The sequence below is a fragment of the Leucopleurus acutus genome (genome assembly GCF_964270905.1).
Source record: "Leucopleurus acutus genome assembly, chromosome: 1".
NCBI classification, from domain to species: domain Eukaryota; kingdom Metazoa; phylum Chordata; class Mammalia; order Artiodactyla; family Delphinidae; genus Leucopleurus; species Leucopleurus acutus.
Genome location: NC_139142.1, coordinates 142,772,763 through 142,916,941, shown reverse-complemented (window position 1 = coordinate 142,916,941; position 144,179 = coordinate 142,772,763). Strand labels below are relative to the sequence as shown.

General features: G+C 45.9%; 4 protein-coding genes across 6 annotated transcripts in view; 2 read left to right on the top strand and 2 right to left on the bottom strand.

The window, feature by feature from the left end:
- Positions 1–54,482: 54,482 nt before the first annotated feature.
- On the bottom strand, positions 54,483–78,311 carry PPCDC (phosphopantothenoylcysteine decarboxylase). Of its 2 annotated transcripts, XM_082846221.1 has the most exons (6): positions 78,296–78,311; positions 73,000–73,208; positions 60,362–60,457; positions 59,359–59,487; positions 55,553–55,721; positions 54,483–55,162 (listed from the first exon to the last, which is right to left on the bottom strand). In XM_082846221.1, exons 2-6 carry the CDS (start codon positions 73,183–73,185, stop codon positions 55,077–55,079), a joined length of 666 nt encoding a protein of 221 aa, XP_082702347.1. In that variant the 5' UTR covers positions 73,186–73,208; positions 78,296–78,311; the 3' UTR covers positions 54,483–55,076. The 2 variants fall into 2 exon arrangements, with proteins under 2 accessions (XP_082702347.1, XP_082702348.1); XM_082846222.1 differs by lacking the exons at positions 60,362–60,457; positions 73,000–73,208; positions 78,296–78,311 and adding an exon at positions 60,509–60,617.
- Positions 78,312–81,664: 3,353 nt separating this feature from the next.
- SCAMP5 (secretory carrier membrane protein 5) lies at positions 81,665–98,648 on the bottom strand. Its single transcript, XM_082855815.1, has 7 exons — positions 98,628–98,648; positions 87,145–87,199; positions 86,265–86,393; positions 83,924–84,080; positions 82,742–82,843; positions 82,192–82,309; positions 81,665–81,929 (listed from the first exon to the last, which is right to left on the bottom strand). The coding sequence occupies exons 2-7, from the start codon at positions 87,149–87,151 to the stop codon at positions 81,735–81,737; spliced, it is 708 nt and encodes a 235-aa protein (XP_082711941.1). The 5' UTR covers positions 87,152–87,199; positions 98,628–98,648; the 3' UTR covers positions 81,665–81,734.
- Positions 98,649–129,295: 30,647 nt separating this feature from the next.
- On the top strand, positions 129,296–129,928 carry RPP25 (ribonuclease P/MRP subunit p25; the record flags this gene model as incomplete). Its single annotated transcript, XM_082833370.1, has 1 exon — positions 129,296–129,928. The coding sequence occupies exon 1, from the start codon at positions 129,329–129,331 to the stop codon at positions 129,926–129,928; it is 600 nt and encodes a 199-aa protein (XP_082689496.1). The 5' UTR covers positions 129,296–129,328.
- Positions 129,929–139,244: 9,316 nt separating this feature from the next.
- COX5A (cytochrome c oxidase subunit 5A) overlaps positions 139,245–144,179 on the top strand; it is a 10,982-nt gene continuing 6,047 nt past the window's right edge. The window contains exons 1-3 of one of the 2 annotated variants that reach the window (XM_082849476.1): positions 139,245–139,425; positions 140,745–140,885; positions 143,665–143,781. In XM_082849476.1, coding sequence (XP_082705602.1) covers positions 139,320–139,425; positions 140,745–140,885; positions 143,665–143,781 — 364 coding nt within the window. In that variant the 5' untranslated portion in view covers positions 139,245–139,319. The remainder of the gene's footprint in view (positions 139,426–140,744; positions 140,886–143,664; positions 143,782–144,179) is intronic. The other variant, XM_082849477.1, reaches the window with a different exon arrangement.

Sequence of the window (144,179 nt, the reverse complement as noted above, 5' to 3'; positions counted from 1 at the left end):
GCTGGCAAGCGATATTTTGGAATCCTCACTGGAGCTTATTAGAACCAGGACATGGCCTCACCCACCAGCCTTTCTGGCATTAGTCCTGGGATGCCTCAGGCCAAGCAACTAGCCAGGAAGGGATGCAGCCCCACCCATCAGCAGGCCTCCTGCCTTAAGACTCCCTGAGTCCATCCCAGGTCCTGGCTCTGTCCACCAGAGGCCCAGTACCCAGACCTGCACACAATGCACAGGCACTAGACCTGGGACCCCCAGGGTCCTGCAGCCAGAGACCCTGGGACTCAGTTCTGTCCACCAGTGAGCTGGTACTAGCCCCAGGGCCCCCTGGACCCCAGGACAACACCAGCTGTGGGAACACCAGGCCCTGCAGCTAGAGACCCAGGAAACTAGCTCCACCCACCAGTGAGCCAGCACTAGCCCCAGGACCCCCTGGGCCCCAGCCCCACACACCAGCAGGCCAATACCAGCTCCAAGACACCTTGGACCCTTCAGTCAGGATCTAGCTTCACTCACCAGTGGTCCAACACCAGCTTTGGGTCACCCCAGACTCCACAGCCAGCTGTGTCAGGAACAGCCCACCAGAGGGCTTACACTAGATCTGGGACCCCCAGCGCCATAACCACCCACTCCAGAACTGAGCTTCACATATCAGTGGGCTAGCACTAGTCCCGGGTCCCCCCCAGAGCCCCAAAGCCAGCAGCCTCGTGACCCGGCCCTGCCAACCAGTGGCTGGCAGCCTCTGCACAAGGCAGAGCCTGGCAACCAACCTGACTGGGGGCCAGCCACAACTGCCATACTGCCCATTATAGTTAGCCTGCCACAACAGAAGGACCCATGCAGCCAAAATAGGGGGTACCCCTAGAGCATATAGCTCTGGTGACCAGAGGGGAGCGTGCTGCAGGGACGCATAGGACATCTCCTAGACGTAGGACACTTTTCCAAGGTTGGGAAACATAATCGACTTACCAGATACATAGAAATTAAAACAGCAAATTAGGCAAAATGAGGTGACAGAGTAATATCTTCCAAATGAAGGAACAAGATAAAACTCCAGAAGAACTAAGTGAAGTGTAGATAGGCTATCTACCTTATAGAGTGTTCAAGGAAATGACAGTAAAGATGTTCAAAGAACTCAGGAGAAGATTGGGTGAACAGAGTGAGAAGTTAGAAGTTTAACAAAGGGTTAGAAAATATAAAGAAGAACCAAACAGAGATGAAAAATACAATAAATGAAATGAAAAAGACACTAGTGGCTTCCCTGGTGGCACAGTGGTTGAGAAACTGCCTGCCAACACAGGGGACACAGGTTCGAGCCCTGGTCTGGGAAGATCCCACATGCCGCAGAGCAACTAGGCCCGTGAGCCACAACTACTGAGCCTGCGCGTCTGGAGCCTGTGCTCCGCAACAAGAGAGGCCGCGATAGTGAGAGGTCCGCGCACCATGATGAAGAGTGGTCCCCGCTTGCCGCAACTAGAGAAAGCCCTCGCATAGAAACGAAGACCCAACGCAGTCAAAAATAAATATAAATAAATAAAAATTTAAAAAATAAAAATACACTAGATACACTAGAAGGAATCAACAGTAGATTAAATGATACAGAGGAACAGATCAGCAAGCTGGAAGACAGAGTAGTAGAAATCACTGAAGTTGAACAGAAAAAAGAATAAAAAGAAAAGAGAACAGTTTAAGAGACCTCTGGGACAATATCAAGTGTATTAACAGTCGCATTATAGGGGTCCCAGAAGGAGAAGAGAGAAAGGAGTAGAGAACATATTTAAAGACACAATAGCTGACAACTTTCCTAACTTAGGAAAGGAAACAGACTTTCAGGTTCAGGAAGCACAGAGAATCCCAAACAGGATCAACCCAAAGAGGACTACACCAAGACACACTGTAATTAAAATGGTAAATATTAAAGATAAAGAGAGAATATTAAAAGCAGCAAGGAAAAAGCAACAAATTACATACAAGGGAGCTCCCATAAGCCTCTCAGCTGACTTTTTAGCAGAAACTCTGCAGACCACAAGGGAGTGGCATGATATATTTAAAATGATGAAAGGGAAAAACATACAACCAAGAATATTCTACCCAGCAAGGCTTTTGTTCAGATTTTATGGAGAGATCAAAAGTTTTACAGACAAGCAAAAGCTAAAAGAGTTCAGCACCACCAAATCAGCTTTACAGGAAAAGATAAAGGGAATTTTCTAAGTGAGAAAGAAAAGGCCACAACTAGAAACAGGAAAATTATGAAAGGAAAAATCCATCAGTAAAGACAAATATACAGTAAAGGTAGTAAATTAGCCACGTATAAAGCTAGTAGGGAGGTCAAAAGAGAAAAATAGTAAAATCATCTATATCCTCAATAAGTTGTTAAGGGATACAGAAAGATGTGAAATACAATGTCAAAAACAGTAAATAGGGGAGGGGAGGAGTAAAAATGCATGGCTGTTAAAATGTGTTTTGAACTTAAGAGATCAGCAACTTAAAATAATCAAATATATATAATGCTATGTACAGTGTGGGAAAGATAGTCAAAACTATGTAATACCTTTGTATGGTGACATAGCATATCTAGACTTATCATGGTGATCATTTTGACATGTATAGAAATACCAAATCACTATGTTGTGTTACAGGAACTAACACAGTGCTGTAGTTATACTTCAAAAAACAAACAAACTCATAGAAAAAGAGATCAGATTTGTGGCTACCAGATGCAGGGTGGGGAGGGAGAAATGGATGAAGGTGGTCAAAAGGTACAAACCTTAACTTCCAGTTATAAGATAAATAAGTACTAGGGATGTAATGTACAACATAATAAATATAATTAACACTGCTGTATGTTTTATAGGAAAATTGTTAAGAGAGTAAAGTCTGAGAGTTCTCATCACAAGAAAAAAATTTTTTCTATTTCTTTAATTTTGTATCTATATGAGATGATGGATGGTCACTAAACTAATTGTGATAATCTTTTCATGATATATGTAAGTCAAATCATTGTGCTGTACATTTTAAATTTATACAGTGCTGGGACTTCCCTGGTGGCGCAGTGGTTAAGGATCCACCTGCCAATGCAGGGGACATGGGTTCGATCCCTGGTCCAGGAAGATCCCACATGTCACAGGGCAACTAACCCTGTGTGCCACAACTACTGAGCCTGCATTCTAGAGCCTGCAAGCCACAACTACTGAGCCCACGTGCCACAACTACTGAAGCTCGCATGCCTAGAGCCTGTGCTCTGCAACAAGAGAAGCCACAGCAATGAGAAGTCTGCACACCGCAACGCAGGGTAGCCCCCGCTCTCCGCAACTAGAGAAAGACGGCGCACAGCAACAAAGACCCAATGTAGCCAAAAATAAATAAAATAAAATAAATTAATTTTAAAAATAATAAACGTATACAGTGCTGTATGTCAATTATATCTCAAAAAAACTGGATAAAAAAATCAATCAGTGTAATACACTGTATTAATAGAAAAATGAACAAAAACCATATGATCATTTCAATGATGCAGAAAAAGGATTTGACAAAATCCAACACCCTTTCATGATAAAAACACTCAGAAAACTAGGAATAGAAGGGAACTTCCTCAATCTGATAAAGGGCATCTATGAAAAGCCCATAATTAGTGGTAAAAGACTGAAGGCTTTCCCCTTAAGATCAGGAACAAGACAAAGATGTTCAATGTCACCACTCCTATTCAAACGTGTACTAGAGATAATAGCCAGGATAATTACAAAAGAAAAGAGAGAGAAAAAAAAGAGGATTCATATTGGAAAGGAAGAAAGTAAGACTATCTCTATTTTCAGATAACATGATCTTGTATATAAAAAATCCTATGGAAGCCACAGTAAAACCTATTAGAAATAATAAATAAATTCAGCAGATTTGCCTTGAACAAAACTCAAGTGCATACAATAGCAATGACCAATCCAAAAGTGAAATTAAGAAAACAATTCCATAAAAAAGAATAAATTACTTGGGAATAAATTTAACAGCAGAGTGCAAGACTTGCACACTGAAATCTACAGAACATCACTGAAAGAAATTAAAGAAGACTTTTATATATTTATAGAAAGATATCTCATGTCTGTGGATTGAAAGACTTAATATTGTTAAGATAGCAATACTCCCCAAATTGGTCTACAGATGTAGTGGAATCCCAATCAAAATCCCAGCTGCCTTTTTTTTTGCAGAAATTGAAAAGCTGATTCTAAAATTCATATGGAAATGCAAGAGACCCAGAATAGTCAAAACAATCTTGAAGAAGACGAACAAAGTTGGAGGAATCACACTTCCTGATGTCAAAACTTACAACAAAGCTACAGTAAGCAGGACTGTGTAGTATGGCATGAGAATAGACATGTAGATCAATGACATAGAATTGAGAGTCCAGAAATAAACCCTGACATTTGTGGTCAATTGATTTTCAGCAAGGGTGCCAGGACAATTCAGTGTGGAAAAAATAGTCTTTTAAAAAAATGATACTGGGATACTGGATAACTACATGCAAAAGAATGAAGTTAACCTCATCCTTACATCATACACAAAAATGAACTCCAAATAGATTATATTCCTAAATGTAAGAGCTTAAAAATCTAAAACTCTTAGAAGAAAACATGGGCATAAACTTTCATGACCTTGGGTTAGGCAAAGCCTTCTAAGATGCAACAGCAAAAGCAAAAGCAACAAAAGAAGAAATAAATAAATTGTACTTCATCAAATTTTAAAACTTTGGGCTTCAAAGGATACTGTTAATTAAGTGAAAAGATAACCCAGAGAGAAAAATTTTTTGCAAATCATGTAACTGCTAAGGTACTTGTATCCAGAATACATAAAAGCTCTTACAACCCAACAACAGGAAGACAAACAACCCAATTAAAATTTTGGCAAAAGGTTGAATAGATATTTCATCAAAGAAAGCTTTTTAAAAATTAAACATGTACCTACTATACAATCAAGCAATTCTACTCCTAGTGATCTGCCCAAGAGAAATGAAAGCATACATTTACCAGACAAAAACTTGTTTATGAACATTCATAGTAGCATTATTTATAACAGTCTAAAACTGGAACAATCCAAATGTTTATCAATTGGTAGGTGGATAAAAAATGTGATATATCCTTATAATGTAATACTATATATCAATAAAAAAGGAACAAACTATTGGTAAATGCTATAACATTAAAGAATCTCAAAAACATTATGCTAAATGGAAAAGAACAGAAATAAAATATTACATAGTGAATCATTTTATTCATACAAAATTCAAATAATGTAACTCTATAAAGATATAAAACAGATCACCAGTTGCCTTGGGGTGGGAGCAGAGACTGAGAACAAATGGGCACCAGGGAATTTTTGAAGTGATGAAAATTTTCTAAAACTATATTGTGGTGATGGTAGTACGAATTTATTTATTTTCTTTTCCTCTTTTTCTTTTTGTGGTTGTACAACTTTAAACTTAAAACGAGTGAGTTTGATGGCATGTAAATTAAAAATCCTCAATCACAAGACAAAAAAGCCCACAGCTTAAAAAATATGGAAAAGATTTTAACAGAAACCTCACCAAAGAAGACACATAGATGACAATAAGCACATTCTAAATGCTCAATATCATTCATCATTAAGAAAATGAAAGTTAAAACTACAATATGATACCATTACATACCTATTAGAACAGCTAAAAGAAAAATGGAGAGAAAGGAGAGTACCTGGAGTTCTTATGCATTACTGGGTGAGACTGTAAAACAGCGCAATCATTTTGCTGGATGGAATTATACAATGGTACAGCCACTTGGAAGACAATTTGGCAGTCTCTCATAAGGTAAAACATATACTTACCATATGCCCCAGCAATCTGACTCGTAGGTGTTTACTCATGAGAAGTGAAAACATACACCTACCCCTCAAAATCTGTATATTAACGTTTATACCAGAGTTGAGGAGACAGAGTTGAGAATTCGGGAAGGAGAGGTGGCTAGAATTTGCAGGGCAGAGTATTGGAAAGAGAAAACTTTACAGAGAAAGGGAGCTCCAGTAATCTTTAGTCTTCAGCTGAGTACTGAATAGCACATATGTGTGAGAATACTAGCAAGGCCAGGGAAAGAGCCACTGAAAAGGACAGGAGGAACAATCACCAGAACTGACAAAACTGGGAATAGTTCATGTTCCCAACAGCTGTGTGCAAGGACCTCCTGACAAAGTACACAACAGAGAGAGGCTTCAGAAAGGTATTGCCAATGAGCCCTAGAATAGAGACTACTCTGGAGCCATGTAAAAAAAAAAGCTCATAAGCAAGTCTCAAAAGGGTCACATTGTTTCCAAATAACTGCATGTAAGATCAAAGATCAAAATCAAAGAAATACAAAAAACTCCAGAACACAATTTAAAATTACAATATCTAGTATCCAATAAAAAAAGTACCAGGTATAGAGGAAGATTCTGGGAAGATATCAGAGTAGGAAGCACCAGGAATCTGTCTCCCCACCTGGAATTGCATTGGCAGAATCTGTCTGATGTAACTATTTTGGAAATCTGGAGTCTATTGAAGGTTCGCAGCTTCCAGGGGAAGACTTGGATGGTGAATTGCAGCTAATTTCAGCCAACTTCAGTTCTTAGCACAGTAGCAGCTACCCATCTTCCACCCCCACGGCCACATGGCAGGCAGCTGTATACATATTCCTGCAACAGCTTACATGCAGTATGTGGAAGCAAGGGGGTACAAAAAGGACCCTGTCCTCCAAATACCAGGGATCTCTTTTCTGATGGCTGATTGCTGCTTCTGATTACAGAGGAGGAGACAAAGAGGTGGGCAGCCATTGTTGTTGCACCTCTCCCAGTGTTGCAAGCTCCTCCCTCTCTAGCTGAAATGACTTCCATGGGATTTAAAGGGATGGCACTTTTCATCCACCCTTCATTTTTATCTTTTTCCCCTTTCAGGAACCAGACATTGAAGACTAGGACATTCAAAAACAAATTCATATACAGGGAAAATTAGAAAGTGACCATGAATGCCCAGGAAAAGTCTCAGGAAAGACATGAGAAGACATTAAATTCATAACTCAGGCTGATCTTCAGCACAAAGCCTGCCTACAACAATCAAAAAAAGAAAACAATAAAACAAAACCCAGTAAACTCTGGGGAAGGGGATAATCTGATTTCCAAAATTACCATATTATTAGATTCAAATATCCAGTCTTCACAAAAAATGACAAGCCATACCAAGAAACAGGAAAGGAAAAAAATTAAATCAACAGAAACTATCTCTGAAAAAGACATAATCATAGATATACTACAAAAATACTTTAAAACAACTATCTTAAAGATGCTCAGAGAACTGAAGGAAGATGAGATAAAGTCAAGAAAATGATGTGTGCACAAAATGGAAATATCAGTAAAGAGATAGAAAACTTACGAAGGAACCAAAATGAAATTTTGGAGCTATAAAGTACAAAAACTGAAATGAAAAACTCACTAGAGTGATTCAAAGGCAGATTTGAGCAGGAAGAAGAAAGAATTAGCCAACTTGAAGATAGAACAATGAAAATTATTGAGTCTGAGGAAAAGGAAGAAAAGAGATTGAAGAAAAGTAAACAGATCCTAAGACACCTATGGGACACCATCAAGAGGACCAAAATAAGCACTGTGGCAGTCCCAGAAGGAGATGAGAGACAGAAAGGGATAGAGAGAATATTTGAAGATATAATGACTGAAAACTTAATAAATTCGATGAAAGACATAAATATGAACATCCAGGAAGCTCAATAAACTCCAAGTAAGAGGAACTCAAAGAGATTCACACCAAGACTCATAATCAAACTATCAAAAGCCAGACAAAGAGACTCCTAAGAGCAGCAAGAGAGAAGTGAAAAATCACACACAAAGGATCCTTAATAAGATAATTGTCAGATTTCTCATTAGAAATTTTTGAGGCCAAAAAACAGTGGGCCCCTATATTTGAAGTACTAAAAGAAAAAAAAAGTCAACCAAGAGTCCTATATACACCAAAACTGTTCTCCAAAAGTGAGGGAGAAATCAAGAAATTCCCAGATAGATAAAAGCTGAGGGAGATTGTGACCAATAGACCTGCCCTGCAAAAAATGCTCAAGGCAGTCCTGCAAGCTGAAAAAAAGGGATACTAGGCAGTAACTCAAAGTCATATATAGAAAAAAGATATCAGTAAAGGTAAATACATGGGCAAATAAGATGCTAGTGTTATTGTAACAATGGTTTGTAACTGCACTTTTTGTTTTCTACTAAAATATTCAAAGAAAAAAAGCAATTATTAGTATAAATGCTAGTATTACTGTAACTTTGGTTTGTAACTCCAAATCTTGTTTGCTGGATAATTCAAGAGATTAGTGCATTTAAAGAATTATTAGTTTATGTTTTGGGGCACACAATTTATAAAAATGTCATTTTGTGACATCAGTACCTGAAAGGGGTGGGGATGGAGCTATAAAGGAACAGAGTTTTTGTATGTTATTGAAGTTAAGCTGGTATAAATTCAAATCAGAGTTGTTCTTTTTTGTTCTTTTTTTGCAGTACAAGGGCCTCTCACTGTTGTGGCCTCTCCCATTGCAGAGCACAGGCTCCGGACGTGCAGGCTCAGCGGCCATGGCTCACGGGCCTAGCCGCTCCACAGCAAGTGGGATCTTCCCGGACCGGGACATGAACCCGTGTCCCCTGCATCGGCAGGCAGACTCTCAACCACTGCGCCACCAGGGAAGCCCAAATCAGAGTATTTTAACTTTAAAATGTTAAATGTAATCCCCATGGTAATCACAAAAAAATAGCTATAGAATATACACAAAAGGAAATGAGAAAGGAATTCAAACATTTTACTACAAAAAAAGAACTCAACACAAAAGACAAGAATGCATAAAATAAGAAACAAAAAGGCTATAAGGCATATAGAAAACAAATAGTACAATGACAAGTAATTCCCTCTTAAAATTACATTAATATAAACACTCCAATCAAAGACAGAGATTGGCAGAATGGATAAAAACACATGATCCAACCATGCTATCTATAAGAGACTCGCTTGAGATCCAAAGACACAAATAGGTTACAACTGAAAGGATGGATGGGCTTCCCTGGTGGCATGGTGGTTAAGAATCTGCCTGACAATGCAGGGGACACGGGTTCGAGCCCTGGCCCGGGAAGATCCCACATTCCTCGGAGCAACTAAGTCCGTGTGCCACAACTACTAAGCCTGCACTCTAGAGCCCGCAAGCCACAACTACTGAGCCCACATGCCACAACAACTGAAGCCCATGCACTTAGAGCTCGTGCTCCACAACAAGAGAAGCCACTGCAATGAGAAGCCTGTGCACTGCAATGAAGAGTAGCCCCCGCTCGCCACAACTAGAGAAAGCCTGTGCACAGCAACGAAGACCCAATGCAGCCAAAAATAAATAAATCAAATAAATAAATTTATTTAAAAAAAAAGATTTAAAAAAAGAAAAAACAAAACTGAAAGGATTGAAAAAGATTTTCTGTGCAAATTGTAACCAAAAGAGAGCAAGAGTGGCAATACTAATATCATACAAAATAGATTTTAAATCAAAAAAGTTTATAAGAGCAAATGTAGGATATTATGTAATAATAAATGATTCAATACAGCAAGAATATGCAAGCAGTATAAACATTTAGGCACCTAATGACAGACCATCAAAATATATGAAGCAAGAACTGACAGAATTGAAGGGAGAAACAGGCATGATTACAAGAATTGGAGGTTTCAATATCTTCTTCACGATAATGGATAGAACAACCAGACAGAACATAAGTAAGGAAATAAAGGACTTAAACAACATAATAAACCAACTAGATCTAACACACGTATACAGAACACTCTACCTAACAACAGAATACACATTCTTCTCAAACGCACATGGGACATTTTCAGGGTAGACTATATGTTAGGCCACAAATTGTCTCAATAGATTTGAAAAATAGATATCATACAAAGTATCTTCTCTGATCAAAATGGGATGAAGTTAGAAATCAATAAAAAGGAAATTTCACAAATTGTGGAAATTAAACAACACACTTCTTAAAATAAATTTATTTATTTATTTACGGCTGTGTTGGGTCTTCCTTGCTGTGCACGGGCTTTCTCTAGTTGCGGCGAGCAGGGGCTACTCTTCATTGTAGTGTATGGGCTTCTCACTGCAGTGGCTTCTCTTGTTGCAAAGCATGGGAACTAGGCATACAGGCTTCAGTAGTTGTGGCATACAGGCTCAGTAGCTGTGACTCGTGGGCTCTAGAGCGCAGGCTCAGTAGTTGTGGTGTACGGGCTTAGTTGCTCTGCAGCATGTGGGATCTTCCCAGACCAGGGCTCAAACTCGTGTCCCCTGCAATGGCAGGCAGATTCTTAACCACTACACCACCAGGGAAGTCCCTAAACCACACACTTTTAAACAACCAATGTATCAAAGAAGAAATCACAAGAAAAATTAGAAAATACTTAGCGATGAATGAAAATGAAAATACAACATACAAAAACTTATAGGAGGCAGCAAAAGCAGAGCTAAGGGGGAATTTGTAGCTATGAATGATTACATTAAAAAAACAAGAAAGATCTCGAAACAACCTAACTTTACAACTTAAGGAACTAGGAAAAGAAGAACAAACTAAACCCAAAGCTAGCAGAAGGAAGAAAATAATAAAGATTAGCACAGAGATAAACAAAATAGAGAATAGAAAAATAACAGAAAAAGCAATGAAACCAAAAGTTGGCTCTTTGAAAAAAATCAACAAAATTGACAAACTTTTAGCTAGATGGACTAAGAAAAAAATAGAGGACATTCAAATTACTAAAATCAGTAATGAAAGTAGAGATAACTAACAATTCTACAGAAAAAAAAAAAAGAATCATAAGAGAGTACAATTACAATTGTACACCAACAAATTGGATAACCTAGATGAAATGGAAAATTTCCTAGAAACAGAAAACCTAACAAGACAAAAGCATGAAGAAATAGAAATCTGAATAGACCCATACCTAGTAAGGGGATTGAATCAGGAATCCAAAATCTACCAATAAAGAAAAGCCCTAGACCTGATGGATTCACTGGTGAATTCCATCAAAGATTTAAAGAGGAACTAATACCAATCCTTCAAACCTTTCCAAAAAAGTGAACAGGAGGGACATTTCCTAACTCATTCTATGAGATCAGCATAACCCTGATACCAAAGAGATACAATGACACTGTAAGAAAAGAAAACTACATCAACATCCCTTATAAACATTGCTGCAAAAACTCCTCAGCAAAATACTAGCAAACAGAATTCAGCAGCATATTAAAAAGATTATACAGCATGAACAAGTGGAATTTATTCCTGGAATGCAAGGATGGTCCAACATAGCAAAATCAATCAATGTAATATCCCACATCAACAGAATGAAGGAAAAAAACACATGATTATCTCAATTGATGCAGAAAAGAATTTGAAAAACTTCAAGACCCTTTTATAATGAAAACAGTCAACAAACTAAGAAACTACCTCGACATAATAAAAGCCATATATGAAAAACCCACCGTGAACATCATACTCAATTGCGAAAGAAAGCTTTTCCTCTAAGATCAAGAATAAAGCAAGGGGGACTTCCCTGGTGGTCCAGTGGTTAAGAATCTGTGACCTACTAGAGAATGGACTTGAGGATATGGGGAGGGGGAAGGGTAAGCTGTGACAAAGTGACAGAGTGGCATGGACATATATACACTACCAAACGTAAAATAGGTAGCTAGTGGGAAGCAGCTGCATAGCACAGGGAGATCAGCTGGGTGCTTTGTGACCACCTAGAGGGGTGGGATAGGGAGGGTGGGAGGGAGGGAGACGCAAGAGGGAAGAGATATGGGAACATATGTATATGTATAACTGATTTACTTTGTTATAAAGCAGAAACTAACACACCATTGTAAAGCAATTATACTCCAATAAAGATGTAAAAAAAAAAAAAAAGTGTGTAACCTATGTCTAATCATAAGGAAACATTTGACAAGCCAAACTGAGGGATAGTCTACAAAATAACTGATCTGTATTCATTAAAAAAAAAAAAGAATCTGCCTTCCAATGCAGGGGAGGTGGGTTCGATCCCTGGTCAGGGAACTAAGATCCCACATGCCGTGGAGCAACTAAGCCCACACGCTCTGGAGCCTGCCCACCACAACTAGAGAGAAGGCTGTGCACCGCAATGAAAGATCCTGTGTGCCGCAGCTAAGTCCCAATGCAGCCAAAATAAAAATAAATAAATAAATATTAAGAAAACACCTAATATGATTTTAAAAAAAAGGATAAAGAAAGGATATCTGCTTTCATCACTTCTGTTCAACATAGCATTGGAACTTCTAGCCAGAGCAATTAGACAAGAAAAAAAAAATAAAAGCATCCAAATTGAAAAGAAAGAAGTAAAATTATCACTGTTTACAGATAATATGATTGTACATGTTGAAAACCCTAAAGATTTCACAACAACAAAAGAAACATGATAGATCTAATAAATTAATTCAATAAAACAGGATACAAAGTCAACACACAAAAATCAGCTGCATTTTTATACACAAACAATGACCAATCTGAAAAAGAAGTTATAAAAATAATTCCATCTACAATTGCTTCAAAAAGAATAAAATACTTAGGAATTTCCTTAACCAAGGAGGTGAAAGATTTGTATGATGAAAACTATAAAACATTGATGAAATAAATTAAACATATAAATAAATGCAAATACATCTCATACTCAAGGATTGGAAGACTTTATATTGTTAAAATGTTAATACTATCTAAAACAATCTACAGATTCAATGCAATTCCTATCAAAATCCCAATAACTTCTTTGTGAAAATAGAAAAAAAAAATCCTAAAATTCATATGCAATCTCAAAAGACCTCGAATGCCCGAACCAATCTTGAAAAAGAAAAACAAAACTGGAGGGCTCACAGTTCCTGATTTCAAAACTTACAACAAAGCTACAGTCATCAAAACATGTGGTATTGGCATAAAGATAGACATATAGACCAATGGAATAGGATAGAGACCCCAGAAATAAACTGTCACATATATGGTCAATGATTTTTGACAAAGGTGCCAACATCATTCAATGAGGGAAAGTACAGTCTTTTCAACAAATGATGCTGAGAAAATTGGATATCCACATGCAAAAGAATGAAGGTGGATCCTTAACACCATATGTAAAAACTCACTCAAAGTGGATGGAGGACCTAAATGTAAGACCTAAAACAACAAAACTCTTGGAAGAAAGCATAGGACCAAAACTTCACAACACTGGATTTGGCAATGATTTCTTGGATATGACACCAACAGTACAGGTAACAAAAGAAAAAAATAGACAAATTAGACTTCATGAAAATTAAAAATTTTTGTGCATCAAAGACACTATCCACAGAGTAAAAAGGCAACCCACAGAATGGGAGAAAATGTTTGCAAATCATACATCTTATAAGGGATTATTATCCAGAATACATAGAGAACTCAACAACAACAACAAAACCATCTGATTCAGAAACAGGCAAAGGACTTGAGTAAACAGACATTTCTCTGAAGAAGATATATGAATGGCTAACAAGCACATAAAGATGCTCAATATCACTGGTAATTAGGAAAATGCAAATCAAAACTACAATGAGATACCACCTCACACCCATTAGGATGGCTACTATTAAAAAAAAACAACAACAGAAAACAAGTGTTGGTGAGGATGTGGAGAGATTGGAACACTTGTGCACTGTTGGTGGGAATGTCAAATGGTACAACTCCTGTGGAAAACAGTATGATGGTTCCTCAAAAAATTAAAAATAGAGTTACCATATAACCCAGCAATTCTACTTCTGGGTATATATCCAAAATAATTGAAAGTAGGGTGTCAAAAACATATTTGTACACGCATGTTCACAGCAGCTTTATTTACAACAGCTGAAACACAGAAGCAAACCAAATGTGCATTGATGAATGAGTGGATGAACAAAATGTAGCATATACACACAATGGAATATTATTCAGCCTTAAAAAGGAAGGAAATTCTGCAATATGCTATAACATAGATAAACCTTGAGGACATTACACTAAGTGAAATAAGCCAATCACAAAAAGAAAAATACTGTATGATTCCACTTAGATGAGGTACTTAGTGGAGTCAAATCCATAGAGACAGAAAGTAGAATGGTGGTTACCAGGGGCTGGGGCTAGGGGAGAATGAGGAGTTATTGTTTAATGGGTCTAGAGTTTCAGTTTTACAAGATGAAAAGAGTTATGTGGATGGACGGTGGTGATGGTTACACAACAACACGAATGTATTTTAATATCACTGAACTGTGCACCTAAACATGGTTAAAATAATAAATGTTATGTTATGGGTATTTTACCACAATGAAGAAATGAAAAAACTAGAGAACATTGGGGGCTACACTGTATGGCTACAAGCACAATGGGGTTCATAGAAGACTTCCATGTGGGTCTGGAAGGATAACTCAGTAATGGTGAGAAGGAGAAAAAGAGCCTGGCTCCTAGGGAAACTGGGAGGAGGCCAGGCTGACAGGAACAGAGGTAAGGCTGGAAAGCATCAGAAAAATTCCATGGCATAGTCAGAGCAAAACCCTACCGCAGACATGATTAGTAGTCATATATATATATATATATATATTTGAATGGATCATTTTATTTTATTTTTTGGCCTCAGGACATGTGGGATCTTAGTATTTTAGTTCCCCGACCAGGGATCGAACCCACATCCCCTGCATTGGAAACACAGAGTCCCACCCACTGGACCACCAGGGAAGTCCCAGTAGTGATATTTTTTAAAAGGTCATCAGGAGTATAGCATGTAAGGTGGAGTGGAGGGGGAAACCTGTTAGAAGCTGAGCACAAAGAACCTGAACTAAGGCATAGAGGCAGAAGTAGGAAAAGGGGGGAAGGAAAGAAAGGAGGGAGAAGGGAAGGCAAGCAGTGTGAAAGAGGGATTGATTTAGTGAGAGAAGAAATGGTAGGTCTGAAGAAGAAAAAGGCAGACAGGAATCAAGGTTTCTCAGGTGGGATCATCACCAACAGAAGAGGGCCTTAGGAATAGTAATAAATCATCCTACATATGCTCATCAAATCCTACTCTCCCAACAAGATTTCAAAAGAGAAGCTGTTCATATAATATCATAGTAAAAGCATTTCTCCCTCTTCCCTTGTCCACTCACTAAATACTTAGAATGGGCAGGTACTGTACCACCGGGTCTGCCGGCTGGGGCCCGAGATAGGGCCTCGGGGTAGGTGGAAGGGATCACGCAAGGAAAGGCAAGGGGTCCAGTGCCAAGAGACTGCACACTGCTGGGAACGTGGTAAGGACGCACTGGGAGAGAGACACGGTATCCGGGCTGCAGCCAGACTCAGAGGAGGCTTCAATGCCATCACCCTGAAAGTGGTGGCGGACCACAGAGGGCTGCCAGCAAGTAAGCCACATAGAGGCGAAACGGACTAAAGCAGGCTGCTGCAGTGCATCAGAGGCCTCTCCAACGCGCCCACGCTGGGAATTCCAGCTAAGAAATGAAGTTGCACAGGAAGATCTGCTTGTCTGCAAACTAAGGGATGGGCAACCTGCATACACTGCATCCTCTGAGGTTGAGAAAATGCACTGGGGGTGGCCTGCCTGTTTATCATTCCCTCTTGTGGCTCTGAGGCTGGCTGTTTGGGGTGACACTGTTTCCTGCCTTCTGCTAATTGGCCAGTGAGACACACCTTGGGGGCGATGAATCTTGTGGTTTCAATTCACACACAAATGTGTCGTGGTCATGTGTTTCTGCTCCTGTTTACAGGTACCTCAGGCCGCTTTCCACAAAGGCCCTCTCTGTGACAATTGATAAAATGATAGAGACCTAATGTTGCTACCATCTTGCCAAAAGACCTCATTTTCTTTCCTGCTTAGGCAACATTCCATTTAGGCAAATGATCTGTGTCTATACTATCTCACTACTCCTCCTCATACCCTCTCTGAAGCAGCATACTTTGGTCACCTTGCTACTTCCTTGCTTGCAAGTTAATAAAATTGACTTATTCTCAAGAAAACAAATTAACAGGTATATGAAGAAGTAGGAAAATGTGACCCATAATGTAAGAAAAATCAGTAGAGACAGACTCAAAAATGACAGAGATGATAGAATTAGTAGACAAGGACATTAAAACCGCAGTTATAAATATATTGCATATCTTCAAAAAAGTAGACAAAGCCTGAGCATAGTGAGACATGAAAAGTATTTTTTCAAATGCAAATTTAGGGACTTCCCTTGTGGTGCAGTAGTTAAGACTCCACACTCCCAATGCAGGGGGCCTGGGTTCAATCTCTGGTCAGGGAACTAGATCCCACATGCATGCTGCAACTAAGGAGCCAGCAAGCCGCACTAAGGAGCCTGCCTGCCTCAACTAAGACCCAGTGCAACCAAATAAATAAATATTTTTAATGCAAATTTAATTACTAGATAATAAAAATATGCTATGTGAGATTACAAATGCATTAGTTGCGGTTAGTAGTAGACTAGACACTGAAGAAGAAAAGATTAGTGAATTTGAAGACATAGCAGTAGAAACTATCCAAAATGAAATATATATAGAAAAAAAAGACTGAAAAAAAAAGGAGTTGAGCAAAAGTGAGCTGTGGGACAACACCAAGAAACCTAATATATATGTAATTGCAGTTCCAGAAGAAGAGGAGGGAGAAAGCAGGACAGAAAAACATTTGAAGAATCCAAATTTGTTGACAATTACCAACAGTTATAAAAAAGCTCAATGAACCCCAAACAGAAGAAACATGAAGGAAACCACACCAAGGTACATCATAAACAAATTGCTTAAAATCAGTGATCTTCAAAAGACACTGTTTACAAAATGAAAAGGCAATCTACAGCCTGGGAGAAAATATCAATTCAGTGTCCAATAAATATGTCTAATGAATTTATAAACATCAGCAATAAAGTCAGAAAATGCAATTAAAAATTTACAATAGCAATGAAAAATATAAGGTCATTGAAAATAAATCTAACAAAAGATGTGCAAAATATTTATGTAGAAAACTATAGCACTTTATTGAAAGGCAATAAGAAAACCAAACACAGCAACACCATGTTCATGGATAGAAAGATTCAATATTGTAAAGTTGTTATTTCTCCCCAAATTGTCCTATAGCTGTATTACTTTTCCAATCAAGTCCTAACAGAATTTTTTACACATAAAGCCAAAAAAAGATTAGTAGCCAAATCCTATAAATCAATCAGGAAGACAAAATATCCAATAGAAAAATTTTCAGAAGCACAAACAGGCATTTGCATTTTTCACAGAAAACACAAACGGCCCATTAAATTTATCAAAATATACTTAACCTTGTTAGTAGAAAGGGAAATGCAAATAAAAACACAAATTACCATTTCATGCCCACTGGTTTGCAAACATTTTTAAAGATTGACAAAATGTTGGCAAAATGTAACTATTAAACTGCTGTGGGACTAAAAATTAGTACACTCACTTTGAAGAACAATTTTACATTATTTGGTGAAGGTGAATATTCACATATCCTTTGATCCAGCAATTCCACTCCTGCAGACATGAACAGAATATTCCCAGAGCACTGTTTAAAATAGCAATAAAAATGGAAACAACCTATATGTCCATTACAATAGAATGAATAAAAACTTATGGGGCTTCCCTGGTGACGCAGTGGTTGAGAATCTGCCTGCCAATGCAGGGGACACGGCCTCGAGCCCTGGTCTCGGAAGATCCCACATGCCCCGGAGCAACTAGGCCCGTGAGCCACAACTACTGAGCCTGCACTTCTGGAGCCTGTGCTCCGCAACAAGAGAGGCCACGATAGTGAGAGGCCTGCGCACCGCGATGAAGAGTGGCCCCCACTTGCTGCAACTAGAGAAAGCCCTCGCACAGAAATGAAGACCCAACACAGCCAAAAATAAATAAATAAACAAAATGACGGAGGAATTATGTTTAAAAAAAACAAAAAAAACCCTTATGGTTCAATCACACAATAGAATATTGAAGTGAAATAAAAAACTATAGCTCCATGAAACATGGATTGTATTTTCTAAAGATGACCATCACAATATATCCCATCCTACATATTCTTCTCTCCTTCTTAGATGCCAGTGACACGAATATTAGATCTTTTTTTATAGTCCCCTGGGTCCCTGGGGTTCCGTTCACTTTTTTTTTTCCAGTTTTTTCTCTCTGCTGTCCAGATTGGGTAATTTCTAGTGTTCTATTTTTCAGTTCATGGATTCTTTCTTCTGTCCCCCTCCATTTTGCTGTTGAGCACATTCACCAAGTTGTTTTGTTTTTTTTTTTCACCAAGTCTTTTATTTGGTTATTGAATTTTTCAGTTCCAAAATGTCCATTTGGTTCTTCTTTATAACTTATATTTCTTTGCTGAGACTTTCTCTTTTTTAATTTGTTTCAAGTGTGTTGCAGTTGCTTACTGAAGCATTGTATGATGGCTGCTTTTAAATCTTCATCAGATAATTCTAACATCTCTGACATCTCGAGTTTGGCATCTATTTCTTTCTTTTTTTCCTTCAGTGTGAGGTCTTCTTGGCTATTGGTATGACAAGTAATTTTCTACCCAAACCTGGGTATTTTAGCTATTATGTCATGAGACTCTGGATCTTATTTAAATGTTTTGTTTTAGCTGGCTTCCTCTGACACTGGTCCAGCAGAGGAAGGGAGGTGCTACCTCATTATGGCAAGGCAGGGTTTGACATCCAGGTTCCCCACTCAGCCTCCGTATTAGTCATCTCAGGCTTCCATAACTAAACACCACAGACTGGGTGGCTTAAATGATAGAAATTTATTGTCTCACATTCTGGAGGCTGGAAAGTCCAAGATCAAGATGTTGGCATTTGCTTTCTAGTGAGACCTCTCTCCTTGGCTTGCGGTTGGCCACCTATTCCCTCTGTCCTCATATGGCCTTTTCTCTGTGCACTTGCATCCCACGTGTCTCTTCCTCTTCTTATAAGGACATCTATCGGATTAGGACCTCACCCTTATGACCTCGTTTAACCTTACTTACCCCCTTAACAGCCCTATCTCTAAACATTGTATCATCAGGGGTTACAGCTTTAACTTATGAATGGGGGAGGGCACAATTCAGTTCGTAACAGCCTCCACTGACTCTTGAGTGGGGGGTATTATGTGTTATTTCTGGGAGGGCATGGGAATTCTGGCTCCCATTACACCTCCCTGGCTGTGAGGAGTAGGTGTGTCTCCTACTGCCCCCTGTATTTATGACCTCTACTTACACTATACTATTCAGGATAGTAGTAACCTCTGGAGTCGTGAGAGCAGATATGATTTGGGAAGAGACATAGAAGGCTCCAAGGAATTGGATGTGTTTTATTTTCTAGTTGGGAATTAAGTATGTTGGTATTAATTATACTATTATTATTTAAACTTGTACATATATGTTATATAAGGCATATTCTTTTGTATATATGATATATTCCAGAATTCAAAAAATAAAAAGATAGAAAAACCCAGCCACAACAAAATAGAAATATGGTCTCTCTACTTAGAATATTTATAACCTAGCTGAGGTCCTCAGAAATAACAATCTACCATCTGTGGTATTAAGCATTATCTATGTGCCAGGCATTATACTAAACACTTCATAAACATCATCTTACTTATTCCACACAACTCTCCTAGGAGGTAGATATTAATCAATTTCACAGATGAGGAAACTCAGGCTCAAAGAGGTCAGAATCACAGAGATGGAATTCAAGCCCAGGCCAGTCTGCAGAGCCCATACTTTTCAGCCCCTTAGCCCCCTGAATGAGGTTAAAACTAATTAATATCATTCATCCCAGTTGTCATGTGCCATACACCTGCCACAGCTAATAAAATCTCACAGAGAACATTAGACTCCAACAAGACAGATAATGTCTCTTGAGAGAACATTGTGGACAAGGTGACTACTAGTGGTGGCTCTACCAAAACTAGCCCAGGTTATGAGCTGGAGTGGGTCAGGATCTGCCCAGGTGAGCAGGGGTAGGGACTAGCCAGGCAGGCAAAAGCTGTTGCTGAGGGCTGTCAAACCATATGGGCAGGGCCTTGAAAGTTTGCAGAATTGGGAGGAAGGGGAGCCATAAATGGAGAACCATGAAAGGCATCTCACCTCCTCTTTCAAATGGAGGGATCCCAACAGTGGGGCAGGAGCAGTTGGAGCTGGAGGGAGATGGAATGGTGCCTGAAGGAGGAAAGTGCTAAAGATTAGAGCTAGTAATTGAGGCAGGAGCCAGGCATACGGCCACAGACAGACCCAGACATAGTGTGGCCTACCCTGTCCCACTGCTTTCTCTGTGGCATAGAAGGGAGGTCACAGAAATTGAGAGATGATTGTTTAGGTATATTAGCCATGAACTGTGGCCCTGTTGGGGAGCTGCATGTCCTGCCCTATGCAGCCTGCCCAACATGTTGGTAGCAAAGACCTGCCTGTACACTGGGGTGAGGGAAGAGGCTGAGCCACAGTCATGAGCCCACATGGTCACTGTCCATGAGAACGGTGGCTAAGGCCAAACAAGATAGGATTTTCCAGGGACTGTCAACTCCCACCATAAGGCCACGGGCTCTGGGATGGGGATCCTGGCAGGACTGCAGCTCAAAGTCAAGCTTGGAGTGTTGTACACCCCAGATTCAGACTGAGATCCTAGTAACTGAGCACTTGCCTAGGATGAAGGAAGCATGGTCAGTCACACCTGGGTACCCTTTTGGACATTAAACACAGAGAAGTTAGGAGCAAACCAGAAGGAGTGGCAAGGGGCCCACACCTTCCTCCTTAGAGCTGCTGAAAGGGCAGCTCTCTTAACACCAGTACATCCTGGGGATGGGAAAGGGCAGTCAGTTCACAGCTAGTGGCTTATAACCTGGTCTGGCTGTACTAGTTGGGCCAAATAGATAGTACCTTAGGAATTTGATTATTATGACATAGTCTTCTTTTTCTCTCATAATACTTATTAACTTGAAATTTCTAATGTTCATGTGTCCATATCAGCTTTTTGGGGGTTAGTATTTATATGACATTGCTTTCTAACCTTTAACTTTTCTGTCTCCTTCTATTTAAAGTGAGCCTTTTGTAAACAGCAGAGTTAGATTTTGTTTTTTACCTAGTCTAATAATCCTTGTCTTTTAATTGACATATTTATACTATTCACATTAATTGTAATTACTGGCATAGTTGGGTTTACCTTGCTATTTATTTTCTATTTATCCTTTGTACTTTTATTCCTCCCTTTTGATTTTCCTTTGGGTTAATCAAGTTTTTTAATTTTTATTATTTCATTTTGCTCTACTATTAGCTTTTTAATTGCATCTTATTTTATTATGATTTTAGTGATCATCCTAGATATTACAATATGCATCCTTGATTTATGTCAATTTACTTTAAATTAGTATTTTTATAGTTAGTACTTAATGCAGATACCTTAGAACTGTTAATCCCCATCTTTGGTGCTATTGCTGACATATATTTACTTTTATGTTAAAAATCTTATGAGATATTATTCTTTTTAAGTTGGTTTTTATTTATTTTTAAATTTTATTTATTTATTTATTGGCTGTGCAGTTTGTGGGATCTTAGTTCCCAACCAAGATTGAACCTGGGCCCTTGGCAGTGGACGCATGGAGTCCTAACCACTGGACCACCAAGGAATTCTCTATTGTTGTTTTAAATAGTCAATATTCATTTATAATTATATACATTTGTATCTTTTGCTATGCCTTTCATTCCTTCCTGCAGTTCCCACAGGGATCATTTTTCTTCAGCCAGAAGAACTCCCTTAAGAATTTCCTGTAGTGCTGATGTGTACTAGTGACAAACCAAATTCTTTGAATTTTTGTCCACTTGAACATGTTTATTTTGCCTTCTTTTTTTTTTTTTTTTTGCAGTACACGGGCATCTCACTGTTGTGGCCTCTCCCATTGTAGAGCACAGGCTCCGGACGCACAGGCTCAGCGGCCATGGCTCATGGGCCCAGCCGCTCCGTGGCATGTGGGGTCCCCCCGGACCAGGGCATGAACCCGTGTCCCCTGCATCGGCAGGCAGACTCTCAACCACTGCACCACCAGGGAATTCCTTGTCTTCAATTTTGAAAGATATTTTTCTGGGCATAGAATTCTAGATTGGTAGGGTTTTTTTCTTTCAGCATTTTAATAATGTCATTTCATTGTCTTCTGGCTTCCATAATCAGTCATCAGTGCTGTTAACTGATAACTAACTCCCTCTCTCTCTCCCTCTCCTTCTTTCTTTAAAAATATGGTTGCTTTTAGGATTTTCTGCTTTGTCTTTGATTTTCAGCACTTTACCTATGATAGGCCTAGGTGTAGTTTTCTTTATACTTATCCTTCTGGAGCTCACTGATATTCTTGAATCTGTGGCTTGATGCCTTTCATCATATTTGGAAAATTGTCAGTCATTATTTATTCAAGTATTTGAGCATGTCCCGCATATCTCTTATGCTCAGCTCTGTTTATTCCTCAATTCTTTTTCACTCTTGCTTCAGTCTGGATAAGTTCTATTGATTGGTCACTAATCTTGTCTTCTGCTGTATACAGTCTCCTGTTAAACCCATTCAGTGAGTTCTTAATTTCAGATATTGTATTTTGCAGTCTAGAATGCCAATTTTTTTCATTCTTATAGATTCAAATTTTCTGTTTAAATACTCAAGCTTTTCACCCATTTGGTCCATCTTTTGCTCTATTCTCTTTAACATATTATTCTTACTTATTTTAAAACATTTGTTTGAGGGCTTCCCTGGTGGCGCAGTGGTTGAGAGTCTGCCTGCTGATGCAGGGGACACGGGTTTGTGCCCTGGTCTGGGAAGATCCCACATGCTGTGGAGTGGCTGGGCCTGTGAGCCATGGCCACTGAGCCTGCGCGTCCGGAGCCTGTGCTCCGCAACGGGAGAGGCCACAACAGTGAGAGGCCCACGTACCGCAAAACAAAACAAAACAAAACAAAACATTTGTTTGAGATGTCACCTCCTGCTTGGTCTAGCTCCCTGCATCTCAGTTTGGAAAATGGCCTCAGGAAGAAAAGTGGGTAAATATGGGGCTCACCTTGTGTACCCTCCATCTGCCAAAGATCATAGCCCTGCTTTGCCTGCTGTCTAGTCCCTGCAAACTGTTGTCACATATATTTTGCTCACATTCATAGTTGTTTACCATGGAAGATTCTATCTAAAACCAATGACCCTACCATGACTAGAAGTTCCTCCCTTAGGGATTTGAGAGGTTGAGGCTAAGTTGAAAGGGTGCATGTCAAAGAGGCCATGAAGCTATCTGGACTCTGAGGTCATGCCCAGCAATCTAAGAGATTAAGAGGTACAAACAATGAGTTTGCAGAAGCTGTGAGGAAGAGAACAGCTGAACATATGGTGTGGGGGCAGGGAGGGGGCTGTGTAAGAGAAGGAACAGACCGTGAAGGAGATCAGGGAGTGCCACAGAACCATCCACCATGCCCTGTTGTCCTGACTCCATAGTGCCCTGAATCCAGTGCCACACTCCCTCCCCAGGGTCCATGCAGCAGGGAGAGCAGAGTGAGCAGGCAGTGGCAGGGGGCCTGGAGTGCCAAGTCTTAGGGTTCCAGTGGGCCACAGGGGCCTCTGCAGATGACTGGAAGAGGGAACAAGGAAGCAAGAACAGCCTTTGGGCCTGAGTCTCCCAGCCAGAGGGGCCATGTGGCCCCTGGGAAGAGGATGGGGCAGCTCTCTTGGAACTACCTTCCAACCAGAGGAAGCCAGTATCCCATGTCTACCAGGAGCACTGGGGCCCTCATTACTGTCCCCATTTATTTGCATCTTTTTGCATGTCATTTGTCATTTGCATGGGGTCTCATTTTATGTCAAATTCACAGTCTCTGCTTATTCTTCCCTTTTTGGGTGTAGGGAAAATTCCTTGGGGAATTTTATTTTAACTCTCAGTATACCATCAGAGTCCTTTAAACCTAATTTTAATTTTTAAGTTTCTTTTTTGAGCAGTTTTAACTCTTCATAAGGATTGATATTTTATGACTTTTATCCTTTCACAGGGGTCTTCCAAAACCCAAAGAGAAATTTCAATTATCTTTTTAATAGAATAAAGCTTGTTCTATCTTACAATTGCCATAACAATCCATTGGATCCTTTATATATCCAAAATGTATCAATTACCATATCGATCCATTGAATCCTGGATAAATTCAAAATTTATCCTGGGGCTTCCCTGGTGGCACAGTGGTTGAGAGTCCGCCTGCCGATGTAGGGGACGTGGGTTCGTGCCCCGGTCCAGGAAGATCCCACATGCCGTGGAGCGGCTGGGCCCGTGAGCCATGGCCGCTGAGCCTGTGTGTCCGGAGCCTGTGCTCCGCGACAGGAGAGGCCACAACAGTGAGAGGCCCGCGTACCGCAAAAAAAAAATTTATCCTGATCTTAAAACATTTTGCTATTTCATCCTCCTAGGAACTATATTTCATCATTACTCATTAATTATTCTCAACCATGCTTTTTAAAAACAGAGACTAAAATAATTAAAAAAACAGAAGAATGATGGAATTACCTGGAAGGATGATTCAATAGTGATATGAATCATTACTATTCCACCATCTTTCAATTTTCTTATTGTTTTGTCCAAAGCATTAGACATCTTTCAAGAAGATGGAAACAAGAAGTCTGGAAACGTCTTTGTTTGTTTTAGCTTTCATTGTAGAAGATGAGAATTCAGAATATTTCATTTTCCTACAAAGAAGAAAGAGAAAAACAGACATTTCATAGTTACTGAGGAATCATTAGATGAATGCAATGTGACAGATAGCAGCCACTCTAGACTACAATGATGATGGTAAAATTATATATAAGCAAAGTTGTGGACTATGAGTCTTCAGATATCTTAGATGAATTTTCTCAAATTCAAGAGTTGTCCCCATCTTCCCAGAGAGTGGAGAGCTAGAGACCAGAGAGGGATAGTTCTTTTCTAGGGTCACCCAGCTCTTGCTCTGTTCTGTTGCACAGAGATGTGCCACCGAGCCAGCCTTTCTCATGGCAGGCATACGGTAGGTGCTTCCCTGCAAGCCTGAACAGGGCTGGCCCTTGAAGTAAGGAGGCTGTCCAAATCCCCGCTCCTGAGACCTGGCACTTGCCCAGCTCATCTGCCACTCTTCCTTGGGCCTTGGGGCTCTTGAAGCTGTGGTTTTCCTCTGGGTGGTGACTCAGTGCCCGCAGCCCACCCTGCATGTGAACCTCCCTTCCCCTGGGCCTCACTGACCGCCCTAAACCACAGGCAGCTGTGGTTTTCCTTAAAACAGCAACCACTAACTGCCAAGCCCACCCCACCTACCCTCCACTCCCCACTCCACCCGTCAGTGCCCTAGCCCCAACCTCAGGGCATCAACTGAAAGAGAACTGAAGGGAGTTGCATACGTCCATGGGACATGGTGTTTATAATGAGCTTTGCCTTTTATAGCATAAGTGTAAAAGATATACCCATTTAATAGACAGGGAGAACGAGGCCAAAATGTTTTAGGGGCTTCTTTCAAAGCAATCTATGCATTCCTTCAACTAGCATTCCTTAAAAGCCCGCTAAAACATAGGACAGTAGACACTGAGATGCGATGCCCATTTTCCCCTTCAGGGAAGGACTTGGTACACAGGGGCAGGAGTATTGTGGGCTGTCAGCCCCTTGAGGGATTGCTTCAGCTGCAGATACTTGCTTTACCAGAGGTCATGTCCTTCTCTGGGTGTTCTATACACAAAGACTAATCTAGTTGGGGTATAAAGGCCCAGCTATTTCAACCCAGTGTGGGACTGTGACAGGCCATTCTGCTCCAAGCTCCCAATGAGGCAACCAAAGCTGGGGTGGGGCCTGCAGTGCAGCTCTGCCCAGTTCTGCCTCTTCCCCCTCCCTTCTACAGGCATCAATCTCAAGACGTCTCCTTAAAGAACATCCAGCATGCTAAACTTTGAGTCATAGTCTGCTTCCCGGAGAACCCACCCGCAATACTTGGCTTTCAAAGAGCTGTCAGCCTAGTGGCAGAGAGACACATAAACAACCAAAGTGGAGAAAGGATGGCCCCAGGGTGACACAGCCACCAGAGGCCCCCAAAAACAGGCTTTGGTGCACAGGCAGGGAGGATCTGGGAGGCACTGGGTAGCAGCATTGAGGCAAGAGCCTAAGCACCTCTTGCCACCCTAAAGCTGCAGCACAGACCCTTGGCTTGGAGGAGGGACAGGGTTCCCACCTGCTACCATGATTTTCTCTGACCTAGTCTGCTCCCATAAGCAACACCCCCCAGGGTGGCCCTCTCCCAACGTTCCTCCTCAAATACATATTCTTACTATGTTGGGTCCAGGTGCTTCTTACAGCCCCAGTGCCTTGTGGCCAGCCAGAGGCAGCTGCAGAGCTCCAGGGCTGCTCAAGGGAGCTGTTCTGGACCTTGAGGGCTCAGAAAGGACAGCAGACCCTTAGGTCAAGCAAAGGAACCCCAGGATTGTGGGGAACACAACTCGGTTCCAGTCCCACAAAAAGAAACATGGCCAGAGGAGCAAGCAAGCTCCCCTCACTGTGGGCACATCCTCATACTGCGGTCCAGCCTGTGCTTGCTATGCTTCTGATGACAAGGAACTCTGACCCTACGTCCCCTCCAACCAGAGGTCCCAGGGGCTGGACAACTCAGATAATAAGGAAGATCTTCCTTCCCTGGAGCCCTTCCCTCTGTCTCCCTAGGCCTTCTGCAAGAGTCCTCTTCTGGCCTTAGGGGCCATGGAGTCTGCCCCCTCTGCCCAAGGCTAATCTTCAGTGCAAAAAATCGTCTGGGCCCCCAATCTGATCCCAAGTCTTTGTGGGATCTTGGGAACATTCCTCTTCCAGGGACCTCATTTCTCCATCTGTTTGACACAGGGGCAGGAGAGGAAGTCTTTCAGCTTCCTGACTGCCCTGACATTTGTGACCCAGTGGTATATCAAGGCCATGATCCTATGCCTGGCCCCCACCCCACCCCTTTGTCTTCTCCCCTCCAACTTTCCCAGACCCAGCATCTGCCACTGCCCCTTCCCTGACCTTCCACCTCTCCTGGGACTGACAAGAGATGAGAGGGTTAAAAGTCAGCCTTGCCTCCCAACTGACCCTAGAGGACTGCTCGGAGGGCGTGCCGGTCACTAAGCGCAGGGCAGCAGCTGCAACAAGCCAGTGTTCTGGCAACTCCTGGAAATCATGTTGGAGAAATGCTGCCCTGGTGAGGGATGGGAGTGAAGAGCTCAGGGTGGGAAACAGCCAGTTCAAGGCTGTACTTGAACATATGTGTTGGTGAGGTTACTCCCTTGCAGCAGAGAAGTCAGAAAAAGTACTGTCCATGTTAGACTCCTCTGTTGTGAGGAAGAATGACTCATCACAGACAATCTCTGCTCAAAGTGTACCATGGGCCCCACAATCCCCCACCCGCACAAGGAACAGCAGTGGGAGGGGACAGAAATGGACTGGGCACAGGCTGTGGCTTTGAGTCTAGTCCAGAATGGAGGGAAACCATGTCACAGACTTTAGCCAGGCCACAGCTGCACCAACCCTGACCCTGAGACAGCACTGGAGAGGGATGGAACCCAGCCATCCATGTCTTCTAGGCCAGGCCCAGCTTATGTTTGGTTGTAAATATTGTTAAGGGATTTAGTGGCAAGGGATGAGGGGCTCAGTCTGCAACCAGCATCAGGGATCAGTCTATGACCAGGATCAGGGCTCAGAGTGTGACCAGAATGAGAACTCAGTCCTGATGACAAGGGCCCTCACATTAATCACCCTCCAGGTGGGGCTCAGAGCCAGGGAAGTTGTGGAAAGTGTCTGAGGGCAAGGGTGGGGTCAGCTGGGAGAGAGGGGAGGTGGGGAAGCATGATTGCTAAGAGGTCCCTGGGCCTGATGCCAGCTGAGTGAAAGCCAGACAGGGAGTCAGAACTCCAGCTCTGCCAGCTGTGCGATTTCGGGGACTACTTCCATTTTGGGGTGGGGGGGGTCTCTGTTTTCCTGTGTGTAACATGGGGATATTTCCTTCTGTCCTGCCTGATAACAACCTTTTAAACCACATGCAACTTCATGTTTTACGAAGCAGCATCTCTTTTGGCCCTCACAAGAACCCTTATCATACCTGCCTCACAGGGTGAGAATGCACTTTATGAGATGGCTGAAAAGACGGATGGGGTTGTTTGCTCAGGGTTTTTTTTTTGTTGTTGTTGTTGTTTTTGTGGTACTCGGGCCTCTCACTGTTGTGGCCTCTCCCGTTGCGGAGCACAGGCTCCGGATGCGCAGGCTCAGCGGCCATGGCTCACGGGCCCAGCTGCTCCATGGCATGTGGGATCCTCCTGGACCGGGGCACGAACCCATGTCCCCTGCATCGGCAGGCGGACTCTCAACCACTGCGCCACCAGGGAAGCCCTCAATTAATTTTTATCTTCCCAAACTCATGTGCGAAAATTGTTTACAGAGTCAAACTGTGCTAAAGGGTTAGAACAAAGACAGCACTCTCCTACGTCACTCCACCCTCCTCTCCAGAAGTGACCACCTCAACTCATTCTGTTATTTTTTCTGGTTTTTATCTCCTGAATAAAGCATTTGTTGCTATTATTGCTATCTCAAGAGAGGTCCAATTTAGATACTGTCTCTTGGCCTTCCTCTCATGATAAATGAGGTTTACTTACACCCTTTTCCCTCTCCTTTCAATATCATGACACCACATTTCTTGGTTACATTCACAATCAATCACTAGTGCTCGCGTCTGAGCCAAGTAGTATGCTGTAACTACCTTTCCTTTCTTTGTAAACTTCTTTCTCTCTTCAGGGTAATCGTTGACTCATTTTTTCATTTTTTTTTTTTTGACCCTTCCCACACCCTGCAAAAGCCCCGTAAAATGATTCTTGATACACATTTTCATTATCAGTTCCAATTCCTTATTTCTTTTTTCCCTCTGAGACACCTCTACTGGAGTCTCTGGTTCTCCTGCCTCCATCTGAACTAATAGCCCTAGATCAGCCACAGAGCTGTCATCCTGGGACTTCTCCTGGCCAACATACTGAAACTTCTTTCTTTAATTATCTCTGGTTTTCCTGGATTCAATTTTTTCTTTCTTGTTTTATGCCCTTCTAGGGGGTAGAGCACATCCTTCAGTAGCTTCCCAGGAAGTCTGCATGGGAGATAAAGTTTTTCAAACTTTGCATATCTGAAAATATCTACATTCTACTCTCACATTGTATTGATACTTTGGCTGGGTATATAATTCTCAGTTGAAAGTACTTTTCCTTCAGCATCTTTAAGGCATTGCTTTGAGGACTTCTAGCTTCAAATGTTGCTATTAAGAGGTCTGATTCTGATCTGATTCCTGATCCTTTGTATAAGATCTGATGTCACTTTCTGGAATCTTCTCTCCATTAAAAAAAATAATATATTTATTTATTTTTGGCTGTGTTAGGTCTTTGTTGCTGCACGGGGGCTTACTCTAGTTGCAGTGAGCAAGGGCTACTCTTCATTGTGGTGCGTGGGCTTCTCATTGCAATGGCTTCTCTTGTTGTGGAGCATGGGCTCTAAGCACACTGGCTTCAGTAGTTGTGGCACATGGGCTTCAGTAGTTGTGGCTTGCAGGCTTCAGTAGTTGTGGCTCATGGGCTCTAGAGCGCAGGCTCAGTTGTTGTGGTGCACGGACTTTGTTGCTCCACAGCATGTGGGATCTGCCCAGACCAGGGCTGGAACCCATGTCCCCTGCATTGGCAGGCAGATTCTTAACCACTGTGCCACCAGGGAAGCCCTTCATTCTTCAAAACAGTTTTTTGAGGTACAATTCACACACCATATGATTCACTTATTATTTTTTTTTTTGCGTGGCACGTGGGCCTCTCACCGTTGTGGCCTCTCCCGTTGCGGAGCACAGGCTCTGGACACGCAGGCTCAGCAGCCATGGCCCACAGGCCCAGCCACTCCGCAGCTTGTGGGATCCTCCTGGGCTGGGGCACGAACCCGTGTCCCCTGCATCGGCAGGTGGACCCCCAACCACTGCACCACCAGGGAAGTTCCGATTCACTTATTTAAACTGTACAATTCAATGGTTTTTTAGTGTATTCATAGAGTTGAACAACTATCACTATAATTGATTTTAGAATATTTTCATCACCCACAAAAGAAACTCTGTATATTACCAGTCACTCTCCACCTCCCCGCAAATCACTCAGCCCTAGGCAACCACTAATCTATCTCTGTATATATAGATTTTCCTGTTTTGGACATTCAAATAAATGAAATCATATAATATGTGGTCTTTTGTGACTGGCTACTTTCACTTAGCACAATGTTTTCAAGGTTCGTTCATATTGTGTTATGTATCAGCACTTCATTCCACTTTATGGCTGGATAATATTGCCTTGTATGGATACATCACATTTTGTTTATTCATCTATCAATTGATTGACATCTGAGTTTTTCAACTTTTTGGCTATTATAAATAATGGTGCTATGAGCATCTTTGTACAAGTTTTTGTATGAACATATGTTTTCATTTCTCTTGGGTATATACCTAGGAGTAGAATTGGCTGGCTTATATGGTAACTCTATGTTTAACCATTGGAGGAACAGCCAGACCATTTTCCAAAGCAAGTGTACCGTTTTACATTGCCACCAGCACTATGTGAGGGTCCCAATTTCTTTACATCCATCACAACACTCGTTATTACCTTTTTTATTATAAGTGGATGTGAAGTGGTATCTCATTGTGGTTTTGATTTTCATTTTCCTAATGGTTAATGATGTTGAACATGTTTTCATGTTGGTCATTTGTATACCTTCCTTAGAGAAATGTCTTTTCATCTCCTTTGCCTGTTTTATTTTATTTTATTATTATTATTATTTTTTTGGCCATGCCATGTGGCCTGTGGGATCTTAGTTCCCTGACCAGGGATTGACCTGAGCCCTAGGCAGCAAAAGCACAGAGTGCCAACAACTGGACTGCCAGGGAATTCCCTCCTTTGCCCGTTTAAAAATGGGGTTAAATTACGCACTTCCCTGGCAGTCCAGTGGTTAATACTCCACACTTCCGCTGCAGGGGGCATGGGTTCGACCCCTGGTGGGGGAACTAACGTCCAACATGCCACATGGTGCGGCCAAAAAAAAAAAAAAAAAAATTGGGTTAAATTGTCTTTATTACCAGGTTGTTAAGAGTTCTTTATATATTCTAAATATAAGTCCCTTATCAGATACATAATTTATAAGTACTTTCTCACATTCTATGGGTTGTCTTTTCACTTCTGATAGTGTCTGTTATGAGTTGAATTATGTTTCCCAAAAAGATCTGTTGAAGTCCTAACCCCCCAGTTTCTCAGAATGTGACCTTATTTGCAAATAGAGTCATTGCAGAGGTAATTAATTAAGCTAGGGTCAAACTGGAATACAGTGGGCCTTAATTCAATATGACTGGTATCCTTATAAGAAGGTGTTGTGAAGATACACATGGAAACCCTGTGTCTATTACCAGTCAGTGTGATGTCAGAGAACACCATGTTATGACAGAGGTGGAGGTTGGAATTATGCAGCTGTAAGTCAAGGAATGCCAAGGATTGACGACTATCACCAGAAGCTAGGAAGTGGCAAGGAAGGATTCTCTCCTACAGATTTCAGAGGGAATTGTTTTGTCAATACCCTGATTTTGGACTTCCAGCCTCCAGAACTGTGACAAGATAAATTTCTATTGTTTTAAGCCACTCAGTTTGTGGTACTTTGTTATGGCAGCCCTAGGAAATTAATATAGTGTCCTTGTAGTATAAATGCCTGACATTAAGGTTTTATGTATTGTAATGTAAGTGCCTGGCATTAAGCTTTTGATTTCTGAGGCATCCATTTCAAGACATCCATCTCAAATAAACATGTTGCCAGCTGTATGACATAACTTCTAGTTAAACAAATAGATAAGTAGCCAGGCGACCCCACCCATGAAGTTCTCCTTTCAGAAAGCCCTGGAGTAACTGAACACTTGATTGACTCTGCTTTTCCCTTCCCACACCCTAATTCCCACTCTTATGCTTTAAATTTGCCAGTAAAGAGTGAACCCACGAAATCCCAAGCACCCCACCCTCAACCCCAAGGGCAGAACCCTGGTCCGCACTTTCTCTCTCTCTCTCCCCACAACCTCACTGTGTGATCTTTGGGGATGCCCTGTACCTTCCAGGACCTGTGAATAATAAACCTTGATTTTTCAAAGTTCTCTGATAGTTGTTGCTGAGGTGCATCTTGCAATCATAATAGAACCACAAGGGCCAGTCCAACCTCAACACTGGCTCCAGTCTGGGAAATGTCTACGGAGGCTTGCCACAAGTAGTATGAGGCCAGGAGAATGCCTAAGGCATTTTTAGCCAATAGCATCATTACTGATAGGCTGAAACCAACATAAAACAGTTCTTTGAAGCAAAAAGGATTTTAATTTTGATTAATGTATCTATTTTTCCTTTTGTTGGTCATGCTTTTAGTGTCATTTCTAAGAATACTTTGCCAAATTCATGGTCATGAAGGTTTACCCTAAATTTTCTTCTATGAGTTTTTTAGTTTTAGGTCTTACATTTAGGTCTTTGATCCATTTTGAGTTAATTTTTGTATATGGTGTGAGATAAGGATTCAACTTCATCCTTCACATGTGGATACTCAGTTGTCCCAGAACCATTTGTTGAAAAGACTATTCTTTCTCCATTGGATGGTCTTGGCACCCTTGTTGAAAGTCAGTTGACCATAGATGTGTGGCTTTATTTCTGGACTGTCAGTTCAATTCCATTGATCTGTATGTCTATTCTTGGGCCAGTACCACACTGTCTTGATTACCATTGATTTGTGGTAAGTTTTAAAATCAGGAAGTGAGTTCTCCAACTTTGTTTTTTTTTGCGGTACACGGGCCTCTCACTGTTGTGGCCTCTCCCATTGCGGAGCACAGGCTCCGGACGCGCAGGCTCAGCGGCCACGGCCCAAGGCCCAGCCGCTCTGCGGCATGTGGGATCCTCCCGGACCGGGGCACGAACCCGTGTCCCCTGCATCAGCAGGTGGACTCTCAACCACTGCGCCACCAGGGAAGCCCCCAACTTTGCTTTTTTTTCAAGATTGTTTGGCTATTCAGGATTCTTGAATTTTCATATAAATTTTATGATCAGTCAGTTTCTGCAAAGAAGCCAGCTGAGATTTTGATAAAGACTGTATTAATCTGTAGATTAGTTTGGAGAATATTGCTATCTTAATCTTTTCCTTCAATTCACAAGCACAAATATCTTTCTATCTATTTAGGTCATCTTTAATTTCTTTCAACAATGTTTGATTATTCAGAATATAAGTTTTGAACTTCTTTTTAAAAATTTACTCCTAAATATTTTATTCTTTTTGATGCTATAGTAAATGGAATTGTTTCTTAATTTCATCTTCATATCATTCATTGCTAATGTGTAAATATACAGTTGATTTTTGTATATAGATATTATACTCTGAAAACTTGTTGAACTTGTTTATTGGTTCTAGCAATTTTTTAGGATTTTCAATATTCAAGATCATGTCCTCTGCAAATAGAAATTCCTTTTCAATTTTAATGTCTTTTATTTCTTCTTCTTGGCTAATTGCCCTGGATAAAACCTTCAGTACCTTGTTGAATAGAAGTGGTGAGAGTGGACATCCTTGTTTTGTTCCTGATTGTAGGGGGAAGTTTTCAGGCTTTTGCCATTAAGTATGATGTTAGCAATAGATTTTTCATAGATTCCTTGTATCAGGTTGATGCAGTTCCCTTCTATTCCTAGTTTACTGAGTTTTTTTTTTCTTTCTTTTTTTTTAATCATGAAAGGGTGTTGGATTTTGTCAATTTTTTTTCATCTATTGAAATGATTGTGTGGTTTTTGTCCTTTATTATATTACCATGGTGTATTATATTGATCAATTTTTGTATGTTGAGCCTTGTATTTCTGGAGAATATTCCACTTGGTTGTGGTGAAAATTTTTTTCATCTTGCTAGATTTAGTTTGCTAATATTTTGATGTTTTTATGCATATATATTCATAAAAGATATTGTTTCATAATTTTATTTTCTTGCGATGCCTTTGTCTGGTTTTGTCTCATAGAAGAAGACAAGAAGTTTTCCCTCTTCCATTTTTTGGAAGAGTTTGTGAAGAATTGGTGTTAATTCTTCTTCAAATGTTTAGTAGAATTCACCAGTGAATTCTGGGTCTGGTCTTTTTTTGTCAAAAGTTTTAAAATTACTCATTTAATTTCCTGTTATAGGTCTTTTCATATTTTCTATTTCCTCTTGAATCAATTTCAGTAGTTTTTGTCTTTCTAGGAATTTGTCCATTTCATCTAAATTATCCAATTTGCTGGTATAAGTTGTTCATAATATTCATTTATAATCCTTTTTTAAAATTTATTTATTTATTTTTGGCTGTGTTGGGTCTTTCTTGCTGCACACAGGCTTTCTCTAGTTGCAGTGAGTGGGGGCTACTCTTCATTGCAGTGCACAGGATTCTCCTTGCAGAGGCTTCTCTTGTTGCGGAGCATGGGCTCTAGGTGCGCAGGCTTTAGTGGTTGTGGCTCACAGGCTTAGTAGTTGTGGCTCGCGGGCTCAGTAGTTGTGGTGCATGGGCTTAGTTTCTCTGTGGCATGTGGGATCTTCCTGGCTTGAACCCGTGTCCCCTGAATTGGCAGGCAGTTTATTAACCACTGCACCACCAGGGAAGTCCTATAATCCTTTTTATATCTCTAAAATCAGTAGTGATGTTTTCTCTTTCATTCCCGATTTCAGTATTTTGAGTCTTCTTTCTCTTTTCTTTTGGTCAGTCTAGCTAAAAGTTTGTTCAATTTTGTTTGTCATTTCAAAGAATTGACTTTTTGTTTCATTTATATTCTCTTTGTTTTTCTACTCTTATTTCATTAAATTTCACTCTAATCTCTATTATTTCCTTCCTTTGCTTGCTTTAGATTTGGTTTGCACTCCTTTCCAGTGTCTTAAGGTGATAAGTGGTGTTATAGATTCGTAATCATTCTTATCTTATAATAGACACATTTGAAGCTATAAATTTTCCTTGAAGCACTGCCTTAGCTGCATGCCATCAATTTTGATATGGTGTGTCTTCATTTTTATTTACTTCAAAGTATTTTCTACTTTGCCTTGTGATTTCTTCTTTGGCCTATTGATTTTTTACAAGTATGCTCCTATTTTCCACATATTTGTAAAATTCTCAAATTTCTTTCTGTTATTGATTTGTAATTGAATTCCATTGTAGTCAGAGAACATGCTTTTTATAATTTCAATCCTTTTACAATTATTGAGGTTTGTTTTATGGCCTAACATATGGTTTATATCAGAGGATGCTCTATGTGAATTTGAGAAGAATATGTATTCTGCTGTTTGAGTGGAGAGTTCCCTAGATATCTGTTAGGTCTGTTTGGCTTATAGTGTTATCAGCTCTTCCATTTCCTTGCTGATCTTCTTTCTAGTTGTACTACCCATTATTTAGAGTGGGATATTGAAGTCTCTGAGTATTACTGCTGAATTGTCTATTTATCCCTTCAAGTCTGTCAGTTTTAGCTTAATGCATGTTGGTGTTATCTTTTCAGACATAACAATTATATGTTTATAATTGTTATGTCTTCTGATGGACTGGCCCTTTTATCACTATAAAATGTTCTTCTTTATCTCTCGTTGCAAGTTTTGTTTTAAAGTCTATTTTGTCTGTTATTAGTAGAGCCACTCCAGCTTACTTTTGTTTTGTTTTTTTACATAAGAGACCTTCATCTATACTTTTACTTTCGATCTATTAGTATCTTTGAATCTGAAGCATTTATCTTTTAGATATCATAGGGGTGGATCTTGTTTTTTTAGTCCAGTATGACCCTTTCTGCCTTTTGACCAGATTGTGTAATACACTCACGTATAGTGTTGTATTGTTATAGCTGGATTTATGTGTCCTATTTTATTTTTTGTTTTCTATATGTTTTACATCTTTTTTGTTCCCTTCTCCTTCCTTTACTGCTTAATTTTACACTAAGTGAATACCTTCTGATATAACATTTTAATTTCTTTAATAATTTTTTCACTATATTTTCACTATTTTTTGAGTTATTTTCTTAGTGCTTATCAGAGTCTGATTCAAATTTATTTTAATTTAATTCCAGTGAGCTGTAAAAATATTACTCCTACACATTTATTTATATACTCCTGTATATTTATTCCCTTTTCCTTGTGCTATTGTTATTATAGTTATTTATTATTAATTATTACTAATTTATAAAATAAATAGTATACAGTGTATTTGTATATGTCTATATGTTATAAATCCAATAATAAATTCTTATAATTCTTACATTTTTAATATTTGTATGTCTTTTAAAGAAGCTGAGAGAAGAAGGGAGAGGATATATAATTATAGAGTTTGTTATTTACCAGTTCTGGCTCTCTTCATTTGTTCCTGTGGATCCAAATTACAATCTGTTGTCATTTCTTTATTCTAATACAAATTTGTTTTCACCCACCTCCTTTGTGCTGTTATTGTCAAATACACTGCATTTCTATATGTTATATAACCAACAATACAATTATAGACATATTGTTTTATATAATTGCTTTTTAAATCAGTTAAGAGAAAAAGGAGAAATATACACATATACTATCTTATAAATTACCTAATTGTCTTTAACACTCTTCATTTTCTCATATAGTTTCGAATTATTGCCTGAGGTCACTTGCTTTCAGTCTCAAGAACTTCCTTTAGTATATCTTGTAAGGTAGGTCTGCTAGCAATGAATTCTCTCAAGTTTTGTTTACAGTAAGTCCCCTACATATGAACCTTCAAATTTCAAACTTTCAAAGATGTGAACATGCGTTCCATCAATGTCAGGCATGAGTGAAATTGCAGCTTGCCCTCCATTTCCTATTGCGATGATCCTTCAACTCCACTATCTCCCACCTCCTCTCCCTCCTCCAGTCAGTAACTCTTCTTGTCTGTTCACCCGATGCCAGCCCCTGTATACCAGCTGTTGTACTGTACTACTGTACTTTTCAAAGTACTGTACTGTAACATTAAAAATGTTTCCTTTATTTTCTGTGTTTGCTTTTTATGTATTACTTGTGTGAAAAGTATTATTAACCTATTACAGTACAGTACTACATAGCTGATTGTGTTGGGTACCTAGGCCAACTTTGTTGGACTTACGAACAAATTGGACTTAAGAATGCGCTCTCAGAACGGGACTGGTTCATATGTAGGGGACTTACTGTACTTGGAAATGTCTTTATTTCACTTTCATTTCTGAAAGCTAGTTTTGCTGAAAGAAGATTTGGTTGACAGTTTTTTTCTCTCAGCATTTCGAATATGTCATCCCTCTGCCTTCTGGCTTCCATTGTTTCTGATGAGAAGGCAGCTGTTATTTTTATTAGGGTTTCTTTGGACATGACAAATCATTTTTCTCTTGCTGTTTTCAATATTTTCTCTTTGTCCTTGACTTTCTTTACTACAATGTGTATGGGTGTGGATCTCTTCATATTTATCTTACTTGGAGTTCATTGAGCTTCTTAGATGTGTAGATGAATGTTTTTCATCAAATTTGGGAAGTTTTCAGCCATTACTTCTTCAAATATTTTTAAATTTTCTCTTCCTCCTCTTTTTCTGGTACTCCTATTATGCTTATATTGGTACACTTAACAGTATCTCACTTTTCTCTAAAGCTCTGTTCTTTTTTCTTCATTCTTTTTTCTCTCTGTTCTTCATATTACATATTCGTTATCAACCTATCTTCAAGTTTGCCGATTCTTTCTTCTGCCAGCTCAAGTCTACTGCTGAGTCCATCTATTGGACTTTTCTTTTAAATTCTTATATTTTTCAACTTCAGAATTTCCAATTGTATCTTAATGTCTTTCTCTTTATTGATATTATCTATTTGATGAGATACGAATGAAACTGAGCAGGGCCCTATGGGGCTCCCAAGTACGTAGGAATTTTTGTCCCCCATTTCTTGTAGGCAAGACTCCAGCCTCCATGACCTTCCTTGAGTTCCAAAGGGCAGATTGCAAGTCAAGGGAGGAGCAGCCAGAAAACCATCTGAGGCAAGATTAAAGGGACCAGAGAAGCTCATCAAGCTAGGAGACTGACCACCTGAGGCCCTGCACACACCCTAATCTTGTCAGCAACCCCAGCCTTTTGAAACTCTGCAGAAGAAAGAAGACTGCAGGACTGTTACTGCCTTGATCCTTATTGCATATCCCTGACCACGAGCCCCAACTATAAGACCTCTCCCTATTCCCCAGGGAGGGGGGCACAGTTCTTGAGCTGCTAGCCTGCTGTGTTCCCCTCTTTGCCTGGCAAAGAATAAAGCCACCCTTTCTTTCTCCTCCAAAACTCTGTCTCTGTATCTCATTTCAGCATCAGTGTACAGGCAGCCAAGATTTTGGCAACACTATCATCATACTTTACTTCTTTATGCATGGTTCCCTTTGGTTCTTTGAACATATTTGCTGTGAAATCTTTGCCTGCTAAGTCTGATATCTGGACCCTCTCAAAAGCAGCTCTGTTGACTGTTTTTTTTCTTTTTCTTGTGTATTGGTCACATTTTCCTGTTTCTTCGCATGTTTCATAATTTTTTGTTGAAAACCGTGTGTGTATAATTTTATTATATTTGTAATAGAATTTTAGATAATACATTGCAGCAACTCTGGATACTAGCCATCCTCCTCTCCCCCCAGCTTCTTCTTGCTGTTTGTTTATTTATTTTGTGATCTGGCTAGACTATTTTGAAATTTACTCCACCCCCCCCCCACCCCCCCCCCCCCGGCAGTGTGTAGACTGATTTCACTCCTAAACTGCATAGCCTTGGATATGTGCCATCACCCTGGAATGACAGTGGTTTTAAAAGGGCTCTGTTCATCTCTTTCCTTGACCATTCTGTTAAGCTATCTCTATAGGTATCACACCCAGCTGTTAGCCTCCACTAATTGCTGACTAATTGCTCTATTGTTTTCAACAATGCCCTGGGGCATAAATTGCTCCACAGTCTGATCCAATAAAATGAAGACCCTTTGCAGGAGTAGTCTTTGAGGTCAGTCTCTGAAGTTTGTTCTGACCTCAAGAGGGCTCTTTAGTTATCTCTTTGCCTGCTTCTCTCTGGCAAACTTCTACTTAGTCTAATTTTTAGCTTGTTTTTCTCAAAGCACTACCAGACTTTGCTTACCATCAATATCTCCATTGTTTTTGAGAGCACCCATGTGCTTGTATTTCCCCACACTCTGTTGCAAATAAGTCAGTTCCCTTGGGGAGAGCATCAGAGTTCTTATGCTCTTATGGACTCCCTCTCATGGACTTCCTCTCTCCCTGTACAAAAATTCCGTGCCACTGCTCTGAAGCTGGTGTCTTGGAGTTACACTCCTGCTTTACAAGGGTGCTGGGTTGTGGCAGTAGCCTTTGGTCTTCTAAACTGGCCTCTCCCAGAATGGAACCTGCACTCTATAAGTGAACCAGGGCGAGGGAGATCAAGGCCTCAGTATCCTCAGGCTTCCATGCCTAGGGTAGAGGTTCCACCCTATAAGTTGGGAATGGGTTGAGGAAGAGAGCCCCAGCCCTCTCAGCTACTCTTACCTGGAATACAGCTTCTGCAACACAGAGGTGAGGGAGATGAGAAATGCTGGTGGTCTGCCACTCTCAGGGAGGTAGCTTAGCTCTCAACTGGGCCCTGGGGATAGAGAGAACCCTGTGTTCTTGGCTGTAACTGCCTAGAGCAGAGCTTCTTTCACAATGACCTGGAAGGGGAGAGAGAGAAAGAAGATCATAGCTCAATTGCCATGGCCTCTAACTCTTCTTACTGTTACCGAAAGCTCGGCCTCTCTGTACACCGGTGCCAAATCAAATCTCAGAGACAGAGTTTTGGGTGAAGTAGAAAAGGATAGCTTTATTACTTTGCCAGGCAAAGGGGGACACAACGGCTTTCTTATCTCTTTCATCCTATTATCCATCTCTGTTTCTTTCTGTTTAACTTTCTGAAAGGTTTCCTTGACTTTATCTTTCTACCACTTGGTTATCACATTTTAAATTTCTTACTTGTTTGCTGATTGTTCCCTTTTTATGGCATCCTGTTCTTGTTTCAGGATGCAATATCTCTTCCAGTCTAAGACTATGAACAATAGTTTCTTTGAAGTTTTCATCTGCTCTTTGCAGCATCTTTGTTTCTGAGTTCCCTTTTTCTATTGTTTTGGCCTCTCTTACATGTTAAAGACTCTCCTCAGGGACTTCCCTGGTGGTCCAGTGGTAAAGAATCTGCCTTAAAATGCAGGGGACGTGGGTTCGAACTCTGATCAGGGAACTAAGATCCCACATGCTGCGGGGCAACTTAGCCCATGCACCACAACTACTGAGCTCATGCACCTCAACTAGAGAGCCTGCGTGCTGCAAACTACAGAGCCCACGGGCTCTGGAACCTATGTGCCACAACTACAGAGCCCACATGCCCTGGAGCCTGCGCGCCACAACTAGAGGAGAAAAAACCCACATTCCACAACTAGAGAGAAACCTAAGTGCTGCAATGAAAGATCCTGCATGCCTCAATGAAGATCCTGCGTGACGCAACTAAGACCCGACGCAGCCAAAAATAAACAATTAAAAAAAAAAAAAAGACTTCCTTGGGCTTCCCTGGTGGCGCAGTGGTTGAGAGTCCACCTGCTGATGCAGGGGACACGGATTTGTGCCCCGGTCTGGGAAGATCCCACATGCCGTGGAGCGGCTAGGCCCGTGAGCCATGGCCGCTGAGCCTGTGTGTCCGGAGCCTGTGCTCCACAACGGGAGAGGCCACAACAGTGAGAGGCCCGCGTACTGCAAAAAAAAAAAAAAAAAAAAAAAAAGACTTCCCTCAAATGTCTGAAAACTGGCTGTTTATTTCAGGGCTGACATCCCAGCCCGAAGGCATGCTCATATCACGTTCTGTGGAGGAGAAAGAGGGCCAACCATGGAGGTGGACACACCTGGCTCAAAACCCGTCTCCACATTTTTTTACTCTGATTGGGTAAATCCCCTGAGCATCAGCTTCCCTTTTAGTAAAATAAGGATAATAATATACCCTTGCAGATCACACATAAGCAAGTGCTGGGCACACCACAGATACTCAGGAAATGTTAAGATCCCAGCCTTCCCCATTCAGAAGTTTGTCTAAGATACCTCAGTCAGTCCTTATCCTCTGCATTGACCGACGTGCACTTCTCTTCCTTCTGTCTCTCCCTTCCGATTAACATCATATGCTCATGATCATGCCTCTACCAACCATGGAGAGACAGCCCATCCCTGATAATAAGACTATGCCACCATGATGCCTTAAAACAAATTTGGTGTCAGGTGGACCTGGGATCCAAGCTCTGTACTGAGCCTTGAAATAACAGATATCATGTAAAATCAGAGGTTCACCCAGTGTCCCCAAGCCTTGGATGAGACCCCTATTTACTACAGTCAAAGAGACTGTGCAGTGGTTTAGAATCCGCCTGCCAATGCAGGGGACACAGGTTCGATCCCTGGTCTGGGAAGATCCCACATGTTGCAGAGCAACTAAGCCTGTGTGCCACAACTACTGAGCCTGCGCTCTACAGCCCATGAGCCACAACTACTGAGTCTGCATGCGACAACTACTGAAGCCTGCGTGCCTAGAGCCCGTGCTCCACAACGAGAGAAGCCACTACAATGAGAAGCCCGCACACCACAATGAAGAGTAGCCCGCACTCGCCGCAACTAAAGAAAGCCCACACGCAGCAACAAAGACCCAACGCAGCCCAAAAACACAAGAGAGAGATGAGAGGACACAGGAACAATATGGTCTGAGGGACTCAGAACATACCCAAGAGGAAGACCCTCAGTGACAACTGGCATCTGGACCTCAGAAAAGAGGTTCTTCTCTGCTTAGAGCAAATAGGGTGTCTTCAAATCTTCCAACAGTCCAGATTCACAATTTTTCAGGACAGCTGTTAGACTTCATGTACCACATCCCCACACTACCCTGCGTCCCCACCGCCCTCCAGCTCCTTCCTGCTGCACCCATTTTGCTGCTCAAGCCCAGGCCACGGCTCTATTTCCTTGAGGATACCATCTCCTAAGCAAGGCCATAAAGCAAGAGGAGAAAAGGGATAGCCTCTCCTAAGCCAGCAGGGCAGGTCTTGGCCTCCAATTGAGAATCTGTGTGCTCTGGCCTCCTTCAGAGCATTCTGCACCAGGCATCTGACTTCAAAGGCTCCCTGAGCTGGGTCTGGCCCTATTCCTTCAGCTCTCTGACCCTGCCATGGTGGGTGCTCAAACCTGAAGTTCCTGGGGCCAGGATGAGAGCTTGGCCAGCTCCATGCTGTAGCCAGTGCCCTCTAGGAAGAGCATTCCACACAAGGAGTTCTACACACCTGAGCCCTCTGCTGGGAATGTGTGCAGCTCCAGGCCTGCACACATCATCCTGGGGGTGACCGGTCACCTGAGCAAAACCAGCACACTTGGTGCTCAGGGCTTTTCCTGCACTCTGGTGATTGCATCCTTCATCTGTCGCCTCTCCTGCATTTCTGAGGGGCAACTGAACACATACGCTAAAACACACTTGGGAAATTCCACACCCTTCCATCTAATGGACCTAAAGGGGCACCTCCTACGGGCCCTACACTGTGCTAGGTCAGGTGGGGAGAGGCAAAAATGGCGCACAGGATGCTTCCCTCTCCTCCAACTAGATGGCATGAAAGGTAACACCTGCCAAGTGTCCAATAATAAAGCTGTAGGAGACTAGAGGAAGGAACCATTTTAAAAGGATGGACCTGAAAGTATTCTCTAGCTTGATCTGGGTGGTATAATATATGTTATTCTTCAATTAAAAAAAAAACAAAAACTGTGATTGGCCCTAGCCCCCAGAACTCAGCAGAGACTAGACAGGCCAAGTGCAGAGAAGACAGAGGATAGAAACATTGGGGGACCCAGGTCTGGAGGCTGGTGGATGGCAGTGGGAAGTTGCAGAGGGCATGGGTTGGAGCCCTTGTCAAAAAAATGTCTAGGGACTAACAGAATGTCAGAGACAGAGGGGATCAAGAGTGAGAGTTCTGATGTATGAGAGCCAGGGCAGCCCTCTCTTTAGGGAAACCAAGGAGTTCTGGGAAGTCTCAGTATACACACAGTTGATGGGGAGGTGGGGAGACGTTTGTTGGCTTCTCCTAGGTTCTGATTGAGTGGTGACTCCATGATGGACGGCTAGAAGGTCCAGGGTACTAGAAAACACTCAGGATTCTGGAAAAGGTGCCCTGGGAAGCAACCTCAGATAGTGACCAGCAGCTGTCAGCCCACAGGTCCAAGACCTCCACCATTCCCAATGCCTGGTTTCCCCAAAGCAGTCTAAGCAGAACAAACCCAGAGCCCACTCCATGCTAGTCAGGGTCAGCCTCACCATCTGCATGGCCCAAGACCCTGTGTTTTGGGGACATGTGTGGTGAGCCTCCAGCTCGGAGGTGGAAGGGAGAAGGCAGACACTATGTGCTCAGTCAATGCCAAGGACTGAACCTCGACCACACGTTAAGCTAAGCAGGGGTCCTCTCCACATCTCTGCTCCCCAGCACGAGAGGCTCACTACCTCACATTTTCACTCCATATTTCATAAGCCCTAACTGCCAGGATGTTTCTCCCTCTATGGGGTTGAACTTGGCCTCTAGGAGATCCCTTAGCGGTCCAGGACATACTCCTGTCTCCTGAGGCTGCTCTTCCCTGCCCATCCAGTCTGGTTTTTGTACACCTGTTCGGTGCGCTGGCTCTTCTTCTGCAGATGTTGGGCAGCGGGGGCCCTGAAAGGATCACAACACTTCAGGTGCAGTCTGAGTCAGAGGGAGGAATAATCTCCTCCTTTGACCTGCATGTTATGCAGCCATTAATGCAGCCCAAACTTTTGGGGAAGCTCCGTGCATTGTATGTTCACTGTAGCTCACGAGAAAGAAAGTTCTCATTTCATAGGCATCTGCCTTGGTTTCCCACAGTCACTTGCTGTGGCCCCCAGGCCCTGTCCCACTGGGCCTCTGCCCACCTTATCCCGCTTTAAACCACTACCCTCTCCTATTCACAGCCCTTCTTTCAGTTCCCCCAGCTAGCCCTCTCCTTCCTTCCTTTTCACATACAGTAGCCTCAGCCTGGAACGTTCTGGTTCATCTTTCCCTGGGTAACTCCTGCTCACTCATCTTTCTTCTGATCACTTCCTCCAGGAAGTCTTCGCTTGAAGCTCCCCTCTCCCCCTCACTAAACTAGGCCCCATGGTTACCCCTCTCATAGCACCCCTTACCTTTCTTCCATGGTACTTATTGGAGTGTCTCCTCTTCCTTGTCTGATAAAGGTCTATCCCTCCCACTAGACAGCTAGCCCTGAGAGCAGGGAGCACATCTGCTTCTGCTCCTCACTGTATCCCCAACACTGAGCACAGTTCCTGGCTTGGGATATACACAGAACAAAGTTGGAACAAGTGAATGAATGCATGACTGAGGCACAGGGTTATTTTGTCTAATTAGGCAAAGCCCCTTCATTACCACACCACTCCATCCTGCCCAAATGGAGCAAGACGATGAAGAGCAGTGGGTGGGCTGTGGAGACAGGCAGACCTGGGCCTGAGTTCCAGCACTGCCACTCACCAGATTGTGCCTGAGTCACTTCACCTCCCCCAGCTTCGGTTTACTCACCAGTAAAATGGGGATGGTAATGGTGGGCACCTCACACGATGATGGATGAAGTACAAATCATGTATGCAAAGGGACTAGCACACAATGCTCAGAACATGTGAGTCTTCTCCCCCAGAAGCTTGTGAGAGGGGTGTGTTCACATCCCAAGACTTCTAACGGGCAGGTAGGTTCTCATCACCTGGGTGGGGCTCCTCTGCCGCAGGCAGAGCAGTGGGAACAGGGAAGAGGTTTGTCTCTCACCACCAGATCACTCTGGGAATTCTCTAATTGGGTCTGGGACCATCTTTGCCCTCTGATGGCCTCAGAGCCCTCATCTTCATCTCACTTTCAGAGTCACAGGGAAAGGGCACACTTTACTGTCTCCATTTTCTAAACAAGCAAGCAGAGGCTCTGAGCCTCGGCTGCATGGGGCACTCTCACCTACTCTAGTCCTGGCTGCTGCCCCTCCCAGGGGGCTCAGGCTCTGCTTCTGGCATGCTGGAGTGAGGGGTCCAAGTCCTTGCCCTCCCTGTGCCTTGGTCAGCTTGTCTATTAGAAAAGGGTTCCTTTTTCTCATACCCCTCTTCCCTTGGAACCACCACCAGGGATGAATAAATGGAGAAAACCTGACATGACTTTCGCCAGGTGGGCGTCGTCTGCTTCTTTGTGAGATGCGAGACGGTTACCCAAGGCTATATCTGGGCAGAAGTGAAGCAGGCGTTAGCACCCAGCCATCAGAAAAATGGTCCTGTCCTCAAGGGCCTGGCACTTGAGGCATCAGTGAAAACCCCTGAAGCATCTTCAGGACACATTTAAAGCCATAACTGCACAATCCAGCACCTGAGCTTTCCAACTCTTTCAAGGGCCATTGCTGGCTCCGCCCACACTGGTAAGCCCCTCCTGCCTGCTCTGGCCCAGCTGGACCCTTCCTCCTCAGACTAAACCCCTTGGTTTTGGGCTCTGCAGGATGAGGTTCCTCCCGCCTCCACCTACCATGTCCAACTTCAGAGCCAGACTCAGAACCTGGTTCAGGTGTGCCATCTGGCCCCAGGCCTTTGCACACATTGCACCCCACTCCTGCCATTCCTACTCTTTGCTAGTGCCCACACCACCTTTAGAATTCAGCCCAGGTAGAACCTCCTCTGAGGTCCTTCCTCGTTCCTCAGACCTCCCCTGCAGGGTGGGTGGGCTGTCCTGCTGGTTCACTTGGCACCCTAGGCCTACTTACCGCCATCCCTTCCTCCCTCCCTGGGCTGGTCTTTCTGCTCTGCTGTCTATTCACTGAACTGGAAGTGCCTTGATGACAGGGCTGGGTCTTTGGTCCAGGACACTGTCTGGAACACAGACTTCGAAAAATGTGAATATGGGGAGGTTGTGCATGTGTGGGGTGGGTGGTATGTGGGAACTCTCTGTACTTTCCACTCAATTTTTCTGAGAACTTAAAACTGCTCTAAAAAATAAAGTTTATTAATTAAAAAAATTTTTTTTAATGAATGAGGAAACATGATCAGCCTTTGATTATGCAACATTGGCTTGCAGAGGCCACAAGCTACTGTATTTGAGGGAGGTACCCCAGGCAGACCTGCCATCCCTGAGGGCAGGGACTTCCCTTCCCTTATCAGCCCTGCCAGCCTTGTCAGCCCATGTCTGAGTGCGCACAGGTGGTGTGGTCTGACTGGCTGGATGACCAGCGACCAATTCCCTGCCCATCCACCTGTGATGCAACAAGTTAAGGCGCCTGCAAAGGCCATATGAGGTTTCAGCTGGGCCCTCCATTGTCAGCGCTATGGCCGCTGACCCATTCCTGGAAGATCAGGCTGGCTGGTGAACGTAGCAGGAACTAACCCCAAGGTTCACAAACTCTCCATATGTGTGTGACCTTGCAGACTTTTTACCCCTGACCTAAAATATTCCTGTATCCCAGAACTGCACAGTCTCTCCAGGAGCCCCAGAGGGACTGAGCTGGAGCCAGAACAGGCTCTGTAGACCAGAGGGGACAGTCCTGACTCCAGGATACGTGCCATTTGATTTCTCAGTGTTCCTGTTCACCACTCATAGACATGGGGCAACACAATGACAATTTATTTTCCTAGAAATTCCCGGCCTTGGCCACTGCTCCCCTGGAGGTCCAGGAAGACCAGAGAAGGCTGCAGAAGTCTTTGGAGCCTCCACCCTTCCCCAGCCCCCTGCCACACACTCACCCACCTTCCTCAGCCACTGCTCGCATGCCAGTCCTGGGAGAGGCCACAAAGAGACTATCACATGGTCTGCCACACTCCAGCTCTGTTTCTCCATTTGGTCTCTTTCTCTGGTCTTCCTCCAAAGGCCCTGAGCCTGGGAGGCAGCATGACCCACTGGAAGAACCAGGGCATGGAGCCAGCCAGAGCTTCCCTGCTTAAAAGCTGTGGGACTGGGGCTTCCCTGGTGGCGCAGTGGTTGAGAGTCCGCCTGCCGATGCAGGGGACGCGGGTTCGTGCCCCGGTCCGGGAAGATCCCACATGCCGCGGAGCGGCTGGGCCCGTGAGCCATGGCCGCTGAGCCTGCGCGTCCGGAGCCTGTGCCCCGCAATGGGAGAGGCCACAACAGTGAGAGGCGCCGCGTACCGCCAAAAAAAAAAAAAAAAAAAAAAAAAAAAAGCTGTGGGACCTTGAGAACATTAAGTAACATCTCTGAGCCTCAGTCTGCTCATCTGTCAAATGGGGATAATAAGCTCCCCCTTAGGGACTGCTAAGAGGATTATGTTACAAATGGTAGCTGTTACTTCACAGAGCATGGCTTCTGAGCAGTACTTCCCTCTGGTGCTCTGTGGCAGGGTGGCAACACATCCTGGTTTTCCCAGGACAGTCCCAGTTGATGCCTATTGTCCTGGCATATTTACTGCCCCTTTTCACTCTCAGAAGAGCCCACTTTCTTTTTATTTATTTATTTATTGGCTGTGTTGGGTCTTGGTTGCAGCACGTGGGATCTTCGTTGCGGCATGCAGGATCTTTCATTACGGCCTGTGGGCTCTCTAGTTGTGGAGCGGGGGATATTGAGCACACGGGCTCTCTAGTTGTGGCGCACTGGCTCTAAAGCGTGCAGGCTCAGTAGTTGTGGCACACGGGCTTAGTTGCCCCACGGCATGTGGGATCTTAATTCCCTGACCAGGGATTGAACTCTCGTCCCCTGCATTGGAAGGCGGATTCCTAACCACTGGACCACCAGGTAAGTCCCAGAAGAGCCCACTTTCGACAACAAAATACATGGTCAGCCTACCTGCACCTCTCTCCATTCCCAACTTAGGTCCAGCCTGTGTGAGCAGCACCCTCACCCATTTCTACCCTCCCCTCTAAGAGGCCATGTCTTGGTTTACAGTTAGGAGGATTTTTATAACCTTCTCTCTGAGCTTCAGGTTATTTTTTTTTTAATGGAGATAGCAATGCCTATCTTGAAGGCTGCTTAGAGGATTGAATGAGATAAGGTATGCAAAGCACTTGTCTGGCATAGGCCAGGTGCCAGATAAACATGAGTCCCCTTCCATGGCCTTCTCTCCCTGGTTCCCATCATGCTGGCTTCCCCCCAAGAGTGGGGCTCCAGAGCTAAACTTCTCCCCTACCAAGAGAGTGATTTTTAGAAGTTCCAAGTGACGTATGAGCTCCCAATCCATGATCTCTCCTGAGAGCAAGAAACGATCTTCACCTCCACCCTCCACTGCAGGCCCTGAGGAGCATTCCAGCCTCTCCTTCCTGCGTGCAACCACGTGTTTCTGCTGGCAGCTTCCAAGCCCATCGCTATAGCTGGAAACCCTTCAGCCCTCAGCTACCTTGCCCACATGAACAGAAGGCACCTTTGAACTCTCCCCGCTCTTCCAGGAATCCAGAGGCCCAAAAAGGAGTCTGCTGGGCCTCCAATCCCCAGGGACCTGCTATCTGGGCCAGCAGGCAAAGGGTAATGATGTAATCTCAGCAGATAAAGCCACCATGAGACCAGCCTGTTGCAGCAAGGGGATAACATGCTCCCAGATCACACCTGGATTAGCAACACATCCTCCAAAGACCCTGAAGCTCAAATCTCCCATCTGCCTTTTGCCCTCACACCCACCTGCTCCTGGCATCCCTTTGCTCTTAGACAGCTATAGCAGTTCTCCTGGCCTACTCCTTCCCCTTGCCTTGCCCCAGGTGGCATGAAGCCTGCCTCAAATATTATAGAATATTCTGTTCCACCAGGAAGCTCTCGGTGTAAACAACCTGTCAGTCACTGGGATCTGACTCTAGGGTTCTTTGTTCAGAGGCAGTTGCGTGACGTTTCAGATTTTCATGCTGCCCTAGAAACAATATATGTATGAAGGAAGCTACAGGAAGAAAAATGTAATGAAGCAGCTGCTAAATTGGGACTAAAAAAAGGTATCAGGTGGTGGTGGCGTGTGGTGGAGGGGGTGTTTCAACAGTTCGCAGGGAGGTAAATGCTAATGAGGGTGGGAGCTCTGGTTCTGCAGGGGCAGCCTATTTGGAGGCAGCTTTAGGGCAGAAAGAGAAACTGGCTGGGTGACCCTCACTTTCCCATCTATAAAATGGAATTAAATATACTAGTTGATTCTGTCATGAGGCTTTATGTTAGGAGGGTGACGTGAAATCAAGGAAGCTCTCAGCAGTATAAGGAACACACAACACATATACATAACCCAGACAGAATCTAGGGCTCCACATGGCTCAATCCTGCACAGAGTCACACTCCAGGAAGCACAGACTGGCAAAGGAATTGGAAAGACCCGACATTCTAGTGATTGCCAGTGGGGAGAGGGAAGGGGGGAGGGGAAAGATATGGATAGGGGATTAGGAGGTACAAAGTACGATGTAGAAAATAAATGAGCCACAAGGATATATTGTACAGCACATGGAATATAGCCAATATTTTATAGTAGCCTTAAATGGAGTATAAGCTATAAAAATATTGACTCACTGTGTTGTATACCTGAAACCAATATAGTATTGTAGATCAACTATACTTCAATATAATTAATTTAAAAGAAGATCCAATATTTACTTGGGCTTCTCGAAGAACATTAAAGTGTGTCAGACTCACAATCCTCAGCAGCATTCCTCAAAACTCCTTTTACTCCCCACCCCCATCTTCTGGTACCTCTGAGCAGCTTGGAGACTCTGTTAAGCCAATTCCCAGAATGTACCCCAACTTCTGGCCAGCCTGCATGGCTCTGCTGCCATCCCTCCACTCGGGCCCCTCTCAGCTCTTTAGGATGGAGTTAACCAAGTCTATGCTCCATGCTTTACTTTTTTTCTCCTTTACGCATTACCAGAATTTGTCACAATAAAGGAGACTCTGGGACCAACCCAAAAAGTAAGATTCCTCCCCTTTTCCTCCCATCTTCTCAGTTCAATATCTCAATCTTTTTTTTTTCAAATTCTACACCACAAAATGTCCGGGAACCATGAGGGCAGGCTGAACAATCCTGAAAGAAAAGACTGTGGTAAGCAAAGCAAAATTCTTTTTAGTGGGTGGGACTGGGAACCATTAATAAGTCTTGCACCACCATGCACACAATTGTCATTAAGATCTCCTTCCCCCCATTTGCCACAGGACTGTGGCTTTTACACTTTCTAATATTTTCCTTCACGTCATCACTCACTTTTGCATCCCTTCCCTTTCTAGAACCATGGGTGTGGCCAAGGCCTTCAGCACAGCCTGGCTTCCCTGACTTAGCATCTGGCTTCCTCCCTGACTCCAGCTTCTCAAGTCTCCCATCTGTTCTGCACGTACCACGCAGCTGATCTTTACTGCACTCCATACTCACCATGTGGCTCCCCTGCTGTACAGCTCCGACTTCAGCACATGGAGTCTAAGATCCCATCCAGGTATCCCACATCGAGCACGTGACAGTGCATCTCCACCTTTGCCTGCACTCTAACTACGCTGGCCCGCCAGTGAGCACCAGCCTGAGTGCCACTCCCTCCAAAGGGCCCACCCTGGCTTCTTCTCAATTCTGAATCACGGCACTCACAGAGTCTGTGCCACACAGTCTCACTTTTGATTTTCTCTGTCACTTGATTGTTTTAAAGCCTTGAGTCTTCTTCCCATAAGACCATAAGCTCCTTGAGATCAGAGACCTCAAAGGCTTATAGGGAGCACCCAGGGATACTCAGAAGTCATCTTCCTCTATGAGCTCCTGACGAGAAAAACAAACCGTTTCTACTCCAAAGGCCTGGATGGAAATCTCCAGATGCTCCTGCCAAGTCATTCTTAAGAACTTCTGGATAAAGGGCAGAGGGAACCCTTAAAAAAATGTACATAATTGTGGCTTTTGTGGTGGATAATATATTCATCTGGCTCAAAACTTAAAATGAAGTCAGCCTCCCACCTTTGTTTCTCAACCACCCAGTTCCCCACTGAAAGGCAAACAATGGACTGGATTCTTATTTATTTTTCAATAAGTATTCCAGCAAATACAAGCCAATACGAATAGATCCTCCTTTTCTCCCCTCATTTTTTTTTTTTTTTTTTTTTGCGGTACGCGGGCCTCTCACTGTTGTGGCCTCTCCCGTTGCGGAGCACAGGCTCCGGACGCGCAGGCCCAGCGGCCATGGCTCACGGGCCCAGCCGCTCCGCGGCATGTGGGATCTTCCCGGACCGGGGCACGAACCCGTGTCCCCTGCATCGGCAGGCGGACTCTCAACCACTGCGCCACCAGGGAAGCCCTCCCCTCATTTTTTTAATACACAAGCTAACATGCAATACACATTGTTCTCCATCTTGCATTTTGTTTAACAATGTATCTCAGACATCATCCTGTATCAGGCCTAGAGACCTTCCTCACTCTTTGTCTTGCGGCTGTGTGGTGTTCCAGTGCAGGGATGACCCTGATTTATTTAACCAACCTTCAGTTGTTAGATGGGGAGAGTGTTTCCAGTCTTTTACTACCATATGCAATGCTGCAAAGAATAGCCTTGTTCAGACTTAATGTCATATATGTGAGTGTATCTGTGGGACAAATCCCTAGAAGCAGAATTGCTGGGCCAAAAGGTAAGGTGAATATGTAATTTTGATTGTTCTCCAAAGAGGTTGTATCATTTTACACTCCGACAAGCAAAGTACGAGGGTGCGATTTCCTAACACCCTTACCAACCTAGTATGTGAAAACTTTCATTTCAGTGTAGTTTGATTTGCACCACTCTCCTCGTGAAGGTGGCTGAATAGCTTTTATAGTCGTGTGTGTGTGTGTGTGTGTGTGTGTGTGTGTGTGTGTGTGTGTGTGTGTTTATGTGGACTCTGTTTTTATCCTCTGCTCACTTTTCTTTTGTGTTCTTCGCCTTCTTCTAATCAATGTAGAGGAACTCTTCGTATATTAAGGGATTTAGCCCTTTGTTATATGACCTGTAGATAATTTCCCCAGTTTGTTGTCTTTTGACCTTGCCTTTGGGCTGTTGCTAGGTGGAATTGTTTATTTTTCTATAGTCAAATTTATCAATCTTTGCTTTTATGGCTCCTACGTTGGGTGCCTGGCTCAGAAACGAGCAAGACACCCCCCAACCCCCCAAATACACACACACACACACACACACACACACACACACACACACACACACACATAAAGCTTTTAAAAATTCTGTCAGTACAAAAAAGCTTGGAATGACTTGCCAGGTTTTGTGAGGAACAGGACAACTCCTGCCCTCCAGGAGATACCAGTTTTAGGGAGACATAAACTGACTAATTCCATGGTATAATAAATAAGAGGGGGCACAATGGGAGCCTGGGCTAGGACCACCTAATCCAGCCTGAGTTGGCCAGGCAAGGCTTTCCAAAGGCAGTGGCACCCAGGTACATCCAGAGGCATGCGTAGGAGGCAGCCAGGGGAAGAATGGTCTTCCAGTAAAAGCGGCAGCATGTGCAAAGGCAAGAAGCAACAGGGCTCGGTCAAAGTTGTCCAGTCTGGCAAGAGGACAAGGAGCCCTGCAGGGTTGGTGTGTGGTAAGGGGTGGAGCTAGGAAAGTAGACAGGGGCCAGATTACCGAGGGCCAAGAGGATACTGCCCCGAAGTCAGGGCCTTACCCTGAGGCAGTGGGGAGGTGGCAGGGGGACACATCAGCCGTGTGGAGGAAGAGCTGGCGACGATCCAGTGTGGAGGCTGGGCCCTGGCTCTAAGGCTTCCGCCTCTTGCCCAGCAGCAGCCACGGCAGCCTAGAGGCTCCAGGCTGCCAAACAAGACTGAGAATTTCAGACCCAAATGTTCTGTTCTGTCAAACTTCCAGAATTCTATAAAAATCATCAGGGAAGCTAGCACCTTCTCTGAGAAACATTTCTACCCAAGATGATGACAACTACAAGAGCTCTGACTTTGACTGTTATCAGTGGTTATCACGCCCACCTCAGCACCCCGCTGGCAGATGGGGCCAGGTAAATGCAGCTCAGATACTACCTGCCCTCCCCTCAGCTTCAGCCTGGCTCAGGAAATAGCTGGGCTCTTCAGCCCCCGCCCATTCATCCAGACCCTCATTCAGAGTGGGTGACAGGATGCGGGACTGCCGTGATGGAGGGGTGGACCCCAGCTGGCCCGTGTCCATGGGGACATCTCTTTCCTTCTAGCCAACAAGGCTCAGACCCACTATGAGCAGCCACAGACAGGCCTACGAACTTCTCTGCTCCTGTGACTTTTTAAAACAGGCATTTTGTAGCAGGTCTCCTGAGCAACCGTCCTCGCTAAAGTGCCCAGCACAGAGCCTCGCACACAGCAAGCACTCAGCAGCAGTTTCTGTTAAAACTGGAAGCCTCACCATTCATTAGGAGGTTGCTGAGGGAAAGGAAGGGCGATGTGGACAGAAGGAGGGAAGTTGGAAAACACTTAAACGGAACTTTGGGATTGCCTCTGGATTTCAGTTGTCCAGGCCCTCACCATGCCCGACCCCCAAACCAGCCAAAGAAGTTGGTTCTTGATGCTACCGTTTTAGTTATATTTTCTTTAGTGCCCTAAGACAATTTTATCCCAAAGGATCACTTGATTAAGTCAAGTGCTATAGAGATAAAGGCTCTTAGAGGCTGCTGGAGGCTTGGTTCCAGCCAGCAGGCTTCCTGGGCCCTTCTAAGGCGCCTCTATCCCCCAGTGGTCCGAGAGCATGCAAGGGGTACCCACTCACCCCGGCCTGGAAGGCAAGAGGGCAGGAAGGCAGCCCCAACCTCAGCTCTAAACAGTCAAACAAGCCCCAATCCACAGCAGCCATCAAACAGCAGTAGGTCAAAGGCAGGGTAGCGGAGAGTTTCTGGGGCAGAACATGTGTCTCTCTGGCGTCTACTTCCCCCATCCATGTGTGCCACTGTTGGGGCAGGGGGAGGTACAGACACCGAGGTCCCCATCTCAGGCACAGAAAAGCTGATGAGGACGACACCAGGAAGCAAGGGGTCTGGGTTCCACGTCAGGTTCCAACCCTGCTGGCTGTGTGCCTGTCACTTGTATAAAGTGCATGTCAGCTTAGGGTCGGGGATTTTATTTTTCCCAAAATGAGACAGTCTATTTCAGTAAACGTTAGAAAAGCTCACTGGTATGAATACATATCTAGCTTTAACTTCCATTTTATTTGACATTTACTATGTGAGAGGTAGTAGGGTAGGCATTTTGCATACATTATCTCGTTTAATCCTCTCAACAACTCCACGAGGAAAGTGAGGGTCAGGAAGGCTGAGCCCTGAGCCCTAGTCCCACTGCTAGTATGTGGCAGAGCTGGATTTGAACTAGGGACTGTCTGGCTTCTGAACCCTTTGCCCTTACCTGCCATATGATATAGGAACTAAGGACAGTCAGTCAGTTGCCAGCCTAGACCCTTCCCCGGCCCCGGATCTCTAAGACCACAGAGAGGCTCTAAAGGAAGGACAGAGTCTCCCAGAGAGTCACTTTTCTTTATTCTCAGTACCCCCAATCTCACAGCACGGTCTGTGGGAAATCTCAGGGCCTGGCCACCTCGCAGTCTTCCTTGCACCCCACCAAGAAGCTGAAGCTCCAAAGGTCTGGGGATCTCCAGCTGTGGCTCTTTCTAAAAGCAGTTCCTGGGCACAACGTTGGATGAAGGTTTCTCGGTCATTCCCAAGTCCCCTTCCCAGAGCACAGGAACAATACAGCAGCTTGCTCCCCTGGCTTGCTGTGCCCATCCCAGGAAAAGGTGGGGAGGAACTCCAGAAAGCAGGTGTCTCTTGGTTGAAAGAAGTTGGGACCTGGGCCTTTGGTCTAGTTTAACCTGGGGCAGGTCACGCTCCTGGGGAGGCTCCCGAGCAGGCCCAGGCCAGACCACTACTCAGCAAATGCGGAAGTCTTCACCATATTTTGCCATAGTCCACCTTCTTCACCAACTTGGCCTGAAAACACCTGAGTTCAGAGGGACATGCGTGACAGAAATCCCCGGGTTCAATTCTGCTGGAAGCCACCGTGCTGGGAGAGGACTTCTTTCACTTTGTCCACAATGGTGCCCACCTCAGCCATGGCCCCCAGACCTAGGGAGCAGAGTTCGGCTATGACCCTGCAGACTGAAGCAGGGGACCATCCCCCACCCACCCTCACCCACTGCTCCCCGAGTGTCCCACCCAGAGCCCAGTGCCTGAGAAGGCCAGGACCAGGCCTGAGCCAGACCCAGCAAGTCCCTTCTGAGACGCCCCCAGGACAGGCCCCAGGAATAGTTACAGCAGCCATCTTGAACTGTATGGGCTGCATGCCAGGGAGGATACCAGGCAGTTTACCTAACAACTCTGAGAGACAGGAATTACCATTTCCATTTCCCAGATGAGAAAGCTGAGCTGGAGGTCACAACAGGCTGGGATCTGAAGCTGAGCCCTGCCGCGGCCCCAGGCTGTGGGAATGAGCTGTGAGCCTGGCCAGACACCCACCTTGGTCTCCACAGACCAGCTTCTTGGCCACACAGGGGATCTCAACATAGCCGAAGGCCTTGAGCTGGCCCACCTGCTGCTCGGTGATGGGGTGCTCCCACATGGCGGTGTTCATCGCCGGGCAGAAGAGCAGGGGCTTGCTGCGGTCCCAGGCCCGGATGACACAGGTCTGTGAAGAAGGTAGGGGGTGCCTGCTGCTCTGCCTGCCACCCCTCCCCGGCCTTCCCGAATCCTATCCTCTGCTTCTGGGCCACAGCCAGCTGAGGACTTGGGATGACTGGGAGCCACTGTCTGAAGGGAGCTGTCTCATACTTTGAGGGTGGGGCTGTGTCTCCTGGTCCCTCTCACCTCCCCATAGGCTCTGTCACAGGGCCCTACACACAGGAGGTGCTCTACCAATGCTAGCAATGGCCTAGCCACCTCCAAGCAGACCTCCCTTGCTGTGCAGAAAGGGCTCCCTCTGCCCAAGCCTCTGTCTTCCTCACAGTCAGCCACACCTCACAGACTGAAGCAACCCTGGGAAGCAGGGGGCAGGCCTGCGGTTCCCACAAAGCTAAGGACCAGACTGCCCAGCAGGTGGGCTCACCTATCCTGACACCAGCTCTACTTGAGGCCAACTAAAGCTTGGCCATGAAAACAACATCTTCCACATGACAAAACCCTCTCCCACGTGTTATCTCATGAACCCTCACTGAGACCCTGTAAAGAAGTTGCTGTCCCATTTCACGGAGGGGAAGCTGTACTTCCCAGAGGTGAGCCATTACCCAAGGACACACCAGACGATGATCCAGGGCAAGGCTTTGCACACCGCCCATGCCATCCTCCACTGCATCGTGCAACCTCACTACCTCCTGATGTCCAGGCCATCCCACCAAGTCACATATCAGAGCAGCTATGAAAGGGACAGACCAGCTCACAGAGTCTTTAGCACTGTGAACTTTGCAATCACGTGGACCTGGGTTCAAATCTTGCTGTGCTATTTGCTGTTACTAGCCATGAGAACTCGAACAAGTTCTTTCATGCCGGGAGTATCAGCTTCCTCTCTGCAAAAGCCCTCTCACTGGGTGGTCTTGAGGGCAGAGGGTGAGAATACTTATAAAGCTCTTTGCACAAGACCTGGCACAAAGTACAGGCTCCAGAAATAGGAGCTCCTGTTATTATTACAGGCATAGGCTCCCTGGGCCAGGGGCTGCCTCTGAGAGAAATAAGCTCTGGGGCCCGCAGGAGTGTGCTCCCCTGGGCTCTGACTGTTTCAGGCGCCTCCGCCTAGGCTGTGGGCCCCTCAGGGAGACAGCGGCTGGCACACCCCTTCCCTGAAGTGGAGCCTGTCTGCAAAAAGAGGGGGAGTCCAGAGAACAATGCCACGAACAGGCCAGGGAAAATGCCTGCCCTCCTCAGTGCCCCTGCCCTCTCCTGGGGACAGGAAGGAAGTTGGTCAGCACACAGCCTCAGGATCTGGGGGCTTGCGTCATCCCAGACACAGCGTTTGTTTCCCACCGAGTCCTCACAATGAGGCAACCTGGCTATGAGTGGACAGTTTCAGTCCACACTTCCTCTTGGCCCTGTGCCACCTGCTGCTTCTGCAGAAGTCATGAGCATACCTAGAAGAGTCCCTTGACTGCGTGTGGGGCAGGTGTTGGCCGGGCTGGGGTTCTCAATGACCTCAAAGGGAAGCACAGCAACCAGAGCAGAAACTCAACATCTCCATGCCCCACACCTCTCTAGCTTTTCCCACCTCATCTCAAAACTCAGTGCTTCCTGGACAAACCACAGCTCCTCCAAACCTTCCAGCACAAGAGGGCCGGAAGGAGGCATCAGTTCCCACGGTCACTTCTGTTTGGCCCATGTTGTGTGCAGCACCTCAGGCTCTGCCCCTGGGAATCCGCTTGGGTGGAGAGAAGGCTTGGATCCGGGTCAGGAGACCAGCTGCCAGCTATACTGGTGACCCAGGGAAGTCACCTCCTCTTTCTGGATCTGCTTGGTTATTTAGCACAAAAAAGGGCTAGAGCCTGAGTGGGCCAGAGGGCAGGCAGAGATGCACATCACCCAGGCCAAGGGCCCTGAGACTGGGAACACAGGTTCATACCTAGCGCACTGCTCTAATGGCACCCCAAGTTCTGGACACTGGAAAGGGAGACGATCTGAAGGAGGGAGGAAGCAGGGCAAGCTTCTTTTGGGGAATATAAGGACAAAACATCTTTTGAGAGAGCACAGAGCCACAGACCATGATGACAGCAGTGTAAGATTTGCAGTTCTTTGCAATACTTGCACCTTCAAGGGAAACCTTTGAGGCAAAGGGCCTCAGGGCTGGTCCTGGGAACATATTCCACTGCTCAGCCAACTCAGTAGGAGGGAACCCCAAAGATTTCAGGGAGTGGTGGCAGCATTGAAGAAAAGAGGGAAGCAGAGCTTTCAGGGGTAAGGAAGGAGGCCTCAGAGAATCGGCCCGGGCCAGGGCTTAGCTCCTAGAGGTCGGCGTGCTTTGTCACATCAGCTGGCTACTGACCGACTAGTGGGAAGCCTGGAGATCTGGTGAGATGGTGCTGGTTACACACAATGCTGACGCACTTAGATGAAAGTGGCCAGGAGCCTGACCTGCTCCGCCGTCCTGTCAGCCAGGCACTAGCCCCACCAGGAAGCCTTCTTGATAACACTGCTCCTAGGCCTGCCCTCCTCTGCACTCCCCCACCCCTGCACCTGCCACACAATCTGTGTGCTGCTCTTCTTCTGATCACCTGTGCTCTATTTCAAATGATGCTTAAATCACTAGCAGCTTCTTCGAGAAGTACCTTAAGCACCAATCAACAAGCATATGAGGAGACTAGCCTCCTATCTAACCCCCAAAACCTTGACCCAGCTTCGTTAGTCACTTCATTTACTTTGGCTGTTAGCCAAAGTAAAATGACTGATTGCCTCATACATACAATAAGCATTTCCTGAATGCCTACTACATGCCCAGTACTGTGCAAGGTGGTGACGCCATTGTCAAAGGACTGACTGTACCACACACCAGAGCATACTCTAAAAACCCTCTCCTTCCAGACTGTCAGCTCCCTGTGTCCTCTGTGTCCCTCCACACAGGGCCTGACACATGGCAAGTTAAAGCTCAATGGATGAGGGAAGAGGGATGATAAGGGAGAGGGAGGGGGACCACACCCAGTCTTCCCAGGATGATCATGTAAACAAAGGCTCTTTAAGGACAACAGCTCCCTGGAGGTCCCCCAGGCCTAAGACAATCCCCACTCTGTACAGCTGGACTTCTCTTCCTCTCCTCCACCTTGGGCCTCTCGTCCTTTCTCCTTTCTTCCCCTTTAAGCTTTCCATAATATACAGGAAAACCACATCTCAGCTTTGTGGCTAAAGCTACAGGAGAGATAAGTGTGCCTGAGAGATCCATGCGGAAGTAAACGCTCTTATCCCGATTACCCATGTGGATATCCAGGTCCTGGTGGGAAGGCAGAGCTAAGGTGGGCAGGCAACGGGGCTGGGCAGGGAGACCAGCAGAAGAGCATGTTGAGGGCAGCCCATGAACTATGGACAAAGAAAGAGCAGCTGAGCATCGGGGGGCAGGTGAGAGGTGGACACCCTCAGAGGGCACCCGCAAGTCGAGTCAACCCATCAGAACCAGGCCTTCTACCCACTTGCTGGAGCACAGGTGAGGCCAGGTGGAGGGTTGTCCAGGGGACTGTATTCCGAGCAAACAGGCCCACCATAAAGGGATTCCAAGGTGAGAACAGAAGCAGTCTGCAGCTCAGCAAACTGGGAGTGAGGCCCAGGGAGGGAGGAGGGCCCAGGGAGTCACTCACAAGCAAGTTGTCACAGATGCCACTGGCCACCTTTCCCAGCGTGTTGGCATCGAGAGGAGATACCAGCATGAGGTCTGCCCACCTCCGCAGGTCAATGTGGAGAACTGGGTCGGATCGGCACTTCCACATCTGGCAGAGGGAAGGAAGTGGGGTCACCGGGCCGGCCATTCTCTCAGTGTGGAGGGAGGTGGGGTGAGGGCCAACACAGACCAGGTACACTAAGTCAGGAACCCAAGGGAGACCACCTGAGAGACCCCTGCCCAAGTTCACTGCCACCCCTCTTGCAGCTAAGCTGGTGAACATTGGCTATGGAGCCAACAGCCTGAGAGAAACCAGCCCTGAGGAAACAAATGCCCCTTGTCTCTCTGAGCTATTCCCTTTATGGTTTGGTTTTCAAGAGAACTGACATCTGGCAGGGAACTCCTGGCCTGTCTGCTTGAGGCGGATGCTTGGGTTGTCCAAGCCAGTGGAAAGGCTCTGGGCGGTGAGAAATGGAGGGGGCGGGGTGGGGAAGACGGGCCAGCCAGAAATGTTCTAGGCTGAGAATGTTTAAAAATGCCTGGCAGGGCACCCCTGTGAGGCCCACACTCGATGTCTAGTGAATCGGCCAGTGCCCGCCCCTCTGCAGGAGAGCAAAAGCAGAGCCCGGCAGCCGTGGGAAGTGAGGCACTCTCCACAGCCCCGACGCTGGGAGCCGCGTGGACAAGGGTGGTGGGAACAGAGCTCCTCTGTGGTTTCATCAGCCCAGATAAATACAAGGACACTCAACCTCAGGCACAGGGCCAAAGCTGAGGTCTGCCTGAGGTGGGAGGAGACTGTGGGCCTCCTGCAGGCCAGAGCTAGACAGATGTTTTCCTCATTGCCTCTGCCCAGAGAGCCCTGACCACTGACTTGAGCCTGGCCTGTCTGCTCCGGCCACCAGAACCATTGGCTGCAGGGAGGATGGTCCTGTCCTATTGGTACAAACACGATGGAACTCAGCCCTGGGGCCCCCAGCACTGACCTCCCATTCATCAGCGTCGCTGTAGAGGGTGACAGGAACATCCTGGGGACTGTAGAAATGTTTGGCTCTCTCAGTTGTGACCACTGCTACTTCCAGCTGTCACCAAGAAAAAGTGGAGTGGGGGTGGAGAAGGAAAGAGAAACTTACCAGAGCCACCGGCCTGGAGGCCACACGGGGCCAGGCCAGCAAGAGCTTTCCTCACAGCCTGGCTGTGCAGAGGACTTCTCCCTCCGAGGCAGCGAGCCCCATGTTTGCATAGCTACTTCCGCTGTCACCCGAAGGTCAGGCCTCACCAGGTGCAGCCGTTTCACTTCCCTATCTGAGGCGCTGCCGAGGAATGAGTCACCAACTGCCCAGCGTATATAAAGCTGCAGGCTCCTGCCGCTCAGGCAGAGACAGACAGGAAGGGAAATTAGGGCAAGAAGGCCACGCAGGCCATGGCAGGCAGGAGGGGCCACCCCAAGGAGGCTCACAGGTCCTGAGCTCTGGGCCACACCACAGATCTGCCCTCTGCAGGCAAGGCACTGGGGAGCTGGGGTCCTGCATGTGGTGTCTGCAGCCATGGCCCAGAGAGAAAGCAGGCAGAGTCCCTTGCCGTACTTCTAGGAACAAGGCTTCGTGGGCTCTGGCTGCAGACAGGCTCCAGGAAAAGCAAATCTGTGTGCCCTACACTCATGGGGCAAGAGTGATATTTACCTTCACACTACTCATTTAGCAGATAAATTAATAACGCAAACAAGAGGGATGGTTAAGGTGCTTAACAGACAGAAATAGCACATGATAGGGTGAACAGCACTAGACCAGTTCCCATTACTTGTAAAACGAGATGTCAGACTAACAAGCATGCAGATTAAAGGGGCCCAGAAGAGGTCGCTGGGAGGGGAGGGGTGTAGGAAATCACATCTTTGGGGGACATTTATCCAGGAGGGAAAAAAGTCAAGGGTGACAAGGACAGAATCATCAACTAACCAGAGCAAGGGTCATGGGTAGCAGTGTCTGGGCTAGATGTGCTCTTTGGCCTGCACGGGGTTACAAACTTTTTTTTTTTTGCTGTGCCAGGCAACATGTGGTACCTTAGTTCCCCGATCAGGGATCGAACCTGCGCCCCCTGCAGTGGAAGCACGGAGTCTTAGCCACTGGACCACAAGGCAAGCCCCGGGTTATAAACATTTTTAAGCCAAAATATACAAATTGGGAGATTTCACACAGAAAATCCAATTTCCTGGCTCCTTTTAAAAAACTGAGTGGGACTTCCCTGGTGGCACAGTGGTTGGGAATCTGCCTGCCAATGCAGGGAACACGGGTTCAAGCCCTGGTCCAGGAAGATCCCACATGCCGCAGAGCAACTAAGCCTATGAGACACAACTACTGAGCCTGTGCTCTAGAGCCCGTGAGCCACAACTACTGAGCCTAAGAGCCACAACTACTGAAGCCGGCGCACCTAGAGCCCATGCTCCGCAACAGGAGAAGCTACCGCAATGAGAAGCCTGCTCGCCGCAACCAGAGAAGGCCCACGCGCAGCAACGAAGACCCAACTCAACCAAAAATAAGTAAAATAAATAAATTTATAAAAAAAACAAAACAAAACTGAGTGCTCTGGCACTGCTGGGCCCACATTCCTGCTTGAGAATGACTTGGTGGGACTTGGTGGGGCTGCCTCTTTGGATGGGCCGTGGCCATGCCATTTCAACCTAGTCCCTGCCCCTCCCTATAATCTCACCAAGGCTCCCTCTCCTCATTTGTTTCCTGCCTTTTGTGGGTTGTCAGACACTGTTCTGCACAGTACCTAGGAATAAAGCTGGAACCAGGGAGTAGAAATCTCAGAGAGGCAGACTGCAGAAGAACTTCAAAAGGTCTGGTGCTCCCAGCTCTGCTGAAGAGCTCTCAGATTTGTCCATTCTCCCACTCACTCCCTCTTGGAACCTACCATCCCCCAAACTTGCACAAAACCCGAGGGACCTCTTTAATGGTCACTTAAACCAAACTCCTGCTGAGCCGGGGAGTCCCTTCTAGGATAGCCCTGAATGAGCCTGGTCCAGTTCTGAACAAGATGGCAAATGAACAGGGCTGCTGTCCCTCCATGGAACCCAGCCCTGAAGATGTCACAGGACCAGCACAGGGAGAGCAGTGAAAGGCAGGATGGTGCTGAGACTCTTAAGACACAAGACAGTAATGACGTAAGGTGTGGGGCATAGTAAGTTAGAACTAACCACAAGAAGAAGAATATATAACTTTCGAACCAGCAGAAGAAAATTCAATCTACACAATAAAGGATAGGGAAAGGAAAAAAAAAAGCAGAGAGAACACATGATAAGCAGAAAGCATTAAATAAGATGGAAGAAGTCCTAATAGAATAGCAATTATAGTAATTATATAATTGGCTAAACTCCCTGATCAAAATTCAGACCCTCATACTGGATGTTTTAAAATCCATCAATCACATCAAAATGTGTCTGAAAAGACACATTTAAGACAAAAAGATATATAAAGCTTAAATAAAAGAATAAACTTTCAGTTAAATAAAGTGGATTAAACTCTACTCCCTCTCAAAAGCCCACTGAAATAAAAGTAAAGGGATTTTTTTAAAGGTATGAATCACCAGAACAAAGAGAAGAGGACAAAAACATAAACAAAAACCCAGCAGTTAAGATATATCAACACATAAGATATGGAAGTGGAAGGAAGCATTAACAGATCAGATTAGATCAGACAGGATCAGATTTTTTTTTTTTTAATCAACATTCCGGGAACAAAAAGGAACTCTTGGAAATTAAAATTATAAATAGTCAAATAAAAAATTCAATATAAGTTTAGAAGAAATTTTCCAAAAAGTAGAAGAGAAAGATAAAGAGATGGATAATACTATTAAAAAAGATGAGGTGGTCCAATGGTTAAGACTCCACGATTCCACTGAAGGGGGCAAGGGTTTGATCCCTGGTTGGGGAACTAAGATCCCACATGCCGCATGGCACAGCCCAAAAAAAAAAAGATGAGATCAGAAGACCAACTCAAGAGGTCCAAAATCTGACTAATAATGAGTTCCTGAAAGGGAAAACAGAAAAATAGAGGGGTGAAAATTACAAAAGAAATAAAATGAAATTTCCCCAAACTGAAGAACTCAGAGGTAGGAGCCATCTCTTCTGCCTACAGAGCTCTGAGAAGGTGGCAACCTGTTAGGCTCAGGGAACCTGAAGTCTCATGTCCCTGGCATCCACTGAGTGTAAATCAATGGAGCCTGAGCCCACATCAGCTCTCCTGGAAGCCACATCCTCCTACTGAAGTATATGGGGTTTGCAATCAGCAAAACCTCACAAGTTCTTTTCACCCATGTTGCTACTAAACCACAAGCCCCAAACTGTACTTGCGTTGTTACTTTCCCAGATGTAGCCCCTCACATTTCCCTGGTGAATTCCACCTTTCCAGAGTTGGCCCAGTGTTTGCTCAGTCTATGTAAAGAGCTCCAAAAATTTCAATCCTGTTCCTCCTGGCCTGTTCTCAGCCAGTACCACCATCAGTAGCCCCAAGACACAAATCCAAATGATGAAAAGGACAAGGTCAAGAGCAGAGCCCTTCACCAAGGTTCACAGGTTGGGGGGCTGGGGTGGGAAAGAATCAAGAATGAACCCTTTCCAAGTAGGATCTTTCCCTGATTATAAACATGCTGATAACATTACCAGGTGGTCCAGGGGGATGTCCTAAGATTCCATCAAAGCCCTCACCAAATCCAAAAATACTCTAATATCCAAAATAAAATAAAATAAAATTGATATGGCTTTTCCCCAGTGAGCCCAATCAAACTCCAGTAACAACCATTTTCTAAGTGCTTTTCTAAGGGCTCACAAGCTTTTTCTAATTTGTGGAGCCTACCTCTTCCGCCTTTTTGATAAATGGACATTAGTCATCTCCAGCCTCTAGCCCCTCTGCTGTTTCCCACACATCCTGTAGGTCACCAACCACAACCTCAGCACCCCAGGACAGAACTTGCCAAGTTCAGGAGATGAATCACCCAACTTGGGTTCAAGTCTCTTCTGCCACCATTGGTCCTTTTTCAAACTCAAAAGAAAAATATGGAAGCCAAGTGGACTCAAGAGTCCCTGCCATTTCTTTCTGTCCCCCCACTAATGTTATACCATTGGCCTCCAGGACCAGGCATTGTTCCATTGCTCTTTTTCTAAATATAGGTAAGAGCCCTCTTGGTCGTTCTGAGTTTCACTGCAGGCTTCAGCTCACTCTGGTGACCTCTGGACCATATTCTACCTTTATCTTTGGTTACATGTCCTCCTTTCCCTTTAACTGCTTTCCAGTCTCCTTCAACAGACGGCTTCCCAGGTAGCCATATCAGTTTCTGGTCACTGCCTTCTTTTCCTTAAGAGGACTACTTTCTTTCATTTCTAAGAGCTTCCTGACCATCCTGAACAATTTGCCACTTAAGATCACCCCAGTTCATCCTCTCTCTATTCTGAAATTTGGAAAGCTGCTTCCTGAAGATCGAGTTCCCCTACTCTCCCTAACTCCCAAACGGCCTGCCAGTTCTCAAAGTGAGGATTGTGCCTAGGGCCAGCCTTCAGAAACATTCCCAGTTTGGTGATGGCCCTGTTCAGGGGCTCCCTCCTCCCTCTCAGCTCTACCTTTTCCTTCCCTCTGCATGCCCCTCACAGTCTCCCCCTGGCTCCTGGGGAATTCCAACCAGGGGTCCAAGTAGGCCTCCCACCCTGGTCCATAGCTGCAGCTTGAGATCTTCCCCTTAAGATCTTCCCCTGGTCTCTCAATCTATCCGTCTCTGGCTACCCTCCCAGGTTACACTGTCATTGTTAGGGAGCTTCTTGGGGTCAATGTCTTTCCTAAAGAGTGATGTGAAGAGTATGTAATAAGCCCATCCTTCCCAATGTCCCTCCCTTGACCCCTATCAAGCAGCCACCTCTCCTTGGCAGTGACCCTGACCCCGGTGTTGTCTGGCAGGCCCAGGCCAGTTTTTCTGGTTTTAGAAGTATGTCACTTGATCTGATTCTTCAGTCCTGTGGGCTTTGTTCTTTCATTTTCATTCACTCTGTAAAAAGGTCCTGGGAGCCAAGAGCTAGGCCCTGGGTTGGCACACATTAAAAAAAAGAAGGCATGTTGTGTTACCTTCTGAGATACTAAATAACTTGGACTAGTCACTCATTCACCCTGACCTTTCCCTCAGCAAATGCTAAGGAGTCTTGGCAGAGCAGAAAACTCCTGAGGACAGGAACCCTCCTTGGCTTTCTCTTACACCCTCCTGGGTCATCGTAGAAGCGGGGCTGGACATTAAAACAATCTCTCACACACATCAGAGTTCCTGAAAGGCAGCTCTGTGCTTGGCCCCCTGGCGAGACCCTGGCCAACAGTTTTTATGTCTTAATATTTTTAACCTGAACTTCTGTGTGATGTGACCAAGGCTTGGCCAGACCCTATTACATAAGCTGCCTGCATTTTGCTTAGCATTTATAGAGATTTCTTCCTGAAACCAGTTGGCAAGTCTGGTGTTCCTTTCTCTGTTGAAAATACATCAGCAATCCCATCTGGGGCTCCTGGGGAGTCAGGGAGGGGAAATGGAAAACAGAATTTGGGGCAATACTTCCATTTTTACTTTTAGGCCCCTGGTCTGGCCCAGGCTGCTTCTGGGGCAGATATCAAAGGGATCTGTGGAGAAGCACTTTCACAGCCACAGGATGAGATAAATCCCATGGCTTGAATGTCCACCTCCAACCTCATCTCTGGCCTCTATCCATTACAACCATGAGCCAGTAGCACCCTCTCCTCAAGTATGACAACCAAATGACATTGTCCAGTGTTCCCTAGGAGGCAAAACTGCCCCAGTTGAGAACCACTACTCTACTGAATCATCCAATAGAACTCTCTGCAGTGAAGGAAACACATCACACCTGTGCTGTCCAGTATGGCAGCCTCTAGCCACATGTTGCTATTGAGCACTTGAGGTGTGGTTGGTGTGACAAAGGAACTGAACTTTTGGTTTTATTTAATTTTAATAATTTAAATTTAAATTTGAATGTGGCTAGTGGCTCCCGTGTTAGATAGCACAGCTCTGGCATATACAAGGAAAGAAGAGCCCCAGCTGGAACCCCCAGTTCAGTGGCTAGAAAAGAGCAGGTGTTTCTAGTAGGGCATGTGATGATGGCTCCACAGGAGACTGATGAGGACTCTAAAGAGGAAACACCGGCTATGACTTAACCCGGCACAAGGCAAGGAACCCAGAGTTTTAGTGGCTTAGTCCTCTGGGCTGATACACACAGCAGAAGACCCCGACATTGGGCCTCCCAGTGTTGACACTGGTAGTGCCTGGGGCCTGGGGGCCAGCCAAGAAGTTGGCATGACTCTGAGCATGGGTGTGGTGGGCATACTCTAGAAAAAAGGACTCTGGGTGCCGTCAGCACATGGGGTTGGGGTGGGGGGAAGCTGTGGAGGAGGTGGCCTCATTAACAAATCCCTGAGGGAGTTCCGGTTGGCTGAGTGGGTGTCCCAATGGCTCACAATGATGTCTCCACTTGACAAACATTTACTGAGCCTACTACACACATGGGAGCCAGAGCTGGTAAGGGCTCAGTGTGTCTAACAAGTGGGTGGGGTATACATGACCCCTGACTATAAAGCAAGACAGACCAGGCAGGAGTCCACAACTGCCTGGGGCTTCTCAGCCTCATGGCCGTGTTTAGGTGGAGTAGAGAATGCCCATAATCTGAGCTCAAGTCCACTTGCTGATGGTAGTCAGGAAACTGGCCTTGAGCCCCAGTTCCGCCAGCCCACTGGCTGGGGGAATCTCTGGCAAATTCTTCCTCTCTGGCCTGGTTTCTCCTCCGGAGCCATGAGCCATCTGGACCACAGGGCCTCCAGGGGCCCCTCCAGCTCGCTGCACCTCCCAGCCCTATTGTGACCCTTGTCCTTTCCCAGCAGGCTCTGCCGTTCTGTCCTCTGCCTCCAAACCGGCCTCCTGGGGGAGCTGGTATTCTAGTCGCATGGCCCATCCTGCCATTCAAGCAGGGCATAGCTGCTAATCCCTCCCCAACTAGAGAAATTTCTAAAGAACGAAACTAGAGAAGCAGACTGCAGAGGCTCTCCATAGGGACGCTATTCTGGAGTAGCAGGGAAGGACCCTGGGTGCAAGAGCCCTTGGCCCAGGGCTGGCTGCCTCCAACCAGTGGCCTGCAGAGGTCACTCCCTGAGGGAGCAAGCCAGGGAAGGATGGGGCTAGCCAAGCCAGCGCAGGTCCAGAAAAATGCCTCAGAGTGCTACTGCTGAGTAGATTAGTTTCCACAGCAGGAACCCAGAGCAGGCAGGTGGCCCCTGCCTGGAAAGAAAGAAAAACCTCAAATCAGGACATGTTTCTCCTGCTCTCCTTTCCTCAATGAGATTAAAAAAAAAAAAAAGCATAAAATTACAAAGAACATTCCATGATATCCCTACTAAAAGCCCCACTGACTTTAAAAAATAAAATAAAATAAAATAAGGGGACCTCCCTGGTGGCGCAAGAATCCACCTGCCAGTGAAGGGGACATGGTCAGGGAAGATCCCACATGCCACAGAGCAACTAGGCCTGTGTGCCACAACTACTGAAGCCCATGCGCCTAGAGCCCGTGCTCCACAACAAGAGAAGCCACTGCAGTGAGAAGCCTACACACCGCAACGAAGAGTAGCCCCCGCTCGCCACAACTAGAGAAAGCCCATGCACAGCAAAGAAGACCCAACGCAGCCAAAAATAAATAAATAAATTTATTTAAAAATAAATAAAAAATTAAAAAATGAAACAAAATAAGTACACAGAGAGGTTAGAAAATCAAAATTGAACAGAATGACACAAAATACAAATCTCCCTTCCTGCCCCCATCTCTCCACAAGGGTAACCACCTCCAGGGGGAGGACCACAGGCAGTAACTTTGATACGTGAACACACAAAAGGAATCATACTATATGCCAGCAGTTGGCAAACCTTTTCTATAAAGGGCCAGATACTATTTTAGGCTTTGTCACAACTACTCTACTCTATAGTAGCAAGACTGTAGCCATAGGCAATACTTAAATGAATGGGTATGGATGTGTTCCAATAAAATGTTACAGACACTGAAACCTGAATTTTATATAATTTTATACGGCACAAAATAATCTTTTGATTTTTTTCAACCATTTAAAAATGTAAATAGTTTACATATGTATGGTTCATAGGCCATACAAAAACAGACAACAAGAATTTGGCCTGTGGGCCACACTTTACTAACTTCAGCACCTTGCTCATTGCACTTATATCTTGAGGACTGTCCCATATCAGCACACAAGATCCACCCATTCTTCTGAACTGCTGCCTCCGAATCCATCAAGAGGCTGAACCACAACTGCACCACAGCTCTATTGTTGGATATTTTGTTTGTTTCAGTTTTCTTTTGAAATTATAAACAGTGCTAAAATGAACATGCTTGTACATTTGGTGAACTTTTGTACCCTATAGCGGCAGTCCCCAACCTTTTTTGGCACCAGGGACTGGTTTCATGGAAGACAATTTTTCCACGGGGCGGGGGGGCGGGGGGATGGCTCAGGCAGTAATTCGAGCGATGGGGAGAGGCAGGCAGATGAAGCTCTGCTCAGTCCCCCGCCGCTCACCTCCTGCTGTGCGGCCCGGTTCCTAACAGGCCTCAGACCAGTATCGGTCCATGGCCCCGGAGTTGGGGACTCCTGCCCTATAGGGTTCAATCCTATGGGTGAAGCAAGGGCTGTGACCATTTTTGCTTTCTCTAGATATTGCCACAACAGTCCTCCGGAAAAGCAGAATTTACTTCATTCTGCATACGAGCAGGGCCCTCTTCCTGCACCCTTAACAGTCCTGAATGTCCTCACAGGCATTCTGGAAACAGCCTTTTCTAAGGCCAAGGCCTGCCAACTCCCTGGGTGGGAGATTTTTTCCACTTTTAGAAATCCTCTTCTGGCTCTCAGTCCTGCTGACACCTACCCAGCAAAAGCTAGAGAGGTGTTCTGTTTTCTCCTCCATAGTGAGGAGGGTACCAACCAAAGGGCAGAAACTGACTAAGCTAACCGCTCAGACGTAAGTGCCACTCAATTACATGACGATCACAGAACTGCAAAACAGCCACAGCTCCTACACCCTAGGACCTTCTCTCAGGCTGCCTTTGGTCCTAGTGCTTTTTGTCCTCACATCTAGAATCTTCTACCACTAATGCCAGAAGAGGCCTTGGAGATGCATCATTTGGGTACCTGGCCCCCACTTTATTGCAGGGATAAGAAAACTGAGGCCATAAAAAAGACCTGACTTGCCCAGAGTCCCAGCATGAGAAATCCTCTATGTGCAACGCCTCTTTTGAGGGAGGGCTGGCCCCCACTGTCCAGCTCCTCCCACCTCACACAAAGCCTCCAAGGCTTCTTTGCTGGTGGCCGCTCTCTCCAGCTGCTGGTGACTGAGGCAGAAAACCAAATCTACCCCTCCCCATCACTCCCCCATAGTCTCCTTGGTCTGGCTCCAGGTCAATGGTCCTCCTGGGAAGCCTCAACACACTGGTGGATCAGGAGTAATCCTGAGCCAGGTCTGTAGAATCACCCAGCTCCCTGCCGCCCATATCCCAGCTGCTCGTTTGCTAGTCAAAATCTAGGGATCCCTAAAGGAGCTCAGCAAAGCCTCAAGCATGTGAATCCATGACTTAGGCAAAGAGCTGAGAAGGACTGCTCCAAGGGACAAAGACTACTCTTGGAGGTGACCCAGAGGGGGGCACTGGGGAGATCAGTACCATCAGGGAGTGTGGGGAAGAGCCAGGGGAAAGGCCACCCCCCCCGGGGCCAACACAAGGCAAGCAGGGATTCCCCCTTTGGTTACCAACACCTCACAAGGACTCCACTGAGCAAATCCAGGCTCTCTGGAGAGCTGTCTACCCACAGGATGAGAGGGATGCGGGCCCCTCCACATAAGCGGATGGACAGTGGCTCCACGGCTCTTCCCACATGGGCCGTCTACCAACCCCAACACCCCACACCACGTGTGGCTGCCCCAAAGGACACGACAACAAGGGAAAAGGAGAGGGGGACGGACAGGAAACAAACAGTGTTAAGCACTTCCGTGTGCCAGGAGCTGTGCCTAGTTGTGGGCACAAGATGGCAGTTTCATCTGTGTCCCCCTCCCCCAGCCTTGCAAACATTCCCGAGGGGATGGGTGGCAGCCATCATCTTTATTTTAAAATGAGAAAGGCAGGCTCCTAGAGGCTAAGTCAGGCAGTCCTCTCTCCTTGTCACTGCCCTTCTGGCTGCCTGACCTTCAGCTTCAACTCCAGCCAGAGACGGACAGCCAAGTCCCATTCCACATGTGGCCTGTCCCCCACAGAGGCTGGACTAAAAGGCCTAGGGTAGGCTGGAGAGCCTCCCTGCTTCAGGCAACCCTTTCCTCACACCCGCATAAATGCTGGCTGTGTGGGATGGCAGGAAGCGGTGGAGCTGCCATTTCCCTCTGCTCTGAGGCTGCTCATCTGTTTCCTGGGATAGGACTCCCTGCCCCCACTTACCCCAAGTCCGGAAATTCACTTGCTCTGGGGCTATGGGAAAAGGGAACTGCATGGCTCCCTCCCTTCCCAGAGGGCGGTGGCAGAGGCTGTTGCTGCAGCAACGCTTCCAGGCCTCCCGCCCTCAAGGCTCTAGCCGGCCAGCTCCTACCAACGGTTCTGGGCACACGAGGCGGGGGCAGGCCGAAGGGGTTACTGCCCCAAAGCACCAGTGCCCAGCCTCAGAGCAGCCACAACACTCTCCTCCCTTCCCTCTTCTGGCCTGACTGGCATCCCTGGCTGCCTGGAGGGTGGGGTAAGGGGGTGACTTTCTGGGTATAAGTTTGTGGAAAGTTGGAAAAAAAAAAGCAGCTTTCCCGCCCTTGCCTGTGACTCCCCACACAGTCATCTGCAAGTGAGCACTGCTCCCTGCTGGACACTTAGGGTACACCCGCCTGCGCCGCCCTGAGTTAGGTGCTATGTTTGTATCAAGCAAGGAAAAAAGCACAGCCTGGGCCTCAACGGCTTAACACTCCACAAAACTAGTGTCTGACAACACAGGCAGTGTCAAAGATAACCTATGGTTCCACAGCTTGGTCAAGATTCTCTTCTTAACCAAACTTTAGTCAGGCTCCTTGGAGCCACTTTTTCAACTAGGCCCGTCTTTGGGTTTCGTCCTCCAGAACAAGATTCCTGCTAAGTTGGTTTAGCCAGAATCCCCTACGCTCGATATGTGATCAACCTGGATATCTCATCAGGCTCCTCATCCCCCAACAGCCCCCAGATCACCCTGGGCTGCCTTCAGCAAGAATCCGGTCAGGACAGTTTTGCTAAAATCTCCCTTACCCCTGATGTTTCCTCTTAGTAATTTTCCATCCACTCACACACACACACACGCACGCACGCGCACACACACACACACACACACACACACTGCTCCTTGGCTACAAATCTCCACTTTTCCTTGCTGTATTCAGAATTAAACCTAGTTCTATACTGACATCTATTTTCCCCTATTGCAATAGTTTTTCTGAATAAAACCTGTTTTTACCACTTTACTTCTAGCTTTTCTTTAATACATCAAATGAGTTTTAAAAGGAAGGGAGCAGGGACTTCCCTGGTGGTCCAGTGGTTAAGACTTCGCCTTCCAGTGCAGGGGGTGCAGGTTCGATCCCTGGTCGGGGAGCTAAGATCCCACATGCCTCGCAGCCAAAAAACAATAAAACAATAACCAAAAAAAAAAAAAAAAGGAAGGGAGCAAAACCACATGGGCTGAGGCAGGCCAGGAAGGCTTTTACATGAAGTGTTTGTGGAGAATTTGAAAAGGCAGGGAAAAGTAGGCAGGGCGGCACAGCCTGGAAGGGGCTGGGCCAAAGCAAAGGCCATCAGGGTGGAGCGTGGGATAGCTGGAGAGTGGCAGACCAGTGAAGGGCCTAGGTTACCAGACGAAGAAGTGGGGTTATCACCAGCTGGCTTTCACATTTTTTAAAGCCTTGAACTTTTCCCGCAAAAGAATATGCCCCAGAACCCCTACATATAAAACTGATCAAAGTTGAGGTGATCTGACCAAAGGCAGGGGGCTAAGCCCCCCACCTCCAACACACTGTGGTGGCCCCTGGGCATCTCTGAACACCTGAAGGAGCAGAGTTTGAAACCAGAGCTGCGGGCAGCGGGGAGCCCCTAAGGTTCCAGTGCATTTGGACTGACAGGACACCCATGGTGTCTAACAAGGAGGGAGGACAGAGCCACAATGTCCAGGATGGGGTGAAAGCAGAAGCAGGGAGCACAAGGCAGCCAGGGGGCGCTGAGAACTTGCCGCACTTCTCCAGCCAGCTCTTCTCTCATGCTAGGACTTCAGGGAATTCAAAGCAAATGTTTGGGAACCCAACACCTCCGTTCACCACAGCGTTCCCTTCGCAGTCTCCCCTCACTCTCTGTCTACTACCTAATCTAGCTCCTGGTTATACTGTCACACTGGTCTCTGTCTCCACGTCCCCCACATACCAATGCACACAGAGGACTTCCACAAACACCATGATTAAGAAAAAGAAAACCCTGTGCACTGCACAAAAACAGGCTGGCCCCAGAGCATCAGCCCTCCAATGCCCGAGGCTGCCTAGTAAGCATACTCACGCCAGGAATGTCCAAAAGCCTTGACACCAGAAGAGGCAACTTCAGGGCTGCAACACTCCCAGTGACACCGACAAGAACACGGAACGGTCTCTTCACCAAGGGTGCAGCAGCTGAACACGTGGCCCTCGGTTCCATGTGCGGTCTGGTGGCTTCGAGTCCTGGGAGCCTGCCAGAACTGGGCTCCATAAAGCTCTGCCAGGATTTAGGATCTAAAAGCAGAACAGGGGGTGCCTGCTTCATTCATACATTCAACCAAAATGTATTGAGCACCCTGTATTAGACCCTGGGCCAGATGCTAGGGTTCCTGAGGGGTCAACAGTCCCAGCTTCTGGGAGCACACAGTGTGATAAGAAGGTCAGACACGCTCATCCCACGTGGGTCAGTCACAATGTAATGCGGCCAGTGTCATGAGGCTGTGCTGCCTGGGAGTTACTGTCTGAGTAAGTCAGAGACCAAAAAGTAACATTCAGGTTGAGTCCTGCAGGATGAGGAAGTTTTTCAGAGAAGCAAGAAAATAACTTTGCAAGAAGGAGCAATCTTGCAGAGGTGAAGAGGCCTGAAGGAGGGTGGCAGGTCTGGGGAACAGAAAGCAGCTTAGCAGTGAGGCTAAAGCGTGATGGAAGTGGGGGGCAGTGGGGCGGGCAGGAGGTAAGGCTGTAAAATCAGGTCAAGGACTAAGTGTCAAGAGCAGTGAGGGCTATGGTGCGTTTTCACTTTAGAAAGACGGTGCTGGTGAGAAGTGTGGAGGGGGCCTTGGTGGTGAAGAGACTGGAGGGGGCAGACAAAGGAGCCACTGCAGTGGGCTAGGCTGGCTGAAGAGAGTGGCAGGGCAGGGTAGGTTCCAGGGATGCCTGTGGGGTAGAACCCTATGCAACAAAGGGGTTTGGGTGCTCCAGGGAGCTGAGAGATTTGCCCCTCTGTCCCTCCCTGTGGATCAGGCACCACCCTACAAATCCAAGGCCGAGAAGAGACAAGCATAAAAAGGATAAAGGCCACCCCATGAGACTAGCTGCTTGGTTTCTTCCCCTGGCCCTCAGATGTTGCTAGAAGTGAGTGTTCATAATATGGCTGATGAACACATCAAAACCTACATTCTGGCAGACTGGGCCAGCAAAACATACTCCATCAGCAACAATTATCAAGGACCAACTACATCTAGCACTGGCAAAGAAATTGTGCAAGAGACAGCCGCTGCCTTTAGGGGATCTGTGCATGAATTGAGAAGACAAGAGTCACACCTGAAATCACTTGAGATGGGTCCTTCTCTGGGATGCACCTTTTTGGCGATCACTGATTCAATCTGTACATCGGTTTCCTTGCCTTTCCCTCTCCACTTTCCCATGACCACCAACACCCCCAGCAAGCTCCCTGAATGTGCGACCTGGTCTAAACACCAACTGCCAGACAGGTATCGGGCCTGTAGTAGGTCCTGAACATCTGCCGAATGGGTAATAAACTGTACCCTCTGAAGTAGAGTGGGGCAGAGAACAGAAGCCTGGGCTATGAATCAGGAGCCCTGGGCCCTGGCCATGGCTGTGCTCCTGACCTGGTATGTGACCTTGGCTCAGGGTCATTCCCTCCCTGGACATGTCTCTTCATCTGAAAAATGCAAAGATAGGACCAGGTGATCTCTGAAGCTCCTTCCATCAGAAAACTTCTGAGTCAATGCATGAAAGACAGAGGTAAGGGACTCTCTACAAGGGGGTCCTGGGAGATGTACTCAAAAAGGGTAGAATCAACAAGGGGAAAGGAGACCAAAGCAGACCCCGAGGAGGAAGTCCAGTGAGTCACCCAATGGCTATCTATGTGGCTGCACACCCATAAGGGCTCCCTCTTCACTCCACAGGCCCCTTGGCTCCTTAGGGCCTCTTTGCCCATTTTTTGCCTTCAAGACTCAAGCACATAACCACATGAGCTGAGGATCATGTTTGGGTCTATTATTCCACTTCTACCTGGAAGGGTCTCCGAGGGGCCCAGACCCTTCTCAACAGGCGTTAAGCACAGGCCAGTTACCTAGAACAGAACTTCCCCCAAAGTTCCATTTGCCAGCGATCTCAACCTCTATGTCAGGGCCTCAGCCAGGGCCATGCTTGCCCAGAGCAGAACTGAGTCTACTCTAGGGCCTCGAGAGCCCTGTTAACAACTGACAAGGTCTAGAGGGCCTATCAGCCAGCTTCCCAGAACTAATCAGTGTGCGAGTGAGCACCCACAGTAGGTGATAGAGGCACATTCTGCACTCTCCAGGGAAACCCGCCTGCCAAATCCCAAACCTGGACCCTGTCCTACCCCAGCCAACGGGTGCAAGGACATGGAGATTCCTGCAAAACCAGAAGCTGAATTTAAAACCTCCTCCAGGGAACTCCCCAGTGGTCCAGTGGTTAGGACTTGGCCCTCTCACTGCCGAGCGCCCAGGTTCAACCCCTGGTCAGGGAACTAAGATCCCACAAGCTGCGCGATGCAACAACAAAAAAAAAAACCCAAAAATTTAAAAATTAAAAAAAATAAAATAAAACCTCCTCCACATCAAATTGATATCATTCCTAGGGAATAGGTTACTGAAAGCAATCAGTTAAACTTGGGGCAGGAATCCATGCTGGTGACTTCAGCTGCTTCCCCACAGCAGGTGGTACAGCCCAAGATTTACTACTTAGCCTGCTGAGCGATCTTTGTTAAGGACCAAAGCCTACCTATCTTTCTAGAAGGCGGGTGTGGGGGGGATATGTACTTGAGGATCAGAAAGTGGAAAATTTAACCAACATCTGAAAGCAAGGTCAAATCAGTTCAATCTGACAGTCCCATGTAGGGTGACAGCTGGCAGGAGTTCTTTTTTTTTTTAACATGTATTTATTTTTAATTCTTTTTTTTTTTTTTTTTTTTTTGCGTTACGCGGGCCTCTCACTGTTGTGGCCTCTCCCGCTGTGGAGCACAGGCTCTGGACGCGCAGGCTCAGCGGCCATGGCTCACGGGCCCAGCCACTCCACGGCATGTGGGATCTTCCTGGACCGGGGCACGAACCTGCGTCCCCTGCATCAGCAGGCGGACTCTCAACCACTGTGCCACCAGGGAAGCCCTTTAATTCTTTTTTTTTTTTTTGGCCATGCAACGTGGCATACGGGACCTTAGTTCTCTGACCAGGGACAGAACCTGGGCCCACTGCTTTGGGAGCACAGAGTCTTAGCCACTGGACCACCAGGGAAGTCCCTTTTTAAAAAAATATTTATTTATTTGGTTGCACTGGGTCTTAGTTGCAGCAGGCGGGCTCCTTAATTGCAGCACGGGGGCTCCTTAGTTGTGGCAAGTGAACTCTTAGTTGTGGCATGCATGTGGGATCTAGTTCCCTGACCAAGGATTGAACCCAGGCCTCCTGCATTGGGAGCACGGAGCCATATCCACTGCACCTCCAGGGAAGTCCCAGCAGTTCTTTATGTTTACTCTCAAAAATAGATCAAATCCCAAACCAGTAAGTCTATTACTCTACCCAGTCCCTGTTAGAACCATCTATTTGCACAGCCAAGGTAGCTGTAGACAGCACCTCATTTTCCTGAGCTCTGCTCTACTCATAGGAACTCTTGAGCAGCAGAAAGAGTTGGCAGGCAGAGAGGTTTTGGGCTGAAGGCTGTGATTACTGAGCCTCAAGCTCCCAGGGCACTAGCCATGCAGGTGGCCACATGCATACAGTCACAGCCAGAAAAATGACAGTTTCTCTGTCCTTTAGAAAGACAAGGCCAGACAGAGTAAAAAGCCTCAGCTGTGGCAGACTTGTGATGTGTAAGTCTCCTTCTCTGATGAGTTTAGTTAGGACAGAGTTAAGTAAAAGTTTCAGGAATACTTGCCAGTCACAATATGGGCAGGTGTGCAGCCAGGGCAGGACCAGGGCTAAAAAAAAAGCCAGATGGGGTATAAGCCCAGCACAGCACAGGAATGATGAGGAACTGGGGCCTAGGAAAAAGCAGAACCAAATTTGGGTGGGTGGGCAGGGATCCAGGATCCATTAAGAGCTTGAATCCTTGAGGCTGACATCAAAGTTCCTATTACTGGCCCCAAGAGTCTGCTCTGGCCTCATCTCCCACCAGCCAATACAACTCTGCCCCAGTAATAATGAAACACCTATAGTTCCCCATAGCGGTACTCTTCCCCCAAACCCAGTCATTAAAAGGAGTCACGTGGCCACAGGGGCACTTTAAACCCCTTCCTCCAAGGAAAGGCAAGGAACTCTTCAGGGAGAGCTCAAGGTCTTGACATTCTGCTAAGACTGCTCTTCTCTCAGGACGTCTCTGGCGGGCCAGTGGTTAAGACGCCGAGCTTCGAATGCAAGGGGCTCAGGTTTGATCCCTGGCTGGGGAGCTAAGTTCCCATGTGCTGCCAGTGCGGCCAAGAAAATTAAAAACAAACAAACAAAAAGACTGCTTTTCTCTCAAACCAGAAGCAGGCATGCTTCCAGAGTCTGCTACTCCTGGAATCCCATTAGGCACCCCTCCTCAAGGCCACATGTTGGGGATATATAGATATATATTACATACACACGCAGTGACTACTAGTGAGGGAGTGACTGAGAACTGCCACCTCTCAGTCACTTGGAGAGATGTGGAAAACTCCTGCCCCAAGATACCCACCACTTCCCCAGCTTGGGAATCTCCCCTGCCTATTACCTGGCACAGGACTCCAACACTTCAAAGTACAGCATGAAGTTTTTCTCTGACAAAATTTGGCCTCACTTTCATTTTTAATGCCATTCGGCACTTTTAGGTGGAGCCAGGGGACAACTGCAATATCCCAGGGCTTTCCTTTTTCTATTTTACCAACTTGTAAAATACAGTTTGTACTTTGGGCCATCCCCATTCCTTTCCGGAGGCAGGCTCATGGATTTTGTTTTTGTTTCTTTAAGGCAAAAGGTTAAGTGTGGGTAACCGATAGGACCAACTTTCAAACTAGATTAAATGGTACTAGTTAATTGCAGAGCAGCACAAAGCCGGGATGGGAGCGTGTATATATATATATAAATGCCCCACTTCAGGATGGAGACGGGAAGGGGTCCATAGCGCTCCGGCCCCACAGGTTCCACAAGCCCTACACACACACACACAGCCGCAGACCCGCAGCAAAGCTTCTCGGGCACCGATAGGAGGGAGAGAACACACACACACACACACACACACACACACACACACACACACACACACACACAGTGAGGTCACACACAGAGCCACAGACCCAAAATCGCGAATGAAGCTTTTCCAGCCTCCCTCCGGCCCCACCGCGTGAAACCAGCCTCCAGAGGGCCCCCCAGACTCCTCACCCGCGTCAGGCGCGTCTCGGAGCAGCCCCCAAAATATCGCGATACCTCGGTCGCCCCTCCCACAGATTCTGACTGGCACGCAACGCTACTACAGTCGCTGGCAGCCTCCGCGACTGCGCAGACTTCTGGGAGTTGCAGTCCACTTCTCAGCCTTCTGGGAACTGTAGTCCATTCCGGGGAGTCCTGTCGGGAACACCAGCTTCCAAGTTCTTGGTATTTCCTGTGCTCATCTGGGCCTGGCCCAGATTGTCTGACCTACTTACCCCCGCCCCAGCCCCATCGTACACTGCTCATCACTGCAGCACTTAATACTTAACATTTACTGAGCCTCTTGTATGTTTTAAGTGCACAGGATACAGAGCTAAATCAGACTCTTCCCTGCTCTTGAGACAAAGAGGGACACAAAAAATTACAGAATAAGGTCCATGAGGAAGGAGAGGGTCCTAAGTAACAATCAGAGGCAGAGAAGCCCTCTCAGAGAAGGAGCCACTCAAGGTGAATCTTGAAGGATGACCAGGAGCTTAAATAAAAAGTACCAGAACGGCCCTCCAAGTGGAGGACACAGCATTGGCAAAGGGAAAGCAGCAGAGGAAGGCACGTTGGATACACCTCCCTGCCTCCTTCATTCTCCAGCATCCACAGGCCCCTGGGTCCTCAATCAGCTGCCAGTCTCCTTCAATGAGAGCTGAGGTGGGGCCCTCTGTGCTCTACCCCTGCCCCTGCCTACAGTGACCATCTGAACCAAACCACCTCTCACCCACTGATCCAACCTTCTACTTCTTCCTCAGGGAACTCAGAACTCCTCCTCCTAACAGGCAGAAGGCCTCTGTGGCAATTTCGAGGCTGCCTCAGAGAAAGAACCACACAGAGGTGTGTGACTTTTGGCCTCTGGGAATGACAGACCCACTCAAACCACCCTATCCCCATTGCCTACAGCCCATGGTGAGGCTCCACACAGGCCCACATGAAGACACATGACACAGCAGGACACAGAGGGCCAAATGTTCCCCTTTATTATGGTTCATTCAGTTACCACTGACAGACACATTGGCTCAGGCAGGTCAACTGCCAGTTGGAGAATGGTCTGTGTCTCCCAGAAACAAGGAGGGGCAGGGGGCACCAGCAGAATGCAAAAGCAGGTGACTGGCTGGCCAAAGACCTGAGGATTTCCAGACTGACCTGGGCCTTCTTCCACCCGACCCTCAAGCCAGACCATCTAGCAGAGATGTATCTGTGCCCAGCCCCCACTTCTCATACTGGCTCCCTCCCCAGGAAAGTGCATAGTTGCCTGGAGATGCAGCATCCCAGGGCCTGAACAAGCTGGGCCACACACAGGTAGCAGGTCTTCCTAAGGGCAGAGCCAGGGCATGGCCATACAGGTCTGAGCCAGGAAAGAGAAAGGGCAGGTAGGACAGGAAATCGACTGGAGGTGGCATCCAACAGGTCAAGGATGCTGGGCTGGCAGCAGGCCTCCTGGAGTTACCAGAGAGACAAAGAGAAAGGGAGCCAGAGGTCTGGGAGGGGAGAAAGGAAACGGGAGGAAGAACCTAGACCTAGGGTCTCTTTTCAGGTACTAGGGCCTGTGACAACTGCTTTCTGCAGAGAAAGTGGTGGAGGAGACAGCCAATCACATTCTGGCCCAAGCCTAAGGGACCATTAGGAAGATAACTTCCCAGAGGCCCTAGCTCCCCTTATAGGAAAATGAAGTACCTGGCGCTCAAAGCTCAGGACGGCACCTGGAAATCCAGGTGTTGGGTTCTAAGCTGGAGCCGCCCAGAGTGGCCAGGCGGGGTTTGGTTCTTCAAGCTAAATAGCCCAGGTGGGAGGTGGGGGCAGTGAGTGAGAAATGGGCAGCTGCTCCTTGGGTGAGAACCCACTCCCCTCCGAGAGAGCCAGGGCCTCTACGAACAACATTCTCACAATGTCTGGCACACAACGGGCCTGCAGTCACTGGCCTGGAAAGGAAAGGGGTTGCTGACAGGGTGAGGAAGGGCCAAGAATCAAGTCTAGTAGGCAGAGGGAAGCAAGTAATCTTGATTTGAAACAAAACAAGAGCCAGAGAATCGCCCCTCCCACCCGACCTAAACTGAAATCACATTCCAGCCATTGTGCTTCCACATAGGATTGGGCCTGTGCTTCTTCCTGGGCCTTGAGTTCAAGTGCCCAGAACTGCCCTATGACCAAGAGTGAGCTGGGGTGGGGGGGATGCATGATCCCCTCTCACCGGGCCCTGCCTGCCTTCTCCTCTGATCTTCCCTCCAGAACCAGCCCTCTGAGCCTATCCCTTCTATCAGACCCAAACAGAACAGCTATCGCTCCCAGGAATCACGTGGTCATTCAGAGACACCTAGCACCTGCCCAGTGGGCTTGGGCAAACCAAACGACACCCAGGGACCAGTAGTTATTTACATACCCTCTGCTCCAGCTGCACCTTTACACCTGAAAATTGCCTGGACACTACCTAGCTCTTCAGGGAAGGCAGTGGAATCTGCCCTTATGGATGGCAGATGCCACCTAGAACACAGTAGGGGTAGGGTAGGAGAATCAGGCCACAGCCGGGACACAGGCAGACGGGGCTCAACGGGGCTCTGGGAAGAGAAGGAGGGGAAGGCAAGGCAGGGAAGAGAGGAGCCTGCCTTGCATTTCCATCCCCTGGATTCAGGTACCCAGGTGGGCTCCGCATCTCCGGCTGTGGGCCCTCCCACATCAGGGCTAAGGCTCAGCTCCCCTGTCTGCTTCCTGGATCTGGGAAGGGGCTCAGTCTCAGGAGCAGATACAACTGGGACACTCAACCTTGGAGAAGACAAAGAAAAGCCACAGAGAGAAGAGAGAGACCCTGGGCAGGAGAAGGGACCACAGGAATCTGACAGCAGGAAGAGAGGAGGGGAGGAGGAGGTTGGGGGTGGTGGCGGGGAGAGACCTGGATCAGAAGGAGCAGAAGAAGATCCTCTGTGGATCTCCACTCTCCCCGCTACCATCCCCATGAGTTCTAAATACTGCTGCTCCCCAGTAAGACCAAAAGTGGAAACAGTTTCAGCTCATAACCCTTGGGAGGGGGCCAGGCTCTTCTGCTATGCCTCCCTCTGCCCCATGAAGGGTCCCTGGGCCAAGGTCAGAGGGGGCAGCCTGGTGGAGGGTGGGGGGCTGGTTTAGTTCTAAACATACATCTAGCACCACAACAACAGAGACCTTCACTGCACACTATTCACAAGGGGACACAGACACAGCTATCACCGCACGGGACAGCTCCACGTGAATCCAAGGGTGTGGGGGAGAGGATATACATATATATGTATATATATATATATATAACTCTGATTCTTTGTACAAAGTGGAGGAGGAGAAAAACGGAAGGGGGAACCCTGCTTGGTCACCACAACGTGTGGCTTGAGCCCCTGTTCCACCGGCCCCCAGCCAGCTTCTGGGAGGCTTGGCTCGTTCACATCTCATTGGAGTATGTGTAGTTGGGGGTGGCAGAATACTGAGTCTGCGGCTGATTCATGGCACCCTGCGCTGCCCCCATGGCTGCATTCTGGGCCGCCTGCTGCACGTGCGGGTTCTTCCATGCCCCCGTGGTCCACTCCTCCTGAGCTTTGCTGAAACTCCCCCCGCTGCCCCGATAGAATTTATGAACCTGTAGAATGAGGAGCACAAGGAAGGGTTAATCAAAGGGAGGAGGCAACCTATCCAGAAAAGACATGGGAGCCAGAGAAAAGTCACCGTAAAAGCCAGTCCTCCCACCCATGCCCTGTGCACTGGGAGCAAAGTCCACCAAGCCATTCCAAGAGTGAGTCCCTTGGAAGACCCCTGGGTCCTCTTGTAATTTGGGAGAAGGGTTGTTACAGATCACAGTCCCTTCCCAACACCACCCTCCAACCCTTGAGGTGACCACATACCATGCTGAGGGCAATGAAGGAAAAGACAGCCATGACCGTGAACATGACAGTGGGAATGAGCATCACCACCGCTGAGCCAACGTTCGTTCCGAAGAAGGAAATGGTAGCGATCCAGCCGCTGCGGAAATAGGCCAGCTGTGGGGCTGCCTTGCATGGTGAGGGGTACCCAGGAGCCACCCCACTAGAGTAAGGGACCATCTCATTGTCACAGGGAGAGACGATATCATTGGATGCAAAGGGCCTGTGTCAGTGGTTCAGAAAGAACCCTTGGCTCAGGAAACAAGCTCCTCAGACATAAGGCTTCCTTCCCTCAGTTTAATCTCATGACGCTTGATACCCCTCAGCACTCCTAAAAACCACTGCAAGGTTCTCATTCCCCTCTGATGCTATGGCTCTGTCTACTATAAACTATCCTGAATCCTTTCACACTTCCAATAACTCATGGTGTTCCCACAGGCTAGGCAGCTTAGCCCACAGAAGTAAGCAAAGGACACACCCCAGGTGCCACCCTGCTAGCCCTGGGTCAGTCCCAGACACCCCAGTCTCTTACCAGACACCCCAGCCTGGGATGCCCACAGCCTGGATGATGCTGATGACCAGCTGGGCCATGAAGGTGAAGAAGAATGCCATGAAGCTGAAGGAGCTGTCAGTCCTGCAACAGAGGAGATGGCTTCCGTCACCTGGGTAGAGGGCCAGGGCTTCCCTGCCTTCAAGACTTCTAAGTCCTTCCAAGTTTAAGTGGGTACACAATAGACAGAAGACATTTAAAGGCCTTAGTTAAGAGGCCAAAATAGGACAGCGTTTACCCATGGATCTTTGCAAGTTTCCATGTGTTAGGCCTGTGCGTACAGCATTACATAGGGAGAGATCTCCTTATGAATGCACCACTCACTGGTACATGGATGGTTGGCCCCATTGGCACAGAAATAGATGGGTCCACTGTGGCAGAAATAAACAAACCTATTGTCAAAGGGTTGGACAGCCCTACTGGCACCAAGACATCCAGGTACATGGATGGATGGTCCCATAAGGAAAGTGTCATTGGCACAAGAACAGACACATTACTGGCACCGAGATTATAGCCTAATTGGCACATACATGGATGGGCCCAATAGGCAAAGATATTTGAGATCACACTGGCACTGAGAGGGACACTCCATTGGCACAAAGATTGAAAATCCCACTTGACACAAGGCAGACACCCATTGGCACTAAGACAGCTAGCCCTACTGATACATGGGTGGGTAATCCCTTTGGCACAGAGTTGGATGCCCTCATTAGCACATAGTGTCAGTGGCACATGGATGGCTTGTTCCATTGGCACGTGGATAGATGGTCCACTTGGCGCCAAATCAGCTAGCCCCACGGGTACAAGGATGGACAGCTCCGTCAAGACAGGTGGCCCCATTGGCAAAACTTATCATGCAGCTAGCTGCCTGGGGGAGGGAAAACAAGAACACGCCCGGTTTCTATGTTGCCCCCACCCAGAGGTAGAGTGAGGAAGGAAGGAACTAAGAGAAAGGTTCTAACTTCCAGCCCTCTCACCCCAGCCTAGAGCTCCCAGGAAGCCTAAATCCTACCTGGCAGTCTGAGCTGAGGGTAAACAAAGGGAAAGTGAGTTTGCAGGATGGCAAAAAAAAAAAAAATTAAAATTAAAAATATGTAGAGAAGAGACAGTGGAGATGGGCAAAGAGACAGGGTTAGGAGCTGGAGTTCAGCACCCATCACTTACTTGAAGGCCTTGTAAATGGGCCGAAACCAGCAGACGTAGGAGCAGGGTGTGAAGAGGATGAGCCAGAGAAAGGCGAGGCCAAAGTTGGTAGCTCCCCCGCCTCCGATCAGCCACGCGAGACAGCCCACCAGGTTCACGGCCAGCGTTACGCTATTCACTGCAGACCCAGGAGCACATGCACACACAGAGACAGACACCAGACACACACGCAGACACCAAGGCCCATGCAGAAATATATGAGCACCCAGACACACACACATCCCCCACAACTCAACACAGACCCACAGTCAAACACAGGCAAACGGCACAAGCACAGGAAGATGAAGACACATACAAACACACATGCAAACCGCATTTGTACAGATTCACACCCACAAGTCACATCAGTGAATACACACACACAGATACACAAGACACACGTATACATACACACACACAGGGAGTACAGACTGTGAGAAAGAAAACTGGGAGCTCAGACCAACCCTCTCCCACACCCGTTCCTGGGGATCTGAGAAATCCAGAGAACAAAGCGTCTCCAGATCAGGAACTCAGAGCCTCAGCCCAGCAAGCCCTGCTGAAGGGCCCCAAAGCCTCAGCCTGGGAGAAATGCTCTTCTCCTGATAAGAATTTCTCCTTATAAGAATGGCCTCAGCCCCTGGCCATCCCAGACCCACAGCAATCACCAAGCCCAAGGCACAGGAAACCCATCTTCCATCTTCTCTTGCAAGGTAGGGCATGAAAAGGGGAAAGTAAAAGGTAACATCTCTTTAAGCCATCGTACCATCCGCTCCACACTTAAATGGGGCAGGCAGCAGTGGCTGGGATCTGTCTTTCTTTAATCCATTTCTTAGACAATTATTATGCCACCTCCTCCAAGAAGCCTTCTTTCACTACTGCAGCCTTATTCATCTCCCATCCCTCTGACCTCCTGAAGACTTGGGCGCTCTCATGCTTCCCCAAGTACAAATCCCAGCCCACCAACCAAACTAGAAGCTCCCCGAGAGTGACACCCAGGCTCCCCCTCCTCTGTGCCCACATAATCTAGCTAAACCTTGGAATCACTGTATCCTTGAGTCACAGCCAGCAGGGACCTCAAGTCTCCTCATCTGATGCTGTCACTCACACACACCCAGGTCATCTGACATAAGGGTGCTCCTTTCCTCGAACATTAGACTGAGTCCATTTAAGGCCCCACAAAGACTCACTGAATAAATAAAGGAAGGCAGGCTTAATCTTGGCCTCAAACAGCCAGGTATCTATGGTCCTGACTTCTGAATAGAACCCTGAAGCATCTCAAGGGTTATATACACTTCCTTGGGAACACAGCATCCGGCGGGCACCTAGTGAGGACTTAGGAAGATATTTATAGCCCTTAAATCCAGCTCCTGGATGAGATCTTCTCAGGGGCAGAGTTCCCAGAGCCCAGGGCCAGTGCTCCCCAAGTCTGGCCTGACAACGCTGTCACCTGTGAAGGTACACCCTTCTCAGGGCCCCTCACCATGAGGGTAAGCATTTCTTTCTGTGAGTTTCAGCTGTATTTCCTCCATCCCTGTTTATTGCCCACAGATTTCCTGGAACCTTGGTGTTCTCACTGATTTTATTTGCTCTTTACATAGAACAGACATTAAACTGCTTTTATATTGGTTTACATCTCTCTTCCCAGTCCCACCTCTCTCCAGCTCACTTGATCTAGTGCCCCGGCCGTAATTATTCTACTGCCACAGACCATGAGAAATTGGGGCTTTTAAACTCTCAACCTCAAAATCTTAGAACATTAAAACTCTAGACTCAACGCAGAGCTACGTGGAACCACAGCGATCACTGAGACAATACCCTCTTTCCTATAAATGAGGAACCTGCCACTTGGGAAGTGGAGTGACCAGCCCAGCCTCCTCCCATATGTCCTAAATCCCAGCTGAATGTTCTTTTTGAGCAATTTTCCAGAGAAAGCAAGAAAAATGTGGCTTTGAGGGGAGGATTCCTCTCCAAATCCAGAATCCTGAGGTTCCCTGGAAAACTACTCCAGTGAAAAGGAGAAGGAGAGGAAGAAATGAGGAATTACACCGCAGACAGAGACCCCCCACCCGGCTGCTCTGTGATTGGGAGATGGGGACAGGCCTAGATGGGAGGTTGAGGGAAACTGAGGCCCAGCTGGGGAGTCGGCCCAGGAGAGGAGCCTGCAGGAGTCAGGCAGGGAAAGGCTTACTGGCCCACACAGATGCTGCAAGTGAGGCTGAAGGACACCGAGCCTGTGGGGACCCTGTCCCAATGCCCAGCACCTGCCAGCCTTCCCCCTCCCCCATTCCCCAGCTATGGCCCACCCCCATCCCACAGCACTCACGCATCCAGAGGTAGTAGAGGCGCTTGGTCATGCTGAGATGCTGAGGAGGGATATCCGCCTCAAAGTCTTGGTAGAAACATGGCTTGAGCGGGATGAATTTGGGCAATGGTGGGAAGTTGTTCACTTTCTCTGTGGGCGAGGCACATCATATGGTATCACCCTGAATGTTCCCCTCCCTGATGATCCAATATGATCACTCTTTCCCTGGCCTGGGCTGCCCTCTTGGCCCCTGTGGGCACAGACCACTTTGCTATCCCCACCCAGCTATCCCCACTGCCTCAGGTCTCCCAAAGTAGCCCTGAGGCAGTGTCACTGTCTCTCAGAAGAATAAAAACAATAAACACTGTCCATCAGGGGTGCAGCACCAGTTCCGGGTAGAGGAAGCAGCATGGTGAGTCTGCGTACGTGGGTTCTATCTAGCCTCCACTCCAACACTTATGCTCTTGGGTGAGTCACTACCCCTCTCCAGACCTCAGTTTATCCAGTGGGGTGGGGGTCAAACTCGATAGTCCCTACAGGTCCCTCCAGCTCTGAGCCTTTGGAAACCAGACAACTCAGAAATCAGAATGAAAAGGTCTCAGAGTATTAGAGAGTAATGGTGACAGAGAGGATGGAGACTGAGACACCCATGCCACTTATCAGTCAGACAGACAGTAGGACCAGAGCATCAGGATGTGCTACCCCTGGTCCCCAGGGTCAGAGGTCTGACAGAGGGCTAGACAGTGAGGGTCTTGGATAAATAGGCCTCAGTGGGGAACCAGGGGCAATCCAGGGGCAAGAGGACAGAAAGAACCTGACCTTCAAAAACTAGGGGGCGTAAAGGGACCCCTACCCTAAGTTCACCGTTACATCCTACCCAAGTGGCCCACCCTCTCCTTACCTGACATGATGGCACCAGCCGGCCCAGCGGCCTGTCCACTCCTCTTTGTCCTGAACTGGAAGGAAAAAGAGCCAGAGAAGGTTGAACATCATGGCTCACCCAACCTAGTCCTTCTCTTAGTCCCAGCCAGGCTGGAAACTCCCTGGAGCAGGACTCATCTCACATTTCCATGGTGGAATGAACCAGAGGCAGCTCCCACCTCACAGAGCAGCAACGAAGACCCAATGCAGCCAAAAATAAATAAATAGATAAATAAATAAATAAAATCTGTCAAAAAATTAAAAAAAAAATACTGATATGGAAAGAACTCCACAATTACAAGTAGTTGAAAAAAATGCAAGACATAGAATAGTTTATGCTACCTTTCATATTGAAAAAAAGGAGGGGAGAGGAGAATAAAAATATATTTTGCTTTTATCCCCAGAATCCTACTTCTAGTTATTTACCCACAAGTAAGAAACAACAAATACATGTTATTCAACATGACACTAGTTTACAATAGCAAAATGTTAGAAACAACCTAAATGCAACTGTTTGAATAGACTATGGTACATCAGTCAATGGAGTAATATATAGCTGTAAAAAAGAATGAAGATGATCTCTATGAACTGCTATGGAATGATTTCCAGGATATACTGTTAAGTAAAAAAAGCAGGGAATTCCCTGGTGGTCCAGTGGTTAGGACTTGGCACTTTCACTCACAGGGCTGGATTTGATCCTTGGTCCGTGAACTAAGAACCCACAAGCCTTGAAATGCTGCCAAAAACAGAAACAAACAAAAAAGAAATTGGAGAGAACCATTAAAATTGAAATAAACAAAACCAAATGAAGCTATCTATACTGTGAATTGATAACACAATCACACGGGAAAAAGAATTGGCCAAGTGACTTCATCTCAGTACTCTGTGTTCTCTTAGAGGGATATATCTCAAGAGCAAAAACAACTGGAAAGAAATCTGAAATCTTAGCGGGTTTACTGTTACTGTTGGTACTAGTGTGATGATTCTGAAACTCTGTCATGTGAACTGTAGCAGACAGCATATGAGAGAATGTGTTCATGTTGTTGGAACCTGGGTTCTCAGTGTTAGGTATGGAGACAGAATATGGAATATAGGAAGGTAAGACAGAGTCCTGTGATGTTGGATTTGAATTGGAGGCATCAATATGAACTCATGACTTTAAAAATATGTGGCTGGTCCCAAGCCAGGACAAGGAAATACAACGTTAGCCTAAAACATCTTGTGGTGCCAGAAGCAAGAAGGAATTCAACTAATTGGTGTCAAGAGGACACCAGCTTGAAGGAGCTACCAACAGCCAAATTTGGGAGAATTAAGAGCATCAAAAATAATGACAGTAATATAACATTATTAAAAAATAATCCATGAGTCCAAAGTGACACTCTTATTTTTAAAAAGAAGAGGGAGGAAGGAAGAAAGCAAGCTATTCTTTTCAGAAGAATGCTAGCACTAAGTGTAGGAGTGACAGAATTAGAAAATCTCCTAATTTTGCAATCATGAATGTAATAGCTGATTCAGACAAGGATCCTCAGTGGCTGCTAAATCTTTCACTGGATGAAAGATTGTTGGGGAATTCCCTGGTGGTCTAGTGCAGCGGTCCCTGACCTTTCTGGCACCAGGGACCAGTTTCGCGGAAGACAATTTTTCCATGCACGGTGCAGGGGTGGGGGGGTGGGGGTGGTTCAGGCGGTAATGCAAGCGATGGGGAGTGGCAGATGAATCTTCGTTCTCTCACTGTGCGGCCCGGGTCCTAACAGGCCTTGGCTTGCAGACTGATGGGGGAGGGGGGTTGGGGACCCCTGGTCTAGTGGATAAGACTCTGCACTCCCAGTGCAGGGGACCCACGTTCGATCCCTGGTCAGGGAACTAGATCCCACATGCATGCCGCAGCTAAGAGTTCACATGTCACAACTAAAGAGCCCAAGCACTGCAACTAAAGATTCTGTGTGCCGCAACTAAGACCTGGTGCAGCCAAATAAATAAATAAAATATTTAAAAAAAAAAAAGCTACATGGCAACAAAAATTGATGTGTCAACCTTGATTGAATCCTGGTTCAAGAGGGAAACACTGGGATATCAGAGGAAACTTGAATATAGACTCTAGATAATATTATTATGTCTATGTTACATTTCTTGGGTGTGATAATGGAATTGAGGTTATGTAGGAAAATGTCCTTTTTCTTAGGAAATATGTGCTCAAGTGCTTAGGGATAAAGTATCGTGATATCTGAAACTTGCTTCAAATAGTTCAGAAAAATAAGAAATAATGAATGGATAGATATAGACAGAATCAAAGCAAATGTGGCAAATGCTAACAATTGGTGAATCTGAGTGAAGTTATATGAGTGTCCCTTGTATTCTTTCAACTTTAAAGTTTTCAAAATAAAAAGCTGGAGAAAAAGTATGAGTAATGTCAGTAATGGATCATAACACACTGAAAAGAATGCATAAGTGAACTATAATACACAAAAGAAAGGGAGGCAGGAAAGAAAAGTTCTAATATAGAAGGAATGACATAATTTTTTAAATCATTATTTTGCAACCCCTATGTCAGAACTGATACAGGGAAGGATTATCAATGGCTGCTTAAACCACTGGGTGGAAGGTGGTTAGGGAAGAGGGGAGTCACACAGTCTGTCACCCCCCCCGGATTATTTATTCATCACAAGAGAGAAAAGGTACTTCTATAATGAGAGGATCTGGCAGACCAAGTGACCAAACTTAGCATTTCTGATAATGGGACAAAAGGACATTATGTGCCTCATGATGTGATACACACAGAAGGACATAAGATCATCAATGCAGTATTATTGCCAAAATCTTTAATCTGAAAATAATTATTAAGAAAAAGAATCTTGCAGCTCTATTTACAATAGCTCGGAGATGGAAACAACCTAAGTGCCCATCATCGGATGAATGGATGAAGAAGATGTGGCACATATATACAATGGAATATTACTCAGCCATAAAAAGAAACGAAATTGAGCTATTTGTAATGAGGTGGATAGACCTAGAGTCTGTCATACAGAGTGAAGTAAGTCAGAAAGAAAAAGACAAATACCGTATGCTAACACATATATATGGAATTTAAGAAAAAAAAAATGTCATGAAGAACCTAGGGGTATGGCAGGAATAAAGACGCAGACCTCCTAGAGAACGGACTTGAGGTTATGGGGAGGGGGAAGGGTGAGCTGTGACAGGGCGAGAGAGAGTCATGGGCATATACACACTAACAAACGTAGTAAGGTAGATAGCTAGTGGGAAGCAGCCGCATGGCACAGGGATATTGGCTCGGTGCTCTGTGACAGCCTGGAGGGGTGGTATAGGGAGGGAGGGAGACGCAACAGCGAAGACATATGGGAACATATGTTTATGTATGACTGATTCACTTTGTTATAAAGCAGAAACTAACACACCATTGTAAAGCAATTATACCCCAATAAAGATGTTAAAAAAAAAAAAAAGAAAAAGAAAAAGAATCTGACAAATCCAGACTGTGGGAAATTCTCCAAGATAAACGTTAATGTCGTGAAAGATAAAAATTGGTAAAGGGACTCATCTAAATTAAAGGAGACTAAAGAGACATGCAACCAACTGCAATGACTGGTCCTGGATTTTTAAATCACAGCTATAAAGGACATTTTTAGGACAAGTAGAGAAATTTGAATATAGACTGAACAGTAGATATCATTGTTCAATGTTAAATTTCTTAGGTGTTGTGGTTACATAGGAGAATATCTTTGTTCTTAGGAGATAACATGCTGACATATTTAGGAATACAGTGTCTTGTCTGCTACTTACTTTCAAATGGTTCTGCAAAAAAATAAGATAGGGAATTCCCTGGTGGTCCAGTGGTTAGGACTCGGCGCTTTCACTGCTGTGGGCCCAGGTTCAATCCCTGGTCGGGGAGCTAAGATCCCTCAAGCCACGCGGCACGGCCAAAAAAAAAAAAAAATCAGAGATATTGATAGACAAAGCAAATGTCACAAAATGTTAACAGCTGCTGAATCTAGGTGAAGTACCCTAGTACAGGCATTCATTGCACTGTTCTTTAAACTTTTTGTAGCTTTGAAATTTTTCAAAATAGAAAGTTGGGGAAATAGACATACAGATGGCCAACGGGTATCAATACATGAAAAGATGTGCAACATCACTAATCATCAGGGAAATGCAAATCAAAACCACAATGAGATATCACCCCACACGTGTCAGAATGGCTGTTATAAGAAGGATGAGATACCAAAGGTTGGTGAATGAAATCTTGCCGTTTGTGACAACATGAATGGACCTTGAGAGCATTATGCTAAGTGAAATAAGTCAGACAAGGAAAGACAAATACTGTATGACCTCACTTATTTGTGGAATCTAAAACAAAATAAAATTTTAAAAAGCAAACAAACAAAAAACCAAGCTCATCCACAGAGAAGAGATTGGTGGTTTCCAGAGGCGGGGGCTGAGGGGTGAGTGAAATGGGTGAAGGGGGTCAAAAGGTACAGACTTCCAGTTCTAAATAAATAAATCACAGGGATGTAAGGTACAGCATGGTGACTACAGTTAATAACACTGTACTGCATATTTGAAAGTTGCTAAGAGAGTAAATCTTAAAAGTTCTCATTACAAGGAAAAGAAATTCTGTAACTATGTATGGCAGTGGATGTTAACTAGCCTTATTGTGGTGATCATTTCACAATATATACAAATATTATGTTGCATAAATATCATTATGTTGTACACTTGAAAGTAATGTATGTCAATTATACTTCATAAAAATAAATAAAGGGACCTGGTGGCGCAGTGGATAAGACTTGGCGCTTGCAAGTCTGGTGGCGCTTGCAATGCAGGGGGCCTGGGTTCAATCCCTGGTCGGGGAACTAGATCCCACATGCATGCTGCAACTAAGAGTTTGCATGCCACAACTAAGAAGCCTGGAGCTATAACTAAGGAGCCCACCTGCTGTAACTAAGGAGCCCATGTGCTGCAACTAAGGAGCTGGCGAGCCGCAGCTAAGACCTGGTGCTACCAAATAAATAAATAAATAAATAAATATTTAAAAAAAAAATAAAATAAAATTTAAAAAATAAATAAATAAATACTTTTAAGTCAGGAGGGGGATATACACAGTTGCATTTGGCAATATATACACAAAGAATCTCTAGTAGGACATCAAGAAAAAAATAATTGTGGTTCCTGGGGGCCAGAGGAAATGAATACATGTGGAGTAGGGGAGTAGGTGGGAGGAAATTTTTACTATGTATCTTTATACCATCAAATCCAAGACACCATCAATTTTAAGACAGATCATTATCTTATTGAACAAAAGAAAGAAAAAAATGCCACCAACTTATAATGATAAGATGCCAAAATTTTAAAGACACAGACATTAAAATGTTTTCGGAAATATCAAAATGTTCATCTTAGAATTGATGAAATTTAGGACATCTTTTTGAATTATGAATCAGGTAAATGTATTACCTGTTTTTAAAAAAAAAAAAAAGAAAAGTCAGGCAGAAGAGGATGAGCTGGCAAAGAATGAGTAGGAGCAGCTGATGAGGCAGGAGGAAAACCAGGAGAGTGTGAAGTCTCCAAAGCCAGGAGTAGAGAGTGGACAAATATGACAGATGCCACTGAGAGGTCCAGCATGGAAAGGGCTGGACCGAAAAATGTTCAGTACACTCAGCAACAGCAAGTCACCTGTGACCCCAACAAGAACTACTTTGGTGGTCGTGGCAGCTGGGAGTTGGGGGGAGGGGTGGGAGTGGGTAGTAGCAGCCAAATTACATAGTTGAGCACATAAGCTGAGAGCAGGTGTAGACAGCACGTTGAAGAAGCCTGCCTTGGAAGAGAACAGAGACAGGGTACTACCTGGGTGGGCTATGGGGTCCAGGGAGGACTATGTCTGAGGGTTGTTTGTTTAGGATGTTAATAAGCTAGAGATGTGAAAGATCCAGGGAAGAGTTGCAATTACAATAGAGACAGAGGTTAATTAATGGAGCAAACCCCTGAAAGCGGGAGAAGCATGAGGTCCAGTGCAAAGAGGTGGGACAAGCCTCAATCCTAACAGGTGGGAAGGAGAACATGATGCAAGCAGATGGGGGAGGTTTGAGGCCTTGGAAGGGACAGTGCACGTCCCACATATCTGCTTCAATTTTCTCTGTAATAGGGGAGACACGTTTGAGTTGAAAGTGAGGTGGTAAGCGTAGAGGATGCAGCTAAATCAAGGGGCGATTACACCACAGCCTGAGAACCTTGCTCCAGGAAAGCAAGTACACAAAGCTGTGGGAACACAGAGGAGCACCTCCCTGGTCCATCCTGGAAAAGCCAGGGAGGGCTTTATAGAGGAAGCGATATCAGAGCTGAATCCTGGAGGATGAATAAGAGTTGGCCAGGAAAGGAAAGAACCAGGAAAGCACATGCAAAGGGAAGGTCAGGAGAGTAACAGCATGGCGAATTCAAGGAACAGAAAGTAGAGCACACACAGATAAAGTCCAAAGTGGAAGGAAGGAAGAAAAGGCAACAATAGGGTTGAAAGGTGGGAGGGGCCAGTCATCCTGGCCTTGAAGGCCATGAGCAGGATTTGAGCTTTATCCTGAGACTTGCGAGCCACTGAAGATTTCTATTCTTCCTCTTCTCCTTTTAAAAAATATAACCTCAAAGTTTCTTTTTCAATAAAATGAAATTATGTTGCTTTTAGTAACATGTATAAAAATATCTGCAAGTTAAAAAAAAAATCAAAGTGCATAAAGTAGAAAATACAAGTTCTTCCAAAATCCACCTTCTCAGTGGTCACCCCTTTAACAGTCTGACCTTTAGGCTTTTGGTTTTTATGTATACATAAGCATATATGACAAAAGTGAGATCATTTTATACACGCTCTTTTATAACCTGTTTTTTTCCACACAATATCATGAAAATGTTTAATGTCAATGAATACAGGTTATCTCAACCTTTTTAATGACTGGTCAACCAGGTCAACAACGTCCGTGGCCACAGAGTGGTCCGGTGTGACATGGGCTGATTTGGCAATTAGGAGGTCACAGCTTCAGGAAGTGGTGGGGTAGAGGCCAGCTGCCCAGAAATGAGGGAACATGAGGAGAGGAAGAAAAGGCCGACTAATCTTTCAAAAAACTCAGCTGAGGGACACCCCTGGCGGTCCAGTGGTTAAGACTGCACCTTCCAATGCAGGGGATGTGGGTCTGATCCCTGGTCGGGGAGCTAAGATCCCACATGCCTCACAGCCAAAAAACCAAAACTTAAAAAAAACAGAAGCAATATTGTAACGAATTAAATAAAGACCTAAAAAAAATTTTTTTTAATCAAAAAACTCAGCTGAGACTTTAATATAACATACAGGATATTAGTGTCAACAAAGAAACACCATAAAGGATTAATAGTAGCGATCTCTTGATAGTGACATTACAAGTTATTTGTTGTCTTTCTTTTATCTTTATTTTCTAAAATTTCTGCAACAGTCATATATCACTTTTCTAGCGAGACAAAGCCATAGGTTTAAAACAGCAGCAGCTAGAGGAAGACATACAGTTAGAAAGGATTTTCCAGATAGGAGACTTGAGCATATATATAAGCCGGGAGGAAGGTATTATTAAGGAAAACGGTGGAGAGGCTGAAGATACAGTAGAGGGGGAAAGAGCTGACAAGACACTGGTATCTAAGGAGATACGTAGGGCCAGCACCCATAGCACAGAGCAGGTATGTTAGATGAGGAGCCCTCCTTCTACTGGGATTCAAGAAGTGGAGAAACATAAGTGTGGTTCCAACTCCTACATACAACCCCCCCCAAAACTAACCCTCTCCATGAGTAAAGGGCTTTGGGATAATAGTCCAAGTTTGGAATACTCTTCCCATAGAATAGAATGGAGAGTTGATGGGAAGAGGAAAGGGGTTTCTAGAAGTGATGGAGGGACAGCTGAGGCTGGAGACCCTCCACGGAAGCAGAACCAGACTGCCCTGGTATGTGATGGCCACCAGAAGCTTTCTACATTCTGAGTGTAGAATCCAGAATTGGGGGATCTGCTGCTGGGGTGGGACACACAGGCAAAGTGGCATGGTCATTGAAGGTATGAGCCAGAGGATGGTTAAAATCCTGGACCATGGAGTCCAGGAAGGACACAGAAGGTGTCATGCTCATGAGATAGAGAAAATGGAGGTGTCAGAGAACTTGAGGTCTCCTTGAGGTCCCAAAGTAGGTAAAGCAGAATTTGGACTGTGGTCAGAGAATGATACTGGAGTTTAAGATTTTGGAGATGGCCACATGCCAATGATGACCAGACTCAGGTGTAGCTAGTAGAAAGGGTGGCCAAAGGAGGCACTGCCCTCCATGTGACAATGGGATGTGGAAAGGGAGACTGTGGTCCAGCACTAATGTCCTCCAGGGAAACAAAGAAGAGAGGCAGGGGGAGAGTGGGCAATAACTAGATTGTAAGAGCCTCAAGGAAGGAGGCTCTAACCCTGGCTCCAATCTGACCCCCGTCTGGTCCCAGGCTGTCTCCCAAAGGTGTGCCCATGGTTACAGAGAAGTCAGTGTAGCAAAGTATGGATGGTGGGAAAGCCAGCACTCAGGGCCAGAGCACAGAGCAAGGCTGCCTTGTTTGTACATGGTTAGCCCAGAGAGAATTTAGGCTTGGGAGGGCTACAGGAGGCTGAGGTCACAAAAATGGAAGGTTCCAGGCTCTCTGCTCTTTATACTTGTGTTGGGGGAGAGGGGAGCAGCAATGACTGGCCTCTGCAAACCAAAGTTCTTACACTGAAAAATGGGAGAAGTAGCAATTTAGTCCTCAACTGAGAGTCTTTCATAATGCTGGGAGGCATTGGGGGTGTTACATATCCCCCCAGAGATGTAGGCCTAAGGAAGCACCTCCTTAGTTACCAATAAGACAGCAAATATTAACTGAATTTTGTTCAAAAAAAACAGACTATAATTTATTCCATTTCTAACTGTGAAGTTGGGAGGACAGAAGGTTCCACAGTAAAGAGAGTAAGGTCCATGGCAGAGAGAAGGGAGTCAAGTCTGGCCTCAGATAGGGACCTGGGCTTAGTTCCAGGACTCCCTACTCACCAGCCCTCCCTCCTCCCCATCCTTCTATGCCAAGGATGGGATGAGCTCCCATCCTTGGCATAGAAATGGTCATTTTCTTGCTGTCTGCCCAGAGCCTATCTGCTAAGATGGAAGTTTTCCCCTCTTGCTCTACCTCTGGTCTCCTTATCCCACACCCAATCCCATATCTCCAGCCCTGATGTCCCCAAACTATGAATATTCCTCAGAGAACAGTACACTCCTAGCATTGCTATCACCGTCCTATGATGACTCTTCAGTAGCCCCTACTGATCCTGTGCTTGGCAATCAAAACCTTGTGTCAATCAGCTACAAACCTCCAACCCACCACCTTTTGCTTCTCTACCACAGGCTGACCTGCTTCCCACACAACCCAGCTTCATGCAGATCATATCAAGCCATCCCGTCTGCTTCCATTGACCCTAAACCAGAGCCCCATCGGCGCCTCTGAGTCCTTCTATTTTTCTCACATCCCACCTCTTCTGGGAAGCCCTTCCAGACATCCCTGCTGTGCCTCCCACTGCTTAAATTCTGAACCAGTTATTGGGCACCAAGTGCTCACTCATTCTCATCCAATCTCTTCCTTGTTCCGTCATGGATGGGGCTTCCAGGAGGGACCCGGCACAGGGCAGGGCACAGAGAATGGTCAATCATGTTCTTCCTTAAGCCTTGGACACCCTCCCGGGGTAGGAGTGGAGCAACTGATGCCCTCCCCAAGTCAGGCTAAGCCCACAGCTTCCGTGAACCCTGCCGTACCACACTTCCTCCAGGAGACCTTCAGAGACTCCGGGCTGTCAGCAAGGAAGGAAGTGCAGCCTGTAGAGGAACTGCTGTGGGGAGGGGGCAGGGACAGGGAAAGGAAGGCAGAGGGAGGGGGGAGAAAAGGAAAAGGAAGAGGTAGAAGAACTGAGAAGGACGCTCTAAACTAGAACAAGCAGCTTCCTCAAGGGAGGTCGGTACTTAGTCCTATTATTTCATCCCTAGAGAAAGGTGCTGGCAATGAGATACCCAGAGAGAGGAATCAATTTGTTAAGAGGTGGCCAGCCAGCCCACCAGAGAAAGGGTTAAAGGAACAGGAACAGAGCCCAAGGCCCCTAACCAGAGCTCCCCTCCCAGGACACTGCTAACTCTCCATGGGTTTGCTAGACCTAAGAAGACCCTCTTTCTGTGGCCCATGACCAGTCAATCCTCTCTCAGCAACTCAGGCTCATCAAACCCAGATCAAATCTCAACTAGCAAGATCTGTGCAGCCCCAGACAAAATCTCTCTGCCAGTCATGCCCCTGCAAGAACCATTTCCCTGTCTCAGAGGCCTGCCCCTTGGAGGCAGAACAGTTAGGGCACAGGCTGCAAAATTCTCCAGACTTCTCCACCCCATGCGCACCGTCACATGGCTGGACTCACAGGCCAGGCTCCCCAACAGCTATGTTTAATTCCCACCTCTATGCCTTTGCCCAGACTATTCCCCGAAAATGCCCTCTGTTACCTCTCCTCTCATCCCAATCTCACTGCCTCCAAGAAGCCTCCTATTCACTGCCTCTTGCCTCCCTTTCTCCTTGTGCTCCTAGTGTCCACGGGAAAGTCTGCCCAGCCCTCCCTCAACTCCTTATCCTGGAGCTGGGGCATTGCCGGTTTGAACTGCCTGAGATAGTGTATTCTCAGTCCAGACTATACTTGGTTTTTCCAACCTTTGGATCACGAGCTCCCAGAGGCAGGGGCAGAGACGGGTTCCCAAACATCCCACCCCAATCCTCGTGACTGACTCCTGTCAGCGTTGGAATGAGCTTCTTCTGGCGCCCCCAACACACCACCCCAAAGCCCTGGCGGCCCACAGGCTTAAGCCAATGCACCCATCCCATGAAACACTGAGGCGGTTCAGACGAGCTGTCCAAAGGTCTGCCGCCTCGCTTAGGCGGAGTCTGGGAGGTGGGGAGTACAACCTGCACCCACCTGCAGGCGCCTCTTGTGAGGAAGGACCCAAAGGAGGCCACAGTCACCCCGCCTCCAGACGCCCCCATCCCAGGCCGCGTGCGCCGTCCCCAGGAGGAGGAGGAGGCCTGTTTCCAGGGAACGCCAGGTGGGGCTGAGGGGGTATGGAGGGCCCAAGGCCCAGGCTCCAGAATCCAGGGGTCTGACGTCATCCAAGACTGGGATCCTTCTATGGGAGCCGGGAATGGGGATGGCGGGGGTTGGGGGGGGTCTGGGGCACCCGAGATTCTCTTCCCCCGCCCCAACAGGGAAGGTCACCTCGACTCTGCGCCTCTCCAGCTCGACCTGCCCCCGGCATCCAAAGGTGAAGCGTAGGGTGTACAAAGCTGGAGATGGGGTGACCCCCTCTCGCCCTGCGCCCAACTTCCCTACAAAGCCCTTTTCTGGCCCTTTAGGCCTGGGACTCACCCGCTGCTGTCGCTCGGCTGCGAAAAGGCCGCCGCGCTGCGCTGCTACGCACCCAACGATGCGGCGCGGAGCCGGCCGCGAGCGGCTCCGGGTCTGGGGACTGGGTGCGCGAGCGTGCGCGCGCCTCGGGGCCAGTTCCTCGCGCGCCCGCGCCGGCCAGCCTGCAGCAGCCACTCTCGCGAGATTCCCGAGCTTCCTCTAGGGCCGCTCCTTCTGAACTCGCGAGAAGGAAGGCCTGGCCATCCCCTCACCTTACAGGAGCTGTCCGAGGTGCTGAGTTCCAGGGACAGGGCCAGATCAGGTGGTCGGCAGGCACGGGGACAAGAGCAAAGCGAGAACGTCGAGGAAGAGACCCAGAAATGGGAGTCTGGTACCAACAATCAGAGCCTCAGCTTCCAAATCTGTAAACTGGGGAAAATAACCTCCCATGCCAGTCCCAGGAGCCACTGGGACGTACCAGAAAGTAAGAATGAGAAGGAGCTTTGTGAGCAGGAGTGTGATGACTGGTGAAAGCCCTTCAGATCCACAGACCCAAAGTGACAGAGAGGGGATGGAGGATGGAAGATCAGAGATGAAACATAAAGAGACAAAAACGAGACATAGACAAGGACACACAAATCCAAAAAAGATAGACATAGAAAGACAAGAGAGGAGAGCCATGAGCATAGAGACATAGAAACACGAAGAGACAGAGACATGGAGAGATCAAGATTTGGAGAGGGGAAAAAAAAGACAAAGAAAGATAGAGGGGAGAGAGCATGAGGAAGTGAGAAAGAGATAAGAAATAGGGACTGAAAAACTACCCAGAGGGATAGAAAGGGAGAGGCCTAGAAAGAAAAACAGAAAAAGGAAGAGAGAGAGAGAGGAAGGGAGAGAGAAAGAAAGAAACTGTGTTATGCAGAGATGAACACTGAAAGTGAGTAGAAATCAGGCTAAATGTTAAAAAACCCAGAACCAATGAGGGTTGAGAGAGACCCACTTGGAGAGATGGGGCTGAGAGTGAAAGACAGACTGGCTTTTATTGTGAGTGATGTTTACATTGTAAACTTCCTGTGGGATATCTACAACCAGGGCCACCCTCTGTCCTGCCAGCCAATGGCTCCTGCCCTCCACAGTGCCCTCCGCCTACACCATCCTGGGCCTGGAAGGGGGTCTCAGTGGGTGGGAGACACTGAGGGGATTCTTTGCCCAGAATAAGGGCCCATTGTCTGGTCTCAGCCTGCTGGGAGTGGGGCCTCACTCCCACAGCTGGGATAGAAAGGGGGCCAGAGTGAAGAAAGGCAGACAAGAATTAGTGCAGGAGAGGCAAGGAAAGGGAGGGAGCCTCAGGGGCTATGGAGTGTTGTGCAGGAAGCATAATCTATGCCAATCAGAACAGAAGAGTCATGGGCTACAGGGAAGGACAAAGAGGTTCTGCTTTTGATCCTGTCCCTGGTTCACTTTCATAATAACTGCCCTCTATCCTGCTATAAGACAAGCTTTAGCTGACTTACAGAGTTGTGAGAGGACCCAATGAAATGAACATGACCCTGAGGAGGTTATCAAACATGGCTCCTGCAGGAGAGATGTTGGGAGTCCATCAGGGCCTCAGGAAAGATATATTGTCCATATCAGCCTCCAGGAGAGGGGTCTGAGGTCCATGTTGAAATCTACAGTGGAGCTGTCTGGGATCCACAAGGAATTTACAGGAGATATCTTGTGGTCCATGTGGGTCCTACAGGAGAAATATTTGGATTCCCATCTGATATCCACAGATGACTTTTCCCGAATCAAGAGAAGTAGAAGGGCCTCCTATTTAGCTAACAACTGAGGCAGGAAAAGTGCCCAGGTCCAAAGTCAGAAGCCCATCTTTGTCCCAGGGAATTGTACGTTCAGAATCTGGGTAAAGAGAAGGAAACAATGCTTCAGGAGTTACAGTCATTTGAACAAACTTTTACTCAACAAGCATTTGTTGATTAACTATGAGAAACAGCATAGTGCAGTCATTAAAAGTATGGACCTAGAGGGGCTTCCCTGGTGGCGCAGTGGTTAAGAATCTGCCTGCCAATGCAGGGGACACGGGTTCAAGCCCTGATCCGGGAAGATCCCACATGCCGCGGAGCAGCTAAGCCCGTGCACCACAACTACTGAGCCTGCGCTCTAGAGCCCATGAGCCACAACTACTGAAGCCCATGTGCCACAACTACTGAAGTCTGCGTGTCTAGAGCCTGTGCTCTGCAACAAGAGAAGCCACCGCGATGAGAAGCCCTCGCACCACAACGAAGAGTAGCCCCCACTCGCCACAACTAGAGAAAGCCCGCGTGCAGCATCAAAGACCCAACACAGCCAATAAATAAATAATCTAAAAAACAAAAAAAAGAATATAGACCTGGAAGGCAGACTGCCTGCCCCTTCCCAATTGTGTACGTTTGAGCAAGGTATTCACCCATACTGAATCTTAGTTTTCCACATATGTAAAATAAGGATGATAATAATACCTATGTCTTAGAGTTCCTGTGAGGATTAAACAAATTAACACGTGTAGACATAGGTAACAATTGAGACAGTGCCCGGTACACATAAGTGTCTAATAAGTGCTGGCTCATACTGTGTGCCAGGCTCTGGGGACACGTCTTTCTCATGGTGGAGAGCAGGAGTAAAAGAGCCAGAGCCAAACCATGCAATAACTGTTAAAGCTTCTTCTCAAATGGGGTGGATGTCACATCTGCTCACATGCCACTCACCAACGCATGTCCTATGGCTAATGCCAGGGCAACAGGGAGACTTGCTCCCTCTAGAGGATGCAAGACATGACAAACAGTGGGGATGTTTAATCCTATAGCAGGGAGAGAGCAAATGACCGGGAACAGTAATCCAGTCACCTACAGGGCCAGTTGCAGGCTGCTTATCTTTTCCTGCACAGCTATGGTAGGAGGCATGTTGAGGCATGTCCACCCAACAGTCTCTGGGAGGATATCTATTTACAGGACAGTAAACAACTGGAAAGAAAAGAGGATTAGCATTTACTGAACCCTATATATATCTGAGGGAGATGTTAAGCCTCGTGACTATCCTATGAAGTAAATGCTTTTATCTCCATTTTGTAGATAAGGAAAGTGAGGTTCAGAGAGGTAAGGTGATCTGCTCAAGAAAATAGAATTGATATATCTAAGAAGTGGAAGAACCAGTATCTTTAGGTTGGGTTTCCCCAGAAGCAAACCCTGCTGTTATTTGAGAGATGATCCCAGGAAGCACTAGTAGAGGAGTGGAGGAAGTTGAAACAAAGAAGTGAAAGGAACTCAGTTCAGGGTGCAGTAATGAGCAGGTTACCACTGTGGGCAATTCTACTGGGGACCTCCAAGACACAATGCAGAATACAATGAGTTATCCCACCAAAAGAATGAGGAAACTAAGTGTTGAGGGCTGCTCCTGGAACTTGCAGATTTCTTTGTGTACCTTCTAAGCAGAGAAAGCCCTTAGGCAGAAAATCCCAGGGGCTCACATACAGTAAGAATATAAGCATATAAGCATATATATGGAAAGAAGATAAGAATAAGAATATAAAAAGCCATCAGGAATGGCTAAAGGGACACTATGTAGTAGTATCGACTAAAGCCAAGATCTAAATCCAAGCCTGTCTGGCTCTTAAGCAACTCTTGCTGCTTCTAATGTCACCCATTAGTCCTGTGGAAGTTTGCAGCCATGGCAATGTCAGAGCAGCTCATCCACTCACTACCTAGGTGGGCAACCTGAAGCTCAGAGAGTTCACCCTACACCTCCCCTACAATGCCTCTCCCCTCCACACCACCTTCCCACCACCTCACCCCTCCATGTTTGTCTTCTTTCCCCAAGCAGACTGGAACCTCCCCAAGGCAACCCACAGAATGGGAGAAAGTATTTTCAAGTCATATATCTGATAAGAGACTTCCATATAGAATTTATGAAGAATTCTTTTTTTTTTAAGGGATATTTATGGCTGCATTGGGTCTTCATTGCTGCGCCACCAGGGAAGTCCTATGAAGAATTCTTACAACTCAATAATAAAAAGACAAACAATCCACTATAAAAATATAAAAAGGATCTGAATAGAAATTTCTCCAGAGAAGATATACAGATGGCTGATAAGCACTTGAAAACATACTCAACATCTTTAGTCATCAGGGAAATACAAGTCAAAACCATAATGTGATACCATTTCACATCCACTAGAATGGCTATAATCAAAAAGACAAATAATAATAAGTATCAACAGGGATGGGGGGACTTCCCTGGTAGTCCAGTTGTTAAGAATCCGCCTTCTAATACAGGGGACTCAGGTTCGGTCCCTGGTCAGGGAACTAAGATCCCACATGCCGCGGGGCAACTAAGCCCACGTGCCGCAACTACTGAGTCAGAGTGCTCTGGAGTCCTCGCGCCACAACTAGAGAGAATCCTATGCACTGCAACGAAGTACCCACGTGCTGCAACTAATACCGGCTGCAGCCTAATTAATTAATTTTTTTAAAAAATAGGGATGAGGAGGGACTTCCCTTGTGGTCCAGTGGGTAAAACTCCATGCTTCCCAATGCAGGGGCCCAACTTTGTGGTCGGGGAACTAGATCCCACATGCATGCATGCTGCAACTAAGAAGTCCACATGCCACAACTAAAGATCTCACATGCCACAACAAAGATCCTGCTTGCCACAACTAAGACCTGGTGCAGCCAAAATAAATAAATAAATAAATAAATAATATTTTAAAAAAACAAGGATGGGGAGAAATTGGAACCATTATACAGTGCTGGAAGGAAGGTAGATGGTGCAGCCACTTTGGAAAACAGTCGGCATTTCATTAAAGAGTTAAACATAGTTAAACCTATCAGTTCTATTCCTAGCTATATACCCAAGAGAAATAAAAACATATATTCACAAAAAACTTGCAAATTCATTGCAATTTTATTCGTAGTAGCTAAAACCCAGAAACAGCCATCAACAAGAGAATGGATAAACAAATTATTGTATATTCAAACAATGGAATATCAATCAAAAATAAAAATGAATGAGCAATTAATAACTACAACACGAGGGAATCTCAAAAGCGTTATGTTGAGCAAAATAAGGCAGATCAAAAAATACATGCTAGGAGGAATTCTCTGGTGGTCCAGTGGTTAAGACTCCAGGCTTCCACTGCAGGAGGCCCAGGTTCGATCCCTGGTTGGGGAACTAAGATCCTGCAAGCTGCGCACGCAGCCAAAAAAACAAACAAACAAAAACCATACTATATGATTCCACTTACATTAAGTTCAAAACCAGGAAAATTAATGTGATAGAAGGCAGAATCGTGGTTCCTGGTTGGCTATGGGGGTAGATTAGATTGACTGGAAAGGGACAGAAAAGAAATTTCTGGGTGGTGGAAATATTCTAGATCTTGTTTGGGGTGATAGTTAAAAGGTATATAAAACTGTCAAAACTTACCAAACTGAAAACTTATTGATTATAACTCAGTAAAGGACGGTTAGCTTAAAAAAATGGGGATCCCTGAGGCAGCTTGAATCTAGAGAACAAAGGTGATTCCAGACCTCCAACCTCTTGCCTATACATGAAACCCAGGTCAATGACCACCTCTCATTGCTTCTCTTCTACCAGCAGTGCCCCCCATAGACCACTTGGGGGCGCCCACGCCCGCACTTGCACTTGGCATCCACTAACACTTGCAGAGCTAATTCTCTGCAGGCAGCTAGAAGTGCTGGGCGTTGGGTAGCCTGCTGGCTGCTGGGTAGCTCATTTTCATCACCACCACCTCTTGCAGCCTTGCCAGCAGCTCTGAACATGCAACACCCACTGCTCACTTGTCGAGTTAGAACGGGAGTGCCCCTCCCAACCTGCTCCAGCTAACTGTCAGAGAGAAAAAATACCTTTCACAAGTCCCAGCTTGGGCCTGGCCTGGTAAACAGTGGCCTTGGTCACTGGCTGGGCCCATGGATACCAAAACCACAGGACATGTTCCAGTCCTCACCTGCCTGAAAAGTTATATTGCAAAGCCAGTCTTACTTCTATCTCCTCATCCTGATACCTCCTTTCCCTGGCAACCTTGCCCCCTGCAAAGTCCTCCACTACCTCTAAGGAGCCCAGGGCTCCCAGAGCTCTGTCTCTGGTCTGAATTCTCTTCTGCATTCCAGCCCCATCCCAAGCTGGAACCCCAGATATTTTCCCTATATTTGTTCCTCCTCCTGTGATCCTGCCTCCAAAAATGGCCCTATCATCAGTGATAAGACATGTTGACATCATGTACCTCCTGATAGGCTTCACTGACTTTTGTGATTTTCTTGCCCCCAAAAATGCATAACCTCAATTTAATCATGAGGAAAACATCAGACAAACCGAAGTTGAGGAACATTCTACAAAATAACTGACCAGTACTCTTAAAAAAATGATTGTGTCAACCCTCAGTTACCCAAGCCCGACCCCTGGAAATTAAGTCCTATCAATTCTGTTTCCCCATACCCACTACCCAATTCCATCACCACTGCAGTAGTCTCCTCAAAGACATTACATCCTTTAGTGCAGCAGTCCCCAACCTTTTTGGCACCAGGGACCAGTTGTGTGGAACACAATTCTTCCATGGAAGTAGCAGGGGGGATGGTTCAGGCAGTAATGTGAGTGACGGGGAGCGATGGGGAGCGGCAGATGAAGCTTTGCTCATTTGCCTGCCACTCACCTCCTGCTGTGTGGCCCGGTTCCTAAGAGGTCGCGGCCTGGTACCGGTCTGCAGCCTGCGGGTTGGGGACCCCTGCTTTAGTGTTTCCCCACCTGACACCTTCTCGAGCCATTCTCCTCCAAGCAGTCACAGGAATCTTAGTTATATGCCAATTAGTTAAGTCATTAGGACACTCCCGAGGCTCCCCACTGCTGCTGTCACCCAGCACAGCTTGTAGTTCTAAGAATTCAGATTCTCTTTTACCTCCTTGCTTTTGCACATGCTGTTCCATCCTCTCCTCTCCTCACCTGACTCCCATCCCTGTCCCTTTGTCCAGAAATCCTTACTCTTTTTAGGACTGGGGTCCAGAGGACCCTCTCTAGTAGAAACTGCCCTTACACCACCCTCCAGGTACCACAAGGCCAGGTGGAGCATCCTATAACCTGCTGGTTTCTCCCTGGCAGACACACAATGGCCTGTGTCCCTCGACTTGCCACTCTCTGACTTTGTTGCTGTCAACAGCTGGGCTTAGCTCGCCTTGTTCCTCTGGCTGGCTGATTCCTACTCATCCTTTGAGTGCCCACATGAGTCTCACTCCTCTGGATGGCTCCCTGGACTAGGTACCTCGGCTTCGTGCTTCTCTCCCTGCCACCCAGTGCTGTGCTGTTATCTGGGTGCCTGACTCCTCATGAGCCTGTGAGTTCTGGAGCAGGAGGGAGGGAGCAGGTCCACATCCGAATTGTTCACCATCACCCCAGTGCCAGTCTCAGGGGAAGGAGACCTTAGTTGAGAGGTGTGTTTGCTAAATGTTTAACAACTGGCTCTTTAGGGGAAAATGTGTACCTAAATATACACATATATTTATTATGTTTTACTGATATGTATGTGTAACAAATAACTTTACACATAATAAAATATACAATACTCTTTATTGTAAATTTCATATAGCCAGTTGATTCTCAGAGAATGTTTTCATTGGTTTTTCCTTAACTCTTGTATCTATAGCAAACTTACAGTTACAATTGATGAAGGAGTGTGGATAATCAACAAAACAATAAATCAAACTGTAATTATAGTATTTCTAATTTCTGTGATGTAACTATTTTCACCATGGCTGATTTTGAGCTACCGACACGATGTCACTGAATGCAGAGTTGAGAAAAGATGTACCATAGCACACCATTACGTGGTATTTCCACCCCACAGAGACAAGAAACATAAATAACTTAAAGGGCATGAACAGTAAAATGTTGTAAAGCTATTAGAAAGTGATGAGTTTTTTTTACGGCTCAAAAAATATGATTTATTACTAACATGTTTATTTTAAAGTCTATGGAAAAGCTTTCCTAAGGCATGGTAGAAAGTGAAACAACATATCTGTTTTGTTTTTTCATGATTGAATTTGGTTTTTGAAAGCTACATGTTCTCACAAATTCTTGGCACCAGACTAATGTTGATAGAGACCATTCCATACAATGAACTTTTTAAAAATATATATTTATTTATTTACTTTTGGCTGCATTGGGTCTTTGGTACGCGTGGCTTTCTTTAGCTGCGGCAAGCGGGGCCTACTCTTCGCTGCGGTGCGCGGGCTTTTCATTGCAGTGGCCTCTCTTGTCACGGAGCACAGGCTCTAGGTGCGCGGACTTCAGTAGTTGTAGCACGCGGGCTCAGTAGTTTTGGCTTGCGAGCTCTAGAGCGCAGGCTCAGTAGTTGTGATGCTCGGGTTTAGTTGCTCTGCAACATGTGGGATTTTTCCGGACGAGGGCTCGCACCCGTGTCCCCTGCATTGGCAGGCGGATTCTTAATCACTGCGCCACCACAGAAACCCCATATACAATGAACTCTTAAGCAACACCTTTTCCTGGATCATCTATATTTTTATAAACATAAAAAATATATCATCATGAAAATTATTAAGCGGTTGTTTAAAGCTGAGACATGAAAAACAAACATTTTCTACTTTTAGAGCTCTGTATCTTAAACACAACTTGTTGGAGAAGTAATAGTGTGCAGTCATAAAGAGACAAGGTTGGATTTGATTTCTAGCTCTGCCATTCATTAGCTGTGTGACTTTAGGCAAGTTACTTAACTTCTCTGAGTCTCTTTTTCCTCATCTGAAAAATAAGGCTAAAAAAATATTTTTTTTCCATAGTGTGGCCATAAGACATGAGAAATAATGTATGAAACTCACTTAGCTCAGTGCCCGGTACAGAGGAGAAAAACGTGTGAGAAGCTGAAATTCACATCCTTGCCTCATCCCCCTAGGGCCTGTGCTTTCTTCTTCCTCTGTGCCAGCGCTACCTTACATATAACTCTACCACACTCAGAATTTAGAATTGTTAACTGTTCTCATGTTTCTTCTCCTTGAAGACAAATAACAAACATGTCTGAAAGTGATGAGTTTTGAATATTTATTACTTTGTTTTAACATAGTTGACTTCATTGTAAGGTAATATAATTAAATTTTTAATAATGGCTGTGTTTACCAAGCAGAACACAAAATTGAAATTTTAGCAATTGGCTCTCGTGAGCCAGTACGAGCTGCTTCCAGCACATCACTGGCCCCCCATTTCTCCTCCAGGCCCAATCTTGCTGCCAGTCTAGAAGACTCCTGAGTTCACTGGGTGACCCACCCAACACCCTGGGCTTATGACTCCTCCTCAGTCCAGTGACCTTTGTTTCTCCTTCAGCCATCACCCTGTTCCCATGGTCTCACTATGGGACTTGTCATCCATCACCAGGAACAGTTTTGCCCAAGAATCTCATTCTCCCCTCTTGTCTCTTGGACTATAGCCTGCTCTTCTTCCAGTCCTCTCGGCACTGCCAAACAGGTCTTTCAATCTTGAAGGACGTTATTCCCTGAGCCCTGTTTATCAGCCTCTTCCTGATGCCTGAAACGTCCTCCCTTCTCTGCTCATCCTCCTGTAGCTATACTCAAGCCTTTCACCCTGGGCATATAATAATTGTACAATAAAGCAATTCACATTTACTATCATTATTTCAGTAGAAGCCCTCTTATCTGATGCAATTGAAACCAGAAGTTGGTCAATTCAACAAAAAAGTCAGCTTAAAAGGAGTATCATAGAAAATCATATGTATTTGGACATGTTTTAACTTAAAACATATAAATGTGTATTAACTTGCCAATCTTTTGATATAATACTAAGGCTTTTTTTTTAATATGGATCTGCTGATTGGAATTCCTTATTTCTTGTAGAACATACCCATAACAAATTGCCTAGACTTCCAGATTCTGTAACATGCATAAGAGTTTTAGGACAATTGCAAAGGAATTTGAGTGCAGACTCTTGAGTTCTTATAGTTTCCCAAATCTTTTACAGTGGTTTCCCCAAGCCAAACTCAAAAGCTATTTTTTAAATTTATTTTTCATTGTGGTAAAAAAAAAACCCACACAAGATAAAATTTTTAATTATATGTGTGAAACTTTTGAAAATTGTAAAGCGCTGTAGAATTTAAAGAATCTTTCACTCAATTTAAAAAATTTACTAACACAACATTGTATATCAACTATACTTTGATAAAAAAATAATAAATTTACCATGTTAACCATTTTTAAGTATTTATTTAAGTATTCAGTGTTAAGTATATTCACATTGTTGTACAAAGAATAATTCATCTTGCAAAACTGAAACTTTTTACCCATTAAACAACAATTCCCCATTTCTCCCTCTGCCTCAGCCCTTAGTAACCACCATTCTACTTTCAAAACCAAAATGAATTTGATTACTTTAAATACCTCATATAAGTGGAATCATATAGTATTTGTCTTTTTGTGAACAGCTTTTTTAAAAAATGACTATCTTTTCCAAAAGTTTCCAAAACAGTAAAGTTAGTTTTCATATAAATAATAACTCACTTTCCTTTTGCACTCATATTTCTTTGGTTTAGTTACACTTTATTAAATTATGTATTTACAATAATGAGTACAAAAGGCATAAACAGGTTTGGGAATGTGTTAGTCTGAGTTCCCAGAGAAGCTGACACCAAGATGGGATTAAATACCCAAGATATTTATTAGGGGAAATGATTTGTTAGAGAAAATGAAGAGGGAGCCAGGTGAGCCTAGGAGAACCATCAGACCATGTTACAAGTCTGAGCCTGAGTGAAGGAGAGAGGGAAGGAAGGAAGGTTGGTGAAAGCATTCTAGACTGCGGTGCAGGAAAGTTCAGCAATGCCACTGGGGAGTCCTCCAGCAAAAGCCACCCATCATCCACCTTTTCCCAGGAGTGGGCCTGCTTTAATATCCCATCTGTGCTCATTCATTAGCCAGAAGCAGCCCATGGGAAATTTGGCCTTGTAACAAATGCAGTGATGGATTTCAGAAAGCAGCAGCTGGGTCCCTTGGTCAATTGCGCTCCCTGTCATGAAAGATGTGAGAAGCCATTCTCATGGCCACAAACACAGATGATTCTTGGTGTATTATGTATGGATTTAGCTTGGCTACATGTAACAGAAAACTCAAATAACAGTGGCTTAAACAAGGTAAGTCTTTTTCTCACATAATGAGAAGTCCAGGAATAAGTGAGTTGGCTTGGTGACTTTAAGATTCAGGGTAGAATTCCCTGGAGGTCCAGTGGTTAGGACTCTATGCTTCCACTGCACTGGACACAGGTTCAATAACTGGTTAGGGAACTAAGGTCCTGCATGCTGTGCAGTGCACCCCCCCAAAAAAAAAGATTCAGGGTAGACAAAGTGGATATAGAGGGAGCATATCTCAATGTAATAAAAGGTATTTATGACAAACCCACAGCCAATATAATACTCAACGGTGAAAAGCTAAAAGCTTTCCCACTAAAATCTGGAACAAGACAAGGATGCCCACTCTCACCACTTCTCTTCAACATAGTACTGGAAGTCCTAGCCATAGCTATCAGACAAGAAAAAGAATTAAAATGTATCCAAATTGGAAGATAAGAGGTAAAATTGTCATTATATGCAGATGACATGATATCATACACAGAAAACCCTAAAGACTCCACACAAAAACTACTAGAACTGATAAACAAATTCAGCAAGGTAGCAGGATTCAAGATTTTTTGGGGGGGGGGTGGATTTAAGATTGACATACAGAAATCATTTGCATTTCTTTATACTAACAATGAAATATCAGAAAGGGAATGTAAAAAAAATCCAATCACATCCAAAAAAGTTAAAATACTTAGTAATAGACCTGACCAAGGAGGTGAAACACTTATATGCTGAGAACTATAAAACATTAATAAAGGAAATTGATTGCTCTTAGATTGGAAGAATTAATATTATCAAAATGGCCATACTACCCAAAATGATCTACAGATTTAATATGATCTCTATCAAATTGCCCATGACATTTTTCACAGAACTAGAACAAATAATCCTAAGATTTATATGGAACCATAAAAGACCCAGAATTGCCAAAGCAATCTTGAGGAAAAAGAACAAAGCAGGAGGCATAATCCCCCCAGACTTCAGACAATACTACAAAGCTACAGTAATCAAAACAGTATGGTACTGGCACAAAAACAGACATATGTATCAATGGAACAGAATAGATATCCCAGAAATAAACCCTCACAACTACGATCAATTAATCTTAGACAAAGGAGGCAAGAATATACAATGGGAAAAAGACAGTCTCTTTGGCAAGTGGTGTTGGGAAAGTTGGACAGCCACATGCAAATCAATGAAGTTAGAACACACCCTCACACCATTCACAAAAATAAACTCAAAATGGCTTAAAGACTTAAATATAAGACATGACACCATAAAATTCCTAGAAGAGATCACAGACAAAACATTCCCTGACATAAATCATACCAGTGTTTTCTTAGGTCAGTCTCCCAAGGCAATAGAAATAAAAGCAAAAAAATAAGGGGACTTCCCTGGTGGTCCAGTGAGTAAGACTCCACACTCCCAATGCAGGGGGCCCAGGTTTGATCCTTGGTTGAGGAACTAGATCCCGCATGCATGTCACAACTAAGAGTTTGCATGCTGCGATTAAAAGATCCTGCATACCGCAACTAAGGATCCCACATGCCACAGCGAAGATCCCGTATGCCACAATGAAGATCCCGCATGCCGCAACTAAGACCCAGCACAGCCAAAATAAAAATAAATAAATATATTTTTTAAATGGGACCTAATCAAACTTACAAGCTTTTGCATAGCAAAGGAAACCATAAACAAAATGAAAAAACAACCTATGGAACAGGAGAAAATATTTGCAAATGATGCAAATCCCTGACAAAGGATTAATTTCTGAAATATACAAGCATCTCATACAACTCAACAACAACAAATAACCCAATCAAAAATGGGCAGAAGACCTAAATAGGCATTTCTCCAAAGAAGACATATAGATGGCCAACAGGTACATGAAAAGATGTTCAACATTGCTAATTATTAGAGAAATGCAAATCAAAACTACAATGAGATACCACCTCACACTGATCAGAATGGCTATCATTAAAATGTCTACAAATAACAAAGGCTGGAGAGGGTGTGTAGAGAAGGGAACCCTCCTACACTGTTGGTGGGAACTTAAGTTGGTGTAGCCGTTATGGAAAACAGTATGGAGGTTCCTCAAAAAAACTAAAAACAGAGTTGCCATATTATCCAGCAATTCCACTACTGGGCATACATCCAGACAAAACCGTAATTCAAAATACATGCACCCCTATGTTTATAGCAGCACTATTTACAATAGCCAAGACATGGAAACAACCTAAATGTCCCTCAACACTTGAATGGATAAAGAAGATGTGGTACATATATGCAATGGAATACTACTCAACCATAAAAAGGAATGAAATAGTGCCATTTGCAGCAACATGGATGGACCTAGAGATTATCATACTAAGTGAAGTAAGTCGGAAAGACAAATGCCATATGATATCACATATATAGAATCTAAAATATGACACAAATGAACTTATCTATGAAACAGAAACAGACTTACAGACATAGAGAACAGACTTGTGGTTGCCAAGGGGTAGGGGGGTGGGCAAGCGATGGAGGGGGAGTTTGGGATTAGCAAATGCAAACTAGTATATATAGAATGGGTAAACAACAGGGTCTTACTATATAGCACAGGGAACTATATTCAATATCCTGTATAAACCATAATGGAAAAGAATATAAAAAAGAATATATAGGGAGTTCCCTGATGGCCTAGCAGTTAAGACTCCATGCTTTTACTGCCATGGCCCAGGTTCAGTCCCTGATCGGGGAACTGAGATCCCTCTAGCTGCACGGTGCAGCCAAAAAAAAAAGAATGTATATATGTATAACTGAATCACTTTTCTGTTCAGCAGGAATTAACACAACACTATAAATCAACTATACTTCAATTTTAAAAAATGATTCAGGGTAGAAATCTCTGCAAATCTCTTGGCTTTTTCCTCAGAATTTTGAGATGGCTTCTCAACTGCAGCCACCATGGCTGCATTGCAGACAGCTGGAAGGAGGAAGGGCAAAGGGCCAAAAGGCATGCTAGCTGAGTCTGCACCCCTATTTAATGAGGTTTCCATGAAGCCCTACCCAACAATTTCCATTTATCTCTCATTGTCCTGAACTGTCACATAGTCACTCCTATTTGGCAAGGAAGTGACTGTGTGGCACATTTTAACTTTTTAACTGGCAACAATTGTCTCTGCCAATAAAAACAGGGTTGCATTACTAAGGAAGACGGGGAGAATGGATACTGAGGAGGGTACCAGCACTGTCTGCCACACTTGGTGAGCACCAACTGGGCATATTCAGCGGGCCATGGGCTTCGTTCTGTGTGCTGACTGCAGAGGCAATCAGGAGTTCAGTTCATCTGACAATTCAGCGCCATGGAGGTGGTGATGATGGTGATGATGGATGGTGGTGATGGGCTATTTTTATTTCACTAGAATGTGCGCTCCACCGAGCAAGTACTGTTCTTGTGTTGTTCACTGCCGTATCCCCAGCACCTACATCAGTGCCTGTCACGTAACAGAGACCCCATACATACTTGGAATGAATCAGTGATCAATAATAGTGTTGCTTTCTTCCCTGGGTATCCTTTCAATGAACTCCTATCAGCTGATGTCCTTGAATGTGGACATTGCAAAAGCCCATTGGGGATAATTCCTCCCAATAGTGCCCACTCCATTTAGTCTCAGCAGGTAACCTCAACTCTTTCGGGGGAAAAGTTAACATGCCCCTATATCTGTTCCTCCTTCCTACTTGTCTCAAAGGAAGAGATGTTGCTATAGGCTGAATATTTGTGCCCCCTCCAAATTCAGATGTTGGATCCAGACCCCCTAATGCGATGGTATTAGAAGGTGAGGTCTCTGAGAAGAGACTAGGGATTAGTGTTCTTATAAAAGAGACCCCCAAAGAGCTCCCTAGCCCCTTCCACCATGTGAGGATACAACAAGAAGTCTACAGCCCAAAAGAAGACCCTCACCCCACCATGAGTGCATCCTGACCTTGGACTTCCAGCCTCCAGAACAGTGAGAAATAAATATCTGTTGTTTATAAGCCACCAAGTCTGTGGTATTTTGTTATAGCAGCCCAAACAGACTGAGACAGATGTCTCCCCATCTTCTCCCAGCCTAAGGACAGCCCCCCAACTTTGCTCTGATTTCCACCCCTCCTTAACTCCTCAGGGATTTTTTTTTTTTTTTTTTGGCTGTGCCACATGGCATGCGGGATCTTAGTTCCCCGACCAGGGATCAAACCTATGCCCCCTGAAGTGGAAGCACAGAGTCTTAACCACTGGACCACCAGTAAATTTCCTCTTCAGGGATTTTTTTCCTTTTTTTTTTTCCTTTTTTTTTTAACATCTTTATTGGAGTATAATTGCTTTACAATGGTGTATTCGTTTCTGCTTTATAACAAAGTGAATCAGCCATACATATACATATATCCCCATATCTCCTCCCTCTTGCTTCTCCCTCCTACCCTCCCTATCCCACCCCTCTAGGTGGTCACAAAGCACCGAGCTGACCTCCCTGTGCTATGTGGCTGCTTCCCACTAGCTATCTATTTTACGTTTGGTAGTGTATATATGTCCATGCCATTCTCTTCGTTCCAGCTTACCCGTCCCACTCCCTGTGTCAAGTACATTCTTCATGTCTGCGTCTTTATTCCTGCATGCCCCTAGGTTCTTCAGAACGTTGGGTTTTTTTTAGATTCCATATATATGTGTTGGCACACAGTATTTGTTTTTCTCTTTCTGACTTACTTCACTCTGTGACAGACTCTAGGTCCATCCACCTCACTACAAATAACTCAATTTCATTTCTTTTTATGGCTGAGTAATATTCCATTGTATATATGTGAAACATCTTCTTTATCCATTCATCTGTCGATGGACATGCTTCCATGTCCTGGCTACTGTAAATAAAGCTGCAATAAACATTGTTGTATATGACTCTTTTTGAATTATGGTTTTCTCAGGGTATATGTCCAGTAGTGGGATTGCTGGGTTGTATGGTAGTTCTATTTTTAGTTTTTTAAGGAACCTCCATACTGTTCTTTATAGTGGCTGTATCAATTTACATTCCCACCAACAGTGCAAGAGGGGTCCCTTTTCTCCACACCCTCTCCAGCATTATTGTTTGTAGATTTTTTGCTGATGGCCATTCTGACTGGTGTGAGGTGATACCTCATTGTAGTTTTGATTTGCATTTCTCTAATGATTAGTGATGTTGAGCATCCTTTCATGTGTTTGTTGGCAATGTGTATATCTTCTTTGGAGAAATGTCTATTTAGGTCTTCTGCCCATTTTTGGATTGGGTTGTTTGTTTTTTTGATATTGAGCTGTATGAGCTGCTTGTAAACTTTGGAGATTAATACTTTATCATTTGCTTCATTTTCAAATATTTTCTCCCATTCTGAGGGTTGTCTTTTTGTCTTGTTTATGTTTTCCTTTGCTGTGCAAAAGCTTTTAAGTTTCATTAGGTCCCATTTGTTTATTTTTGTTTTTATTTCCATTTCTCTAGGAGGTGGGTCAAAAAGGATCTTGCTGTGATTTATGTCATAGAGTGTTCTGCCTATGTTTTCCTCTAAGAGTTTTATAGTGTCTGGCCTTACATTTAGGTCTTTAATCCATTTCAAGTTTATTTTTGTGTATGGTGTTAGGGAGTGTTCTAATTTCATTCCTTTACATGTAGCTGTCCAGTTTTTCCAGCATCACTTATTGCTTCTTTAGGGATTTTAATCCATCAATTATCCTCTTCCTTCAGTGCCCTCAACTTCTTCTTTCTTCTATTTATCCTTCAAACATCTCCCAAAAGGAAAAGCAAAATTGTTATTCCTCTGTCCCTAGCGCACTCAAGCTATTGTTTAACTCATATCCCCCGGTGATTTCAGCCACTCCCAAGGCAGTAAGTATCCCATGTGTGTTGAAGATGCTTTGATCAACCAAGGGTTCTTGGCTGTAAATGTGAGGAAGCCAACTCTGGCTAATGTGAGCAGAAAAGGTATTTATTGGAAGGGTAACTGGTAAGTTGTATGACAAACTCCCTTGCCCTGACTCAAGAGCCATCAGTCATAACTCTGGTCATTACCTGGCCTCCCATGGACCTTTCTTAGGGGTGTGATCAGTCAGAGGATGTGACTGCCAGACCCTTTGACAGTTCGTGTCTGGTTTATTCATCAGTCTCTTGAGAGCTAGTTTGCTATAAGTCAGCCTTCCTTTCATGAATTGATAATTTTATGGCCACCCATTATTTAATAAGAAATATATATATTACTTTCCTTGCTTGGCTTTTAATTTTAGAAACTGAAAATTTGCACCAGCGTTATGCTTTTCACTTATGATTTCAAGGATCTGGTTGCTTTATTCTTTTGTTATTATATGTAAATTACTATGAAAATAACAATATTGTATGCATATTCCCCCAAACAAATTAAATCTTTTTGCATCAATTAAAACAATAAACAGTCAATAACATACCTGACTATCTCTAGAACATTTTTGGTCATTCCTGAACTCAGATCCTGATGCCCTGGTCTTGTTCCTCCATGGGTCCATGGGTCACCGTGATGCTTGGCTCCTTTGCACACTTCAACTCTTCCCTGGGTCGAGACCCCTCGGCCTCCTCCCAGCCCTCATCTCTCTGGAACTGCTGACGATCAGCTCCACATTCCCCAATTCTGTAGTATGGAAAACAATTTAGCTTCTCTGCTTCCTACTCTCTCAAACATTTTAGTCTCAGAACCACTTTTCATTCTTAAAAATTATTAACCCCATAGAACTTTTTTTTATCAGTGAATTTTATTTTTAATTTTCTTAAAAATTATTTTTATTTTTTATTTTTTTTCACACACACACACACACTGTATTTTATTTTTACAAGAGATAAATAAACTGACACCAAGCATTGTAAATGGATGACCACAACAAAAGCAACAAGGATTGCAACTACCAAACACGAAACACACTCATACTATGTCATAATATTGACATTCAGTCCAGTAATCCTCCACTGTAACAGCTCCTTTACTTTGCAGTGAAAATTGATTTGTATATTTTTTGCCTCTGAGTCCTTGTGGGATTTTTTTATTAACCCCATAGAACTTTAAAAATGTGGGTTATTTACCAATATTTACTATATTATAACTTAAAACATTAAAAAAATTTATGTATTTGTCCATTCAAAATAATTATAATAAATTACATGTTAACATAATTTTATTTAAAATAATTATATTTTCCAAAACAAACACACATAAAAAAGTAGTGAGAAGAGTGGCATTGTGTTTTTGTTTGTTTGTTTTGTTTTGTTTTGACTTAAACGAGAGATTTATTTCTCACAGTTTTGGAGACTGGAAAGTCTGAGGTCAGGGTGCCAGCACGGTCAAGTTCTGGTGAGGTCCCACTAGCAGAGCGCATTGTTTTGCAATTCTGAAGACACCTTTAGTGTCTGGCTTAATGGAAGACAGCTGGAGTCCCATATCTGCTTCTGCATTTAATTTGTTGCAATATCACATGTCATGCAACCTTTGGAAAATTCCACTGTACATTCATGAGAGAATAAGAATGAAAAAGGCAAATAATATCTTAGTGTTCCCAAAAATGTTTGCTCCCACAGATCCTCCCTCCCTCCATTTCCCCACCAAAATCCAGGGACCTCCAAAGATCCCTGGACCACACTTTAAGAACCACTGTTTTAGACCATGTCCTGGGAGTGAGTGGCTGATTTTTCACACCCAGTGAGGTCCATCATTCATTCACTCAACAAATATTGACCACCTTCTGAGTATCAGACACTGTTTTGGGTGCTGGAGATGCAGGTGAGAACCAAACAAAGTCCCTGCCTTCATGGAGCCTACATTCTAGTGGGAGGAGACAGGTAATAAACCATTTTTAAACTATAATTATGTTAGGCAATAAATGTCACCAAGAAAAATAAAGCCAAAGAAGGGAACAGAGACTGAAGTAGGGGGATTTGTGTTTGTTTGTTTGTTTGTTTGTTATATTAGGGTGGTCAGGGAAGCCTCTCAGAGGTGACATTTGGGCAGGGACTGTAGAATATGAGGGAGAGAGCCAGGGGGATATCAGAGGGACAGCATTCCAGGCAGAAGGAGCAGCAAGTACAAAGGCCCTGACATGGAAGTGTGTTCATTGTGTTTGAGGGAAAGCAAGGGAGCTGGTGAAGCTTCAATGGAATGAGTAAAGGGGAGAGTGGTGGGAGATGACGTCAGAGGAGGGAGGAATGCAGATTTTGGATGTAATGGTGGTTTCACTGAATTAATGCCTCTTTAAGGCCATGGCAGATTATATTCTCTAAAAATGCCCACAGCAATATCGCTAGTCCTACATGCTCTTCCAGAACTTTGCCATTCCCCATCTAGAAATGGAGTCTATTTCCTTTGCCCACAAGCCTGGGCAAAGGCTTAGTGACTTCCTTGGTAAACAGAACGTGGCAGAAGTGACATTGTGTGACACTCAAGGCTAGGTCATAAAAAGCAATATGGTTTATGCCTGGCTCTCTCTGTCATTGGATGCTCACCCTGGAATCCAGCCGCCATGCTGTGAGGATGCTCAAACTACTCTAAGCAGAAAGACCACATGAAGAGGCATACATGGAGATCTGAGGCTTTCATCTGACAGCCAGCAAGAACCAACAGACATGCAAGTAAGAAAACTTCCAGATTATTCTGGCCCCCAGTCTTCATATGAGTCTTCTAGCTGAAACCACAGACACGGGCAAGAAAGAGACAAAGCAGCCTCGCTGCCCTGCCTAAATTCCTGTCCCACTGAATCTGTGAACATACTAAATTATTGCTTTACACAACTCAATTTTGGATAATTTGTCAGGCAGCAGTTGGTAACTGGAACAGAGGCATCTTAGCATCCTAAGTGAGCATTTCAAAGTACTAACCTAATCAAAACAGGCCGGATTAAAATCCTGCAATGATTTCTTAGGCAAAAGCGGATGTACCTGCCAGGGTATTTAAAGAAATCCTAACAATCATTTAGCCTTCTTCCCTCCAGGTTATAACTGGGGAGCTTTGGGATTCAGGCTCATGGATGGAAGTAGTCCCAAAGTAGGTTAATAAGAAGGAAGTAATAATAGTCAGACATGGGCAGTGCCTAGCTTCTGACTTCATCTCCTCCAATGAAAAAAGGCTTCATGAACACCAGAGAAAGCCCAGAGTATCCTTCTCCTGCTAATCCCCACCCTACCTCCTGTCATAAAAAGCCCCTGGTCATGAAGGATTTCCGGTGAATTTCTTAAAAGTTTCAAGTAGAAGTTACATCTGTGGACCACACTGACCTGCAGATATGTGTGTTTTAATGACAGGAGTTAGTTGATATGGTAGACTGTCCAGAGAGATGGCTCCCGTGCCTGTATATACATGTCAAACCTTCCAGCAAGAGGTGGAATTTATTTTCCTGCACCTTGAATCTGGGCTAGATGTGCATCTTAGTTTGACCAGTAGAATGCAAAGGAGGTAATAATGTGTGACTTCTGGGCACAGACCTTAAGAGTCTTTGAAGCCCCCATTTTCATCTTTTTGGGATCAAGCCACTTAAGAAATAAGCCTGGGCTAGAGATCATGTGGAGACAGGTCCAGCCAGCACCCCCAGCCATTCCAGCCACCCCGTCTGAGGCACCAGACATGTGAATGAAACCATCTTGAGTGTTCCAGCCCTGGTCAAGCTCCCCACTGAAGGTCTATGAGTGAGTGACCCAACTGACCCATATGGAGCAGAACAGCCAGCCTGAGCCCAGCCAAACCACAGAAGCATTAGAAACAAGAAATCACTGTTATTTTTAACCACCAAGTTTTAAGGTGATTTGGGGCTTCCCTGGTGGTGCAGTGGTTAAGAATCTGCCTGCCAATGCAAGGGACACAGGTTCGGGCCCTGGCCCGGAAAGATCCCACATGCCGCGGAGCAACTAAGCCCGTGTGCCACAACCACTGAGCCTGTGCTCTAGAGCCCGCGAGCCACAACTACTGAGCCCATGTGCCACAACTACTGAAGCCTGCGCACCTAGAGCCTGTGCTTCTCAACAAGAGAAGCCACAACAATGAGAAGCCCACGCACTGCAACCAAGAGTAGCCCCCGCTCACTGCAAACTAGAGAAAGCCCGCGCAAAGCAATGAAGACCCAACGCAGCCATAAATAAATAAATAAATAAATAAATTTATTAAAAAAAGAAAGTTTAAAGGTGATTTGTTAGCCAGCAACAGTTAACTGAAACATTTAAAAACCTAAACTGTTACACAAAAATATGAAATTTGGGCTTCTTTTTTGTTTGTGTTTTTTTTTTTTAACATCTTTATTGGAGTATAATTGCTTTACAATGGTATGTTAGTTTCAGCTTCACAACAAAATGAATCAGTTATATATATACATATATTCCCATATCTCTTCCCGCTTGCGTCTCCCTCCCTCCCACCCTCCCTATCCCACCCCTCCAGGCGGTCACAAAGCACTGAGCTGATCTCCCTGTGCTATGCGGCTGCTTCCCACTAGCTATCTACCTTACGTTTGGTAGTGTATATATGTCCATGCCTCTTTATCGCTTTATCACCGTTTACCCTTCCCCCTCCCCATAGCCTCAAGTCCATTCTCTAGTAAGTCTGTGTCTTTATTCCTGTTTCACCCCTAGGTTTTTCATGACATTTTTTTTTCTTAAATTCCATATATATGTGTTAGCATACGGTATTTGTCTCTCTCTTTCTGACTTACTTCACTCTGTATGACAGACTCTAGGTCTATCCACCTCATTACAAATAGCTCAATTTCGTCTCTTTTTATGGCTGAGTAATATTCCATTGTATATATGTGCCACATCTTCTTTATCCATTCATCCGATGATGGACACTTAGGTTGTTTCCATCTCTGGGCTATTGTAAATAGAGCTGCAATGAACATTTTGGTACATGACTCTTTTTGAATTATGGTTTTCTCAGGGTATATGCCCAGTAGTGGGATTGCTGGGTCATATGGTAGTTCTATTTGTAGCTTTTTAAGGAACCTCCATACTGTTCTCCACAGTGGCTGTATCAATTTACATTCCCACCAACAGTGTAAGAGGGTTCCCTTTTCTCCACACCCTCTCCAGCATTTATTGTTTCTAGATTTTTTGATGATGGCCATTCTGACTGGTGTGAGATGATATCTCATTGTAGTTTTGATTTGCATTTCTCTAATGATTAGTGATGTTGAGCATTCTTTCATGTGTTTGTTGGCACTCTGTATATCTTCTTTGGAGAAATGTCTATTTAGGTCTTCTGCCCATTTTTGGATTGGGTTGTTTGTTTTTTTGTTATTAACCTGCATGAGCTGCTTATAAATTTTGGAGATTAATCCTTTGTCAGTTGCTTCATTTGCAAATATTTTCTCCCATTCTGAGGGTTGTCTTTTGGTCTTCTTTATGGTTTCCTTTGCTGCGCAAAAGCTTTTAAGTTTCATTAGGTCCCATTTGTTTACTTTTGTTTTTATTTCCATTTCTCTAGGAGGTGGGTCAAAAAGGACCTTGCTGTGATTTATGTCATAGAGTGTTCTGCCTATGTTTTCCTCTAAGAGTTTGATAGTTTCTGGCCTTACATTTAGGTCTTTAATCCATTTTGAGCTTATTTTTGTGTATGGTATTAGGGAGTGATCTAATCTCATACTTTTACATGCAGCTGTCCAGTTTTCCCAGCACCACTTATTGAATAGGCTGTCCTTTCTCCACTATACATTTCTGCCTCCTTTGTCAAAGATAAGGTGACCGTATGTGCGTGGGTTTATCTCTGGGCTTTCTATCCTGTTCCATTGATCTATATTTCTGTTTTTGTGCCAGTACCATACTGTCTTGATTACTATAGCTTTGTAGTATAGTCTGAAGTCAGGAAGCCTGATTCCTCCAGCTCCATTTTTCGTTCTCTTGTTTGTGTTTTAATATTTATTTATTTGGCTGTTTTGGGTCTTTGCTGTGGCAAGCGGGATCTTCATTGCAGCATGCAGGGTCTTTTTGTTGTGGCGCACTGGCTTCTCTCTAGTTGTGGTGCTCAGGCTCTCTAGTTGCGGCACACAGGCTCTCTAGTTGTGGGGTGCGGGCTCTAGAGCACACAGGCTCAGTAGCTGTGGCACAAGGGCTTAGTTGCCCCACAGTATGTGAGATCTTCCCCGACCAGGGATCGAACCCACATCCCCTGCATTGAAAGGCAGATTCTTAACCACTGGACCATCAGGGAAGTCCCTGGCCTTCTTTTTTGAAAACACTAGACCTGTGTTGCTCACTTGAACTTCAGGGAAGAATCTGAAAGGTGTGCCAATACCCAGAGTGAAGATCTGTGGATACAACAAGACAACTGCTTTAGAAAGGGGAGTTCTGCCTGTTCCCATGGCTTCCCTGGAGGCAGAAATGATGGGAGCTGGTGACACCTAATCACAACTATTATCTTTCCCAAAGAAGGTTCACTGAGCTGGTCATTCATCAGCAAGTATGCATGATTTCTGGGCAGAGAGAGGGTTCCCCCAGGAATTCTGCAAACAAAATATGCTCTTTTCCCTTGTTGAAATATGTAAAATTTATCTTCTGGGACAGTATGCACAAGGCACCTTGTGATTTAATTCAGAACAATAGAGGGCAGGCACACTTGGTTAACATCATCTTTTACTCAAGAGAAGGGAAGACAATGAATTACCTGGTGGTGACAGGGGACCCTCATGGCCATAAAGTTGGATTTGACCAACTAGCTCGTTGAACTGGGATGAACCCCAGTTGGGATGAACCCTGGGATGGTGGTGACAGGAGTATTATGTGAAGAGAGCTGCTTCCATTCTCACCACCATGAGGAGGTAGGGAAGGGACAATTGCCAGGAAAAGAGGCGGTGCAGGGAAGAGGACACTATTTCCTGGCTTCTTCCCAGTGCTCCAAATCCTAGGGGCCTCTACAGCAACAAAATTACAGTTTATTATAAGCCTGACTCTGACAGGATGTGATGGGAGAAGGGATCTACGCATGTAACATTCCGAAAAGCTGATACAACCACTCCCCATTGAAATGAAGCAGAAAATGTCAAATCACACAGAAGCAAAACAAAACCACTGGGTCTGCATTCCTACCTGTCAACAAACAGCTGGGGCCCAGCAGCTCTGGCTGCCCCATGAGGGCTGACATTCTGCTCTGCCTCTCTCTCTCTTGTTTAATTTTTTTAACCCCACCCACCAGGTTTGCCTACAAGCTTTGCTGCTCAGTAGCTGAGTCTTTGGACAAGGGATTTAGCCTATATCTGCAAAGTGGGAGTGATGATCCCATGGAGGTACTGGGACATAACCTGAGACAATTCCAAGAAGTCAGTCCTATTATCATCCTCATAGGTTCCATTTTACAATAGAGGAAACTGAGGTCCAGAGAAGTCCCATAGCTTGACCAAGAGCACAGCTAGCAAACTGCAGAGCTGGGATTCAAACCCAGGCAGTCAGGCTCCAGAGTCCATGCTCTTAACCACCTCACCAGCTGCTCATGTGTGTTAGATAGGCAAGCATTTTGTAAGTTGTAGAAAAACTCAGTGCATCCCTGAAGGATAATTGTAATCCTGGGAAGGCATAAACCAAGCACCCTAGCTGTGGCCCAGGTCAGAGTGGGAGGAGGAAGAGCGGCCCTGGTGCCCCCCACCCCCCCATCCCAGGCAAGCACCTGGCAGAGCAGAATTCTACCCTGGAGTTCCAGGACCTTCGTTGTGGGTAGCTGCGGAGGCCTAGAGCTGGTGGTTTTCTGCCCTGCTTCCCCTTTCTCCTGCAGATGGTCTAATGCCATGATTAAGAGCAGGCTCAAGCCATACTGACTGGATCTGGCTCTACCTCACTTATGAAACGGGTAGTGGCTTCACTGTTGTATGAAATGAGTTAATATGTGTGAGTGTCCGGCACAAAGTAAGTGCTAAGTAAGTGTCCGCTAGAGTTGGTAACTATTCCCACACCTTATCAGCTCTATACTTGCCTCCCACCCCAAGGTTCTCAAACATGCTGATTCTTTTGTTTTTGATCAATTCCCACATTGGAATTAGGAGTATAACCTTATCTTCAGAAGGCAAAACTGACCTCAAGGTGGAAGAAATAACGGGGGATTTCAGGCATCCCAGCAGGCTCTTGGGAAGTCTTTTGGGGACAAGCACTCTCCTGGGAACTCTAACTTTGCCCAGGTGAGTGGCTTTTTACTATACTTGCCTCTGGAATCTGGAAGGAAGGTGGACAACTAGCGGTAGCACCCACTCCTGAAGAGATGGAGAAGGAGCTCCAGTGGCTTCTTTTGCCTCTCCTCTCCCCATCCTACAGACCCCTCTCCTCACTCACTCTAGGTCTCACATAACCCCTCTGACCCCAGGACTCAGGTGACTTGGCCTGTTGGCTAGAAAAGCAAGCAAATTTCATGCTAGGTTAATGGCTCTTGTCCGCAAAGGGAAGCACTCACTGGGTCTGCTATGCAAACCCCTGTTCCCCATCTGTGGGGCCACAGCCAGCACAGCAGGAGGAGTGGCCTGAAGGTAGAGGCTTTGGTGGTGTTGGGACTCCTGGGTCCTATCCTGGCTGGCCCAAGGGGAAAAGCATTGATGGAAGTGAAACATGGTGAGGAGGCTGGACTATGGCGGAGACAAGGATGGGGAGCTAGAATCAGAGCACTGGCCCAGGGCCCCGGACTCAGTCTAATGGAGGAGGTACCTGTCTGTTATAGCAGAACTCTCTCCCAGGCCATGCTCACCTCCAGGCATCATTGCCTAGCAGTGTTAAATTTACAAAGAGCTCTGATAGCCATAATCCTACTCAACCTCCAGGAGAGCCCTGTAGAGCGGTGACTGCTCTTATGCTCATGACCAAAAACAATCTCGGAAAAGTTGTCACTCTTACATCCATTTAACAATAAACAAATAAATCCAGCTCTCCTGATTCAAAGTCTTTCCACATATTTGCTTCGATATGTTGAGTCCTGATTCCCTCTCCTCCTGAATTTGCCTCCCAAATACTCCCCTTCTGTTGTGGTTTTGAAATGTCTACAAATTCTTTGATACTGCTCCCTTCAAGAATTGGAACCAGATTCCCCTTCAGAGGAGGTGGGGCCATAAAAGGCATTGTGGCTTCGTGCTTGTTCTCTCTCTCCCCCTCCCTCCCTTTCTCTTTCCCCCTCTCTCTCAGCTCCAGCGGAAGCCAGCTGCTTGTCATGAGATCTATGGAGAGATCCATGTGATAAGGAACAGAAGCCTCTGACCAACATGTGAGTAAGCTTGAGAGCAGATGCTCCAGACCCAGCTGACATCTTGGCTGCAACCTCGTGAGGGGCCCTGAGCTAGAACCACCACTATAAGCGGCTCTTGGATTTCTAGTCCTCAAAAACTGGGTAAGAGAATGAATGTTTTTGTTTTAAGCTACTGAGTTTTGGGGTAATTTTTATGCAGCAGTAGATAACCAATACATCTTCCCCACTGTAGGAACTGCCCCTCTCCCCAAAACCAACTCACGTTTACTGGGGAGCTCAAATCATTAAGAAGTTTCTTTTTTTCTTAAACTCAGGTGAGGTAGAACACCTGCATTCAGGTATCTGTGATTGCTGCTTTCTAGCTGTGGTATATTGGGCCAGTTACTTAATCTCTCCGTGCTTCAGTTTCCACATCTGTCAAACAATGATAGAAAGGAAGATTTCAAAGGTTAAATCAGGGAATAGATGTGAGGGTACCTGGCCCAATGCTGGGCACTTGGTTGGTGCCTGATAAATCTGACCTCCCTCTGGCCCTCTCTAACTTTCTAGTTTCTGACTCCTTTGCATCCCCCCAAGCCCCTGCCTGGACAAGCTGGGACTAGGACCAGGAGTTTTAGGGGATCCCCATCCTCTTCCTGCCACTGGAGACAGAGGAGGAAGAGACCTGCCCTGCACCAGGGATCTTCTCCCAGTATTGGGGTGACAGGCGACTTGTCCACGAGAGGCGGGATGTACTGCTGGAAAGGTCCCGTTGCAGATCAGGGGCTGGTGCTGCATTGGCGAGGCTTGGACTCCAGCTTAGTCACCCCTCCACCTCCTTGGAGGATGAAAGGAGTCTACTTTGCCACTCACTAGTCCCCAACATATTAGGAAAACTGTTATTTCCAAGGCTTTGCCCATTTCTTTTCCTTTTCACCAGGTTTCTTCCTCCCCCTCCCTTTTTAAATTTTTAAAATTTATTTTAATCACAAATAATGTATGAAAAATAACATTAGCCAACATTTCCTGAGAACTTACCAGCCAAGGTTCTAATACTGGTATGTGTCTCACAACCACTTTATGAGGCAGGTTCCTGTATTAGCCCCATTTTACAGCTAAGAAAACCAAGGCATAAGGATTAAGCAAATTGCCCAAGGTCACAAAGAGGCAAAAAGAAACTAATGAAGCTCAGGCTTCAAGATCAGGACCTCACTTACACAGACTGTTCTAAAACACTGGGTTTAATTTTGTATTCATATTTAGTAGTTCTTTCCTTAGAGAGGCCCACAAAATGTGGCTTCAGAGGTAACAGATGTGCTGTTTTTTTGCAGATATTTTAAAATTATTTGAAAAATACATTTACATCTATAAACATGCACACACGGAAACAGACTCCCTAACTTTAAAAAAACAATACTTGTGGTCCTACTGTGTGGATAGCTGCCACCCGACTTTTTTAACAGAAAGTCTTGACTGTCCACGTTTCTAACTGTCGCGGAGTGTGCGCCACAGATGCTCACATTTATTTACCCACGTTCCCAGATTTGAGCCCTCTACTCCCCTCCCAACCTCTTCCGCCCTGTCCTCCCGGTTCCTCCCTGCCTCCCCCAGCGCATCCTGCCTTCGCCCCTCTCCTCATCCCGGTTTCTCTATCACAGCGCCCCCTTCCCCAGCTATCCTCACTACCTCTCCTTCGCCTCCATTCCTAACTGCCTTGTGCATTTCTCCGCTCTCCCCGCCCTGCTCCCGCACGTCACCATCGAGCACACTGGCCCCTTTCCCGCCCTCGCGTCCTCTCTGCCAACCTCGCTCCCCTCATTCACAGTTCCTCCCCCACCTCAAATCTTTCCGCTCCCCTCCTCGAGTCCCCCGCCCCCGCTCCCATCCCTCACTCGTTCCCCACCGGGCCCTGCCACTCCGCGGCCCGGCAGGAGCGCACAGCCGGCTGGCTACGACGCGCGCTGACAGTGTAATGAATGGCTTCAGCGGTAATTAGCGACCCGGCGGCTAATCACGGAGTACATTTACATTTTAAGTGCTGCAGAGGGAGCTGGGAAGGGGAGGGGAGGGACGGGAGGGGATGCGGGCCTTTTCCGCGGTCTCCCTTCACTGACTGGGGAGCGAAGTGAATCGAGACTTCCACAGCTGGCGGCAGTGGAGGGGGATGGCGGTGGGGCGCTTTCCAGGGCAGTGGAGGGGGTTGGCGGTGGGGCGCTTCCAGGGCCAACTCCAGGGCCATCCAGGGCGGACGCATAACGGCCTCACTCTCACCCGACGTAAACTGGGAGCTCCCAGGCCCCTTCCTCCAAACTGCAGACCCCCGCGTAATCCCCTCCAAGTGAACGTTCAGCCTAGGCTTGCATACCCGCGTGAATGGAGAGCTCGCTTCTTCCCTAACCAACCCGTTCGAACATAGATTCCAGCTGTTCGGGGACTTTTTCTCAGGCCTAGAGAAACTGATGCCCTTTAAGTCCCACAACTGCCCGAGTCTTACAAAGCTTGAGGTTCCCTGCGCCCCGCCACGCGCTGCAGACTCTTGTGTCTTCTCCGGACTGCTGTGCCTCCAACCCCTACGGCTGCTCCTTGTGGGGCCCGCGGGAGCTGGCGAGACGGAAATACAGGTTCCGAGGGGAACGCGACCTCGAGGGCCCCTGATCCCAGAATGCGAGCAGAAGATCCGAGAGGCGGTTGGTCATTCGTACGCTGGGGCTCAAAGGTCCACCTGCTCCAGTCACTCCCAAGGGGCGGTAATGGGGTCAGCCCCGGGTTCCAAACAGGAAGGCTGGGAGATATAAGATGGGAGCTGGGAGATATAAGATGCTGAGGAGGACGCGAGGGGAGGGAGGGGGACCCCGGCAGCCCCGTCTCAAGACTGGGGCCCTGCTCCCCCGGGCACTGTCATGTCCCCAGCACTTCAAGGGCTTCCCGCCTGCCGCAGCTGTCTGCGCTCCTCCCCGCCAAGCCCCGTCGTAGTCACTCCCGCCGGATCAGGTCTGGCCCACTCTCGGTTCTGTGCGTGCGCGAGGGGTTGGAAGGATGAAGAGCGAGACGCTAGGGCAGTTCTAGGGAGGGTCCAGCTCCTTCTCAAACCCCCTCCCTCTCATCAGCAGTCCATCAGCAGCCCCAACTTCACCTCTCCCTTCACTGTTCATCTCTCCTGGCAGGAGATCCGGGGCCACTCCCTCAGTCCTGCGGAGTTCCCGGGGAGGGGCACCCAGTAGCTTTGTAATGCCCCCGGGGCTTCAACTTCCCACCTACCTCCCTTCTCTCTCAAAACCTGCCCTCACCCAGTCTCCTTTCTGAAAAAGGACCCTGCTGGGTCTCAGCGAGCCAGGCTAACAACAAATTCCACTTGAGAAAAAGGGGGACCCACTTTAGCAGGGAACAATGCCTGGCTTACCCTAAAGCATGCAGCCCTAATACTCGACTTTCAGGCATGGATGGAGGGAGCTTAATTCCCTTTGAGAAAAGTTCTCCTTGCTCTCTTCCCATTCATCTCAGGGAACAGCCTGGCCCAGACCCTCAGTCCCCACACCCTAGGGGTGTGCGGGCGTCCAGGAGCCTCCAGCCCCAGTCAGGCACGGCGAGGCTGAGACCTCAGTCTCCGGCTGCCCTGCGAGGACCCCGCCGCGACGTAGTCCTCGAAGGCAGGCGCGGAGCGGAGCCGGAGACAGCGCCTCCCGCACTCTGCTGACGGTGCACAGGGCTGTCCTTGAGTGGAGAATAGCGGCTCGGGAGCCGAAGGGACGAAGGTGGGGGTGGGGGGTTCCACTGAGGAGTGGGAGAAAGAGGTGCAGCCCCCAGTAGGCCGCTTTGAAATCTCTCCTTGGGAGGGGACAAGGGATGGCCTTCAGCTGAAACGCGGAAGGGCTCGGGGACCCGGGTCGAAGCGCCGTTTGCCCTGCAGACGCAGTTTTTATTTAGGTTGCCCGTTTATCAGGGTTGGCTCTGGGAGGGCTGATGGCGATTACAGGGAAACTTCACCTGACAGGTCACCCTCTAGCGCTGCCACGGCGCCCCACGGTGCGCGCAGCTCTCACGCCCGGGTAGCTGACGACCGGACTGGATCCGAGAGGCTGGTGAAGCTGGGGCCCCAGCTGGGCTGGCTGAGTTAGGGGCGGGGCCTGGCGGTAGGGGCGGGGCTCCTAGGCTCTCAGGCGGGGCCTCAGCCAAAGGCGCGGAGAGCGCGGAGTAGAGCAGCGCCCAGTGGAGAGAAGTGGAAGACGAGGATCGCACCGTCCTAGCCCTAGCCCGCCAGCGTCCACGCAGCTCCCTCACCCTTACCCCGGCCGGCCCTTGCCAGACGCGACCGGCCGCCATGCAGCCCCGGGGCTGAGGCGGCCCAGTGGCGAAGCCTGCGTCCCCGCGGTCCCGGCAACGACGGCGCATGGAGAACTTCCGTAAGGTGCACTCAGAGGAGGCGCCGGTGGGGAGCGGGGACGAGGGAGGCGGCCCGGGCTCGGGCCCCTTCGCAGACCTGGCGCCGGGCGCCGTGCACATGCGGGTCAAGGAGGGCAGTAAGATCCGGAACCTGCTGGCCTTCGCCACCGCCAGCATGGCGCAGCCAGCCACGCGCACCATCGTCTTCAGCGGCTGCGGTCGGGCCACCACCAAGACCGTCACGTGCGCCGAGATCCTCAAGCGCCGCCTGGCGGGTCTGCATCAGGTCACGCGGCTGCGCTACCGGAGCGTGCGCGAAGTGTGGCAGAGCCTCCCTCCGGAGCCCACGCCTGGTCAGAAGCCTGGCGAGCCAGCCGCCAGTCTCAGTGTACTTAAGAACGTGCCCAGCCTCGCCATCCTACTTTCCAAGGATTCACTGGATCCGCGCCAACCCGGCTACCAGCCCCCGAACCCCCATCCTGGCCCCTCGTCCCAGCCAGCTGCATCGACGTCCAAGAGGAGTCTAGGGGAACCCGCAGCTGGAGAAGGCTCCGCGAAGCGGTCACAACCTGAGCCAGGTGCTGCTGAAGAGGACCAGACCGCCTGAGAGCTCCGGCCTCTGGGCCACCTAGCTGGGCTGGATCTTACCCCCAGAGCTTCGACCTTGAGATGTACCTCCAGCCTTTCATGATTTGGTGCTCTGGAACCCACGACCTGGCAGCATGGACCCCAAGGCGACAAGAAGGGGACCCCAGGGAAGCTTCGTGGTGGGGTTGCTCCTTCACCTATGTGGACTGACGACACAGAACTGCACCTTCAGTTTTTCTGAACCATACGGGGACCTTCCTCAGGGGGGGAATGGTGGGCAGTGGGACTCTTGAGCCTTGCTCAGGACCCCCAAGGGTTAAAGGCACCTAGGATTCTTGAAGTGGGCCTGGAGGGTGGAAGCTGAGGAAGGCTCTTGGTATCACCCCACCGCTGTCAGCAGAGGGCAAGGGGTTGGAAACCACGCCTGAGGGCAGCGGATTATGAGTTGTGGGGGTGGCCCGTTGTGCCCCTCACCTAGGACACAGTTTCCTTTCTAGTTTCCCTTCCCTTGCTTTTAAGGAGCATCCTGAGATCATGCTGGCAGGGGCATCTCCATAGGTTCTAGCTCTTTTAACATCCCCCTTTCCCCATGCTGGCCCAGAGGGAGAGACCCAGGACAGAACTTCCCATGCTTCCTCCCCTGAGCCCCACAGCTGGAGTCTTGCTTCCAATAAAACAAACACAAAAATGGCTCTGTCCCTGGGTTTTTTCCTAACCAGTTGCCTGTGCAGAGCCTGCTCTGGTCTGCCCCCTTGTGTCTCAGTCCCCTCCAGTCTGGATCCTTAGCCTTTGGAGTCTTAGGGGTCAGGCACAGAAACTGGACAGCTTCAAAATGGTTCAGGGGGCACATTACCCAGTCCCCGGCTTCTCCCTCTTTCTCAGCCCTCCCTGGCTGGCTCTAGCTTAAGGGCTTGTGGCCAGAAGGGGACCATTTTCACCTTACACATTACTACTAAGGGAAAGGGAGCAGCACATTGCTTTTCTGGATGGGGAAGGAAGGTGAGCATCGATGAACTCTCCTGTCACTGCCAAGGGTGGCAGATCCACCTGGGGTCCCTAAACCTGCAGCCTCCTGCCAATAGATAGCCTTATCCAGAAAGCTGGCACAGAGCCCCCCCATCCCCATGGATAGGGTCTACCCTTCACTGCTTTCTCTCTCTGAGAAAGGACAGCACACCCTTGGGAGAGGGGGAGGAGAGACGGAGCGCAAATCCACTGCTGGAAATTACTATTCAGCAGAGAAGCTGGGACTTGGGTTGTGAATCACTGCAGGCTCCCTGATAAGCTGCTGCCTCCAGCCCTGCACAGCTGTCTGTTGAGAGATAATGGCCTTATAAGCCTTTCTGCCCAACTCCAAGTAAGGTGGGAGGGTAGAGAGAGTGCTGTCTGTACTGGAAGCACTCTAGCAGGTAGGGCGGCAGCGGCGGGGGGCACATAGCCCTGGGATCTCAGGGGACCTGCCCCCTTGCAACTTAACAGCATCCTTGCAAAGGAGGAGATGGGGAAGTATGTAAGTCACTTGGTAGGCAGAAACCTGAAATAAATCCTGCTGGTAACAAGAGGTAGGTTTCTGCAGTTGACAGAAGGGGCTCTTTGGGGAGTCCACCCCCAGCCCCCTATCTCAGCTTCAGCTTTGGATCAGAGAGCCCTGCCATACAGATTCTGACACTGGTTGCCCTCCCCAATTTCTTGTTCTTGATAAGGCCCTAGGAGGGCCAAGGGGTTTGTGTGTGCTTGTCTGACTCTCAGTGGTGGCCCAAGAAGTGTGGAGAGAACGTAAACTATCCTGACAACTAAGGTGCCCTGGGCTGGCACTGGGCGTCTGCATCTAAAGTACATGATAAAACTTGGAAGAGGTCCTGCATGGTAGGATCTTAAGAGAGACTGGTCTTGGTTCTGGAAAATGGCCAACTTTCCAAGACCACCAGTGTCTGAAGTCCTGATTGCCGGGTCACCAGGACTATGCAAGAAGAGACTTTCTCTTTTGATGCCTTGGGTCAGGTAAGTCCCCTTCATGTTGTTTCCCAACCTTCAGAGCGTTAACCTGTTCACATGTGGGCTGCTTCTGCCCCCATGCTAGAAAGCAGGTTATGAAACTGGCTTTCTTTTGTGCACCTCTACTCTACCCCAGCAGATTCAGTTCCCAGAATTTTGATAGGTGCTCATGGGTGCCAATGGAACCCAGCACCTGTGAGCTCCCCACCCCTGCTTTACTGGACCCTCTGGCCCTGCTGATCCAGGAGCAGGCTCCAAAGGAAGGTGACAGATATCCCTATACATCCCCACGCCCAAGGCTAAGGTGGGAACCTGAGAAGTGCTGGAGTAAGGCAAGGAGTGGCAAGGGGAGCATCTCAAGAGACGCTCACTTTGAGAACTGACTAGTGGCAGAATGGGAGGGAGTGGGAAACCCCACTACCACCACCACAACCGTGAGACCTCATCTTTCTAATAGTGGCCTCTAACCAAGAGCTTCCTGGGCCCTGCCTTGGGGCACTTCCAGGCTAGGGGTGACAGTGAAAACTCACACCCACAAAACTGTCCCGACACACAATCAAAATCCATTTGGGAACATAAATGTGTATCATCCAAGGCCAGAGCGTGTGGTCAGATGGGCAGTGGACCACCAGCTGGACCTCGAGGGACTTCATTATTATGCCAAGTCTCAGTCTAGGCCCAGGGTGGGACTGGGGTGGAAGAATCAGAATAATCAGACATTGTTTCTGCCGCAACGATGTCCCAGTCTAGGAGAGAGAAAAAAGAAAGTTACAGCACAATGCAGTGATAGGGGGAGAAGGGAGCTCTGAGAAGAGGCATTTAATTCGCTCAGAGGTGTTGATGGAGCCGGTTCCCCAATGATCAGAAGGAATTAGCCAGCTGGACAGGACTGGACAGGGAATTCCAGGCAGAACACAGAGAGGTGATGCTTGTCTGGTGTTGAGGCAGCCACAAGTGTCTGAAGGAAGCATGGCAAGAGGCAGGTGGGACTGGAATACCAGGTGGGAGCTAGGTCACAAGGAGCCTCCCTGAATGAAGGGGAGGGGGCAGGGAGTGGAAGCCAGGGAGTGCCCTGGTCTGACTGATGTTTGAGAAGGATCCCTCTGGCACCTGTGTAGGTGGGAGGTGGATTGGAATGGGCCTGACTGCATTCCATATACTGCAGGGAGATAGGAGATGGGACAGTGGGAGTGGGGACAGAGATGGGGACAGATATGAGAGCTACCCAGGCTAGGTAGGATTTCACTGCCATTACAGCCAGGATAGAGAAGGGTTTCTCCTTGTGGCTTTAACCCTAGCTTGGCCAGGACTTAGCCTGCCTTCCTGGCATCAAACAATAGATGGATTTTGGTGGGGAAGGGGAGTGAGGTAGGGGGGTCCACAGCTTTAAATTGGTAAAAGCTTTAGAAGCTCTTGTCCACTGCCCATGAATGTGCCAGGGCATGTTCACTGTACAGTTAGGGGAAGACCTGGGTCAGACACTCCCACCCTGCCACACCCATCTCCCCTACCAGCTCCCTTCATGTCCCTGCCCCTACTCCATAGTTCTGCAGTTTGGATCATTGCTATACCCATACTAGCCACTAGGGACTCTCTAGTCCCCTCTATTTCACTGAGATGTTGAAATACCTACAGGTCTCCCAGAGAGAAGGGCAATTGAAGAAAAAGGAGGAGGAAATATAGTCACAGGAAGGTCTCCTTGGTGACACCAGGTTTCTTCCTGTCAGAACACAGACCTTAGTTTATAATTGTGCCCTCATTATTGTGAACCTCTGGTTGTCAGTCACCCCAGTAAACCATAAGCCAGGATTGAATGGGTCCTGCCTGCCTTGCTCCCTACCCAGATCTTGGAACACAGGAAGCCCACAGAGAGCTGTTGACTGAGTGAGTAAAGACTGGCTGAACCAGATTTCTGAACTGTTCTGGTGCCACATCAAAGTCCTTAACTGTCCAGCGCCATAAACAGTGACCCAATGTTCCCCTTTTCCCCACCACTGCTTGTCCCCTGTCCCCACCGTCTGGGCCCTTGGGTTTTACCTTCTCTTTGAAGAAGCTAAGGGTCACCATGGTGATATCAAACTTGAGGATTCTGACATCTGCTGACTATTATAGATACTGTGAGTTGAACTGTGTCCTTCCGAAAGGTATTTTGAAGGCTTAACCCCTGATACCTGTTAATGTGACCTTATTTGGAAATAGGGTCTTTGCAGATGTAATTAATATGTAAGGTGAGGTCATTCTGAAGTAGGACGAGTCCTTAATCCAATATATCCTTATAAGAAGAGGAGAAGAGGGGGCTTCCCTGGTGGCTCAGTGGTTGGGAGTCCGCCTGCCGATGCAGGGGACGCGGGTTTGTGCCCCGGTCCAGCAGGATCCCACATGCCGCGGAGTGGCTGGGCCCACGAGCCATGGCCGCTGAGCCTGCACGTCCAGAGCCTGTGCTCTGCAACGGGAGAGGCCACAGCAGTGAGAGGCCCGCGTACCGCAAAAAAAAAAAAAAAAAAAAAGAGGAGAAGAAACAGAGACAGACACGTAGAGGGAAGAATGGCATGTGAAGATGGAGGCAGAGATTGGAGTTTATGCAGCTGCAAAACAAGGAATGCCAAAGGTCGCCAGCGAACAACAGAAGGTAAGAAAAAGGTACAGAATGGAGTCTTCCCTAGAGCCTTCAGAGAGAGCATGGTCCTGCAGACATCTTGATTTTGGACTTCTAGCTTCCAGAACTATGAGAGAATACATTTCTGTTGTTTTAAGTCACCCAGCCTGTGTTACTTTGCTAAAGCAGCCCTAAGAAACTAATACAATAGGTATTCCCATCACCTTCAGTGGGAATAGGGAAAAGGAATATGGGGTGTTTGCCAAGGTCCAGTCTTGCATGGACAGAGGGTCTCTGCAGGTTTCTGCTAGCAAATATGAAGCCTGGTGTCATATTGAACAGGCTTTGCAGGAAATGAGGCTGACTCTGATCTGGAGCAAGTTAATTCTTCTCTGAGCCTCAGCTTTCTCATCTACAAAATGGGACAGATCGCCGTGGGGACAATACCAGGCTTCCCAATCATTCATCATCAGAATCACCTAGGGCACTTGTTAAAAATATAGATTGCATGTTATATGTTAATTATACCTCAATATTTAAAAAATACAGATTGCCGGGGTTGAACTCCAAAGCAATGGGATCAGAATATCCCAGGAAGGACCTGGAAATGGGCAGTTCAATTAGATCCTCAGGTGATTTTGATGATTAATCAAGGTTGCCTAGTCCCTGAGATAATACATAGAAGGAGCGGCACTCCCACTGGTAAGAGACCCAAAGCTAAATCCCCTTCTCTTTCCCTTCCCATTCAGCCATGGAGAGAAACTCAACTGTTGAAGAACTGTTGAGAGCTGCCCCCTACAGCTGGTGCTGGAAGAGAGTCTCTTGGCTCAAGGAGCTGGGGGACACAGGAAGAAACCTTTAGGAGAGCAGCTAATAAACTCAGAACACAAAGTACCCCTGCCCTGGGCTCTGTTTCCTGATTGGAAACTGGGGGGCTCAGTTCAGACAGCTACAAAAACTCAGCTTTCTTGTTTAAAAAAAGAAATTATAAGGATGTGGAAAACATGGAACCTGCCTACATTGCTGGCAGGAATGTAAAATGATATAGGCTGCTTTGGAGCAGCTTGGCAGTTCCTCAAAGAGTTAAACATAGACTTACCTTATAACCCATATCATACTCCTAGATATACATCCAAAATAATGGAACACGTGTCCACACAAAAACATGTCCGCAAATGTTCGCAGCAGCCTTATTCATAATAGCCAAAAAGTGGAAATAGCTCAAATGTCCATAAACTGATGAATGGGCAAACAAAATGTGGAATATCCATATGATGGAGTATAATTCTGCCATAAAAAGGAATGAAGTACTGATTACAACATGGAGGAACCCTGAAAACATTATGCTGAGTGAAAGAAACCAGACGAAATAACATTCATGTTTATATGAAATGTACAGCATAGGCAAATCCATAGAGACAGAAAGTAGATTAGTGGTTGCCTAGGGCTGGTGGGGTAGGGAGAATGGGGAGTGAGTGCCATCGGGTATGGAGTTTCTCTTTGGCGTGATGCAAATGTCCTGGAATTAGATAATGATAATGCTTATACAACATAGTGAGTATACAAAAAAACACTGAATTATACACTTTAAAAGGATGAATTTTATGGTATGTGAGTTATATCTCAATCAAAAATGATATCCTTTAATGATGTTCTGATCATAAAAGAAATAATTTAGGAAATTACATAAGTATTAATTAATTATGAAAAAGTACCATTAGAGCTCTCCTACCCATACTGTATGGTGGCCCCCCACAGGATCACCTTTGAGGGCTCCTGCCACCCTTTCTCCCTGATTCCCAGGTAATCTATATGGTGTGTTTGTCCCCCCCCCACCTCCATGCCTTGTCCCTTGTCCCACAACCTGCCATGCCTTGGGAAAAGAACTTTCTATAATTTACAACAGAAGAATACAACACTCACCATTTATTGAGCTCCATTTATTGAGCTCCATTTATTGAGCTATGTCCAGCCAGGAGATAGTATTTTATATGCATTATCTTATATAATCTTCCCAATAACCTATTAAGTAGGTTCTATCGTTATTCTTTTTTTTAATATAAATTTATAAATTTATTGGGACTTCCCTGGTGACACAGCGGTTAAGAATCCGCCTGTCAAAGCAGGGGACACGGGTTTGAGCCCTGGTCCGGGAAGATCCCACATGCCTCAGAGCAACTAAGCCCGTGTGCCACAACTACTGAGCCTGAGCTCTAGAGCCCGTGAGCCACAACTACTGAGTCTGCGTGCCACAACTACTGAAGCCCGCGCGCCTAGAGCCCGTGCTCCACAACGAGAGAAGCCACCGCAATGAGAAGCCCGCTCACAGCAACGAAGAGTAACCCCCGCTTGCCGCAACTAGAGAAAGCACAGGCTCTAGGAACACAGGCTTCAGTAGTTGTAGCTCACGGGCTCTAGGTGCACAGGCTTCAGTAGTTGCGGCACAGGGACCCAGTAATCCATTTACTTTGAATTAATCAAAAGAGAGATAATGCTGGATGTGCCTGACCTGATTAGATGAGGTCTTTAAAGGAGGGTGAAGTGTCAGAGATACTCTCCTGCTGGTTTGAAGAAATAAGTGGTGGTATTGTGAGAGGGTCTATGGAGGGTCCATGTGGTAAGGCCCTGAGGGTGGACTCTAGGAGCTGAGGGTGATCCTTGGCTGACAGCAAGAAAAAAATGGGGACTCAGTCCAACCACTGTAAGGAACTGAATTCTGCCAACAACCTAAACAAGCTTGGAAGAGGACTCTGAGCTCCAGATGAGACTACAGTCCTGGCTGACATCTTGATTTCAGTCTTGTCAGAAGACCCTGAGTAGAAAACCAGTTATGCTATGAAGGCATAACTGACCTACAGAAACTGGGAAATAATAAATGGATATTGTTTTAAGCTGCTTAGTTTGTGGTAAATTGGTATGCAGCAACAAAAAAAAACCTAAAACAGGTGATGAGGGCTTAGAACTGCCCTCAAAGTAGCAGGGGATTCAGAATTTGCTGGGAAGCCAGCAAAGCCTACCTTTATGGGTGGTGGGGAAAGAAAATTTCTGGAGTCAGACAAAACTGGCCGCAAATCTAACTAAGCACTACTGTTTATCAGCTGTGTGATTCTTGGGCAATGTCCTCTGAGTCTATTTCTTCATCCATAAAATAGGGATAAATACTTGTCTCACAACAATGTTATAAGGCTTAGATGGGATAATAAATAGTTTGTAGCATGCAGTGGCACATAATAAATTATGGTCATAATTGTTTCTGAAAACAACAACAACAAAAACACGCAACACTCCTGTAGCCAATCTAAGGTCCTGTAGGCCAAGTGGAGAGACTGACAGCAGAGACCAGTTGGGATTCAGTTGCCATATACCTCAGTGGGTTTTTTGTTTTGTTTTGTTTTTTTGGCTGCGCAAGGCTTCAGGGATCTTAGTTCCCCCACCAGGGACTGAACCCAGGCCATGGCAGTGAAAGCGCCGGGTCCTAACCACTGGACTGCTACGGAACTCCCAGCCCAGTGCTTTCTTTTTTTCTTTTTCAAGTTTTTATAGTTTTTTGTTTTGTTTTTTTAATTCTTATTGGAGTACAGTTGATTTACAGTGTTGTGTTAGCTTCTGCTGCACAGCAAAGTGAATCAGTTACACATATACATATACCCACTTCTTTCTAGATTCTTTTCCCAGTGCTTTCTTAATTATGGGAGTCCTGACCTCATCCTGAGCTTCCAGCTCTTGGAGATTTGATGAATATTAATTGAAATCAAAGAGGCGAAACCTTCCCCAGGTGTCCTTTCGTTAGGTTGGTGGGCGAAGTTGAGGACAGGTGCTTTGAAAAAAAGCTTTTTTATCATTTTCCCAGCCAGGTTCATACCCCCTAAAGCACTGCTAGGTAGGAAACAGAGAAGGGCCAATACTGACACCCTGGAGACAGGGCCTAGAGTCAGGAAGTGGAGGGTGAATGTCCATCTTTTCTTTCCTCAGATCCAGGGATAGAGAATGAGGGATAACAAGAGATAATGAGACTTGTCTCATTAACTCCTTGTGGCACCGAGATAATTCAGGCCTGGAGAATGTGGTCTCACTGCCCAGGAGCTCAAGGTCAGAATGCAGTTAGTGAAGCCAGATTAGACGTTAAGAGTCTTGGAATTTAATCAACCGCCTCCTGTAGGGACTGGGGGAGGGCCTTTCACCAGAAATATCCAGGTGAGTCCTGGGACTGGGGATTAGGTGAAAAGAGCCTCGATTGCCAGCAAGGAATCTAATTTCTGAGCCCGTTTCTTTCTCTGTAACGTCAAGTGGTTGGACTCATTTTTTGAATGCTTGCGGGTTTGTGGTATAAGAATAGTTACTAATAGGGTCCCTTATAGGTAAGCAGTCGTTCTGTCCCACTCGTTCTCTTATTTTAGGCTCAAACAGGGGGGTAAAGCAAAGAAGGTATTTTTATAATAATTTGTCGTTGTTACTGTTATTGTTCCCATGTTGAGGTGCTAGAGTCGCCTCCCGAGCCAGATTTGAACCACGCTACGGTCCACTGACGGCTCTTCGCCTTCTTCCTTCCATCCTAGCTCCACGATCGCCGCTGCAGTCCACGGGACCAGCGAGTCGGCGGAGAGCGGGGCCGAAATAATTGTCCTGAGCGCGCCGCCGTAGCCCGCCCGAGGCCGCGTGGTTCCCCCTTCCGCCAAGGCGCGAACGCCGCAGTGGGCGGGCCCTCACGCTCCGCCCGCCGTGCGTCGGTGCGTGAGTCCGGCCCCCACGAGCTCGCGAGCGGTCTTGAGCTCACACCCGGCTTCTCCTCAGCCTTATTCTGCGCGCCGCCATCACCGTCATGCTAGGCGCCGCTGTCCGCCGCTGCTCGGTAGCAGCAGCCGCAGTCGCCCGGACCAGCCCTCGAGGCCTCCTGCACCCCACTCCGGCCCCCGGCCCCGCCGCCGGTAAGGCCCCCGCCTGCCACTGTCCGCGCCCGCGTGTCCTTGCGGTGACCTGGGCCCCCGCTGCCACGCGAGGGCAGGCTCGCCCAGAGGCCTAGCTCTTGCCCTGCGGGCCGGCGGCCGAACCTGGTGACCGCTGGCCGTTCTCTCCGCCGCCTCGAGTTTTGGAGGACTCGAGGGCGCGCCCTCGGTGCCTCCCTCGGCGTGACTTCCTGGTGCGGGCACCGCGGACGGGTCAAGTGTGGACCTGCTGTGGGCGCCAAGGAGGGGGCACAGCGCACCTCCAGCGCCCACCGAACCCCTTCGGTCCCCGGGCCGTGACCTTGCCCCGGCGCTGACCCCGCGGCCACCTGACTGGGAGTGGCCACCGCCGGCCTGCAGCGCTTCGGCGAAGGTGACATTGAGCTCAGGGTAGGGGCGGGGGGGGGTGGTCCCTCCGGGGACCCCGGCACCGCCGCCCCCAGCGTCTTCCGAGAATGCGTTATACTTCCGTGTGGAACGCAGTATAGCCGTTTTTTCCGACATTTCTCGGTTAGCGTTTTGTGTGTCACTTTCTCAGACCATTCTGTTCTTTTTAGAGACTGCTGTGCCACGTTCTGATTCTTCCATTTTTACGATAGATCGACGTGTGTGGTTGTTTCCTGAGGTCTGGAAGAAAGCCTGACTGTTGATAGGTCTTATGATAAGAATATTACTCTTTCGAAAATTGGGTACCACAGACCCAGGAATACTGGCTTCTACAAACATGGGGAAGCGTTATTTTTGGCTTCCGGTTAGAAGCCTGATTGTTGGAGTATGAAATGGTCTGCTGATTGCTGTCTCTTATTTTGCCTTCCCCTTATATGTGTTCCGGGAAACTTTGTGTCCAGCACGGAACTTCTAATTATTGTAACTGCACTTTGATTTTGGTCCATGATGGTAGTATATGCGACATTATGAAATTGGCCCCTAAGCATGCATATTTAAACATGTGAACTCAAACTCTTAGTAAGTTTGGACATAGTGATTTATCTTCTAGGCACTCTAGTCACCCTCTTTAGTATAATTCATAAAAAGCTTTATTTTAGGTGTTGTCCTGTAAACCTAAATATTTGCCACAAGGAGGCAGTCTTGGTTACATTTGTGTCAGCTACTTTCTAGCTGTGTGACCAAGGACTTATTAATTAAACCTTAAGACTCAGTTGTCTCATCTGTAAAATTGGGATAATATTTAGTAGTTGTGAGGTTTAACTGAGATAATGTAACCCTTAGCACCTTTCCTGGCACAAATGCTTAATACATATTTGCTTTTTTATAGTGCATTTCATTTTTGCATATTATAGGTGAGGTTTGTTATCAATATGAGATGAAGAGGTTTTATGCAATTAAAAGTCAGAAAGGACTAAGATTCTTGGATGAGGCTATCCAAGGTCAAGTGAAAGAGCTCTGGAGGGGTTACCTGAGGGGCCTCAAGTTTGCTGTAGGTAAGTAGCAACCCAAATTCCATATTTGGTCCCAGGAGAAGTCTCCAACTTGTAACAGAATTGTTTTCCAATAACTGCTGAGTTACATAATTAAATGTTTTGAATAATGGTTAGATTCTCTAGTCAACCGTTAAAAGTTACACAATCCTGGCACCTGTCCTTACCCTGATAGTTCTGAAAAGGTGGGAGGAGTTTCCGCTTTTCCTTTCTTGGTGCAGAGCTAAATTTAAGTAGCACTTTTTATTACCTTCCAACCTTTTCTGCACCACTCCCACATTTATAGATTTCCAGCCTTTGGACCCCAAGGTTCATGACTGCTCTTAAGCCTTACACCTCTGCAACCCTGCCTTTGAGCTTGTTCATGTACCCTCTACATTATTCACTTCTTTCCATTATTCCTAGAATCACCACCACCAAAATGTCCATTCTCTGAGCCTTGTCTGAGCTGATTAGTTATTGAAGGGGATTAATGAGCCCCTTAATTTTTCTAAATATATTGTTAACCCTTTTTTAAAAAAAGATTGCTTAACTGAATGCCAGAAAGCAGTGTTAGAAATAGATTTTTAGATTGTAGCCCTAGAAATGTCCCAATTTTTTACAGTTGCTTCCTTTTCCCTACTCTGGAATCTTTAGTTTATATGAAAGCACTGAGTAATTGTTTTCCAAAATAATTTACCATACAAGCCTCAAAACTAGGTGGAAATGCTGTACTTAAGTAGGGGTGGTGTGGGGGAGGGAAAAGATGCCTATATAGTTTACCTAAAAATCAAAATGTTAAGCATGTTCATAATAACTACAAGAATAGATCCTGCTCTGCCCATTACTAGAATTAAGAATATAATTTAAACCACGTGGGAGAGTATGTTTTTCCCAACCTGGAAGCTATGTGTGTTCCCAGTGCTTGCTTGGTATTCTAAATACTTGTTTCATACAGGGTTTTTGTTTTTTGTTTTTGAATACAACCAGTTTGTAATTTGGGACTCTCAGAAGGAAAGTGAACAAATTGTCGAAGGTGATCCATTGATCTCCCTGTCTAGGATTTGTAGTTGCTAGCCATCTTTTTCATAGTTAGAAAACAAAACAAAGCCGCGGTCATCCAGTGAAATCCATGCCCATGCCCAGCAGTGAGCAAAAGAAATTTGTTATCATGAAATGCTTTTCTGGGTGGTTGGAGAGAATTATATGCTTCATTTTTCTTGGGTAAATACTTAGAAGTGGAATTACTGGGTATGGTAGGTGTGTATTTAACTTGATAAGGAACTGGTAAACAGTTTATACTTCGATTATATACTTACACTTTATTCTGCTAGGAATAAGTTTAGTTTTTAAAAAAAGTAGTTTACAAATTTTGGTAACAGTGGGCTAAAGCGTTATTTTTGGTATGTTAAGCCTTTAAAAATAACTAGAAATTATACCAAGCTTGTCTAATTCGTATAACAAGAAATGCAATTTGAAGAATGTTTTATTTCTATAAATTAGAATTTCCATAAATAGAAGATCAATTAAGACATTTCTAGATAAGGATTAATTTAAAGCTACCATTCATTGAGTACCTACATACAAAGTACTAAACCCTGGGCAAAGTGTTAGCTTGCTTTCATTTTTAATCATCATACTCTGCTAAGGTAGTAGTATCCTCATTTTATACATAAGGAATATAAAACTTGAGTTAATTTTACCAGGGCCAAACAGTGGGAGAGTGAAGAGCCTAGAAGCATCTGACCACTAGGCTCGGCTGCCTCCTAAAACCCAAAGGTAAAAATGCCTTTTCCCACCTCCTGCTCCATTCAGAGGCTGTTTAGATAGAATTCAGATTTCTTAACTCCCAATTCACTGTCCATTTGATAGGCAGAAACTAAAAATGGGAAGGCTTTTCATATGGTACTAGAAAGGGTATATTGATTGAGAGCAGAATACTAAGTGTTTCCTATTTTCTTGATAGTGTTATATTAATAAATCTCACTTCTTAGAAATCTAGTAAAACTTTTTTCCATTGGGTGTAAGTCACTTTTTTAATTAGAATTTTCAAGGAAGGGGCTGTAGTTTGATAAAACAATTTTTAAATTACCATTGCTTTGTCAGGATGTATAATTTATTTTGGGATATAATTTAATAGAGAGCATAAGTTTTTTTTTTAATTTATCAAGAAAGTGTATCTTATAAATTTGCTTAAGAACTAGAATGGACATTGTTTTATTTTATTTTTGGCCACACCGAGTGGCTTGTGGGATCTTCGTTCCCCGACCAGGGATTGAACCCAGGCCCTCGACAGTGAAAGCGCAGAGTCCTAAGCACTGGACCGCCAGGGAATTCCCAAGAATGGACATTATTTTAAATTAAGAATTAATAATTGCTTATCATAAAACTAAGTGTATAAAGAAATAAAGTTTTTCCTTTCAAAGATAACCGCTGTTAACAATTACATGCCAGCATTACACGTTAGTGGGATAAAAGCATGAACGTACACACATAGTACTTTTTGTTCTACTTGCTTTAATGTGCTTAATTTTTAAGATTTTTTTCAATTCAGTACATAAGATTTGTTTCATTTGACCTGCTGAATAATTTTCCTACCATGACATACATAGCTGAGTCAAAACTTCATGCATTGAGTGTATTTAATACCACTGAACTGTACATTTAGAAATGGTTAAGATGGTAAATTTTATGTTATGTGTATTTTAAGACACACCAAAAAAAGAAAAAAACTTTATGTATTGGCAAGATATGTCAAGTACTACTTCTATATATTGAAGTTTTTGCTCTCTCTCCCCTATAGCTATCCAGTCCATTCGCTGCTACTCCCATGGGTCACATGAGACAGATGAGGAGTTTGATGCTCGCTGGGTGACATACTTCAATAGGCCAGATATTGATGCTTGGGAATTGCGTAAAGGTAATTGGAACATAGACATATGTGTCTATTTTCGTATAGAGTTATGAACTGCTATGTAGTCTTCCACTACTTTGTTGAAAGTAACTACAGTTAACCCTTGAAAAACTTGGGGGGTTAGGGACACCAACACACACCCCCACATAGAAAATCCACATATAACTTTGCACTTGGTCCTCTTTATCCACAGTTCTGTGTCCAAGGTTCTCCATCTATGGATTCAGCCAACTTCGGATCATGTAGCACTGTAGTATTTATTGAAAAAAATCCACGTGTAAGTGGGCCTGTACAGTTCAAACCCATGTTGTTCAAGGGTCAACTGTATCATGCAAACTGGGGATTGTCATGCATCTTGCAATTAGGAAAGTTTATAGTTTCCAGAGTAAATATTTCCTGTAAAG

Excerpts from the sequence above, each read along its gene's own strand:
- PPCDC (XM_082846221.1), bottom strand. The coding sequence starts at position 73,185 with ATGGAGCCCAGTTCTGGCAGGCTCCCAGGACTCGAAGCCACCAGACCG. Across the intron at positions 60,458-72,999 it reads GGCTTTTGGACATTCCTGGC|CTGGAAGTAGCAGTGGTCAC; the intron begins GTGAGTATGCTT and ends TCTTGGTGACAG. Across the intron at positions 55,722-59,358 it reads GCATCTGTGACAACTTGCTT|ACCTGTGTCATCCGGGCCTG; the intron begins GTGAGTGACTCC and ends CCTTCTTCACAG.
- SCAMP5 (XM_082855815.1), bottom strand. Across the intron at positions 82,310-82,741 it reads ATCCCAGGCTGGGGTGTCTG|CGGCTGGATCGCTACCATTT; the intron begins GTAAGAGACTGG and ends CTATTTCCGCAG. Across the intron at positions 81,930-82,191 it reads CCTTCATTGCCCTCAGCATG|GTTCATAAATTCTATCGGGG; the intron begins GTATGTGGTCAC and ends CTCATTCTACAG.